We start from the raw sequence: 144,179 nt of genomic DNA on the forward strand, positions 1-144,179 counted from the left end.
ATAGCTCAACGTTTCTCTTTATCGCGTTGACAAAGAGAAAATTTTCAAGTTTATATGTAGACATATATTAACCGGTTTGTTCATTTATTTTGTTTTTGTTTCGTATGTCTATTTTATTTTAATTCCTCGGATGCTGTATGATGTAGAAGTTTTCTGGCGTTGTTGTAGCCTTTTATTTTTCCCTTTTGTTTCTCTTGTCCATATTTGTTAGAAAATGGCCAAGTTAATTAGTGAGTTAGGGGACCTCGAAAGCAGCCCACTGAATTGATAGTGTTCTACATCAGGAGTACATTGTTGATACGTGGAGTCCCTGTATGGATTTTTTCTGTGAGGTATGTATTGGAAGAGTACGAGAGGAATGAAGCTCTACAATATGAACTGCCAAGGGATAAGCACACCATATGTATTTCTTGAGGAGCTATGCCCAGTGATACCAATTAAGAGGGGGGGGGGGTGAGGGAAGCCATCCCCCTAGATTTAGAAAGAGATTGTACTTCCTTTTAATAGTAATTCTGTATTTTAACAATACGCTGTTTCTTCAGAGCCATTAAATAGCACTTTTACTTTTCAATGACTTTGTTTTTAAATTTCTCTTCTGTCCCCATCCTGGAGACAGAAGGAACATGGGGGTGTGGTCTGTATCCCCAAAACTTTTGTAGGTTTCAGTAACAGCAGTCGATAGCCTCTCTCAGATATTTCAACGACACGTTACGACCAGCCAGCTCAACCTATTCTGGAGAAATATCTGGCTTGCCACCATTTTTCTAGTGGGGGTCTAGGGGCTGGAAAAACAGCTGGAACAACGGCCATCATTGAGACAGGATTTTCCAAGTGTACTGTTCTGCTCTGTCAAACAACATGATGTTGATGAAAGAAATAGGCATTGTATTTGTATGTCACCATGGTTGGAACTTAAGATAGTTAATGCTGATACTTCGAGATATATAATAAATGCCATAAGTTGGTTCAGATCTCAAGAGGTTGAAGAAAATAAAGATCAGGCGAAGTAAATTTTTCTCGCTATTTGTTTTCCTGGCTGCCAGGGTCTTACTTTGCGGGTCGTGATGAATCAGAAACATCCGCAAATCGGGGTAGTTTCGTTGAATTGATCGAGGAAATATGTTAAGGTGACAAAAATCTGAAGGCCAAGTTACAGAACCCACATGGTTACTATTGCAGTCATCAGTGCCAAAACGACGCAGTTACACTGATAGTAAATGCCTTGCGGCAAGACATTATTTCAGAAGTAAAATTAGCTGCAATAACATACACAAATTGGACGTGAGAAAGCCTATCCACTGCGATTTTGACTGATTGTCTGAAAAACATCAGCTAACTTTTGGAATTTTTCTCTGTGATGCAAATACTTTATATATTTCCATCATGCAGCAACGCTCAACATGAACTATTTATGTAATCCCAGCGTATTAGCGGACAAACAGTCTTGAATTTTGCGAGGGCTGCCCAAAGTCGCTAGTTTTACACAATCCACTCTATTTCCAAAGTGAAGTTCAGATTTGACTGCATTGCTACTGTGCCAGCCGCAATCTCTGATAGTACTGACGTTGAGGCAGCGTGTGAAGCTAAAGGACTACTGAAAAAGATCAACTCGACCTCTTTTGCCTTAACTTTGCACATAATGGAAACAGTGTTAATCTTTGAAATTTGTTTATCAGAGCAACTTCATACAGAAAGTTTGCTACTTTTTAAGACACTTACAATGATTTCTAGGACATACAAGACACTCCAAAAGCTAAGAAATGATAACAAGTGGAACACCTTAAACAAAACATATCCGAATTCTCGGCTGTATACAATTTTTCAACAAAATATCCAGGAATCAAAGTCTCCCCAGTCTAAAACCAGAGCCCAGAGCAAAAGTTGTCAAGCCATTTCCACTCGTCTCATAGACTTTCCTTCAAACTCAACAACCAATAAACAAAACATCAGTCTCTCTAGTTCAACCGGACTCCGGTAAATTTCGTTATTTTGAGGTAAAGGACTGTCTCACGAGTGAGATGGAACGAAGTTCATGCAAAATATGACTCTGCTTGACGCTTTATCTGCTATCGAGCCTCCAAGTTCTGATTTTCCTGAATTTTTGAAAGTTAATAGGGTAATGCGTTATTATCAAGGAATTCTCAGCGTTGGTGACTAAGCCCTAGAATCCAGAATTTATCTTGTAATAATTAAAAAACTTTTTCAACAAAATGAGTTTTTTAAAAACAAGTAAAGAACTCCATTAAACCAAAATGAACAAAAAACGAATCCAATAATCTACGAAGCATACTCGAAACGAGTAGAAATTACCATGAGTAGGGTTCTAAACCCCAAGCTTTCTGAAAGCCAGAATATATATTTTACTTTACTGAAAAAAATACAAATGAATTTACTAAAAAAAATCTGCATTGTCAGTTTAATATACATATACTGATATTTTTGCCTTAGAGCCTTAATTGATTTTTAATTTCTTATAGTTAGAAAAGTAAAAACATTTAAAAGAATTTTTTTCAGTAAAGTACAAATTATATTCTGGCTTTTAGAAAGCTTGGGGTTTAGAACCCTACTCATATTAAATTCTGTTCGTTTTGAGTTTGACTCTTATTTATTTTAATTTCTATTTGTTTTGGGTTTCATTTATTTATTGATACCGATTTGTTGTAGTTGTATTCTTGGTAGATTATTTGATTCTATTTTGTTCATTTTGTTTTAATGGAGTTCTTTAGTTTTTTTAAAATTTATTTTGTTGAAAAAGTTTTTAATTAATTTCTGTTTGTTTTATATTGACATAGTCTATTTCTGGAAGAAATACTGAGCCTCTGCTAAAGTTAAACAACCATCCCTTCCATGAAAGCCTCCAACCCCAGAGGCCTTGTTGTATGACATTTAGATCGGGACAATATGACGTGTGTGTGTATGGGGGGGGGGAGCTGCCCTCATATCACTTTGACTCTTAAAAAGAACACTAGAGCATCTGTTTACCAATCCAATGAGCCCCATCCGCAGTTTATATGACCACACTTTCTATAAAACCTTATATGTCCCCAGGGCATAACTTACTACCCTTACCCTGAGGACTGGTTTTTTTTTAATCCTTAAAGACATAATTTCCAGACCTTTCTGATACGCTGAACAAAATGGCTATCTCAAAATTTTGATTGGAAGTGTTTAGGAAAATTTTGGGTGGGGGTGGGGGGGTATCTGTCCTTTGATCACTTTCTACTAATAAAGAAGGTACTAGTCTTCTAAATTTCCACTAAAATGAGACCTTTTTGAAGCTTCTACGACAAAACTTTCTATAAAAACCTCATATGCCTTGAGGGCATAACTTAAGACCCTTGTCCTGAGGGCTATGGGGAGGGGAAGGATTGTCATCATCAATGACATAATTTCCACACCCTTCAACTACGTTGAACAAAATGGCCATATCAAATGTTGATCGAAAATGTTTGGGGAAATGATGGGATGGGGGGAGGATTCTCCCTCCGAATACTTTTGACTATTAAAAAAGGCAATAGTACTTTCAATTTCCAATCGAATGAGCCCTTTTTGAAATTTTTACGACAACACTTTCTGTAAAAACGTTATATGCCCACAGGTCACAACTCACAACCTTAGCCCTGAGGGCTGTGGGGGGGGGTGTAATCCTTAAAGACATACCCTCCAATCATTTCCGACTATTAAAAAGGGCACTAGCCCTCTAAGTTCCCAATTGAATGAGCCCCCTTTGAAGTTTCTACGACAACATTACCTTGAAAAACCTTATATGCCCCCAGGGCATAACTTACAACCTTAGGCCTTGGGGATCTAGGGGGTTTGTCATCCTCAAATATATAATTTTCACAACTTTCAACTGCGTTGAACAAAATGGCTATCTCAAAATTTTGATTGGATGTGTTTGGGGAAATGGTGGGCTTGGATGGGGTGTTAGTTGCCTTCCAATTACTTTCAACTATTTCAAACGGGCACCACCAGCAATTTCAATTTCCAATCAAATAAGTCCTATTTGATGTTTCTACGACAACGCTTTCTATAAAACCCTTATATGCCTCCAGGGCATAACTCATAACCCTTGCCCTGAGGGCTGTGGGGGAGGAAGGGGTTTTCATCCTCAAATATCTAATTTCCAGAACTTTCAACTATGTTGAACAAAATACCTATCTCAAAATTTTGATTGGATGTTTTTGGGGAAAAGGTGGGCATGAGAGGGGGGTTAGTTGCTCTCCTTTCACTTTCGACTACTAAAAGAGCACAAGCCCTTTGAATTTCCAATCAAATGAGCTCTTTCTGAAGTTTCTACGAGAAAAACTTTCTATAAAAACCTTATATGCCCCCAGGGGGTATGCCTGTTGGGGTATGCCCCCAACTTATATTCCTTGCCTTCAGGGCTCTGAGGGGGTTACCATCCTCAAAGACCTAATTTCTAGAACTTTCAACTACGTTGAAGAAAATAGATATCTCAAAATTTTGATTGGTCGTGTTTGGGGAAATGGTGGGCTTGAGAGGGGGGTTAATTGCCCTTCAATCATTTTTGACTAGTAAAAAGGGCACTAGCTCTTTCAATTTCCAATTGAATGAGCCCTTTTTGAAGTTTTTACTACATCGCTTTCTGTAAGAACCTTATATGCCCCTAGGACGTAACTGACAATCCTTGCCCTGAGGACTGTGGGGGGGGGGTTGTTGCTGTTGTCATCCTCAAAGACATAACTTCCAGAACTTTCTACTACGTTGAAAAAATGGCTATCTCAAATTTTGATTGGAAGTGTTTGGAGAAATGGTGGGCGCGATGGGGGGTTAGTTGCCCTCCAGTTTTTTTCAACTATTAAACAGGGCACTAGCTATTACGATTTTCAATCGAATGAGCCCTTTTTGAAGTTTTTACGACAATGCTTTCTATAAGAACCTTATATGCCCCCAGGACAAAATTTACAACCCTTGCCCTGAGAGGGCTGTGGGGGGGGGGGGGTCATCTTCAAAGACCTAATTTCCAAAACTTTCAACTACGTTCAACAAAACAGCTATGTAAAAATCTTGATTGGATGTGTTTGGGGAAAAGGCAGGTGCGAGAGGGGGGTTAGTTGCCCTCCACTCACTTTTGACTATTAAAAAGGGCAATAGCCCTTTGAATTTCCAATCAAATAAGCTCTTTTTGAAGTTTCTACGACAAAGTTTTCTATAAAAAACCTTATTTGCCCCCAGGGCATCACTTACAACCCCTGCCCTGAGGGTTTTGGGGGGAGTGTCCTCCTCAAAAACATAATTTTTATCTGGAAATCAACTACGCTGAACAAAATGCCTTTCTCAAAATTCTGATTGGATGTGTTTGGGGAAATGGTGGGCGTTTAAGGGTGTTAGTTGCCTTTCAATCACTTTCGACTATTAAAAAGGGCTCTAGCCATTCCAGTTTTCAATCGAATGAGCCATTTTCGAAGTTTTTACAAAAACTCCTTCGATACTAAGTGCCCTGGTCTGAAGGGAAAAAAAAAATACATTGTGCCAACATCGTTCCTTACTTCGGCAGCGCTATTGCACTGTCTATGAAAGTTGCATCTTTCAAATGTGACACTTCAAAATTGGATCTTCTTCGAACTGTCAAAATTTTTTCCTACCCCTTCAATTGCTTATCCTACAGCGGTAAAACTGACGAGGCTGGTTGCCACTTTGCCTGTGACTACTGCTCGCAATGAACGATTCTTTTCTGCAATAGGGCATGTTAAGGACTATATTTGATCGATAATGAAAAATTGCAGACTCAGTGATTCCATAATTATAGCCGTCGAAAAAGAGGAGGTTAAGAAATTGGATTTGAATAAATTAGTCGATACTTTCTCCAAGCAGCGAAGTCTTCGCTACCCCTGTTTTGCCTATGTTTGCTCAATCTTGTTTCTGATTTTGTATCTTTATTAAAAAAACGGAAAAATCCTTGCCCGTAATAATCCATGCTTTGTCGTAATACCGAGCCACATATACTGGCGCTAGCGGAGACTTGGATTAAGGACCGCAATTCTAATTTTTTTAGAAATAAAAGCCTAGGGGAAACCGGGCGCAACATCAACGTGGCGGTGTAACAGTATATTTAGGTGGATTTGGTGCACATATTAGGTTGGATTTGGCGCTTGACTATGAAATAAACTTAAATCTAGGGTTCTTGGTATAAGTTATTCAATGAATAACTAGCCTAACATAGACTTGTCATTGCGACAAGCCTATGGCTTTCTCCTGTATTGAATAAAATAACAAATAATAAGTCCATGGCTATAGTAATTCATAGAACCCCGTCAGGTAATGTTGAGGAGTTTATACGTAGAATTGAAAGTAGAATTTTTGGGAACTTTGCCTTGTCCAAGGATGCCATGTTTAACTTGTGAATATTATAATATTGAAAGAAGGTAAAATATTTCGTTAATATAATGTTAAATTTTGGTTTTATCCTATAACCAGTGTATCTACACGGTAACAGAAACTCCGGAGTCTATAATTAATAATAACGTACATTTATGATCTAAATGAATGTCTCAAACAACTTTAGTTGCTGAGGTGCAATAAAGCTAAGTTACAGGCAGTACTTCCAAGTTTTACAGAAGTGTAAAATACTATCCCTGGGTCGAAAAAATTGAGCTAGAAAGTGGACGTATAAAACGGACAAGTATCTCGTACTTGTCTTGTACGCGAAGGATCTCGATGTCATGGCGAATGAGTGCCTAGTTTCAAGGATCATATTGGCTATTGTATTCCAAGTGATAAATAGCTAAAAATCTCAGAATTTTTTCGGAAATGGAAGATTTTTCCCTAAATAGATTATTAGAATGTTGTATTTTTCTCTTAATCATTCATATTTGTTGTATTGTGTAATAGGTTGGTCGTTGACATTCACCAGCCATTTATACCCACTCCAAATGTCAAAAAATAAGGCTGTAAGAGTTTTAATAACGATTTGTCTTGGAGTTCGGTTAGATCTAGGTATCACCAATTTAAAAATCTACTGATTTTTCTGTCTGGTTAAATTTCATTTAAATTTGCTTCTGTATATACTGTTTTCTAATGTGTCACCTGTATGTTTTTGGACTTTTTGAAGAAATGGGAATATAGTTATGAAACTAGAAACGTTGAACTGTTTAGAACATCAGCTTCAGTTACTACCAGATCAAAGTTTTCCATGAGATATAGGCCCCGAAGTTTGGGACAGACTTCCAGCAAAAGTAAAAGGTAAGGCGGCCCTTGAGGAATTCGGTGCCTCTGCGATGTATTTTTTTTTAATCCATATTCTAGAGATTGATTGATTAGTTGATTTTGCAGTGAGAATAGGACTGAGAGTAGTTATAAGATGTTTTGATTCATATGTTTTGTGATTGGATGAGTGTCGGCAAGTGTCAGGAATCGGTGTGTGATGAGTTGTTGAGAATGAGTGTGGAATTCATTAGAGTTTCCTGTAAATATATTAGTTTTAGAATTGTTGGTTAACTGTTTAGAAGGGGATGGGGGAGGAAAAAATATTTTTTTCTCCGAGGAAGTATATTAGTAGTCAATATGAATTTTTTGGTTCGTCCCACACACGGTAATTTACGCTGGTGCTTATTTTGAATGTACGTGTTAATTTATATTATTATTTTGTTAGTATTTTATGGAAATTTACTGTTGTTCTTTTGCTTCCCCTCTGTTAATAACAAAAAATATTATAATTCTTTCTAGTCAAATCCATTCAAAAGCGTGAAAAATTTAGAGTTAGAATTTTGGGAACTTCTTGAGGAGGTAGCTCAATTTCTATTTATGGTCCTTTTCCAAAACAGCTTTTCAAAGGAAAGTTTTTCAATTAAGGCATTTAGCACATTAATATTAAAACTTATGCAAGCAAATATGGAATTACACAAATTACTACTATTAATAACTCACCGCAGCACCTCAGCCGCCTGAGGACAAAACAGCTCCGCACACACCTCCCCCATCTCAATCTATTGAAAATCTTCCTCTCTAAACCCTCACAGGAAATTCCCATTTCCTTCAATTTTCTTATGACATCCTACCACCCCAGCCGCGGACGACCTGCTTTCCGTTTAGCCCTAGACGGTTGGCCGAAAAGCAAAATCTTCGGCAATCTGTCATCCTTCATCCGCAGAACGTGTCCTAGCAATTATAACTATAGAAAGCGGGATTAAACCACATTTTTCGCACAGCCTACTGTTTGAACACTGTCTGTAGTGTTTCGTACATCACACTGTTTACTGTCAGTCAGCCAGGAACCCGGAACAAACTGTAGGCAATTTCTCTAGAAAATATCTAGCAAATCTTCATCAGCTTTTTGGAGCGCCCATGCTTCAGGCCCTTTTTTGACCACTGTGCACTTTATAACACAGAAGCATTATAAAAATCTATTAGGCCTTCACTATTAGTGACGAAAAGAGCGACACATACTTGGAATAACACAGGGAGAACGAGCATAAATACAACCGGGTATAAAATATATAAATGAGTAAGCTACCATACTGATGAATTGTTGATTTCCACAGCATCTAATTGGACAAGATTCGTCATTAGTAGGCCTACTAATACTATTATTTCTAAACGACAAAAAAAGCAGTGGAAACAATTGCAGAGGCACAATCTGAATACTACTGTCATAAGAGTATTTTTTCTTATTTCACCTCTTGTTTCTAGGGTCTTGGGGTCTGGGTACAGGAAGGCGCAGTTAGGTCCATACCACCAATAGAAGGAGTCATTTTATACATTCGTAATGGCATCATTCCTTCATACTAACATTACATTCCTTATGTAAAAAATTTTCACCACTGAAGTACGGCTCTGTGCCTCTATTCTTACGACAGAAATTGCAATAAATTGCTTTTTGGAATTTATTTAAAAAAAGAAACACTTCGTAAACACATAGAATGGCGTTCATAGAATGACGTTGCTGCACTGCTGCAATCTGAAATCTATTGCTGGTGATCAACGTGTTTTGTCGTAGAACCTCTTTGTACAAATATGTTCCTCTTTCAATTACAAGCTCTGGAAAATAGTAGTCACAAACTTCTGAATCGAGTCAGTGTGTTTAAGGACCATATCTGAGAAAAAAATCAGAAAAATGGACACAAAAATATCAATAAAAATACTCCAATGAATTTTAACACCCTCTGGTAGAACTTTACTGTTATCCAAAAATGTATTAACTTCCCGGTTGAAGTGTACATACTTCTCAAGCGTATCTCTTAACAATCATGCCATAATAGACGATCCGTGAATCTGAAATTCGGCATGCTTTTTCATAGTATCCTTAAATCAAACTAAGCTCCCGTAATTATTGGAGGGGCGACGATAAGGCAAGGTGCCAAAAGACAACGAAACAATGAAAAGCGTATTCTATAATAATTTTTCAATGTGTCCCGTAGTGTGGTTTTGGAAATGTACAAAGATATACCAACTTGTGGTCCATCTTCCGGCAATAGTAGTAGCCAAGATTTCTTTCTTAATTTCCAATCTTGATCTAGTTTTTTAAAATTTGACGTTGCAAATTGATTGCATATTGGGACGTAATCGTCTCTTGCTAGCTACAGCTATAACTCTGATTACAAACATAGAAAATTCAATGGCTTGTTCTTAGTTGGAATAGTAAGAGACGAACCTCATTATGGCGCTATACCTTAGACAAGTAACTTTTCAAAACATGCTTGTATTATCTTAACTTTTGGTTACTATATTACGGGGTTTGTTCTTTACTAGGTTTTGTAAAAATCAATAACTATTATATAGATCACTATTATATAACTGTCAACATTTACATTGAACGGTATGGAGCCTTTATATAAATGAGTCATTTAACAACTCTCTATGATGTTACAGTGCCTCGCTAGCTGCAGAGAAAGAAACAAGGAAGAAAAGATGCCTTGAATGCAGAATATTGCGGTTGCAGCCATTTTTCTTGTTTTTTCAAGCCTATAAATTTTCTTTGTTGTTCAAGCCAAGGGACGGTACATTTCCTATATAAGGGTTTAAGACAAGGTTGTTCTAATAGTGTAATGCTTGTTTGGTCTGTCACTGTTTTTAGGAGTATTTAGGAGTTATCAATTATTGTGGCCCTCTTCCTATCTTTAACTCAGACAAGCCTAGATTGACTACTCCATCGCAATTTATTGACATGTCAGTACAAAATTTTACCATTACGCCGTCTAGCTACATCTTCGAGATCCTCGGCAATTTTATCTATGGCCACCAGCCTCAAGTAGTAGCCCATCGCCCTGTGTTTGTTGTAAAGTGTATTTTATGGTATTCGGGTGGTGTAGTCGTAGATGCCTTAATTATTATTTTTGTACTGTCTCGTCATTTCCGCCTTTCCCTAATTGTAAGCAGACAGATCTACAAATTTTGTCTGCATATTCCCTGAAGCTAGTTGAGGTATTGAACGTGAGTTCCTCTTCTGTTTACAGCCTCTCAGAAATGTTAGTCTCAACGAATATTATTTTAAGAGATTCAATTAGAGTACCGACGCCCTTGGATTCTTTTTCCATAATTGTCTTGAAAGGCTAAAGGGCGCTTCCCTTTATTGTGGCCGCAAAGCATTGCTCTTTCACCTTATCCTCAAACGCTTCAGTTAGTTCGTCGAAAATTTTTAATTTTTCGATAAACTCATCTACGTCTGAATTCCAGGCGTATTCTGGTATAATTTTTGCAATTTCAAGTACTGTTGATAGGGAAGTCATTTTTTCCTCTGGTAAAGCCATTTTATTTCAAACTACTATTTTTATCTAGCCCTCTCGACCCAGTTTTTCCAACGGCCACCAGTTGTTGTAAAGTGTCTTTTATGGTATTTGAGTGGCGTAGTCGTACATGCCTTTATTCTCCCTTTATAGGGGAGATTAAACTTTGGTAGCGTGCCTTAGGCTATGACCGGACTAATGAGGCGTACCGACTGGGTATGTTCGAGGGGCTAAAAATGTATTGTAGAGAGGTTGTCTAAAATACAATGATTTTATTTCACTAAAATGTATTAATACAAGATATAGATATTCTGCCGGAACTAGCTGTCCCAAGTAGACCACAAGTCTCAGAAACTACAATAATATATAATAAGATACAGACACTTACAATGATCCGACAGGATTCCAAGGTATTTCTAAAAACAACGTACCTGAGGTCAGTCCAGCATAAAATTAGTAACAGTCTCCCCCTTCCGATAAAATGTATCTTTTATACATTTTCATCAACCACACCTTCCTTTACCCAACCCACGTAATAGCTAGGAAGTGATGATTTCTCAATTTCCCGTTAAGCAAAAACTTGGCAGGATATGCTCCTTACCTTAATAAAAAGTGGTATTTCTAAACTTTGTATTTGCGTCTTAATATATTTTTACTAAATTCCAAATTGACTAAATTAGAAGCTTTACCACATGTTCAGTGTTGCCAAATTTTGAACAAAACACCCTTCTCCAATCGCCCAGTCTTTCAAATTGATTACAGTGTTGACAAATTTTGTCTCCTATACTAAATACTATTGAACTAATAAAAATACTTTTACACAATCACTTCAGAGCAGAGGAGATTCTGAAGGGTCAGCTATTTCTTCAGGCTGGTTTATATTACTTCAGAGCTGAGGAGATTCTAAGGGGTGTAACTTCTGGCTGGATTACAACCAGCCTTAGGATTATTGAACAGCCCATCGCCCTGGCTGTTCAGTTCAGTCTGCTTATAAGGAAAAGTCATTAAAAGCATGTGTAAGTGATGTACAACATTTATGAGTTATCTAAGGCGTTTATAAGTTATCTAAAGTGTTCATAAGTGATCTAAAACGTTTGCAAGTGATCGAAAGTGTTTAAAATGATTTTCGTTATTTGTAAGTAATCTAGAGTGCTTATAAGTGATCTCACGCTATAGATGCGCCTTTGCATTACAAGTGTTTTAAAGTGCTTAAAGCAATCTAGAGTCTTTATAAAAAATTTCTAGTGTACATAAGTGTTCGAAGCTTTATAAGGGTTCTAGAGCGTTTACAAGCTGTCCAAACGTTTTTAAGATATCAAAAGCCTTTATAAGTGATCCAAAGCGCTTACAAGTTATCGAAATAATTTTGAGTTATCTTAGGTGCTTTTAAATATTCTAAGGCAAATAAGTGATTCAAAGTGCTTATAAGTGTTCTAAAGTGTTTATAAGTGATCTAAAGCACTTTTAATTAATCTAAACCACTTATTAATGATTTACAGCATTTATTTATAAGTGAACGAAAATGTTTTTAAGGTATTTAAAGCGTTTTTAGTGACTAAAAGTGTTTAAAGTGATAATGATCTAAAGCGCTAATAGATTTATAGCGCTAATAAGTTATCTTCAGCGTTTTTAATTGATCCAAACAATTATAAGTGAATACGTTCTAAATCGTCTTCTAGAGCAGTTATAGGTTATCCAAAAAAATTTTAAAAGATCAAAACCTTTTATAAATGATCTAATGCACGTATAAGTGATCAAAACCGTTTACATGTTAAGTAAAGAATTTGTGAGTTATCTAAAGCGATTATAAATGATCTAAACAAACAAGTGATTTAAAGAGTTTTTAAGTGATTTAAAGTGTTTGTAGCTGATCTAATGAGTTTATGAGGGATATAAAGATTTTATAAGGGATCTAAAGTGTTTAAAAGTCATCAGAAGCAATAAAATATAAGAGCATTAATCTAAGATCATTTATAAGTTGTTTCAATTGTTTATAAGTGATGATCTAAAGCTTTTGTAAGAGATTTAAAGAATTTATAAGAGAATTTAAAGTGTAGACCATAGCGTTTAAGTATTCTGAAGCGTTTAAAAGTGATCTAAAGTTTTTTCATAATCTATCTAAATCGTTCATACGTATGTGAAAACTGTAAGATCTGCAGTCTAAAGAGCTCTAAAGAGTTTATAAATGGTATAAAGCGCTTATAGCACTAGGAAAAGACATATCAATATGAAAAATTTGTGTTTTAAGTGTGTGTAAGTATTCAGAGCCTTCAAAGACCTAAAGATCTTTGATCTAAATATTTAGATCATTTCTAAACGCTTTAGACCACTTATAAACTCTTTAGATCATCTATAAAAGCTTTTGATCACTAAAAAACGTTTTGAATAACTTCTAATTAATCCAGAAGACTTATAAAGGCTTTGAACACTTATATGCGCAGGATCTTTATAAACACTATAGATCGCTTAAAAAATTTTGAAAACACTTATAAATGGTAAGGCGAATGTAAAGTGTTGTTTGTTATAGATCATTTATAATCATTTTAGACAACTCACAAATTCTTTACTTAAAAAAGTCCACGCTTTTGATCACTTATAAATGCTTTAGATCACTTATAAGCGCTTTAAATCTTTTATTTGCCTTAAAATATTTAAAAGCACGTAAGATAACTTAAATTCTTTAGATAACTTAAATGCTTAGGATAACTTATAAAGACTTTTGATCACTTAAAAACATTTTGGATAACTTCTAATCAATCTAGAAGATTTATAAAGGCTTTGAACACTTATATGCGCAAGATCTTTATAAATACTTTGGATCGCTTACAAGAGTTTGAAAACACTTATAAATGGTAAGGCAATCTAAATGGTAAGAATCTAAAGCGTAAATTGTTATAGATAATTTATAATCGTTTTAGACTACTTATAAATTTTTTACTTAAGAAGTACACGCTTTTGATCGCTTGTAAATGCTTTAGATCATTCTTAAACACTTCAGACCACTCATAAACTATTTAGATCATTTATTAAATCTTTTGATCACTTAAGCGGTTTAAATAACTTATAAACGCTCTAGAAGATATAAAGGCTTTGAACATTTATATGTGCAAAATCCTTATAAACACTTATTTAAGGTTTTTTACGCTTAAAAATCTTTATAAACGCTCTAGATCACTTTAAGCGCTTTAAAACACCTATAAGACTTAGGTGCATCCAACGCGTGAGATTACTTATAAACACTTTAGATTACTTACATACACCTAAAATCATTTCAAAGACTTTTCATTACTTGTAAATGCTCATGAACACTAACAAATGCTTTAGAACGATTAAAAGCACTTTTCTTCAATTGTATCTACGCTTTAGATCACTTATAAATTCTTTAGATTACTTATAAGCACTTTAAATCATGTATTTGCCTTAGAACATGTAAAAGCACGTAAGATAACTCATAAATTCTTTTGATAATTGAAACGCTTTGGAACACTTATAAAGGCTTTTGATCACTTAAAAACGTTTTGGACAGCTTATAAACGCTCTAGAACACTTATAAAGGCTTAGAACATTTATACACACTAACGAATCTTTATAAAGGCTTTAGATCACTCTAAGCGCTTTAAAATACTTGTAATGCAAAAGCGCATCTATAGCGTGAGATCCCTTGTAAACACTCTAGGTTACTTACAAACAACCACAATCATTTTAAACACTTTCAATCACTTGTAAAGGCTTTATGAACACTAATAAATACTTTAGAAAGATTAATAAGCACTTCAAAATCGATTGTAAATGTTTTAGATCCGTCATGAACGCTTTTGATAACTTACAAACACTTTTTATCCCTTATAACCAGCCTGAACTAAACATAGGGCGATGACCAGGGCCAAAGGATATTACTTCAGGCTGGTTATAAACCTATAAACACTTCAGGTCATTTGTAAATGCTTTAGATCACTTAAAAAACTTTTAATCACTACAAATGCTTTAGATCACTAAAAAAAATAGCCACTTATAAATGCTTTACATCATTAATAGGCGCTTTAGATGAATTAAAAGGCTTTGCTTATAAACGCTTTAGATCACAAATAAGCACTTTAAATCACTTATTTGCCTTAGAACATTTAAAAGCACCTAAGATAACTCATAAATTGTTTCGATAACTTGTAAGCGCTTTAGATCACTTATAAAGGCTTTTGATCACTTAAAAACGTTTTGGACAGCTTATAAACACTATAGAACGCTTATAAAGGCGTCAAACACTTATACACATTAATAATTCTTTATAAAGGCTCTAGATCACTTTAAGCACTTAGAAGCACTTGTAATGGAAAGGCGCATCTATAGCGTGACATCACTTATAAACACTCTAGATTATTTAAAAACAACCAAAATCATTTTAAACACTTCTGATCACTTGTAAACGCTTATGAACATGCACTTTTTATTAATAAACACTTTTAATCGATTGTCACGATATCCGTCACGAACACTTTAGATAATTTACAAACACTTTATATCCCTTATAACCAGCCTGAACTGAACACAGGGCGATGACCAGGGCAATGGGCTATCCTCTGCTCTAAAGTAATGTAAACCAGCCTGAAGTAATAGCTGACCCCTTAGAATGTCTTCTGCTCTTAAGTTATTGTGTAAAAGTTTTTTTTAAATAGTTCTTTCGGTTATAGGAGACAAAATTTGGCAACACAGCAATCAATTTGAAAGATTGGGTGATCAGCGAAGGAGTGTTTTCTCCAAAATTTGGCAACACTGAATATAGGGCGATGGCAAGGGTGATGGACGATGGACTATTACTTCAAGCTGGTAAGTATTTATAATTGTTTACAAGTTATCTAAAGTGTTCATTAGTGATCTAAAAGGTGTATAGTGGATTAAAAGTGCTTATAATCTATCTAAGGCATTTTTTTCAAATCGTTTACAAGTAATAGGTAGTGTTTTAAGTAAATTTTGGGCGCTTATATGTAATCTAAAGCGTAAATAAGTGATCTCACCATACAAAGTTTTGAGACATCAATTATTTCAGCATTGTTGAATAATTATACGTAGCAATAATTGTAGTAGCATTAGTGGTAGTATGCAAATAGTACTTTTTTTTCATCATCCACTTCAACACAAGATGAAATTTTTAACTACCATCAACCGGTCCTGAAGCATTGCTGATATGTCCTCTTGAAAACCTATATGAGCAAAGTGTGTTTCGATTTATTTCAATACAGTTACAATATTGCCCAAAATTTTCGCCTTAATACCCTTAGGTTTATTAGTTGTAGTAATAGCACCAGTAAATACAGCAGTAGCAATACAGTTAATGGTAATAGTCTTAGTGTTAGTAGCAGTAGTAGCATCAATAGTAATAGTAGCAGAAGTTGTAGGAACAGAAGCATTAGTATTATGATGCGAACATTGTCTTTTGGTTAGTTCAACATCCCCCGTAAAAAGCGTTGTAAGTTTAAATTTCACATATGAAACTGTTCCTAAGATATTGCTGATATGCCTTTTTGACAACCTGCATACGGATGGCAGGTTGTCATCCTTAAAACAGAAATATTCTCTGAAAATTTCGCCGTCATACCTTCATAGATTGTGGATTTTGAGCTAGCCAGAAGGCACTGTGTGTATTCATTTAATGCTGCTCTTATGGTTACTGTAACTAACGACACTAATGGCATTAAGTTGAAACTTTCAGGGAACGTTTAGGAGGAATTTCAATTAAACAAAAACCTATATGCATGCAGGTATTAAAAGGGGATATAAGCACTATAGGGCATATAAGGACATTGGCAGCGATGCTCTATCATAGCCAGTAACATCACTTATATTTTAAAAGAGCCAATTTGATTGGAAATTAAAAGTTCTAGTGCCCTCTTAAGAGCCAAAAATGATTGGAGGGCAATCAGCCCTCCTCTTTGGCTCATAATTTTCCAGACACTTTCAGTCAAAATTTTAAGACAGCCATTTTGTTCAGCATGGCTCAGTGGTCTAGTAACTATATCTCTAGGGTTATTAGGTAGGTCAACCCCCCACAGTTATGTAATTTGTCCATTATGCTTAAAAAATAAATCTGCTTTACAATTAAATAAAAACACAATGTTTGTATGCTGGTTGCCAATAAGACATCTCAGCAACATACCAAGAAGAAAACTTAGGGTATTAAGTTCAAATTTTCGGGGCTACTTCTATTACTACTTCTGCTTTTAAAATTTTACTAAATGAAAAGAGTTCAGTTGTATCCAGGCTGTGAAAGAGCATAGATATAATTTTTGGGGAATGGGATTAACTTTTATTTACTAGGTCAACTAGAGGATGTATATGACTAAATTAAACACTACTATTTGTGTCATACAAATAGTAGTGTTTAATTATCGTTGAATACAAATTGTCGTGGAATAACTCTGCTCTCTGTACCCGGCAAACTCTTTACCATGCTGCTGCTCAAGCAGGCAACAAAGTACCTCCATCCACTTCGTCAACACCAGCAATCTGGATTCATGCCGGGTAGGTCCACTAATGAGCAAATCCATACAATTAGACAGCTGATAAAGAAAACTCTAGAATAAAAAAGGTAGGCGTATATTGCCTTCGTCGATTTTCGATCAGCTTTCGACATTGTCGACAGACCGACAGTCACTGTGGTTGATCCTTCCATCTGCTGGAGTACCTAAGAAAACTGTCAATCTGTTCAAAGAATTGTATAATAAGACCGAAAGTGCTGTCATTGTAAATGGCCAGATCTCATCACATTTTCAAATTAGAAATGGTTTTCGGTAAGGCTGTGCTGCTGCTCCCGAACTCTTCAACTATGTCATGAACCATGTTCTCAACAAAACACTGCTGGTGCATCGATTTTGCTGGAAGAGTTCTGTCAAATGTTGACTTCGCTGACGATGTTGCATTGGTATGCGAAAATCTCACTGCTTTAAACGTAAAATGAACCAAGACCAAAATATTGCCTGTGGAAAAGAAACCCTGCAGCCCCCTGACAACTATAGAAGTATGTGGCCAAGATGCAAGATACTGGAAATATAGATGCAGAGATATCAGCGAGGGTGGAAAAGACGAACGCCGTTTTTGGCCGCCTACTGAGAACAATATTCCACAAACCCCAGGTCAGCCGTCTCACGAAAGATCATATCTACTCTGCCTCGGTAGCAAGTGTTGTGTTGTACTCGTCAGAGACTTGGCATTTGACTCAGTCGAAGATGATGAAGGTAGATGCTGTCCAGACAAAACACCTCCACAAAATCGAACACGTTAGGTGGCTCGACAGGGTACGGAACATGGATATCCTTCGGTCCTTTAAATTACCACCCATGTCCAAACGGCTTGAGTCCCACTCGCTGTGTTGGTAAGTAAAACACCTGCCCGACTTATATTTGACTTCGATCCAACTGTAAACGGCTGGAAATGCCCCAGAGGTAGACAACATATGAGATGGGCGGATATAATCCGGGACCGACTCACAGCGTAGGGAATTGACCCCAGCGAAGCTCCTATCCTCGCCCAAAACAGGCCACTCTGGAGACGACTGACGGCGTTGACGTCTGGTTCCCTCTACGCTGGCGACGCTGCCGAGCAAGAGCTTTAAGCAAAAGTAAGCAATTTGTGTCATGATTTTCAAAAGAGTTTATGTTGTTAAAACTTGCTGAAAATTTTTCTCCAGCATATAATTAGCAGGCCAAACTATAAATTCTTAAAGGAAAACCGGAAAGATACAAACTAGTCTTTTCTTTTCCCTGAAAAAGACAATGTCAATATAAAACGAACAGAAATGAATTAAAAAAAATTTTCCCCCAAAATAAGTTTAAAAAAAGTAAAAAACTCTATTAAACCAAAAACGAACAAAAATAGAATCAAATAATCTACCAAATATACAACTACCACAAACCAGTATCAATAAATAAATGAAACCCAACACGTACAGAAATTAAAATAAATAACTGAGTCAAACTCAAAATGAGCAGAAATTAATATGAGTAGGGTTCGAAACCCCTATGCTTTCTAAAAGCCAGAATATAATTTTTCCTTTTCTGGAAAAAATTCTTTTAAATGTTTTCACTTTTATAACTTTAAGAAATTAACAATTAATTAAGATTTTAAGGAATAAATATCAGCATATGTATATTAAGCTGACAATGCACACACATTTGATTTTGTTCAGTAAAGTACAAGTTATATTCAGGCTTTTAGAAAGCATAAGGGTTCTGAACCATACTCATATTAATTTCTGGTCGTTTTGGGTTTTATTTATTTATTAACACTGATTTGTGGTAGTTTTATGCTTCTTAGATTATTTGATTCTATTTTTGTTCATATTTGGTTTAATGGAATTTTTAGGAAAAAGCTTTTTTAATTAGTTAAAACTAAAGAGTGATACATTTAAAAACAAAACCATATAACAAGCCAAACTTGAAACGAGCAGGAATGAATATAATCAAAATAAGTAAAGGGCAAATGAAAGTGTAGGCTTCAAACGGTTTGAGAGGGTGGTAGCCCCAATCTTGTTTGTGATCATTTCTTTTCGTTTTATGTTTGACACAATTTTAAAGTGTGTCGTTTTTTACTTTTGTTTGAAGTATTCCATTCTTTAATTTTTATTTATTTTTTTTTTTTTTTAGCAGAACATTTTGAAAGTAAAGGGTTATGTTAAAATTAAAACTAGAAAAAAAATATCCAATATATGAGGGGGCTTGCCACCTGTATCAACCTTCGTCTCTTTCCGCCAATGTTTGGTTTTTATTTCAAATTAGTGCTGAAAAGAGCGTTGTGATTAAAAGTTTAAATTATTTTATTACAAGGCATTGAGAATGAAAGGGCCAATTTAGCTATATTTACTTAAGTATCATTTTTATATTAGATTAATTTATTACAAAAATTACCTAGTTAAACATGATCCATATTTTACCGCCCATGGGAAGACATAAATGCACTGGCACTGGGCGGTTACCACAAACTAATTCAACATACTTCAAAAATAACTTTTAAATCTCTAAGTAAATTTTAAACTTCATTTTCACAAATATTGATGTACATTCACAGAAAACACAGAAAAAAAAAAGGAAAAAAAGAAGACAATTACAAAAGAAAATAAAGAATAACATATATCTTCAATCTCTGAGTCCTGGTTCCTTAACCCCCTAACAAAAAAATCTTTACTTTTTTTTTAAACAAATGCTGGTGTTCAGCCGCCTTAACACTATCTGGGAGGGAATTCCATACCCCCTGGCCCAGATATTTCATTTGAAATCCAGTACGACTTCCACTCCTATACTCTGTTACCAGATTATTCGCATTCCTTATATAATTATCATGCAAATCATCATTTTGTCGAAAAAAAAAATCTGAAAACACCGATGGACACACTTCATGAAAACACTGGTAAGTAAAAACCGCAGCCTAGTAGTCGCGGACTTGTTCCACATCCATCACTTTTAATTATCTAAAACAAGCTACTGTATTATTAGCTTCTTTAACATACTCCCCTATCAAACAGACTGCCTTATTCTCTAATTCCTGTACACGCCTAAAATTACCAAAAAAAATTGCTAGCCCATAACACACAGCCGTACGATATATAGGGGCTAATAATCGCATGATAAAGAAGCAACATCACCCGCCCTACTACGAAGTGCTTCAGTCGACGTATAATTACAAGGCCTCTTGCAACTTTTGATGCCACAAGATCACTGTAACGTTTTCATGACATATTGCCGTCTAGGTAAAAACTTAGATAGCTCATTAATTTAACCTGTTCTAGAGAATTACCAGAAAATAATATTCGCCCACCGAGATCAAAGGGCTTACCGATTCGACTAAAAACAATAAAACTTGTTTTATTTTACATTAACCGCTAACATACTTAAAGACGTAAACACACTTAAATCATTTAATACCATATTTACATTATTAATTAACTCATCCACAAGAAACCCCACGAAAAGAAATAGCAGTGTCATCTGTGAAATGTAAGACACGAATCACGAAGGTAAAATCCCATAGTATCTACAGAAACCAAATATAAAAGCGGATCCAGCACAGAACCCTGCGGAACACCACAAGATATGGACTAGAGGTCACACTATCAATTACAACCTTTATTGACCTCCTCTTTAAAAAAGAATCAAACCAGTTCAAACAAGCCCCTTTAACCCCTAAAAGCTTTGATCTATTTAATAAAATACTAAAATAAACCGTATCAAATGCCTTTTTAAAATCTATAAAAACAGTGAGAAGTATTTTTCCACTATCAAGACACTGATTCACAAAATCACATAGGTGTAACACCGCATGTGTAGTTGAGTGACTTTTGCGGAAGCCAAACTGAGTATCACTAAGGATACCGTGATGTGTCAAATACTGGTAGAGTCGTCGATGAACAACTTTTTCAAGTACTTTCGAGAAAAGGGGAAGGATGGAGATTGGCCTCCAGTTCTCAATATCAGATCTTGAGCCACCTTTGTGAAGGGGAAAAACCTTGGCTGTTTTGAGACCTTCAGGAAAGATTCCAGTTTCTAGCGACAAATTTATTATATGAACAATACAAGGCAGAAGGTAAACCAAAACTGACTTGAAAGCTCGGAGGTTCAAACCATCTATCACCGCTGAATTGGAGCTCATGCTTCGGACATTTTTAAGTAGTTCATCACTGGTACACCTCTCAAATTTAAAGGCTAATCTGTCCCCTCTATCATCTTGAAACTTATACTCGCGGAAGGATTCAGGACTCAGAATATTTTCCTGTTGCACTGTTTGACCAATTTTAGAGAAATAATCTGCAAAATGTTCCACCACTTGTAGAGGATCATGGAGTGTAGTCCCATCTACCTGTATTGAGAGAGGCTCGCAATTGCTCGCAATTGTGATATCATCTCTCCAATGACCTTCCAGGTTTCTTTCGAGTTACCTTTGGTGTCAGTAAATTTCTTTTCGAAATAATCCCTCTTTGCTCTTCTTCTAAGAGAGTTCACCTTGTTACGGGCAATCCTGAATTCTTCAAAATTTTCACCTTTTTCTGTCCTAAGGTAATGTTCATAAAGATGATTCCTGTTTTCTATTTCATGAACATTTTTAACTCTCATCCAGGGTTTCCGGGGTACATCCTTCCTATCTTTAAAGATTTTTAAAGGACAAGTTTGTTCGTAAATCGGTTGTATAGTCGAGCAGAATGTGTCGTATGCATCATTTACATCACCCGATATTTCAAGAACAGGATCTCAGCAAAGTGTACTCAGTTACTCTGCAAATTTATCTAAATTAGCATTTTCCAATTGCCTCACTTTCCCTTTCTTTGCTTTGCTTCTAGTTTTTGCACACAAGTAATCCTCGCGATAACTGGGAGATGGTCAGATCTGGGATAAATACCCACATCAGCATAACTGGTAATTAGGAACTTAGAGCTGCCAAAAACGCTATCTATCAAAGCAGCTGAATGACTAGAAATGCTTGTAGGTACGCATACTAACGGGTAAAGATCATTAACAGCCATGTAATTACAAACATCGAAATTATCACCATTTAAATCTAGCAAGTAAAAATTAAAATCTCCTATGAAGATAAAATCTAAACCACCACAGGACATACCAGACATTAACAGATCAAAATCTTCAATAAATTCGTCTAAGCGAGTGCTAGGCGGCTTAAACACCAGATTAATAATTTTTTTATTCTGTTCAGATTACAAATCAACAGAAAAACTCTTGGTCTTTCCCTCAATCCAAACAATCAAATCCTCTCTTATAGAAAAATTTGAATTCATCTTTACCAAAAATCCTAGGCTGCCACGATTCAGAGACTTTTGATTTTTTACCTCAAACGAATAACCTGGAAAAACAAATGACGAAAGCGACTGGTCTGAACTAATAAATGTTTCAGTAATCTTTTCTGTTCATTTTTAAAAAAGACAATTGGTAAATAAAACGCTTGACATTACCAACCGGCAATACTCGTTGTGTTTAGGATACTTGTCAAAATTTAGCGTAAAGATCGGAGTTGAGGGAGGGGAGTTGCAACATTTGTCAAAACTATCCTGTACATAAACATAGGATAATTTTTGTACTCTTAAATTTCACTTGCGGAAACTTTTTTTTATATTTAGTTACTAATCTGAGGCAAATATTACAGCTTAGAAGTCCAAAATCAAAACATGTTAAGTAAGTACTTCCACTGGAGTTGGTATTTAATTATTTTCAAGTTTGTTGATGAGATACCTGCGGCTTTTGAAATATAGCAGGTATAACCAAAACATACTACATGCATATTTAAAAACCGGGTTTATTTTCTTCAACGTTTGTATTTAAGGATTTGGAGCTTGTTGATTGCACATCTGATACTAATGTTGCATCCCGACTATTAACAAATCAAAAGGTGATAAATAGCCTACATATTTCACAAATAACTTTTGAGACTTTTGATTTTTTACCTCCAACGAATAACCTGGAAAAGCAAATGACAAAAGAGACTGGTCTGAACTAATAAATGTTTCAGTAATCTTTTCTGTTCATTAAAAAAAAAATTAAAAAAATTGGTAAATAAAACGCTTGACATTACCAACCGGCAATACTCGTTGTGTTTAGGATACTTGTCAAAATTTAGCGTAAAGATCGGAGTTGAGGGAGGGGAGTTGCAACATTTGTCAAAACTATCCTGTACATAAACATAGGATAATTTTTGTACTCTTAAATTTCACTTGCGGAAACTTTTTTTTATATTTAGTTACTAATCTGAGGCGAATATTACAGCTTAGAAGTCCAAAATCAAAACATGTTAAGTAAGTACTTCCACTGGAGTTGGTATTTAATTATTTTCAAGTTTGTTGATGAGATACCTGCGGCTTTTGAAATATAGCAGGTATAACCAAAACATACTGCATGCATATTTAAAAAACCGGGTTTATTTTCTTCAACGTTTGTATTTAAGGATTTTTGAGCTTGTTGATTGCACATCTGATACTAATGTTCTATCCCGACTATTGACAAATCGAAAGATGGTACATAGCCTACATATTTCACAAATAATGCTCAAGTTGGTACTCAAAGATGTCTGAGCTTATTGGTTAGAAATCTAATGTTAGCATTGCAGTATAGAAGTTTAAAACCTAAACATGGTAACTACAATTTTCAACGAATTGCACTGGACTTAAAACAAATAAACCTGGTATTGCTAACCCTTAAAACTACCAGAAAGCTGACCTCATTTTATGCTTAATTGGAAACAAAATATATAATGAAGAGAGCTATATTTTTATCCTAGGACTGCAATAATCAAATACTGCTAATTTCTATTTTTCAATACTAGTATATTTGTAACTAAATTTCGTTCTGTCAGTCAAAATGTTCATTTTTTCTGTTAGTCAAATGTACAATCAATTTTCGTTAATGTTTATATAATCAATTGAATGAAAGATGAAGAAACCGCACTATACATCATAGTCCGGATCGGCCGTACTGATATCCGTTTCATGATCTTTCAGTCAGGAGGTGAAACGGGGGTTAGGGGCTAACCAGTTCCTAATTAAATTAATCCCTTTCAAATGTTCAAAAAATCATATAGTTAATTAAAACTCTCAATTTAAACCATTAATTTCATGTCTGTAAAGCCAAAGTGACACTCAGGCCTTTTGAATGGTTTGAGACACAGTAATGATACACTTGTTTGTGATAATTTCTGTTTGTCTGAGGTTTCATTTATTTATTCACAGTAGTACTTGCTTGTTTTACCGTCTTATTCAAAGGTCAGCTTACTCATTTTAAGCTTAAAATTCGCTCCTTATTTTTCAAGAAAACTCAGTTTTTAGAATTCAGTTCAAAGAACAAAAAATAGCAAAAAACTGGGAAGGTATATATGGAGAATAAGATATAGCAAGTAAAACAGAGGAATTGCAGCAGACAAGTTTTAAGAATAAAACAGAGAAATATGATTTCCTCCAAGAAGTACTGTTGTTTCCTACATTATACAAAATTAATAAGATTCAACAAATGTGACAAGTGAATAAAGACATACAACGACGGTCCTTTTTTCTAAGCTTTGTTATGCCCGTACATGTTGAGAGTAACCCCCCCCCCCCCTAAAAAAAAAATTAAATATAAAACACTATGGAAAAAATCCATTTAGCTTCTTAACATCTCAAGTCATAACAGGCGTAGATTTTATGCGTATTCAAAGATAAAGACCGGCCCCTCCCAATATAAGAATATTTTCATAATTGAGTAGAAGATTACAACAGTGTCCTGACGTTAAAAGACGAATATCAGTTTTAGCAACTGAAAAAAAATTTCAAACTACTCAAATGAATAGTAAAAATAAATCATAAAGAAGAATACACATATAAGCACATGAATTATCTGAAATACTCATAATCTGAAATTGAGTTTTTCTAGTTGTCTTTTGCAGCATCTACTGCTAAGAGCACTGCACTATTAGTACTTCTATAGTTGTTAACATATAAAATATTTACATTTTATACTGTACTTACCTACCTTCTCCCGCTTTTCTCCATTTTTTTGAAATATACCTTTTAGGCCTGGGATAGCTGTATTGTACATAAATCATTGACACTTTCAAACAGTTCGTGGTAACGAACTGTAAGTAACGACACGGCTAAATGGTAATCGAAATTCTAGACAACGAGATTTTGATACCAATAGATATATCAAAAGAATCAGATTTTAATGCTGATTTCAAATATATAAGTTTCATCTTACCCATTTAGTCTTCATCTTACCCAAGTTTAGTCTTACCCATTGAAAGTTACGCGCTCTTTACGCTAAAGTTTTTTATTGTTTAAAAAAATAAAGTTGTGAGACAGAGTCAAACTTTAGCGTAAAGAGCAAGGCGTTGAGGAGGGGACAGCCCCTTTCATATACGGAATAATTTCTGTTCGTTTTAAGTTTTAATGTCACTCCTTACTTTCAGTTAAAATAAAACTTGTTTTTTTTTTATTTAATACTTGTAAAACCTGATGGAGCAGCAATAGGTATATTAGATATATTAGGGATGTTCATGATTTAGTTGCATTACACCCTAATACAACTTCAAGGCTTTCCTATGTGATATTTTCACTCATCCTATCTTAAATGAAGAAGTCAAGAAAACAAAATATAAAAAGACAGAATGTAGAACAAAGCTAATTTCTGCACTACCTTCGCTTCAACCTTAGCCCAATTTGGCAAAGTGCCTACACAACGAAGGTAAGAAGCCTTAAGTTAGAACTTAATGAAAGATATGAAATAAAGACTCGTTAAATAGTATTAACTACCATCACATTATATCTCGATGGGAACTTAAGAAGGAGAAAAAAAAAGAACAAACATACGACTCGGGCTGAACAGAACTTATGTACTAATTACAAAAAGTGGATAACCAAAAGAGACTGGAATAAAGCGGACTGGCCTCTATATCTATCAACCCTTGCTCTTCGTTTGTCTACGATTAAAGTTACATTTTATTTACTCACTACCAGTGTTATATCACCAAAAGCTGGAGTTCAGCTCAATGTATATTACATCCAGATTGTTTCCTGCCTGAAAAAATCTGGAGAAGTGGTTGTTCAACTTTGTCGTTTTAATCTTAAGACTAGAGGCTCAATATGGAAATCTGACCCTGATTTAAAAATTGTGAAAAATCGTGCAAAATTGTGGCTTAGAATTTAGGTAGCGTGCGGCCGCCCTTTAAGGGGTTACCTTTTTGACATTAAACAGAAAACGAAGTTGGAGTTTAAACGTTATCTTCGTAAAGTAAGGTACAATGGTGTAGAATTTCCGAAGACCTCTGTTCAGTGGAAACAAGTGATTAATGTTGCGAAATTTGATTCACCTCCTAATGCCGATCGGATCCCTAATGCCTCTTGGATTAATCATTATAATAAGATTTTTAATATTATGAATTATGCGGTTCACTCTCAGTTTGTTAGCCTCTGTTCTTATGCATCACCTGCGAAAATTTACCAAGGCCATGTGCCTCCCGTTTCTGCTGACCGTGTGATTCGTTGTGTGAAGAATTTAAAATCTAAATCATGTGATATTGATGGTATTAGTGTTTTTAACCTTCATATTGATTCGAAAGAATTGATTTATCATTTGCAGTTATTATTTAAAATTTGTCTACGTACGTCTTTGGTGCCGGACTATTCTTGGTGCGGGATCGTCACTTCGACTCTTAAACATGGGAAAGATCCAACTAATTGCGCATTAAATAAACCCATTACGGTAGCCTTTTCACTGAGCAAAGTTTTTGAATATGTCCTGCTTCCTGAAATTCTTTCAAATGTTGATTATGTCTCCAATCAATTTGGGTTTAAACCAAATATAGGATGCCAACATGCGCATCGAATTCTTACTTCTTTTTTAATTCAAGCACAAAAAGATGGATCTGAAGTTCATTTATGTTCGTTAGATATTTCAAAAGCTTTTGACTCGGTTTGTCACAGTCAACTATGGTATTCTCTTACCCAGCTTGGAGGGAATTCATCTGTTATATGTGTCCTTCGTTTTTGGTATGCAAATTCATATGTTCGACTTCGGTCAGGAGAGATCTTTTTTGGTAATATTCCAATTCAGTCTGGACTTAGGCAGGGAGGGGTTCTGTCATCATACCTTTTTAATGCTTGTTTCCCTGTGCTTTCTCGTATCTTTCCGTCTTGTTTTACGGGTCTAACTAATTTATTTTATATTGCTTATGCAGATGATTTATTACTTATTAGCCATTCAAAATTCACCCTAGCTAAGTCTACCTAGTTTGTTTCTAAGCTTTTAGAAAAAATTGGCCTCGTGCTTAATGCTGAAAAATTTGAATATTTAGTTTTCAATGCTAAAAACCCAAGTAGTGATTTGAGTTGTAGTTCTTTTTCAGTTAAGCTGGCTCCTGCGTTGCGTTGGCTCGGGATTTGTATCTGCTCTTCTATTTCAGCTATCCGTGCTAGTGCACTTGCAGATATTAAGAATAATCTTAAAGCAGGTTATGCTAAAATTGTCCCAAATCGCGGCCGACATTCTCGTAAGGCATTGGCTAAACTCTATTCTACATATTGCGACCATTCTATTCTTTTTCTATCAGGTTTGCGCCCATTTTTTAATACTAGTGGTATGCAGGATATTAGAGTTTTACATTTCCGTTATTGTAAATATCTTTTGTATTTGCCTCGTTGGTAAAGAAACCATTATATTACTCGAATGTTTAATGTAGCTTATATATTGACGTAATTGATAAGTCGTGCTCCAAGTTGAAAGAAGGGGCCTGCAAGCGGTTGGGTTCTTTTCATCCTTTTGTGCGATTGTTTTGATTTGCATTTGTAGTTCTTTATATTGATATTGTTTTGCATGTGTTTTGTTTTGTATGTCTTTACTTTTTATTTTCTTTTGTTACTCCACTTTTTATAATTGTTAGTGGGTCTCAATAAAATCAGGTCTCAATAATGATTAATTATTATTATTATTGACGCATTAATATTCAATGGTACAGAGCAAAAGTTAACAAGAGCATTACTTAAGGAAACGATTTTCTTAATATATGAAAACTAACAAAAAGAAAAATATTTTAAATTTGCGACATGGAAACTTATAACTTCTCAACCAAACTAAGCTTCTTGAAGCGCAAATAGCCAACTGATGCAAATGGATTCTGGCTGTGAATGACGAATTCAGCCTCATCGACAACAATTCGATGTTTATACAAGGGGCAGTCAAGAGTGAGAGTCTCATATTCTCCACCTTCTCCACAAACATTGAGTCCATATTTCTCAGCCTTAAAATAAAGAAAAAAAATATATCGGACATAACAGCTTTAGAGATGGGTAGACAATTAAAGAGAGAAGGAAGGAGAGCCGTCGCGAAGGAAAAAAAGAGATCGAGAGAGAGAAAGAGAGAGAGATAGAAATAGATGGAAATAGTTTTCATTGATTGGCACTCAATCAAAATGGCTTATTTGAAAATCGCATAGTAGATGGAATAGAGACAAACAAGTATGAAGACTGTAGTATGCATAGTTTTAATAAACACATCACATAAATAAAGAAAACAAGTTCTTGTCTTGCTTGTTTCTAAGCTTGCAGCTTAAGGTCTTGCTTATGGGACTTAAGTCAAAAACCTAAGTCCAATCAAGGGTGGGACCGAATTTGGTGTCCTGGTCTCTTCTCAAGAGAATCTCTACGAGAAAATTATTTGTGGTTGAGGAGAGTACTGTATGACCCCAGAAAAGGAACAGTGTGGAAATTTTAACTGTCCCAGATTTTATTGAGAGAAAATAATACCAAGCTCCCGGTGTTGGGTATAGTACAGATTGAAGCTGCTTGAACATAATCTCCCTAGAGAGGATTCTTGGTTCTAACTATGGATCGCACAAGTAAACTAAGGTAAGTACCTTGTATACTAGGTATGAATAAGCACGCGCAGCTTTTGAGCAAGATGCTAGAAGAAAAATTGAAGCAAGAAATGTGTTCTAAAGCAACGAAAATAAATACGAATTCTTGAGAGTACGAAATTTACAGTCTTCAAAACGATGAGTTGTGCTTTGCCCAAGGCAAAAACTATAAGTAAAAAGCAGTTCTATTCTTAAAAGTACTCCAAAAGACGTTACACACTTATGTTACTTGGTCTTTTTTTTGTTTCTGCAACAACTGAGGGTAGCAAGATCTGTGTTCATGAAGTTTCTACGTACCTGTTGAAAAAAAATTATGTAATGACCTAGCTCCACAGTTACTAGTGAGATGTTACTGTGGCAATCTCGGTGATAGGCACCGAACGGAATTATTATTATGATCAAATATATTGGAGACAATATTGTTTTTTTTGGGGCAAGTTAACTTAGCGTTGACTATTACATGGCGCTTTTTCAGAAGTTGTTATAAAATATTTTTCCAAAATAATTTTTCTGAAGAAGAATAAAACAACAATACAGTCTAGGACGATAAGAAGCTCATAAAATATGTTAAACTTAAAGTTGTGTTGGCCCCAGGAACGATCCCAAGAAATTTCAAGTCAATAAAAGAGGAACGAAGTCATTTGGCCCTTTCTGGGTGACCCAATAACTGTTTTTCTAATTTTCTTTTTACACAGGGCTCCCATGCAAAACACCAAAGTATGTAAATTTCAAGCCGTTTAGAGAAAAAAACTTTTTATCGCATTTTTGGACAAACTAAAATTTTGCCTCATGTTGTTTTAGTGCATTGGAGTTGCTTTGACCCAGATATCTATGCATACAAGTGTTATGCTGCTGCGAAAAAAAAAGTTTTCTCTACCCTTTTTCGGGACCCATTTTTGCCTTATCCGATATTTGGTTCAACAATTTTCGGTTTAACTGAGGTCCACTATAACCAAAGGACTTTCGGGGTATAAGTTTTAAGCCGATGGAAAAAAAAAGTTTTTCGGTTCATCTTCGGGGGATCTACGCTCCAGCCAAAAATTATTTTGTGCATTCATATCTTCTTCGCCCATGGACTTTTGGATGCAAGTTTCAAACTCCCATCCCCTTCTCCAAACACAAGATTTGTAGTATCCTATTCGGCCCAAATATCTCTGAAAACAACTTGATGCCCCAACCGTTCGTAAGATATTGAAGATACGCTATTTCGACAAATTGGGTATAAAACCAAAACACATGAGTTCCTCGATTTGCCTCACTACTTTAACGCTCGTAGTTGCATACATTCTGAGTCCAAAAGTGGCTCATGGTACAAATTTTTTAAAAGGATTGGAACACTCATATCCCCCCCCAGTAAAAATTCAAGGCCCTCTTGGCCCCAAGATACTCCCTGAAAGTTTCAACTGCATCCCCCTACCCGTTCCGAAGAAATTGCCGATACGTCCCTTTTCGCCGGGGTACACATAGTGACTTTCGGTTATATTTGTCAGCAAGTAACAGAAAACTTTTAAGAGAACCGAGAACTAAAATTTTTGACCCTCTTATTTTAGGCCCCAAACACAACGTTTGAAGTCCATTTGCTCCACTGCCGCAACACTCCTTGATAACTTCAACTCGATTCCCAAGCTGTTACCGGAAATTCGAAATATACTTTTTTGATAACTTCGTAAACACAGTCTTTCAATTTGCCTCGTTATTTCCGCGTGAAAAACACGGCATTCCGACGCCAATGGGAAGATGCCTGGGCAGCAGCACAAATGAGGGTACCTTAGGTGTGTCTGGCGACTTAGATTGAACTAGGGCCTAAGGTTCACTGTAAATAAAAAGCTCTACAGTGACTCAAAGCCTGAAAAATTTGGTCCGATCAGAGACAAAATCTTTTTATGGCCCGCTTTAATTCCCTCCCTCAACCAAATTTGTTGGTGAATATGCTATTTGATAATCACGTCATACACAGTGTCTTTCAATCTTCTTTGCTAATTCACTGTGAAAAAACAATACTAGTCCCAAAGGGCTTCAGAGCACACAAGCTTTTATACAGGTCCACCCACTTCCCTCTTTCTAAAAATCTCTTTTTGAATTCCTTTTATACTCCACTTAACACCCCCCTGAAAGCCCCAAATCGATGCCCCAAGCCGTTCCCAAGATATTGTAAATAATATATTTTGAAAACTCGGGTGCACACAGTGTCTTGAGGTACGCAGGAAATTTCGGTAATATACTCCCCGGTAAACTCTGGGGAACCTTGTTAAGGAAAGACCCCTAAGAGTTTCAAGCAGATCGGACAGTCAGGATCAACGAAGCCCAGTTTTCTACTGAAAACCATCTATGAACGATGACCAACTTACAAAAATTAGGTTCATTGCCTCCAGGACTGCGTGAACATCACAAAATGTGAAGCAGTGCATGGGGCACCCAGGAGCATGTTTGGCGTAAGAGAAAGCCCAAAAAACCCTTCAATCATTTCCATCCCTTAAAAAGCGAGCTAGAACATTCAATAAAAGATGATTTGAGGTCGTCCCCAAGTTTCTTCGGCCAACCCTTTCATATCAAGTAGCGAGAAAAAATAGATGGGCGATAGATCGCTCCTTAACGGATGAACACGTTAACTCGCTTGGATTAGATTTCATGTTTTTGGGCAGGGTATCACAGAGTCAGCTTATATAGCCTACATAGTGTATTTTAAAAAGAAGAAGATTGATTGGCTGTCACAAAAGAGAATAAAGTTCACAACACAACAGCAACCTTATAAGAAAATTAAAGTATATTTTCCTGTGAATTATTATCGCTTCTAATCAGCAGTTGTACCAAACCAATCCTGCTCAACTCATCCTCAGAGTTATACTGTGGTGATTCTCCTCCCTATAGTATAGTGCAGACGGTTTGATACCATTCTATTTTCCCTTCTTGTTTCAGTTTTGTTTTCTTTTGTTTAAAGCTTTTTCCAATAGGCAATGTTTAGAAGTCCTCCAAAAAAAAAGTCCCACCAGATCCCAAATCAAATTCCAGTGAAAGTGCCATAGTGAAAGATACCCATCTTGGCTGGTCAAGCACACTATCTCAAAGTTCAAATTATAGCTCCGATTTGGAGAATAGGACAATGATAAGTGTAGAGGCTAATGTAACTATAAATGAGGATAATGGGTTTCAAGAGGTCCTTTCTAGAAGCTCTAAAAAAAGGAAAAAAATATCCCCAATCAAAAGCATTTCCCCTCTCCCTGCCCAAGATCCTCCTTCCAAAAACTTAGGAATTTACCTTAAAATTACTCCTACTACCCCCTTTGAAATAAAAATGATCACTACAATAAGAGTTTCAATTATTAAATTGCTAAAATCAATATTGTCTCTTAATATTAACCGTGATGGATCTCTGCTAATAGCTGTAGAAGATCAGAAATCAGCAGATACAATAATTAACCTAAAATCCCTTCTGAATACCACAAGTATTGCATCTAATTGGAACCCAAAACAATCACCAACAAAAAAAGTAGTTTATAATGTTCCCCCAGAGATATCCACTCATGAGTTAAAATAAGGCCTCTCAGTTAGGGCTGGAAACACAATCCCAGTTGAGGATGTTACCCAAATTGGCAAACCTAACTCTAATAGCCGAAAAACTAGTAGATCCTTCTTATTCACACTGAAGGAAAAAATTAATATCCCAGAAAAACTATTCCTATTTGGGCAAATCAAACCAGACAAGGAATACAAACCTAAGCTTATCCAGTGTCAGAAGCGTCAGGAACTGGGAAACACGACAAACAAATGCAATGAAATTCTCAGAGAGTTTAGTAATTGCAAAGCTTTGCATCCTAAAGAGTTGACAACTTGCAACAACACTCAGCCTACATGCATCAATTGCAAAGGCCCACATGAATCTACAAATAAATCATTATGCCCTGCATACAAGAAAAGAGCTCTAACACTCCAAATATCAATAGAGAAGGCCATCCCATACCCCTTTGCAGCAATGGAAGCAAATGCTGCTCAACAATACCAAATAAAGCCTGTAATGAAACCAACCAAAACCTCCAAGTCAAACGCCCCCAATGCATCAAGCACCCCATATAAAACACAATCTTCTAAGCCCCCTAGCTCAAATCCCTATCAGAAGGAATCACCAAGCCAACAAGCCTCCCTGTCCGGTGAGATGAGGTCAGCCTGGCCCCCTCTCCCAAGAAGAAACAAACCAGAAACACTACCAGGAATCAATCCCCTAACCGACAAACAGGATGCACAACCAAAAATGCAATCCCCAAATATATACTTATTCATTCTAAACTGTAATGCAGTTCAGGCCATGAACATACATCAAATAGAGAAAACAAAAATCATTGCAGAATTGGCAAAAATCTACATCCCAGATGATATACTCATTCAAGCAAAAAAAGGTCTTGCTTTAATTTTAACAAAGCTGAACATTGATACACAGCCATATGAAGAATAAATCAACAACACAACATATGTAAATGCTCCAATGGAATGTAAGATCACTCACAGAAAATAAGCTAAATGAACTAATATCTTTTATGAATAATAATTCCATTAGCATTGCTTGCCTCCAGGAAAATCATTTAACCCAAAATCAACAAATTAAGTCTCTGGGATACACTATCCTCAGAAAGAATAGATCTTTAGAGAGAAAAGGAGGCAGGGTAGCTTTATTAGTTAAAAATAATATAAAATTATGTGGCATCAATTTTCCAGATTTTGCAAATGATGTTGATGTAATTGGTATCAGTGTTTGGCTGAATAATTTAAAAACCTACGTAATAAGCTTTTATAACCCTAATGGCCAAACTACAGATGCCAAGGATTTCTTTAATTATATAAATAATTCTAATATGTTAAAACTATCATTATTTGTGGATATTTCAATGCCCACAGCCTTTTGTGGGGGAATAAACCAGCAAATAAAGCTGGTAAATTCATTGAGCATATGACTTCCAATAATAATGATTTAGCTGTTGCTACCCCTCCAAACCTGAATACATATTTCAACCCCAAAAGTGGCAGATTCTCCACAATTGACCTACAAATTGTGTCATTAAATTTTTTGAACAAAATTTACATAAATAAAATTGATACTCTTTGTACTGACTACTTTGCTATAGTTTGCTCCCTAAATGAGCCTGCTGAAACTTTATCTCATACCTCCAAATATATCAACACTAAAGCAAATTGGTCTATGTTCCAAAATAAGCTAAATGATGAAATTACAAGTTTCACCCAAAGTTCATGCATTTCTAACAAAACAGTTGACACACATGCTGAAGCCTTGACATCTTTACTAATAAATACAGCTAATCATGCTATCCCCAGGACAACACCTAAGAAAACATTCCCTAAACAAATTCCTAAAGCATGGTGGACAAATGAGTGCCTAAATAAATGGAGGATAAAAAAGGCAGCTAGGATAGAATTCATAAACAAACCATCACCTACTACATATTTAAAAAAATTACAAGCAGAATCTAATCTAAAAAAGACTATAATAGATTCTAAATATAAGTACTGGAATAATTTTGCAAATAATCTCTCCAAAGAAACACATGAGCCAATTATACATAAATTCATAAGCCACGTCTGTGGGAAAAAGACTTCCCCAACCCACTCCTGTATGAGCTTATACATAATAATACCCATTTTGACTATGATAATGAAAAAGCTAACCTATTTGGAACTCTTTTTGATAATAAGCTAACATCAACTAATCAAAGCAAACTGTCCACAATTCCTACGAACCTAAGTTACCAACCACGCCCAGGATCTGAGTACATAACTAATCCATTTTCAATCCAGGAATTTAATAATGCAATACATCATATTAGGACCAAAACTAGCGGCAGCTATGACAATATACACCGTACATGGATAAAGAATCTCACACCTCCATACAAACAAGAACTGCTTAATTGTTATAATCACGCTTCGGCATCTTCTATGTTCCCCAATATATGGAAAAGTTCGTCCCTCCTACCAATCCTAAAGAAAAATAAACGAAAAGATAACCCTGAGTCATATAGGCCCATAATGATTACTCCTGTGATGGGGAAAATAATGGAGAAAATGATATATCACAGGCTCCTCCGGTTTGTTGAAAAAAATAATATAATCCCTCACACTCAAACTGGATTCAGAAAACACCATTCCTAAACAGATGCCTTCATTTTGCTAACAAGTGCGATCAATGAATCTTTCTCAAAAAATAATGTTCTAGTTGCAGCTTTCCTAGATTTTGAAGGGGCATATGACAATATGAACCACCAAATCCTTTTAATCAAACTTGCAAACCTTGGAGTACCCCCTAAGCTAGTATCTTTTATTAAATCCTTCATAGAAGTGCGAAGTTTCATTGTTTGTTTTGGTTCAGCCTCTTCACCCCAAAAGACAATAACCAAAGGCCTACCTCAGGGAGCAGTCCTCAGTTGCCTCCTATTTGCCCTATATCTCTGGGACATGAACCTACTCCACACGAATCTACAATATGCTGATGATCTGGAGCTATGGTCATCTGGCAACACCTTTCAAATAGCACAGTCAAATCTGCAAAAGTCCCTTTTCCAGTTTGAAAAATTCTCTCAACATTCAGATTTACCCATTGCACCTACCAAGTCAAAAATAATCCAATTTCACCGGAAGCAAAACCACGTAAATGCAAAACTAACTCTAAATAAAACAACTATTCCAGAAGATAATCATATTAATTACCTAGGTCTCATGCTTGACCAAAAACTTAATTTTCACCTCCACATTTCAAACACAATAAAAAAATGCTATAGAAAAACAAATATACTAAAAAGACTTGTTTCCACACCCTGGGGAAGTAAGGAGAAAACGTTACTCCAGTTTTATAAATCACATATAAGACCCCATATTGACTATGGGCTAATTTTCTATGGTGCATGTGCAAAGACCCAGATGCAAAAAAATCGAAAAAACACAAAACGATATAATACATCTAATATTTGGTCTTAGAAAACCCACAAGCACCAAGTTTCTGCTTATGGAGAGTGGATTAGCAACAATAAGGGAGAGACGTAGGTTTCTCTTGACAAAACATCTTACAAAAATTGAATCAAATAGCTCACACACATTACATAATTGGTTAAGAAATCCAGCCATGTATAGAGGTATTGCAGATAAGTATGCCAATATTCAGAAGAAGTTCCCTGTACCAGCAAAGTCTATTGCACCTACTTTCCCCCAATCCCCTCCATGGAATTGGTCAATTCCCATAATAAATACTGAATTTTCAAAGTGGAATAAAGATTTAACCCCCATTGCTTTTGTCCAGAAAAAATTTGCAGAACTTAATACAATTACTTATAAAAATCACTTCCAAATATTTGTTGATGGGTCAAAAATGAATGAGAAGGTTGCAAGTGGTGTTTTCCTTCCTCGCCTTAAAATTGCAATGGGCGAGAGATTATATAATAATTTATCTATAATGTTTGATGAGTTTAATGCCAAAATCATGGCATTAGAACACCTTAAGGAAAACCAATCTTTGATTGCAAATTAAAATAATATTATCATATATTCCAACTCTTTATCAAGCCTTGGGTTGCTGGCCTCAGCTCCTCAGTATAAGTTGGACATTGACACTTATCATTGTCTCAGTATTATTGATAATCTTGCTTCAAGTGGCATAAAAACTTATTTCCAGTACAGTCCTAGCCACTCTGGCATAAGTGGTAATCATCAGGTTAATGAAATAGCAAAAAATGCTATAAATATTGACCAGCCAAGTGGGAGATCAATCCCAATTAGATATATTTACCGATGGAGGCTATCAGATATTAATTTTAATAAGATTAATCCTATCCTTTCCCCCTTTCCCAATAAGTATCTTTCTAAAATTTATCATAGAATTCGTTCTGGAACAAATGGACTAAATTTCCTTGCATTCTCATATAAGCTTTCTAATTCAAGTGGTTCAATTCCCCTGTCCCCTCTTTGCAGGCATTGTAATATGAATAATGAAACAATTGACCATTGCCTATTGAAATGTAATATCCTGACGTCTGCACAACATACCTTGCTTTGTAAACTGTTAAAATGCTTCAAACACCACAAAATCTCACTATCAGCCAAGAGCCTAGCCAACTGTACCTGCACACAGAGCCCAGAAATCGATATCTATCATCTTATATTTGAACTCCTTGAGTCAAAAGATCTACTGAAAGATATCTGAGAATATCTAATAAATAAGAGACAACTAAGACAGTAGCTCTGTAGCCCACAGAGTGAAGCAAAAAGAAGAGGGCTAAATAGTACCAACTGAATAGCCCGCCTGCTGTGAATTAGAAGAAGAATAAAGTTGCTTTTAAGCAGTATGATCGTATTTTGAAGTCTTTAAGGAACATGTGATCATTTTATTTCTTTTAAGAAAAACCTAATTTTGGGACATGTCATTTTACAACTTTCGAGAGGTTGACAACAAAAGTCAAATTAATGGTAAAGAAGTAAAACCAAAGTATTATTTCCGCAACATTTTCGTCGGTAAAGCCGACAAATGGCTGCTGCAGTACTTCACGTTGCCAGGGCAACGTAGTATTTTTTTTTATTTAGCTATTATTCAGTTATTGAGAGCCAACAGTTCTGTAAATCTCATTTTGAAGGAACTGAAAACCATGACTCAAGATTTGTGCAGAATAATCTTTACTATAAAGAAGCTAAACACTATCCCTTTCAAATTTTTTTTGGAATTAAAAGAATCAGAAAAAAAACTTATGAACGCTTTGAAATTAAAAGCTCCTTAAAATCCAAATTTTGGGTCTATAAAGCAGCATGAGAAAAAAGTGGAATTAGTTTTCATAAGGACGAAAGCCATACTGCCTTTTCATCCTACACAAGAGGCAAAAAAAAAAAAAAATCTGGAATGTAGAGTCTCTACATGTTTCCCAGAACATTTTTTTGATGATAGTTTTAGGTATTAAAAAAAGGGCATACTAGCATGGGATTGAAAGAAGGTGTAAAAAAATTATTAAGGGAAGCAGGAGCTTCATAGGAGCGAGGAAAGTGTGGAATTATGAATAAGAAGGTGCGAAGGAGGATACTTCGCAGCTGTTTTGAAGTCAGGTGCCTTGATGTTCAAATATGTTGTTAACAGCAGCAGTTATTATTCTTTCATGGCCTGTCCTCTTCTGTTTCAGTCATTGAGCCTTTCGTGGTGCATTTTTTTGCATAAAAATGAGGTTGAGTAAATTCAAAAACAAATTAAATAAATTCAAATTCCTAAAGCTACAAACTTCGCAAATTATTTTTACCATCAGTCTCAGATGTGGATGAACTTGACAAATATTCATCCCTAAATGTTTGACTGGATCTAAACCAAGAGCGGCGACTTTAATCAATATGGCATTCATTCCACTATCAATCATCTCTCGTAAAAGAATGTCCTGGTCTCTTTTCCATAAATACGCTAACGGCGCAAGACCCAATCTGCCACACCTGGAAAATATGTTTTTGTAATAATTCAATTTAATTTCAATTCAGTTCCAGTTACTTTACCCACTATCAGCAAAATAAAAAAAAAATCCCTACCTCAAGCCTCCATCCTCCACTCAACCCAAATCATTAACCCATATTTACTTCATTAAGTAACGTTTTAACATAAACAACCCTTTCCCCACCCACAAAAAGAGACACAGAAACACAACAAAATTATGTCAAATTCCATTTGTAGCCTAACACATAGGAACAGATTTTACTAGTTAACTTCTAACCTTGCACAAATGGCGGAAGGGGGGAGGGTCGGTTTTAGTCCTTTTTTCAGAATATCGATAAAATACCTATAGCCTATAGCTCACTTATTTACCATTTTTGAAGAACTACCCCCACCAATTGAATTCTTGAGTAAGGAATTCTGCTATTTCAATCATTCTTGTAAATACCACTATAGCTATGCCACCCAGAAGCCCGCTAGCCTTTTTTACTTAAATAATCCAGAATTTTTTGATTAATTTCAGTGTAAATGGGCACAAATCCATGACTGTTATTAGGGTAGAGATTTTGACATGCTGGAACATTATATAGCTTTTTAATAAAGACCAAAAAAGAGTGGCAACATTTTCAAAACTTTTCTAAAGACCGAATGAGTGATCTTGTGAGGATCTACACCCCTTCCTATATGAAGACATGTCACTTCCAACTAAAGAATACTTTATAAAAAAACCTGTATTTCTGGTATTTCACAGTAAAAAAAAAAAAAAAAAATGAAAGAAAAAGAATTAAATAGTGAACGTTCTAGACATTTTGTGCATTCAAACATAGGATAAATTAGCATATTTAATAGAAGGAAGGAGTAATTAGAGAAAATAAAACAAGACAGATAAAGAATTCAACTTAACTTACACATTTTCCACTCTATTGTTCTGGTACGAAGAAAATATTGCACCAACTGACACTGCTTCAATATCCTCTTTACCCTACAGGGAGGAAAGACAAAATCTGTTTTATTTGCTTAAAGTTAACTTACCGCTGTTGGAAATATTACTACTACTACCGACTAGAAACAACGTCATATTTTTTAAGGCCTGACTCACAATATTAATAATTTCTCGCCCCCCCCCCCACTCTGTTTAAGGCTTCTGTTTCTGCCGCCTCTCCTAGCATCCCCAGCCCAACCTAATTTGGGGCTTCTTGCTCTCCTCTTTTTCCGTTGAAGGCTCATTAGCACGGCCATTTAAGTAATTTGGGCGCTTGTGCATTCCGAGAAGACAGGGGTTGTTTTTAGATTTGTCCCTTAAGATCAGTCCCTTCTCCCGAAGTTTCCAGGTCTCACAACTTCCTTCTAAAATCTGGCCTATTTTTGGTACATTTTTTTTTTTTTGGAATTTCAGCCACCCCTTTCCAAAAATAAAGCGTACCTGCCAGTGCTTAATTTTTATATTTTCAGGTGAAATGGATGCACTTTGAGGTCCCAAGGGCGGATCCAGGTTTTTTTTCGGGGGGGGGGGGTTACAAATTTTTGACTCAGTTTTCGACTAATTTTACTGATTTTTACCTAGGTTTTACTAATTTTCGATTTATTTTCGACTCGGTCAAAAATTTCGGGGGGGGGGGGTTCAAACCGGGTAACCCCCCCCCCTGGATACGGCCTTGTGAGGTCCTCTATCAGCTCTTCCCCCAAGTAATATAAAAGCCTGATCTACTATTCATACATAATCCCAATTTTTAAAACCAGGAATTTCACCTTTGAAATACTTGATTATAAAGGTATACTTCAAAAAATTTAAGCGTAAGAGTCCAACCCGTGCCGGTTTTTGGGAATGAAATGAATACAGGGTTAATGGTTTTTACATGTATTAAATAAAGAAAAAAAATCAAATAAAAGTAAACATCAAAATTAAAACTTAAAACGAACACGTGAGATACCTTGTTGGTCTAGTAACGCAGATTTGGTAGCGGTGAACAATTTAGCCAAGTGTAATTATCTCCGTTGGCGAGACATTGGTAAGCCTGCGTTTTTTGAGATAAAAGCAAGTAAGGCGACATTCCAAAGAGAATTCCGGCGGCATAAAGATAATCTGATAAAAGTTGCTCCAGAAAAAGTTGATAATGATCAGCAGTCATTGTGGAGAACTTTAAAAAATAGGAAAAGAGCTGGTTCAAATAAAATCTCTCATAAAGCCCCGACAGAGGAAATGTGGGTGAACCATTTTTCGTATGTAATGTCTTTATCTAATGATAATCCTGAAGAGGTCCGAGAGCTTGATGAACTTCTTTCGCGTCGAGATCCTCAGTTTTTTCTTACTAGTTATGATCTGAATGTAGCTCTGAAGAGTCTTAAAAATAAAAGTACTCCGGACCATCATGGAATTTTTTCCAATCATCTGAAACTTACCCCGGCTTCATTTTTGTTAAGCTTTTGTGGTTTTTAATCTGATTGTTTTGTCGCAAGTGCCAACTTCTTTTAAAACAGGGATAATTAAGCCGGTTCCAAAGCATGTAAAAAGCAAGTACCAGGCATGCGATTCTTTTCGGCCTATTATTAAGGGCTCTCAATTAAGTAAGATATTTGAACTTAGTGTTATATCTCTTTTTGTTTCGCTTGATTTTGGTTCGAATCAATTGGGGTTCACTAGGGGTACGGGTTGTGATCATGCACATACAACTTTTTTCAAATTATAAGTTCTTCTTGGCTTAAAGGAGACCCGTTATATTGTTTATCAATAGATATTAAAGGTGCTTTCAATAATCTTTCTCATGCATCTGCTCTACATAGTTTACTAAAATGTGGTTTACCACATAACCTGGTTAATGTTTTCGTTCGTGGTATTCTGGCCTGAAAGTTCGCGTTGCCTCGGGATCTATAATTTCTGCTGATGAAGTAGAAGTTAGGAGGGGGTTTAGACAGGAGGGGGGGGGAATTATCGTCGTCTGTTTTCAATTTTTGTCTAAAAGATTTTTTTGCTTCATTAAAAACCTCTCTGATTTACTTAGCAGTTGAAATTAGTTATTTGGCTTATGCTGATGACATTATTTTACTTGGTTGGTCGAAGACTGTGTTGGTTGAAAATTTTAAGATTTTAGCGAATGAGTTGAGAAAAAAGGTCTAGAGATTAACTTCGCAAAATGTCAGTATTTTGATATTAATGACCCTTTGGCTCTCCTCCTCTTGATTGCGGTAATGACTGGATTTTCCAAGCTTTGGACTCGGTGATATACCAAGGTGTCCTATATTCTTCTGTAAAAAGACTATCGCGTCTTTTAATAATAAGCCATCTCGAAATTAAGATCAGAAAGACGTTCAGTTCCCTCGGTCATCTGCGGGGCAATATGAGAAGGGATATATTAGCTAGACGGTATCAGTCGACGGTTTTACCTTTGATTAGCTTTCCTGCGGTGATTTTGAAAACTTTTCCATCTTCTGCTTCATCTCAAATTCAAGTTGCGTATTTTAGATATTTTAAATTTCTACTTGATTTTCCGCTTAGTGCTCGTAATATTTCTTTTAAATATATCTATTGAATAAAGAACCCGCTTGATATAATAAAGAGTAAGTGTGAGCTTTTGGTTCAAAAGGCTCGAAATTATCTAGAATATAGAAATTTATTCCCGTTTTTTGAAAAAATCTAATATGTTAACCGATTGACGTAGATGGTCGTATTTGTCGGTAGTTCTGGTTTTGTTAATTGTAAGTTGTGTCTTTATATGTTATATGTATTTTGAATGTACTCCTCATAGTGTATCCTGAGGGAAAATAAAAGTATTATTATTATAGATCATGATATATACGAAGGGGAACTGCCCCTTACCCTCTATTCCACATATGACGCAAAAGTTTTTCTAATGATTTACTGAGGGCGACAAATATTGCCTTCGCTAACTGGAAGTTTTGACTTTATTGTTAAAGGTAACTGATCATCAACACGCCCTTCAATTTTAGAGACATTGTGGCAAAATACTCTGTATCCCATTCCAATTGCCCTTGTACTAGAGCATTAGTTCTCGAGGTATTGGAAAAGAAGTCAAACTTTAGCTTAAAGAGCAGTGTCAAGGGGTGATGCATTCACCCTCATAGACAGGATCATTTGAGTTTGTTAGATAGTTTTAGTATCGCTCTTTACTTCCATTGAAGAAATGAATCTACCTCAATTTGCATGGGACGGGAACTGGTTGCCCTCTAATCACTTATTAATTTAAAAAGGGAACTAGAACTTTCGAGTTCAATCGAATGAGGCTAATCTGAAACTTATAGGACCATCCCTTCCATATGAAGTGGCTTTGAAAAAAAAAACAGAATACATTGAAGCTTTATGGCTCTTTACTATAGGCAATGCTAGAACATTGCCTCTGATCTTATTTGGCTATAAAAGATGCCAATTTTCTCCTCCTCTTCTTCTTTTTTATTGCGAAACGTATTATATCTCCCTTTCTCACTCGCTAAAATAGTTAGAAATTAGGGTCTTTCTACTTTTCTCTTAGTGCCTTTCTAGAATTAAATGTCTCCTGGTGATAACCTACTTTTGTCGTCAAATTTTGAGACGTCCAAAATTTTATGAAAATTGTCATTGACTCTGGTATGCCAGCAAAAAATCCGCCACGATTTTCTGAAATCCTGAAAATTTTGTCTTTTTTTAATTTTACTGTTTTGCAGACCCTGATATATCAAGTGATCATATGCCAAACCCCTTTATCTAGTTAAATAGCATGACTTCCCCTAAACTTTCTCTTTGTTTAATAATATTATTTTACAGATCAGGGTATATCAAGAGATCAAAATGCCAAAATTTTTAACCAAGTTAAAAGAGCATGATTATTTCTTTATTGAAAGCAACTAAGGTTGCAATAAATCTGGCCAGTTGGTAATTGTAAGTATTTTGTTGACTAGTCGAAACATTTGAACGGAAAAATTTTACTGTTTCAAGCAAATGCGAATAAATTCCCTCGCCCATAAGAGAAGCCCAAACTATAACTGAAACATTAAAACTAAGCCTCGTATCCCATTCCTTACTAACACAGCTGCACGACATCGGACAAGATTTATGAACGTAGACTAATCTAAAGTTTGGCAAGCAAAATGTCTCAGCAGTCGAAGACCAAACAAGAGATAAATTGAAACGTGGTATCCTCCTAAACTTTCAGACACCAGAATACGATTCCTTACTGAGATGTCTGCGCGACCTGAGCCAGGAGTTATGAATGTGAAATATACCCTCAAATTGGATTTTTGGAACGTCTGGACGATATCTCAACTGTCAAAGACTGAAACAGGGATTAATAAAATGAAACACTTAACAAAATGAACGCATGTCTGTAACGATGAAGTTTGACTGGCTCCTTATCGAAAGTCATTGAGATTGCAACAGACATGGTGAGTTGGCAATTGCAAGTTTTGCTTACAGATTATGTTTTAAAACGTTTGAACTGAAAATTTTATTGCTTACAGCCACTGCAAGTTAATTCATTCATTCGCAAGAGAAACTAAAACCGACATGAAGGGTAAGTCTCAGATCTAACCACTTACATGATGACGATTGAGTGACCTCAGGCAAGATTTACTAATGTCGAATATAACCTTAAGTTTGGTTTCATGAACGTCTACATGATGGTTATACTGTCAAAGACCGAACGAGTCATAAAGCAGTGTTTGGCAGTCTCGTAGACATTCTAGATCTCTTTGAGGTTTTATGGCATCGTTTCTGGACTTATGAATCTGGATGTCCATATGGACAACATCTATAGCAGATCAGAATATAGTCTGGAGCTTGACGTTTCCTAATGATGTCAAAGGATACCCCAAGAGCTTTCCCAAAGTGAACAAATGTATAACCGGGGATGCTAACAACCCACATTATGAGAACTTGTGCGGAGTTCATAGTGGTAACATTCTAAGCGCCAACAAGTTATGCCACAAACGAACCTAAAGAAAGTTTCTACAGAACACTCCATACTGTGTCAAAATATATACCAAGGCACAACGTCACCTGCTCTCAGGAAACTTTACTGCAAAAGTTGGAGGTGACTACTTGTTTTGCCCACAGGCTCTCGATGACCACAGCCTTGTTCAGCATGATACTAGCAAGGTCCAACATAATCTGGACAGCAAAAAAATATTTACAAAAGATACCTGCCAACCCAGGGTTTGATTCAGATCAGTTACAGGAAATGAAAAAGAAACATGGCTTTGAGTAGGAAATTTTGAATAGATTCAAAGCACTATCACTACCAGAAGATGCTGACGCCTAACGAGTTTGGGAATGCATGCAACTATATTACCATAATTCAGCAAAGGTGAATTTCAGCAGCCATATGCGCCTGAAAGATCATAGACTATCGGATCATCATGGACATACATGGAAGAAGGAAGGAAAATAAGAGAATGTCTCAACCAGAGACAAATTCCTGGTCGTCAGTTCCTCATTAATGAACAATATAGAGTGAAAGGCATTGCTCTCAAGGAAGTTTCAAGAAACAACCAAAGAAACCTGCCTGAACAAAAAGCATCCCAACTGAAGAGGCGGCAAAGAGGAGAGATTACGATTTTATGCTAAAAAAAAAAAGAATCCTCTCTCTGACAAGATAAATATTCTTCAGGAATCCTTGTAACTGACCAGCTTCCAGTAAAAAAAAAGTCTGGCCTGACCGCAGCAGCTATTGGATAATTTGATTTCCTCAGAATGTTTGCTTGATAGCATTTTGGCCCTCTTTTCAGAACTTTGGCCCCAATTCCCTCTAGATTTTGAAAAATACTTTTTGGGGGTATTTTCAATGAAAATACCTGGTTTGAGGGTTCTGATTAAAAAAAAAAATGATAAAACAAACCCACCCCCCCCCCCCCCTTGTATTTTAACAAATTCATCGTGCACACCCCTGCCTTTTTGATAATTGACGTACTTGAACAAGCCGCATAAACTCCTTCTTCATTGGTTTGATTTTCTCATAACTACTTTTTGAACTGAATCTCATATGCATATTATCTTAAAATAAAAATTAAATGTTACATGCGGATTTTAGAATTGACGGAAGGAAAAGAGAATGAACAACAGTTTTATTGCAAAGTTTAACGAAAAATATGAGTTTTATCCAAAAACTGATATAATAGATTTTGTCTTCACTATTTTTTTCCCGTTTTAGTGGGAAAAAATCTATTAAGAACAGCAAAAATGTCTATATAGTCTTTTTTATTAAAGGCATTAGTTCAGCATAAAAATGAGCAGTTCAAAGATGAGCCAGTGCTTGAACCATGTTAAATATTAATCTATTTGCATTTCCCATTGACTCTATAATAGTCTGTCATAATCAGGATGAGTTAAGTCAACCTGCTAATTTCTTACTGCTTACTAAAAAAGCCAAATTTTTCATATTCTTTAGAAGAAGCCTGAGGTTTCCAAATATCAAGAGTGGTCAAGATCACAATGCCACAAACATTGAACCAGAAAAAAGTTTTTAAGATTTCTGAAGTATTTTTACAAGACGTTCTATTTTTCTGACAACTTACTAATGAAGTAAGGCTAAAAACATCTAAAAAATTCGAGAACATTAGTTACTAATCTACAGCATGGATGGGAGGTCCTCTTCTTTGCTAAATCTTCTGAAAATCCTTTATGATAAAACCAGATTTCACAACATTTTGTGCACCATTTCACAACAGTTGTAGAACATTATTACCTTCACTTCTTCTAGAAGTTGATAAAGATCCTCTACTTCATCACCGTCTGTTTGCGAATATTCTAAAGATTGTTCTTTTGCAACACCTCTGATTGGTCTTCTATACAATGGCAAATCCAATGCTTTGGCAACAGTTTCAATGGCATCATATCCAACTGTCTGATACATGTGACTATCTTCTTCCCCTGTATAACACAAAAGCAAGAATAGGTGGTAATTTAAGCTGTTTCTATCTTAATTGAACAACTTAAAGTAAGAATATAGGTACATTAAAAAAAAAATTATGAATTACAAAAGCAGTACCGTGAATTTTAAAACATTATACATCTAATTGCCAGATTATTTTGATGGGTTCAAATACGAATTACAACACAAAGCAACAGCTTAGCAAAAATAAGAGAGAAACCAAATGCAGGGCGGATTCATAGGTATTTTGTATGAGTGTTTCTTGTAACTGCAATCGGATGTCCAGAATCTAAGTGATTTCTTGGCTATAGCCACTTTCAAGACAAGATACAGAGCATTAGCTTTCCAAAATTTAGTTTTAGTGCTATTCTTTTCCTACGCACAAACATCATACAGTCTTAGTGAACTTAAATATAAAAACATTAAAAATTAGCTTAATAGGAAGGACTTATGTTTAGACAAAAAGGCAAGGATTTCTGAAATAAGACTGTCACTAGTATAAATAATGCTGCAGAACTTCCTTTAAAAATAAAAAAATAAGTCTCACAGTGTAAATACCACAACCACAACAGATACCCTTGGTTTACTTCAGGAGCAAACGAAGTTCCTTGATGGATCTTAGCTCCTCCATGTTGAATTTAAAAACATTAAAAGAGCTGCAAGAACAAACGAACTGACTTGTACTTCTACCCCTTTGTTTCCCATTCCTAGTTAAGATGTTGTTCATGAGATGACTGCCTTTGTGAAAAACAGATACAAAAAGTTCCGGAGATTTCCACCACATATATTAGTGATCATTATTAGCAGATATACTAAAGTATTATAATTAAAACAAACTTTATTTATACAGAACAAAACAATTATTTCCGAGTCGGAGATAGTTTCCGGTACATTGGCTGAGAGGGTTCATTCAAAGTTTCGAGTTCTTTAATATTGCCTAAATGTAAGTTGGATTCTTCCATTTCAGCAGGCGGGGCTTTTCAGTCAAGACTATTCAGTCGTTTTCCTTTTGCTTCACTCTGTAAGCTGAACAGAGCTAATAATTAGATTGGTTCTTATTTATTGAACCTCCTCAGATTTCTTTAAGTAAATCTTTCGATTCTAGAAGTTGGAATATAAGAAGATAAACATTGAGTTCTGTGGTCTGTGTACCGGTAGAGTCAAATAGACTCTTAGCTGATAGTCGGATAATGTGGCGTTTGAAGCACTTTAGCAGTTTACAATTCAGGGTATACTGTGCAGACGTCAGCATATTACATGGAAACAAGGCAATGGTCAATTGTTTCATTTTTTATATTACAATACCTGCAAAGGGGAAATGAGGGAACTGAGCCACTTGAATTAGGGAACTGATATGAAAACACCTGAAAATTTAGCCCATTTGAAACAGAACGAATTCTATGATAAATTTTAGAAAGATCCTTATTGGGAAAGGGAGATAGAATTGGATTGTTCTTATTGAACAGTACCTCTGATAATCTTTAGCAGTAAATATCTCTAATGGGGATTAGTCTCCCACTTGGCTGGTAAGTATTTATACCATTTTTTGCGATTTCATCTGCCTGTGGTTCACCAGTTATACCTGTGAGGATTGGAACATACTGAAGTTAAGTTATTATGCCTCTTGAGGCAAGATTATCGGTAATGCTAAGACAATAAAAAGTGCCTATATCCATCTTATATTGAGAAACTGAAAACGGCAACTCTAGGCTTGACAAAGAGTCAGAATAAACTATAATATTTTGTGAATTAGCAATCGAAGGTTGATTATTTATAAGGTGCTCTAACGCCATGATCATGGCATTTAACTCTGCAGACATTAAAGACACATTATTATACATCCTCTCATCCATTGCCATATTAAGCTGTGGGAGGAAAGTTCCACTTGCCATCTTCTTATTCAATTTGGACCCATCAACAAAAAATTAGAAGTGGTTATTATTTATGAATGTATTAAATTCAGCAATTTTTTTCTGGATGAAAGCAATGGGGGTGATTTTTTTAGTCCACTTTGAGAAATTAGTATTTATAATAGGAATTGACTAACTCCATGGAGGGTTTTGGGGGCAAGTAGGTACAATAGACTTTGCTGGCACTGGAATTTCTTCTGAGTATTGGCATATTCATTTGCAATGCCTCTATACATGGCTGGATTTCTTAACCAATTATGCAGGGTATGTGAGCTATTTGCTTCAATTTTTGTAAGATATTTTATCAAAAGAAAACTTCGTCTTACATTTATTGTTGTTAATTCACTCTCAGTAAGCAGAAAATTAGTACTTTTGGGTTTCCTAAGGCCAAATATGAGACGGATTATATCGTTTTGTGTTGTCTCAAGTTTTTGCATCTGTGTCTTTGAACAGGCACCATAAACAATGAGCCCATAATCAATATGGGGTTATGTGATATGTGATTTCTTATATGAGTCTTTTTATTATTCTTATTTTTCTATAGTATTTTTTTATTGTGTTTGTGATGTGAAGGTGGAAATTAAGTTTTTGGTCAAGTATGAGACCTAGGTAATTGACTTGATTATCTTCTGGAATAGTTATTCCATTTAGAGTTAGTCTTGCATTAACATTATTTCGCTTTTGGTGAAATTGGATAATTTTCGACTTCGTGGGTGCAATGGGTAATTCTGAATTTTGGGAAATTTTTTCAAATTTGGAAAGTGACTTTTGCAACTTTGTTTGTGTAATCTCAAAGGTGTTACCAGTTCACCATAGTACCAGACCATCAGCATATTGTAGATTGGTGTGAGGGAGGTTCATGTCCCAGAGTTAGAGGGCAAAGAGGAGGCAGCTCAGGACTGCACCCAGTCCTGAGACCTTTGGTTATTGTATTTTTGGGTGAGGAGGCTGAACCTACAGAAACAATGAAGCTTCGATTTTCAATGAAAGATTTTATAAAAGATACTAGCTTGGGGGGCAGTCCGAGGTTTGCAAGTTTAGTTAAAAGGATCTGGGGGTTCACATTGTCATATGCTCCTTCAAAGTCTAGGAAAACAGCAACTAGGACACCATTAATAGATAGGGATTCATTTATTGCATTTGTTAACAATATAAAAGCATTTGTTGAGGAATGTTTTTTCCTGAAACCAGTTTGAGTATGAGGTATCATATTATTTTTCTCAACAATTCAAAGGAGTTGATGGAAAATAATTTTTTCCGTTGCTTTTCCCATCACAGGAGCAATCATTATAGGCCTATAAGACTCAGGGTCATATTTGGGTTTATTTTTCTTTAAAATATGTGACAATACACAGTAACTGACAATACACATTTATTTGCATTTTTTTTTTCAGTAAAGTGCAAATTATGTTCTGACCTTGGGAAGGCATAGGGGTTTTGAGCCCAACTTATGTTAATTTCTGCTCGTTTTGAGTTTGACTTGGTTATTTATTATAATTTCTGTTCGTTTTTGGTTTCATTTATTTATCGATGCTGATTTGTGGTAGTAGATTATTTGATTATTAGATTATTATCACGATTTGTAGATTATTTGATTTTATTTTTGCTCATTTGGTTTAACGAAGTTCGTTACTTTTTTTGAAAAACTTATTTTGTTGAAAGTTTTTTTAATTAATTTCTGTTCGTTTTATATTGACATAGTCTTTTCAGGGAAAAAGAAAATAATGCTTTAAATCTTTTTGTTTTTTTTAACTTTATAGTTTGGCCTGCTATTTGTATGCTGGAGAAAATTTTTCAGCAATTTTTAACAACATACACCCTTTTAAAAATCTGGACACAAATAGTAGTGTTTAACTTAGTTTCATATCTAATCTAGTTGAACTGAAATAGAAAACTTGATACCATTCGCAAAAAAATCTGTTTACTTTCTTTGATAGCTTGGATAAACTTCCGCTATTTTGATACGGTGAACTTTTAAGAGCAGATATTGCCCCAAAATTTTGAACATAATACCCTCAGTCGTTCTTGGGATATTGCTGAGATGCCTTACTGGGAATTAGCATTAACACAGTGCATTTTGATTTAATCTTAAGGCAACATTTAGTTTTTAAACATAAAGGCAAACGGAGGGGGATTAGTTTCCCTGCAATCACTTTCAAGTATTAAAAAGGGCATCATCCCTTTCTGTTTTCAATCGAATGAGCCCTTTTCGCAGTTCCTACGACAACTCCTTCGATAGGAAGTGCCCTGGTCTAAACAACAACAACAACAAAAAAATAATACATTATACCCACATCGATCTTTACTATAAAAATTTCAAGCCATCCAATCACTTTCGACTATTAAAAAGGGCACTAGGCCTTTCGATTTCCAATCGAATGAGCCCCTTTTGACTTTCTACGACAACACTTTCTATAAACACCTTATATGACCCCAAGGCATAAATTACAGCCCATACCCTAAAGGCTGTGGGGGTAGTTGTCATCCTTTAAGACCTAATTTCAAGAACTTTCAACTACGTTAAACAAAATGGCTATATCAAAATATTGATTGGATGTGTCTGGGAAAATGGTGGGCGTCAGAGGGGCGTTAGATGCTCTTCAATCACTTTCAACTATTAAAAAAGGCACTAGCCCTTTCAATTTCCAATCTAATAATCCCTTTTGAAGTTTCTACAGCAATGCTTTCTATAAAAACCTTATATGCCCCCAGGGCATAACTTACAACCCTTGACCTGAGGGTTGTGACCTGAGGGTTGTGAGGGTTGGGTCAAAATTTTGATAGGATGTGTATGGGGGTAATGGTGGGCGTGATAGGGGGGTTAGTTACCCTCGAATCACTTTCAACTATTAAAAAGGGCACTAGCCTTCTCAATTTCCAATTGAATGAGCCCCTTTTGAAGTTTTTACGAAAGCTCTAACTATAAGAACCTATTATGACCCGAGGGCATAACATATAACGTTTGCCCTGGGGGGTTTGTCATCCTCAGATACATAATTTCCATAACTTTCAACGACGTTGAACAAAATGGCTATCTTTAAACTTTGATTGAATGTGTTTGGGGAAATGGTGGGCGTGAGAGGGGGGTTAATTACTCTCCACTCACTTTGGATTATTAAAAAGGGCAATTTCAATTTCCAATCAAATGAGCCCTTTTTGAAATTTATACAACAACCTTCTATATAAACCTTATATGCCCCCAGGACATAACTTACAACCCTTGTACTGAGGGGTCTGATGGGGTTATCATCCTAAAAGACCTAATTTTCAGAACTTTCGACTACGCTGAACAAAATTGATATCTCAAAATTTTGATTGGATGTGTTTGGGGAAATTGTGGGCGTGGGAGGAGGATTAGCTGCCCTTCAACACTTTCGACTATTAAAAGGGCACTAGCCCTTTCAATTTATTTCCAAAACTTTCAACTACGTTGAATAAAATGGCTATCAAAAAATTTTGATTGGGTCTTTGGGGAAAAGGTGGGCGTGAGACGGGGGTTAGTTGCCCTCAAATCACTTTCGAGACTATTAAAAAGGGCACTAGTCCTTTGAATTTCCAATCGAATGAGCGCTTTTCAAGTTTCTACGACAAAGATTTCAATAAAAACATATATGCACCCAGGGAATAACTTGTAACCCTTGCCCCGAAGACTCTGGGGGAGTGTTCTATCAAAGTTATAATTTCCTGAACTTTAAACTACGTGGAACAAAATGGCTATCTCAAAATTTCGATTGGATGTTCTTGGGGAAATAGTAGGCGTGGAAAGGGTATTAGTTGCCTTCCAATCACTTTCGACTATTGAAAAGGGCACGAGCCCTTTGAACTTCCAATTGAATGAGCCCTTTTGAAGTTTCTACGACAACACTTTCAACAAAACCTTATATGCCCCCAGGGCATAACTTACAACCCTTGCCCTGAAGACTGTAGGGTGAGTGTTCCAATCAAAGGTATAACTTACTGAACTTTAAACTCCGTGGAACAAAATCGCTATCTCAAAATTTCGATTGGATGTTTTTGGGGAAATGGTGGGCGTGGAAGGGGTGTTAGTTGCCCCCCAATCACTTTCGACTATTAAAAAGGGCTCAAGCCATTTCAATTTCCAATCGAATGAGCCCCTTTTGAAGTTTCTACGACAACACGTTCTACAAAAACCATATATGCGCCCAGGGCATGACTTACGACTCTTGCCCTGAAGACTCTGGGGGGGGGAGTGTTCTAATCAAAGGTATAATTTCATGAACTTTAAACTGCGTGGAATAAAATGGCTATCTCAAAATTTTAATTGGATGTGTTTGGGGAAAAGGTGAGTGTGAGAGGGGGGTTAGTTGCCGTCCAAACCCTTTTGACTATTAAAAGAGCAGTAGCCCTTTGAATTTCCAATCGAATGAGCCTTTTTTGAAGTTTCTACGACAACGCTTTCTACAAAAACCTTATAGTCCTCCAGGGCCTAGCGTACAACCCTTGCCCTGAGGGCTGTGGGGGAGTGTCATCCTCAAAAACATATTTTCTATCAGCTACAATGAACAAAATGGCTATCTAAAAATTTTGATTAGATGTGTTTGGGGAAATGGTTGACGTGAGAGGGGAGTTAGTTGCCCTCAAATCACTTTCTAATATTAAAAAGGGCACTAGCCCTTTCAATTCCCAATTGAATGAGCCCTTTAAGTTTCTACGACAAAGATTTCAATAAAAACTTATATGCCCCCAGGGTATAACTTATCACCCCTTGCCCTGAAGACTGCGGGGGGAGTTTCCTGCTCAAAGGTATAATTTCCTGAACTTTAAACTGCCTGGAACAAGAAAGCTATCTCAAAATTTTGATTGGATGAGTTTTGGGAAATGGTGGGCGTGGAAGGGGTGTTAGTTGCCTTCTAATCACTTTCGACTATTAAAAAGGGCACTAGCCATTTCAATTTCCAATCGAGTGAGCCTTTTTTGAAGTTTCAACGACAACGCGTTCTATAATAACCTTAGATGTCCCCAGGGCATAACGTCCAACCCTGGCCCCGAGGGATGTGGGGGGTGGTGTCTTCCTCAAAGATCTAATTTCCAGAACTTTCAACTACGTTGAACAAAATAGATATATCAAGATTTTGATTGGATGTGGTTGGGGAAAAGGTGGGCAAGAGAGGGGGTTTAGTAGCCATCCAATCACTTTAGACTATTAAAAAGGGCACTAGCGCTTTGAATTTCCAATCGAATGAGCCCTTTTTGAAGCTTCTACGACAAAACTTTCTATAAAAACCTAACAAGCCCCCAGGGCATAACTTAAAACCCTTGCCCTGAGGGCTGTGGGGGAGTGTCCTCCTCAAAAACATAATTTTTATCTGGAAATCAACTACGCTTAACAAAATGGCTATTTCAAAATTTTGTTGGATGTGTTTCGAGAAATGGTGGGCGTGGAAGGGGTGTTAGTTGCCTTCCGTTCACTTTCGACTATTAAAAAGGTCACAAGCAACTTCAATTTCAAATTGAATGAGCACTTTTCGAAGTTTCTACGACAACTTCTTCGATACAAAGTGCCCTGGTCTAAAAGAAAAAAAAATACATTGTGCCAACATCGTTCTTATATGCCCCAAGGGCATAACTTAAAACCCTTGCCCCTAGGGCTGTGGGGGTGTGACCTCCTCAAAAACATAATTTCTATCTGGAAATCAACTACGCTTAACAAAATGGCTATTTCAAAATTTTGATTGGATGTGTTTCGAGAAATGGTGGGCGTGGAAGGGGTGTTAGTTGCCTTCCGTTCACTTTCGACTATTAAAAAGGTCACAAGCAACTTCAATTTCAAATTGAATGAGCACTTTTCGAAGTTTCTACGACAACTTCTTCGATACAAAGTGCCCTGGTCTAAAAGAAAAAAAAATACATTGTGCCAACATCGTTCTTATATGCCCAAAGGGCATAACTTAAAACCCTTGCCCCGAGGGCTGTGGGGGTGTGACCTCCTCAAAAACATATTTTCAATCTGGAAATCAACTACGCTGAACAAAATGGCATAACTTCCAACCCTTGCCCTGAGGGCTGTGGGGGGGGGGGTTGTCTTCCTCAAAGACCTAGTTTCCAGAACTTTCAACTACGTTGAACAAAATGGCTATCTAAAGATTTTGATTGAATGTGTTTGGGGGAAAGGTGGGCACGAGAGGGGGGTTAGTTGCCCTCCAATCACTTTCGACTATTGAAAAAGGCACTAGCCCTTTGAATTTCCAATGGAATGAGCATTTTTTGAAGTTTTTACGACAACGCTTTCTATAAAAACCTTACATGCCTCCAGGGCATAACTTAAAACCCTTGCCCTGAGGGCTGTGGGGGAGTGTCCTCCTCAAAAACATAATTTATATCTGAAAATCAACTACGCTGAACAAAATTGCTATTTCAAAATTCTGTTGGATGTGTTTCGAGAAATGGTGGGCGTGGAAGGGGTGTTAGTTGCCTTCCAATCACTTTCGACTATTAAAAAGGACACAAGCCACTCCAATTTCAAATTGAATGAGCACTTTTCGAAGTTTCTACGACAACTTCTTCGATACAAAGTGCCCTGGTCTAAAAGAAAAAAAAAATACATTGTGCCAACATCGTTCTTATATGCCCCAAGGGCATAACTTAAAACCCTTGCCCCGAGGGCTGTGGGGGTGTGACCTCCTCAAAAACATATTTTCAATCTGGAAATCAACTACGCTGAACAAAACGTCTATCCCAGAATTTTTATGGGACGTTTTTCGGGAAGGGGTGGGTGTGGAAGGGGTGTTAGTTGCCTTGCAATTCCTTTCGACTGTTAAAAAGGCACAAGGAAATCCGATTATCAAATGAACGAGCCCTTTTCGAAGTTTCTACGACAACTTCTTTGATACGAAGTGACATGGTCTAAAGAAAAAAAAATACATTATGTCAACATCGTTCTTATATGCCCACAGGGCATAACTTAAAACCCTTGCCCTGAGGGCGGTGTGGGAGTGACCTCCTCAAAAATATATTTTCTATCTGGAAATCAACTACGCTGATCAAAATGGCTATCACAAAATTTTGATTGGATGTGTTTGTGAGAAAGATGGGCGGGGGGCTAGTTGCCCTCCAATCACTTTTGCCTATTAAAAAGGGCACTAGCCACTGCAATTTCCAATCGAATGAGCCCTTTTCGAAGTTTCTACGATAACTCTTTCGATATCAAGTGCCCTGGTCTAAGACCAAGAAAAAAAATACATTGTGCCAACATCGTTCTTTACTTAGACAGCGCTATTGTGCTGCCTATGATATCGCGAATTATTCCTCTGAAGGTGTGACCAAGTCTATGGACCCGAGCTCTACGTTCAGCTCCGTGATAAAGTCTCTCCGATCCATAAAATTCAGAACAGAACATCGTGGGCTGTTGTAGAGTGAGTAGGGCTGCTACATTGCATTAGTGGAGGTTATACGATCAGTTTTTTCTTCTCGAAAGGCAACAAAACATTTGCTACATCTGCTGTTAAATCACAGCTCGTTCAAGAAATTGCTGATCTTACACTGAAAGTGAGGAGTGATACCCGAAACATCATTGTGTATCTGTACGAAATTGGCTGTATCGGTATATAGCAAAAAACACTCCGAATTTGGTTCTTTCAATGACCTCCGAATTCATCTATTTCCCAGAAAAAAGAACTTGAACAGCTTGCCCCCAACAGATGGTTCTTTTGCATATCACGTCAAGAGAGCTATACTTCAGCAAAGCATTATTCTTCAGGCTGTGATTCCTAAGCCCTATGTCCTCAACCCACTTGAGTTTAGCTGAACCCATCACGACATTTTGGGAGTCAGTCCAGTGACTTCAGCGCTGACCCCCTGGCCCCCATCTGTCAACAAGGCTTCAACCTTTTGTTACTGTAAAACTGTGTGCGGTAAAAAGTGCCCTTGTTTGGGGATAAATCCATGCGACATTCTTTGCACATGTGGTGGGGGATGTAGTGCCGACAGCGACGATTTAGACGAGGATTAGCGGGATTTTTTTTCGTACGTTGGGGGAAAATCATTGGGATGTGCGGTAATTGTATTTTGACAGGCTTCGCTTGTATCTTTACTCATTTAATTTCAACACAAGTATTTTTTATATAGATGTACAGTACTTAAAATGATAAACACTCTTTAATCATGTTAGCGGTTTCGACTATCAGCTTCGAACGAGCATGGTTCTTCCGTGTCCGTTTACTACCTTACAAAGCTTCGCAGGTTCATAATAATCTGGACTTACAACTACATTTGCAAGGAAATCAGAGCTTATAACAAATTAAATAGTATATAACAACTAAAGTTGAAACACGATGACCAAGTCAACACTACCGTTGGACTCGGTGTCAAAATTTGATATAAAAACATGTTTTGCAATGCCATTTTTCAAAAAATAAATGTCATGCCTGCAAATAAGTAATTAGCCTATAACAAACAAAGTTAAGATTGGTCTAAAAATTAAAGTTGATATTTGGATTCTACGCTAAATTCTAGCATAGAATATTGTGTCATATCACTATTTTGCCAAGATATATTTTCGCATACATTTTTGGCTTATACGTTAAAAAAAAATCGGTGCAGCTTCACCAACTAGTTGGAGCATGGGAATGTTAGGCAGTGTGAAGCTCAATATCCAAAGTAAATTCTGGTGAAACAAGAAGAATCCTAAAAATATTCAAGTTATGAGATACATGCTTTACCTTGAAATAAACTTTTGAATTCTGAGATTTTCAGGTAAAATTATTACATATTAGCCTATAGCTCCGGGACTATACAAGGTATCGGAAAAAACAAAACATATTATAAGAAACGACCATATTAGGCATAATACGAGATGCCATGCAACTAAATTGGAATGATACAACCTTTAAAAAAAAAAACAGTCTGTACACATTTTATAGGCCTAAAAACGAGTTTTTTGGATTTAACAAGGACAAGCCGTCACCTCCAGCTTTGCCACTACCCATATTCAGATTCAGCGTAGTCGATATAGTCGGAAACTATTGCTAAACTGACTGTGTCTTTCTTATCACCTAGTTGTCACATTATAGTGGTCTGGCCCCCGGACTAGGCTATGTATACTCTGATCCTGGACGAGGCTGGTAAATCAGATTTATCAAAATTGGGGAAGTGATGTTGCAATTATTTGATGTTAGCTTATTTGCAAAAAGAGTTAGTAAGTAAGTTTATTCACCAATAAATACAGATTTGAAATACGATACTCTTATTACCCCTCGAAAGGCTCCATGGCCAGGGATACAACAACAACAAATCAATATAAGCAACAAATGAAAAAAAAACTATACGCTGACAAAACAATAAATTTACCTAAGAAAATATTTTTGGCATATATAACGATAATGTGACTTATAATCAACGTTAATTTAAGAAGTACTAGTTGATAAATGCACGATCTATAAGTTTTGGAAATTTATATATTCTACATAAATAATTTTGTTATCTAATATCAAATCGAATATCAATATCAAATCGAAGTAATATATTTTATGAAAGTTAGATACCTGTTTTTTGCTTCAATGAATATCAATGAATACCAACATCAACGGTAAATTACACATAAAATTAACAAATGCTTCAATATATTCTCCCCCATAAGGCTCTATGGCCAGGAAAAAACAAAACTAAAAAAAATTAGACAAATACATTCATCAAACATTTTTTAAATAATAAATTCACATCACCAAACCAAACAATACCCCCCCCCACCCTAAAATACATGAATCCACCCGCGCAAATAAATTACAGAACCAATCCAGAGACATTAACTCATTGGAGAATTAGGAAAAAAATTAATTATTTGCAGGAGAATCTCTAACAAACTTTTTGAAGATACCAAAGAAGTGGTAGCCCCGCGCAGATTCTGGGGGAATGCTCCAAATCATATTACAAGCTATCAGAGGGGTAAAGTAAGACCGTATTGACGAAGCACAAGGTATTTGTAAATTATTGGAAGTGCGGAAAAAATAAGTCGATTGCTCGGAAATAAAAAAATATATTATTACATAAGACACCAGGAAGCTGGCCATGTAACCTCAAAAAGATTATAAGAAGCATAACACAGAAAATAGAGAGATCTCAAATCAAGCAAGGGTTTAAGTAGGGAATAATTAGTATCCGGTATAAGAGTCCTTGCTTTATCATATAGTTTTGGAAGTGACTTCAGTGATGAGGGGAAGGTTGACATGCAGATAATAGAACAGTATTAAAGATAAGACTGAACTAGGCTGTAGAATAGGAGTCTAAGTATTGACCCTGGAAAAATGTGTTTCAATTTTTTAAGGATCCCGAGGCTCCTGAAGACTTAAAATGAGGTCAATATCAGGCTTGAAGGAGAGATTTTCATCAAGCTAGACGCCTAGGAATCGAACGCAACAATCCTTAGACCTATTAAGGGAACCCCTCAATACATGTATTTCATTTAAACCAGAACAAGCACTTGAAATTCTTTTGAAAATAAGAAAACATGACTTTCCAACAATCAAGGCAAGATAATTAACATGAAACCACTGAGTAACTCTTTCAAAAAGGGCAATCATGTTTGAACGGAGATCAGCATCAGTCCTACCGGCTGTGCCAAGAGTACTGTCATCCGCAAAAGCTATAAGTGTATCAGAGAAAGGCACTCTTGTCACAATTAGTGACAATTGCAAGTTTAAAAAAAAACCAGCAAGTGGTAGGTTTTAGATTTTTTACCGCATTTATAAGGTCATTAACATAAATTAAAAAGAGTATTGGCCTTACCACAGATCCTTGTGGAACCCCAAACTTTATTTCAGACGGGTTGGAAAACAGAGGATTAACCGAGATAACTTAACCAGATAATTATGATAGAAACCAAGAGTAAGTACTCCCTCGTGTTCCAATATGGTATAGTTTCTAAAGAAGAGTCTTGAGTGTTATTGAATCAAATGCTTTTCGTACATCGAGAAAAAGAGCAGCAGGAGTAAGATCTGAGTCCACGGACATATGTACATAAGTTAAGAAATTCGCACGTGCATATTTAGTAGACTGCTCTCTCCTGAGATCAGACTAAGAATCATGAAAAAAATCCTTTGAATTTAAAAAAACAGGAAGCCGAGAAGTACAGCTTTTTCAAAAATGTCACGAGGCACCTAAGACAGAGATATAGGACGATCGCTAGCAAAGTCATTCCGTGATCCACCTTTAAAAGTATAATAACACGAGCACGCTTTAAAGCACTTGGGAATGCACCCTTTTCAAAAGACATATTGATAAGTCTCGTAAGAGCAGAAACGATTACAGGAAGAATGAACTTGACAACCTTAGTAGAAGTACGGTCTGGACAAGAAGATGAAGAACCCTCCAAAGAATTAACAATTATAGCTATTTCAACTTCATAAATAGGCTCCAAAGTCGTTGATTTGAGACAAAGTAGTCCAAGATAAGACCAAAAATCATTTAGAGAAGAAGAAGGACCTATAGAAGAGGCTCCAGTTTTCCCTATATTGGCAAAGAAGGAAGTAAATGAGTCTTGCACTTTCAGCTCACCACCTTAGATTGTACCATCCATCAAAACACTTGAATAAACAAAAGGGGAGCGAGAACATGGTCTGATAGTAGAATTGATTACTTGCCATGTTTTCTTAGTGTCATTACAGCACGCCGAAAATTTTTTATAGTAAAATGACGATTTGGCTCTCCGGCAAAGTGAATTATAAACTCTTCTACAAGCTTTATAAATTTAAAGTCGATAATCTTGCGAAGTTGGCTTAGAGGACCTGTAAGCCTTCCAAAGGTTATTTTTTTTCCTCCAGCTCCTAAGGAGTCCAGGAGTCATCCAAGGATTCAAGGTTGTTTTTCTCTTCGATCCGGATTCAACTAAGGTGCATAACAACTATCCAATATAATTTCTTTCAAAGAGTCATAAAAAGAATTAAAAAGTGAATCTACATCAGATTCATTTTCAAAAATGCCCCGCGATTGATCTGCCAACCGCGATCTAAGAAGAGCCTACTCCTGCTCATTAAATTTTAAAGACGGAAAACCAGCTCCCTGATGCTTCCTAGGTAAGCAGTCAGAAAAATCATTGGCGGAAAAACAGGTAAATGGTGCGAAATATCACTCATCAAAACAAAATTTTGCACCAAAGTCAACGATGAAAAAACATTACCAAGCAAAGAAGCAGTAGTATCAGTTATGCCATCTGGAACTCATGCTGAAGCACAACCTCCGGTCAGACAAATTAATACTGAAGTCACCCATAATGACAAGTTCACATGAATTCTGAGTTCATAGTGTAAAGACCTCTTTTTCGATTTTGACATAAGGATTATAATTGGTATAAACGGATCATTTCGCTGAGTGAGAATTCCCTTGGGAACTGTGGATACTTTGGATTTTCATATTAATATTGTTATGGTCAGTGACCTATATTCGTGAACAATAGAATTCAAATATTGGCTTTGCCCTTGGAGCTTGTATTTTAAATGTTTGAACAGCTACTTTCGATTGCGACCTTGAGCTTCATAAAAAAAGCAATTAAGGCTGGAAATCGGATTGCTGAAACTGTTAAAAAGACAATTGAATTTAAAAAAAAAGATGATTTTAGTGATGCAAAAACGATCCTGTGGGAAGCAGCTAGAATCAGTAAAAGAGTGTCTATTAAAGTAAACCCGCTTGACAACGTGATTGAAATGATTCGAATCTTTGAGGACTGCGATAAAAAAAAATATTGATCTTCCGATGTTTGTCATTGTAGAATCTGCTGAGGTCCCCTATGTTCATGGTGAAATGTCCGCCGTTCTTACTAGACAAATAACCCAGATCTTAAACAAGTTAGATGGCTTTATGAATCGTGAGAATTCAGATATACCCTCCCTGATAAAACGCTCCCAGAAGTCAGCTCCTTTGGAGCTCCATTCCTCCTTCGTATTCATTAGTTGACAAAAATGAATCCTATACCTATGTTGGCCCCAGCTCTTCAACTTCGAACCTCGATCATGTTGTTTCTTCCTTTTCGATCAAACAAGCCACTTTACTTCGTGAAGGCTACTACTCTGAACACTTACCTATTTTTGCGACAATTGAGTGCAATATCGAAAGCAAGACCCCGCAAGAGGAAAAGTGGTTTTATGTTCAAGAATGGAGTCACGATGATCGTCAGTTATTTATGTCCGAGTGCGACACTTTACTCAACCAAATTATAGTTTCTTTTCACCTACTTAGTTCAGAATGCAGGTCTTATATTAGTGAGTACGAGATCGAAATACAGCTTACAATTTATCTTGCAGAAATCAACCATGCGCTTCGATGCGCAGAAAAGTGTGCAGTCCAATATAGACGCATTTGCAAAAAGACGGAAATCACTGACTGGTTTAAAAATCAAAGTCTTGTTGCAGCTTGTAATTCAGCTAAATTGTGGCTCCGAATCTGGAACGAATCCGATAAACCGCGCTCCGGTATAATAAACGAATTGCGTCTGAAGACAAACAGAAAGTTCACAAGAGCCCTTAAAGACGACAAAATAATGTTGATTCAAAAAAATGTTGATAAGATAGCCAGTGATCCTTCACTTTTGTGGAAAAGTTTTAAACGCAGTGACCGGACTTCTGTCGGTTGTATTCCAGAAAAAAGCTGGATTGATTATTAAAAAAGTGAGTTTTCGTCTCCTGACCTTGTTGCAGAAAGTAAATGTGAAAAAGAGCTTGACCGTTTGCTTGCTAATTCTATTTGTTCTGCTTTTATAGTGACGCCGTCCGATATTGAGTTTAATCTAAAAAAAAAATTAAGAAAAATTCTTCTGCCGGTGTTTATTTAATATCTGCTAAACACTTTGAACATTGTAGTAGTCTTTTGTTGCAGCACCTTTCGTTACTTTTTTAAATGTCTATTTCTTCTGGTATTGTGCCTCAACAGTTTTGTACTGGCCAGATTATGCCTATACCGAAAAAAAAGGAAAAAAGATCTCAATGATTGTCGATCGTATCGGCCTATAACCGTTTCAAGCACCACTTTTAAAATATTTGAGTCTATTTTTCTTAGAGATATTTCCCAAGAGTGCTCTCTGCCTGCGCATCAATTCGGTTTCAAGAAAGAACTTAGTCGTGAGCATGTTCTTTTTTCCCTTGTTAAGGTTGTTGCAGATGTAGAAGGTTCCAGGGATTTTATTGTTCTATGTGCACTGGACATTGCCAGAGCATTTGATTCGTGTATTTTTGCCCAGATTTTGGTAGAAGCTCTATCGAGAGGAGTTGACTTCTCAGTTATAAGGTGTCTTCGATACATGTATAAACATCTTCGTGCCAAAATGAAGTGCAGTTCAGAGCTTTTTAATCTGCTAAAGGGCGTTAGACAAGGAGGTCTCACTTCCCCAGCACTTTTTAATAATTCAGTCATTCCAGCCCAAAGTTCTATTGAGTCCACCTGCATTTACGGGGGTTTAGACGTCTCTTTACTTACGTATGCTGATGGTATCCAAAATCGGAGTCGCACTTTCTCTGGTTGTGAGAGCACTTTCTCGAAGTTAAAACTAGAATATCAGCAGATTGGTTAAAGTTTTAATGTGGATAAAACTGTAGATGTCGGTTTCAACCTCAAAGGATACTCTGATAAATCCCTCAAATTTGCTGAAACTTGTACCCCCTTCTCTATAAGCCTTATTTACCTGGGAATGCCCATTGGAAATTCAATTAAGGAAACTATTAAGCTTGCCATCCAAAATCTTGAAAAAAAGACAAGGATAGCTTATGCGTCACTTGTCTCTAACAAACAAATAAAAGTTCAAACAGGAATATGTCTTTTAATTAGACAGTGAAAAACAGGTATAGAAATTTCTGGATATTGCAGTAACATATATCAGTGATCATCATCAGTAGAGGACAGCAGATAAACTAAAGTATTAAAATTAGAACAAACTATACTTAGACAGGATAAAATAATTACTTCTGGGTCACAGATAATTTCCGGTTCACTGGCTAAGAAGGTTCAGTCAAAGTCTTCGAGTTCTTTAATATTGACTAAATGTAAATTGAATTTTTGATGAAGGTAGCATAATCTTCTTCTTCTTCTTCCAATTGCAAACGAAATGTTGCTGAATTTACAGTTATACAAATACTTGGTCTATCATTCCCCTGTATTTTATTCTGCATAAGTATAATTTGTTTTAATTGTAATACTTTAGTTTATCTGCTGATGACGATCACTGATGTATGTAGTCAAAATATCCAGAACTTTTTGTATCTGTTTTTCACTGTATAATAAAAAGACTTATCCCTATTTGAACTTTAATTTTTTCATCATAGAAAGACACTGTGGTCTTCGAAAAAATACCAAATTAATATTTATAAGGATGATAGAACAAGCAAGTGCATAACTGTAAGCTCAACAACATTTTGTTAGCGATTGGAAGAAGAAGAAGATTGTGACATTTTCATTAAAAATTCAACTTACATTTAGGCAATATGAAAAAACTCAAGCCTTTGAATGAACCCTATTAATGAACCTTCTCAGCCCATGAGCCAGGAACTATCTGTGACCAGAAAGTAATTATTTTATTGTGTATACATACAGTTTGTTTTAATTCAAATACTTTAGTTTATCTGCTGATGACGATCACTGATGTATGTGGTCGAAATATCCAGAAAATTTTGCATCTGTTTTTCCACTGTTTAAGAAAAAGACTTGTCCCTATTTGAGCTTTTGTTTGTTCATCATAGAAAAAAAGTTTGGTTTTCGAACAAAATACCTGCACTGTTAAAAAAATCTTGTTCTAAACCTTTACTAGGTTTAGTTTCTGAATATTTTTTTTCACTAATTTTAGCTCTTTTTTTTTTTGAGGGACCTTTTGGCCAGTACACAAGATTTCTTTAGTTAGGAGCCGTAAACTTCTTGGATCAAATAAATGCTTTCAGGACAAGGGTGAGTCATAGAAAAGTTAGCTTTTTTGCTGATAAACTGTCGAAGGACATGAACAAAGTCTGAGCTCATCATTACTTGAATTAGGGTTCATCAAGATTGGGCTATGAAACAGCTTAAGGAAGTTCAAAAGTTAATCACTAAGGACGTTTAAAATTCAATCACTCAATTTACAGCGATGATTAACATTTGATCTTAATAATCCCTAAATTATCCGGAAAGGAAAAAAGGTGCAACATGTTTGTATATACCAGTGAGTCATAGTGGCCATGAAAGTTGCAGTGGTAGAAATAGTTGTGTTAGGAGTTATGATAGCAACAGCAGTCACAGTTGAAGCAGTAGTAGATCAAGTGGTCATGGTATAAGAAGTCCTGATAGGAGTAGTCATAGTAGAATTAGTAATAGCATGAATAGTCTTGGTAGGAGTAGGTGTTTTAGGAGGACTGGTAGTAACAATAGAAGTAGTTGAGGTAGGATCAGTAGTGGTCAGCTGGATGATTTTGTCAAAGCCGAAACTCTATTCTTGTTCATTTGATACTCAAGGTCCAGGGTTATCAATTCACAAAAATGTATGGATGGGTAGGGGATACACTTTTCAAAATATAGAGGGGGGGGGGGGTAATCAAATTGTTATTATTTTCCCACTAAAAATACCAAAAAGAGGCATTTTTCTAAATCTAGGGGGGGGGGTTCTTGAACCTTTTCAAACAAAACTTCTGTTAAAATTGAAATAAGTCATGCCTGCAAACTGGGTAGTAAGGGTTTTGCAATTTTTTTTTCAAGGTTAGTCCTAAGGACATGAGCAAAAATGTAACATATTTTACAACCTCTTCCTGTCCAATTTGAGGAACCTGCTTTTTGTCTGGCCAAAATGGATGATCTCTGGCTATCCATCACCCTTCATCTGCAAAACGTGTCCTTGCCATCTCAACCTTTCTCTAGTGTTCACCCTAGATCATAGACAGCAGAAACGTGCTGCCTAAGTAAAGAGTAAAGTGGGCACAATGTGTTTTTTTTCTGACCAAGACACTTTGTATAGAAGGAGTTGTCATAGAAACTTCAGAAGGAGCTCATTCAATTGGAAATTGAAAGTTCAATTAGCCTACCATCTTTTAAGAGTCAAAGTGATTGCAGGGCATTCTAGCACCCCTTTTAAGAGTCAAAAGTGATCGGAGGGCAACTAACCCCGCCACCATATCCTCTTTCCTCCAAATGTATGCAATCAAAATTTTGAGATAGCCATTTTGTTCAAAATAGTCCAAAGATCATCTAACAAGGCCTCCAGGGTTGACAAAACCTCCCAGAGCCTGGGAATAAGGGTTGTAAGTTATACCCCAGGGACATATATGGTTTCCATGGAAGGACTGGATGTATAAACTTTGATGAGGGCTCAGTCAAATGGAATTCGGAAGTTCTAGGGCCCTTATTAAGAGTCAAAAGTGATCAGAGGGCAACTAGCTACCCCCATCACACCCTCTTTTCCCCAAATGCATGCAATCAAAATTTTAAGATAGCCTTTTTGTTCAAAATAATCCGAAGACATGTAACAAGGTCTCCAGCTTTGACACAGCCCCCCCCCCCGGGCCCGGGGGCAAGGATTATAAGTTATACCCAGGGACATATAAGGTTATTATGGAATGGATGGTTGTATAAACTTCAGATGGGTCTCATTCAATTTGAAGTTCTAGTGTCCTTTTTAAGAGCCAAAAGTGATCAGAGGGCAACTAGCGCCCCTCTCAATGTCCTTTTCCCCCAAATGCATCCAATTAAAATGTTGAGATGACATTTTGTTCAAAATAGTCCAAAGATGAAATAACTATGCCTCCTGGGTTGACAAAACCCCCAAGGCCCTCAGACAAGGGCTGTAAGTTATGCAAGTTGCCCATTGTTAACATTTGAGGTTTTTATGGAAGGGCTGGTTCTAGAAACTTAATCTTGAGAAACATTCAATTTGAAACTGAAAGTTCTAGTTCCCTTTTTAAGAGTCAAAAGTGATCAGAGAAAACCAGCCCCACCCCTTGCCTTTTCATCCCAAATGCTTTGATCAGAGGAAAAGCTTAGAAGAATTAACCATTTTAAGGTAAAGCAAAAAATTTTCAAGTTTATTATATGCATAAGCATCCCCTTGACCCAGTAGCTTACAGATATAAGTTTCAAACTTTCAAGAATAAAAAAGCTCACCCTTTTTCAGACAAATCAATATTTAGGAGACAAAATGTTTTTCCCTCTTATCCCTATCCCTAGACATAATATGTGTTTACACAAAACATAAAAATAATAGATACTACTATAGAAGATCAAATGAATCCTAAAACAAATAGAAATTAAAAATAATAATCCTAATCAAAAATGAAAAGAACAGATATTACCACAAACAGGAGTAGGGCTAATGCCCCCTAAACCTTCTGAAGGCCAAAGCATCATTTTCACTACTGAAAACGTAATTCAAGCAAAATTCGAAATTCAAGCACTGTTTTTTGCATTTATCACACCATGACAACCAATAAAATATCATGGTTAATCGAGGTTTACAAAAAATATTGGTGCTCCACTCCTACTCCCCTCCTTTCAAACCCTCTAAATGGCTGTTTTATTTGCATTCCATTAAAAACAAAATATGTTTTGAAGAGGGTGGTTTTTATTTGTCAAAACATCAACAACAACAACATAAAAAGAAAGAAAATCACTATAATAATGAAGACTACCAAATGAACAAATGAAAGTGAATTGATTGTTTATTGTACAACTATATTGATTCCTGGAGGTCTCAGCCATTTTTATCACAACTATAAAAAAAATATTTAAGGTATAGATTGTTTTCAGTAGGGTACAAATGATGGTCTGACTTTTAAAAGGTTTAGGGGCAATTAGCTATATTCCTGTTTGTGATAATTTTCATTCTTTTAGATTTAACTTTATAATTTATTTTAGCTCCTGTTTGTTTTAGGATTAATTAATAAAATTACCTGTTAACTATAAATTTGATGTGATTATTACTTTAGTTTCTGTGTTTTTTGGGTTTCAGACTAAAATTAAAAGGCATTATGTGCATCCCAGTTGTCAAAACAGCATATTTAGAATATCATAGGGACAGCTAATGATATTAAATAGAAACTGTAAGAGAATGTTGAACTAAATCAAAAGATTTTATGCACATCCACACATAAAATATGTCAAGAATGCGTAGGGTATTAAGTTTGAACTTTCAGGGATTGTTGAACTCATTCAAAAGACATTGTGTGCATCCAGGCTGTCAGAATGATGTCTTTTTCACACACACAAAGCAAATAAACATGTCAAAATTATAAATAAAAGACTTAAAGAATGATAAATAAAGAGATAAGAGTGATACCTCTGATATGTATTTACTATTCTATCCTATTTCTATTTATAAGTAATTGTTCAAACATTCTTCAACAAGGATTCTTTTCACTATCCTTTACTACGTTGCAGCTACCACTGCTACCAAAATAATTTATTGTCTTACCCTGTTATATTTACATGTAATCGTTTTAAAATTCTCACAGGAGAATCCTTTCAAGTATGGTATATTAACTTAAATAATTCGCACTTTGGAGCGAAATTAAGGTCCATACTGAATGCAATTGAAGCCCAAAGCAGAATCAGCCTCCTAACAAGACACTCATTATAAAGAAGTAGGCATCAGTCGGTAGTTGAGTGGGACGAACAGTCCCACTCATATTTCCATGGCTTGTCATTCCATTCCTTGTCCAGTCTGGACTTGAAGGACGCAGCCGTGGGTGCAGTCACCGTCTCAGCTTGAAGGCTATTCCAATCGTTGACAACACGCTCGGAGAAGAAGTATTGCCGCGTTCGTGTATTGACAGATCGTTTTGACAGCTTTTGTGAGTGTCCTCTTGTATGGTGCTGACTTGGATGTTTGGTAAAAAGGGGGTTATTTGGTTGTGCGTTATACTTGCAGGTCAGCATCATATCACCACGACGGCGTCTGAAGACGAGTGTTGGCAGCTGCATGCATTCCAGTCTTGTGTTGTATGGGAGATCTCTTAGGCCAGCTAGGCACTTCGTCGCATGCCTCTCAACTCCCTCAATTAGACTGGTATCATTCTTATAGGAGGGGGAGGTAAGACATATACCGAAATGCAAAACAGGCCCAACTATAGCCTTATAGAGCCTTAGAAAGACTGTACGGAAGCGGCTGGTTATGGTGCGTTTGAAGAGACAGAGGCTTGAATTTGCTTTTCAAACTGCTTGTTGCCAGTGGCCATGGAACTTCAATTGTTCATCTATCAGCACTCCTATTTCTCCTTCTCCGGGACTTGTCTTTAGTACTAAGTCAGCCAGTGAATTGGGATCGGACATGTTGTACTGGTGACGGGGGTTGTTGCTTCCAAAGTGAAGGACACTGCACTTTGATGTGTTGAATTCAAGTAGTTAATCTTGTGCCCATGTTTGGATTTTATCAAGGTCACACTGCAGACTTTGTTGATTTGCAGGCCCAAACAGCTTGGAGTCGTCGGCATAGAGAGTGATGTTTTTTCTGTTCCGTTCACCATATCGTTGATGTATATGAGGAATAGGGTAGGGCCAAAAAACAGTACCTTGGGGGACTCCACTTACAACATCACATGGTTCGGAAAAAACCTTGTCGCCATTAGCTGTGAAGAGTCGAACCTGCTGAGTTCGACCAGTTAGAAAGTACATGACCCAATCGATCACGTCCACGTGGGTACCTGCTTTCGAAAGTTTCAATCTGAGACGGTTGTGTGGTACCTTGTCAAAAGTCTTGGCTTTTGGTCCAGTAAAATCAGGTCCACAGGGATTCCTTTCTCCAGGTGATCTGTTATGATGCTGTATATCTCAAGGAGATTGGTCTCAACCAAATTTTCCTGGCTGAAAGCCGTGCTGGTTGGGGGAAAGTACAATATTGGTATGGAGATGTATCAGAATCTCACCATTCACAATCTGCTCAAGGGTTTTTGCCACCGTTGAGGTCAGCCTGATGGGTCTGTAGTTTTTGGTTTTGGTGCGGTCACCTTTGTTGAGTATTGGGGTGACATGGGTCAGCTTCCAGTCTATGAGTACCTTTTTCGAGTCAAACAACAGTTGGAATAAATTGCATAGTGGTGGTGCAATTTCTTTGGCAAGCTCCTTCAATAGTCTTGGGTGCAAGTTATCCGGACCGGCGGACTTGTTGACGTCTAGCGCTTCAAGTCGCTTTTGGACGACAGGGGGGGGAGTAGAATAGGTGGCATTGGGTTAGGGATGTAGTATGATGGGCTATGAGGAAGAGGGCCATCTGGTTCATTGGTGAAAGCAGACGCAAACTGCCTGTTGAGGAGTTTGGCAATGTCCTTCAAGTTGGTCACTTCCTTGCTATCATCTGTACTGAGTGCTTTTACTGACCGTCTGCTATGGTCCTTACTAGATACGTACTTCCAGAACTTCTTTGGGTTATTCTTACTATCATCAGCTAGCTTGGACTCATAACTTGCATAAAGTTGTTTAGTTAGGCTTCTTAGTTTGTTTTGAGCTTTCGCACACTTTTGGTAGTGTTCTTCTTTCCCTCCTTTATTGTACTTTCTCCAGTACCGTCCCCTCCGGTTTCTTTCCTTGCTTATTTCGGGGGTGATAAAAGGCAGTGTTTTGGGCTTTGGCGTGAGTTTTACTGACGTGTGCTTTTTTTGAAGTGTAAGTAGCTCGTCCTTTAGGTTAGCCCATCGTTGGTCGACGTCCCCATGAAGTAAAAGTGACCAAACTACACCTTTCAGCTCTTTTCTGATCGCCCTGTAATCTACATAAGTTTTCTTTATGTAATCTTACGAACTGACAGATTCACTTCTAGGATTAAATGATCGCTCTTTCCCAGAGGGGGTAAGTAATTTATGTTCTGAAGCTGGTCTTTATCCCGTAAGAACACTAGGTCCAGTAGAGTTGGTCTCTGGAAAAGTCGGCCTCTAGTAGCTTGTTCAACAATCTGGTAGAGATTAAGGTCGTGAAGGCACTCTGTGAACAGATTCGCGCTTCTGCTTCCGTTTGTAAGTACAGGTATATACGGGTATCCATCTTTCCATATGAGGTCAGGGAAGTTAAAATCACCAGCTATAAGTAGGCCCACCATGTAATTCATAGTTGCTTTATGCAGCATTGTTGCTATTGTCCACTCGGTTTCTTGGCAATCTGAGGAAGATGGGCTTCCATAAATACAGCCTACTCTGGTTATTACTCCACTGCTGTCATCACACAGGTCGATCCATTCAGATTCAACAAATCGTGAGTTACCTGGGAGACATAATGACCGTATACTATAATATGTCTTGAATAGCGCTAACGTACCATGCCCGCATTCTGAAGACTGTAGGTTAGACACGACACCATACCCTGGAATTTTAACATGGGGATCTTCAAGCCTGTTGCTACTAGACTTGGGACAAACCTCAGTCAATAGGACCAGATCATAATTTTTGGAATAAATCACGGATTTCAGCTCAGTCAATTTGTTAGGAAGTTGGTCGACGTTATTAATTTGAGCAGAAAAATCTGGACTTACTTGTTTTTGGTGTTGCTTACTCTGGTGATTGGTCCTGTTGCTCAACTGACCCGAGTTCTCATCTGTTCTGCTTAAAGTGGTCGCTGGCACTTTCGAGTTAGCAGTGTAGTAGCTCCCAGAGCTTGTTTGGCTTTCCAATGACCTGTCACTAGTCATGGATGAGAGTCTTTCCGTAGAAATAGCACTAACAAGTTCGGTATTACACATATTTACATTACTTACACAGTTCACAGCTTGGAGTTCTACATCGGCAGCAGGGTCGGAGGAGGTTCTTCTCCTCCGCTTTCCGGGATTTTGACACAATGCGGAAAGTCGCGGATTGCGAGGCTTTGTTCACCGCCAGCTGTTCTGTCCTTAAGCTCTGCAACAAATGCTTTATATCTGACTCAATCCTGTTTTCATCAATCATGGCGGAACTGTACCGCTCCTTTCCTTGAGAAAGGCTCTTTCAAGGTCTGTTTTTTTATCTGAAAGGTTGACACAGTAAACAAAAGGGGTGGTACCGTATTCCGGGTTGGATTGCTAGCCAGTACATTCTACTTTAGGAAACTGACGTTGGTTATGGGACCGCCATTGATTCCGTACTCGGTTGATAAAAACTGATTGAGAGCACAACATGCAACAATGTTGTTTTTCCGTGACTCTCGGTCTTTTTCAGCACGGGTGATCTGTCATACTTTGGATTCTAACGACTGCTGAAAGTTAGCACTAAGTGCTCGGACTTCTGCTTGCACAATTTGCTTCGTTTCATCCGCGCTACATTTCGAGGATAGGGCTACTTCCACACTATTCACTTTGTCTTTTATAGAGCCTAGCTCAGCTCTAAGTGCACTCTCAGTTTGCACAATGGTATTGGAGAGACTACTCTGAAGGTTTCCTATTGCTTGTGTGATCACTAAAGTAATATCTTGTATAGTAGCTGCGGGTTGGGGGGATAATGGATTAAGGGGTGGTCTCGTTTGATTGACACCAAGCAAAGTCCCATTTGAAACCGTTTTTCTCCTGCATTTTCACAAGAAGTTCATACTCTGCATCAGATATTTTCAGGCAGTCACAACACATCCATTTCCTACAACCATCACAAAGTAATGCTTTACAGTCTTCTTCTAGGTCTAAAGTACATAACAGGCATCTGTCCACCTTTTCAGGGGGCTCTCTCTGGGACGTTTCAGTTTTGGCGGCATTTCGGACATGAAGTGTCCGAAATGCCGGACATTTCGGACACTTCATGTCCGAAATTTCCATTTCGGACAAGTTTTTTTTTTGTTTAAAGCTTTTTCCAATAGGCAATGTTTAGAAGTCCTCCAAAAAAAAAGGTCCCACCAGATCCCAAATCAAATTCCAGTGAAAGTGCCATAGTGAAAGATACCCATCTTGGCTGGTCAAGCACACTATCTCAAAGTTCAAATGATAGCTCCAATTCGGAGAATAGGACAATGATAAGTGTACGGGCTAATGTAACCATAAATGATGATAATGGGTTTCAAGAGGTCCTCTCTAGAAGCTCTAAAAAAAGGAAAAAAATCTCCCCAATCAAAAGCATTTCCCCTCTCCCTGCCCAAGATCCTCCCTCCAAAAACTTAGGAATTTACCTTAAAATTACTCCTACTACCCCCTTTGAAATAAAAATGATTACTGCAATAAGAGTTGCAATTTTTAAATTGCTAAAAAATCAATGTTCTCTCTTAATATTAACCGTGATGGATCTCTGCTAATAGCTGTAGAAGATCAGAAATCAGTAGATACAATACTTAACCTAAAATACTTTCTGAATACCCAAATTATTGCATCTAACTGGAACCCAAAACAATTACGAACAAAAAAAGTAGTTTATAATGTTCCCCCAGAGATATCCACTCAGGAGTTAAAAGAAGGCCTCTCAGATAGGGCTGGAAACACAATCCCAGTTGAGGATGTTACCCAACTTGGCAAACCTAACTCTAATGGCCTAAAAACTAGTAGATAATTCTTATTCACACTGGAGGAAAAAATTAATATCCCAGAAAAATTATTCCTATTTGGGCAAATCAAACCACACAAGGAATACAAACCTAAGCCTATCCAGTGTCAGAAGCGGCACTAACTGGGACACACGACAAACAAATGCAATGGAATTCTCCGAGAGTGTAGTAATTGTAAAGCTGTCCATCCTAAAAAGCTGACAACGTGCAACAACACTCAGCCTACATGCATCAATTGCAAAGGCCCACGTGAATCTACAAATAAATCATTATGCCCTGCATACAAGAAAAGAGCTCTAACACTCCAAATATCAACAGAGAAGGCCATCCCATACCCCTTTGCAGCAATGGAACCAAATGCTGCCCAACAATACCAAATAAAGCCTGTAATGAAACCAACCAAAACCCCCAAGTCAAACGCCTCCAATGCATCAAGCACCACATATAAAACCCCATCTTCTAAGCCCCCTAGCTCAAATCCCTATCAGAAGGAATCACCAAGCCAACAAGCCTCCTTGTCTGGTGAGATGAGGTCAGCCTGGCCCCCCCCCCCCTCCCAAGAAGAAACAAACCAGAAACACTACCAGGAATCAATCCCCTAACCGACAAACAGGATGCACAACCAAAAATGCAATCCCTAAATATATGCTTATTCATTCTAAACTGTAATGCAGTTCAGGCTATGAACATAAATCAACTACAGAAAACAAAAATCATTGCAGAATTGGCAAAAATCTACATCCCAGATGATAAGCTCATTCAAGCAAAAAAAGATCTTGCTTTACTTTTAACAAAGCTGAACATTGATACACAGTCATATGAAGAATAAATCTACAACACAACATATATCAATACTCCAATGGAATGTAAGATCACTCACAGAAAATAAGCTAAATGAACTAATATCTTTTATGAACAATAATTCCATTAATATTGCTTGCCTCCAGGAAACTCATTTAACCCAAAATCAACAAATTAAGTCTCTGGGATATACTATCCTCAGAAAGGATAGATCTTCAGAGAGAAAAGGAGGTGGGTAGCTTTATTAGTTAAAAATAATATAAAATTTTGTGGCATTAATTTTTCAGATTTTGCAAATAATGTTGATGTAATTGGTATCAGTGTTTGGCTGAATAATTTAAAAACCTACATAATAAGCTTTTATAACCCTAATGGCGAAACTACAGATGCCAAGGATTTCTTTAATTATATAAATAATTCTAATATGTTAAAAAATATCATTATTTGCGGAGATTTCAATGCCCACAGCCATTTTTGGGGGAATAAACCAGCAAATAAAGCTGGTAAATTCATTGAGCATATGACTTCAAATAATAATGAATTAGCTGTTGCTACCACTCCAAACCTGAATACATATTTCAACCCCAAAAGTGGCAGAATCCCCACAATTGACCTACAAATTGTTTCATTAAATTTTTTGAACAAAATTTACATAAATGAAATTGATAGTCTATGTACTGACCACTTTGCTATAGTTGGCTCCCTAAATGAACCTGCTGAAACTTTATCTCATACCTCCAAATACATCAACACTAAAGCAAATTGGGTCTATGTTCCAAAATAAGCTAAATGATGAAATTACAAGTTTCACCCAAATTTCATGCATTTCTAAGACAACAGTTGACACACATGCTGAAGCCTTGACGTCTTTACTAATAAATACAGCTAATCATGCTATCCCCAGGACAACACCTAAGAAAACATTCCCTAAACAAATTCCTAAAGCATGGTGGACAAATGAGTGCCTAAAAAAATGGAGGATAAAAAAGGCAGCTAGGACAGAATTCATAAAAAAAACATCACCTTCTACATATATTAAAAAATTACAAGCAGAATCTAATCTAAAAAGGACTATAATAGATGCCAAATATAAATACTGGAATAATTATGCAAATAATCTCTCCAGAGAAACACATGAGCCAATTATACATAAAGTCATAAGCCACATCTGTGGGAAAAAGACTTCCCCCAACCCACTCCTGTATGAGCTTATGCCTAATTATACCCATTATGACAATGATAATGGAAAAGCTAACCTATTTGCAACTCTTTTTGTTAATAAGCTAACATCAAATAATCAAAGCAAACTGTCCACAATTCCTATGAACCCAAGTTACCAACCACGCCCCGGATCCGAGTACATAACTAATCCATTTTCAATCCAGGAATTAAATAATGCAATACATCATATTAGGACCAAAACTAGTGGCAGCTATGACAATATACACCCTACATGGATAAAGAATCTCACACCTTCATACAAACAAGAACTGCTAAATTGTTATAATCACGCTTAGGCATCTTCTAAGTTCCCCAATATATGGAAATGTTCGTCCCTCATACCAATCCTAAAGAAAAATAAACCAAAAGATAACCCTGAGTCTTATAGGCCCATAATGATTACTCCTGTGATGGAGAAAATAATGGAGAAAATGATCTATCACAGACTCCTCTGGTTTGTTTAAAAGAATAATATGATCCCTCACACTCAAACTTGATTCAGGAAACCCCACTCCTCAACAGAAGCTGCCATTTTGCTAACAAATGCAGTCAATGAATCTTTCTAAAAAAAATAATGTCCAAGTTGGAGCTTTCCTAGATTTTGAAGGGACATATGAAAATGTGAACCACCAAATCCTTTTAAACAGACTTGCAAACCTTGGAGTACCCCCTAAGCTAGTATCTTTTATTAAATCCTTCATAGAAGTGCGAAGTTTCATCGTTTGTGTTGGTTCAGTCTCTTCACCCCAAAAGACGATAACCAAAGGCCTACCTCAGGGAGCAGTCCTCAGTTGCCTCCTATTTGCCCTATATCTCTGGGACATGAACCTACCCCACACGAATCTACAATATGCTGATGATCTGGTGCTATGGTCATCTGGCAACACCTTTCAGATAGCACAGTCAAATCTGCAAAAGTCACTTTTCCAGTTTGAAAAATTCTCTCAACATTCAGATTTACCCATTGCACCCACCAAGTCAAAAATAATCCAATTTCACCGGAAGCGAAACCATGTTAATGCAAAACTAACTCTAAGTAAAACAACTATTCCAGAAGATAATCATATTAATTACCTTTGTCTCATGCTTGACCAAAAACTTAATTTCCACCTCCACATTTCAAACACAATAAAAAAATGCTATAGAAAAACCATTATACTAAAAAGACTTCTTTCCACACCCTGGGGCTGTAAGGAGAAAACCTTACTCCAGTTTTATAAATCAAATATAAGACCCCATATTGACTATGGACTCATCGTCTACGGTGCATGTGGAAAGACCCAGATGCAAACAATTGAAACAACACAAAATGATATAATACGTCTCATATTTGGTCTTAGGAAACCCACAAGCACCAAGTTTCTGCTTATGGAGAGTGGATTAACAACAATAAGGGAGAGACGTAGGTTTCTCTTGACAAAAAATCTTATAAAAATTGAATCAAATAGCTCACACACATTACATAATTGGTTAAGAAATCCAGACATGTATAGAGGCATTTCAGATGAGTAAGCCAATATTCAGAAGAAGTTCCCCATACCAGCAAAGTCTATGGCACCCACTTTCCCTCGATCCCCCCCCATGGAATTGGTCAAGTCCCATAATAAATAATGAATTCTCAAAGTGGAATAAAGATTTAACCCTCATTGCTTTTGTCCAGAAAAAATTTGCAGAACTTAATACAATTACCTATAAAAATCACTTCCAAATATTTGTTGATGAGTCAAAAATTAATGAGAAGGTTGCAAGTGGTGTTTTCCTTCCTCACCTGAAAATTGCAATGGGCGAGAGATTATTTAATAATTTATCTATAATGTCTGCTGAGTTAAATGCCATAATCATGGCATTAGGATAAAGGTACTGATGATTCGACAGTTTTTGTGAAAAACCAGTTTTTCTTCTCTAGAAGCCTTAATTTAAAGACTGTCGGTTTGAAAAGGGTTTCAGTATGTAGGAAAAACATCTAGGAATCTAACTGTTTGATGAGAAGTTTGAAGTTTTGTCTGGGAAGGGTACAAAACTCCTATTTTCCGAAATTAGAACAATTTCAGCTACAAGTTTGACACAACAAAAAAGTTATATGTTTACAACGCAAGTTGGAGCCCAAGTTAACACCCAAATTGGGTGTCGAACCAATGATTCGACAGTTTTTGTAAAAAACTAGTTTTTCTACTCTAGAAGTCTTAATTTAAAGACTTTCCGTTTGAAGAGAGTTTCAGTATGTAGGACCAACATCTATGAATCTAGCTGTTTGATGAGAAGTTTGAACTTTTTTCTGGAAAGAATACTAAACTCCAATTTTCCGAAATTAGAGTATTTTCACCTACAAATTTGACAACAAAAAAGTTACCTGTTTTCGACGCAAGTCGGAACCCAATTCGACACCCGTCTAAATACTTGGGGAATACTTGTGGGCAGAACCTGGTGTATTTGACACGTATATTCTTGTTTCTTTGTTTTTCTTAAACTTTATTTAATGTATAAAGGTATAAAAGCCTATGCAAAAAGTAGAAGTAATAAAACTAACAAAATTGTTTCAAGTATGTAGTATTTGGTATAACAAAATTGGTATAACAAATTTTAATACACATTATTAAATACAAATAGTATTTAGTATAACAAATTTAGTGTAACAAAATTGTTTCACTAGGAAAACGGGAGCGGATTTCAAGAAATTTAAGAAGTTTATTTGATTTAGTGGATTTTATTTTCATATGCAGATTCTTAGTTTCGTCCAAAACATAAGCCTGTGTTTCATTTTGTGTAAGATTTTGTATTTGATATAATTTGTATTTTTTATTTGGATGAAGGATAAATAAGGGTATAATCTAAAAAAATCTGGGGGGGGGGGGGGGGGAAATCAGGTCGGGGGGGGGGGGGGGCAAAACGAGGTCAGGGGGGCAACTACCCCCCCCCCCTGCCCCATAGCAATTTATGCCCCTACATGGTATGAGGCCAAGCGGCAGTTCCTCAAATGATGGAAAAATCCAGTCTCTCTAAGTAAAACTTCAAAGTTTAAAAAAAAAACCTTTTGTTTAAATGTTCCTTCATCTGAAATATTATTAGAAATAATAATCATCAAAATCTCTCTTTGCGCAGAAAGCACCCATAAATTCGACAGCTATGGTGCCTATGGTTTTGTCAGTGAAACCTGGAATTTTAACACCTATTATTTCTCATCTATTTTACATTTTCAGTGAAGTTTCAACGAAATCACCTATATTTTGAGAGGGCCTGTTGCTGTTTGTCCAAAATTTCGACAAGGCTACTACGAGATATTCGCCAAAGAAATAAAAGCCTTGATAGAAGCCAATATTTACACTTGAATGCGACTGAAGGAATATTTTTAATCCGCCTGGTATTCCACTACATCAAACAAGAATTTTCGACACTTGGAACCTAGTTTTGACAATGCAATTACCATCACCATTTTCATTTAATTTTATCAAGAAAAAGCTAATGTGGCTACATTTCAGAGAAGATCAGATGTATCTCCACACATTGGCGCTTATCCCAACTTTTTCTTGCAATAAATAACCAAGTAATGACAGTTTGAACATTACATACCTGAAAAATTGTCGGCAGCTCCTTTCGTGTTGAAAACAGGAAACTGACCGAATTGAACGTTCTTTTCTTATCTGGATGTACCGGATATAGTGTCCACGTTTCGCACCGTCGAAATATAACGACGGCTCCAAGAGATGGAGCTCTTAGTCACGGCTAAGCAGAGCTATCCCGTTTTGAAGGAAAATTTCAACAGTGGTTCCGAAATTGCACTGTCGAATCATCGGTGCCTTTACCCTAGAACACCTTAAGGAAAACCAACCTTTGATTGCAAATTCAAATAATATTATCATATATTCCGACTCTCTATCAAGCCTTGAGTTGCTGGCCTCAGCTCCTCAATATAAGTTGGACATTGACACTTATCATTGTCTCAGTATTATTGATAATCTTCCTTCAAGTGGCATAAAAACTTATTTTCAGTACATTCCTAGCCACTGTGGCATAAGTGGTAATCATCAGGTTGATGAAATAGCAAAAATGCTATAAATGTTGGCCAGCCAAGTGGGAGAACAATCCCAATTAGAGATATCTAACGATGGATTCTATCAGATATTAATCTTAATACGATTAATACTATACTTTCACCCTCTCAAAATAAGTATCTTTCTAAAATTTATCATAGAATTTGTTCTAGAACACATGGACTAAATTTCCTTGCATTCTCATATAAGCTTTCTAATTCAAGTGGTTCAATTCCCCTGTCCCCTCTTTGCAGGCATTGTAATATGAGTAATGAAACAATTGACCATTGCCTATTTGAAAGTAATATGCTGACGTCTGCACAACATACCTTGCTTTGTAAACTGTTAAAATGCTTCAAACATCACAAAATCTCACTATCAGCCAAGAGCCTAGCCAACTATACCTGCACACAGAGCACAGAAATTGATATCTACCATCTTATATTTTAACTCCTTGAGTCAAAAGATCTACTGAAAGATATCTAACAATATCTAATAAATAAGAGACAACCAAGACAGTAGCTCTGTAGCCCACAGAGTGAAGCAAAAAGAAGAGGGCTAAATAGTACCAACTGAATAGCCCGCCTGCTGTGAATTAGAAGAAGAAGAGAAAACAGGCTATCACAAGGGTAATTTCTGAGCTTAATATCTCAGGATAGAATAATGTTCAAGAAATTCAGTCTATTTCTTCAGGTAGAGGATTTTCTTCTGATTAATTTGGTAGTCAAAGGTTCGGAATTATCTCACCGATTTCAGTTTAATTTTGAAAGTTTGTTCACTGGTATTTCATCTTACTGTGAATGAATTGCATCTCCATCATCAATCAACAAAAATTGCTTGCTCAATGCACTGGCAATTTTATGTTAATATTATGTATAATGTTAATATTATGTAAAAATTGCTGTTGAATCAAAATCTTAGTTAAAGAACCATTCGAAACCTTGATTTCAAATTGAATAAAATTTATGCAATAATTATTATTAAATACAATCAAAGATACTTCTCAGGTCATCTTTTGTAATTTAATAATTTAGATAGCATCCAATATTATAAGTTGTAAGCATAAAACGTGGATAAATATTCATAATATGAACTAATGATAAAAATTTTGAAATAAAAAATGAATAGACATTGAAAAAAAAACTTCCAAGAAACAGTTTTTCAAAGAAAAGTAAAGAGCAATATTTAATTCTAACACTGACTGGAATATATTTCTATTGCAATTCAATCTAGATACAAATATAAATTACTATCAAAGAATAAACAAAACCTAAACAAACAGCAATTAAACTAAATAATCACACCAGACAAAAAGATAACAGATGTTGATAGAGATGATTAATTAGATCTTAAAACAATTGACAATTGAAATGAACGCTCAAGTCCCATTTAAAATGAAAAGAAATTACTATAAACAGGAGTTTCACTACTGCCTCCTCTCCCCAAACCATAAGCCTTCTAAAGTTGATTATGTCATTTGCATTTAACTGAACAAAGAATACATTTCAACCATTTTTTTTTTTTATGAAAAAAAAAACACTAAAAAAAAAACTAAATCACACTGTGCAAAATAGATCTAGTTTTTAATAAAATACAAATAATGCAATAGACATTAGAAGATTTGTGGTTAGGGGAGGGGCAGTAGCCAAATTCCTACTTGTAGTAAATTTGATTTGTTTTAAGTTTGACTTGAGTATTCATTTGAATTTTACTTGTCCCAGGATTTAATGATCCATCTATATCAGTATCTGTGATCTACATGTTTGATATGATTAGCCTATTTAAATTCATTTCTGTTTGTTTTTGGTTTCATTTATTTGGATAGTGATTTTTGTTTGATTTAAGATTGAATTACAACAGAACTTTATTTCATTGCATCTTAGAATTTCATCAGCTTTCCAGAGGTGAGTGCCATTTGGAGGGAGAAGGGGAAGAGGTAAGTACTTTAAAAGGTGAATACATACATATTTACAAAACTTAGCTAGGATGCCTTTTTTGTGCTCTTCCCAAATTCAATTATTGCTTTTAAGAAAAATTACATTTTGAGCTCTTAAAGGTCCTAAAAGTTCTCAAAACAGCCCATAATAACCAAAAGTTTAAATATGTGTTTAAAAAACTGTCAAGTGAGAAACAACTGCAATGAAAACAAAATGAAATTGGTAATTACCATTTCTGAATCAACAAAAAATGACAATTTTTTCTCACTAACCAGTTATCTTAGAAACATATTTTTTGAACTTTCAGTTACAAAGGGCAATTTTGAGCTCCTTTAAGGGCTTCAAAAGGAATTTTCCCCAGAACTGATAATTGAGTTTGGAGAGAGCACAAAAATAGGCATCAAATAGGTTTAATGCATTCAATATCTTCTTAACTAAGTAATATGAATAAGCCAATGTGTAGCCTATATTTACCCTTGAAAATGCCTCCTTGGAGGTGAAAGCCCCTACAATTTTGGTTAACAAAATTGGTAATTTTTTTGCAGTTTGTATTATGACTTAAAAAATAAAGTGAACATACCACTCAATGCCTTTTTTTATGCTCTTTACAAATATAATAATTGCTTCTATTGCAAATTAAAATTTACCCACCCCCACATGTGCAAATGTGTACCCTGGATTGTAACCACACAAAGAAGCTATCAACACTAGTTAAGTTATTGAAAAGTGGTTAAAAACATATCACTGGTTTATAAATAATTTGTTCAAGAGTAACAAATTCCAAAAATACTTATTTTTAACAATCAAGGTAAATATCTAGGTGGTGCAATAATTTAGCAAGGATGAAAGTGAAAGCATCATTTGATGCCTTTTTTAATTCAAGAATTGCTTCTGGGGCTAATTGCATCTTGAGCCCTTAAAGGGGCCCTGAAGGTATTTTATATGAATAACTAAAGAGCATAAAAAAGCATCAAATGATGTTTCCACTTTCATCCTAGCTAAATTATATGGCCAACTGAAAATTTACCCACCCCTGCCCCCTAACGTGCAAATATATACCCTGAATTGTCAACAGCAAAGTTTTGAATCACAAAATTCAGCACTATTCTTAATGATAGTATTTGAAAAACTTGAAACAGCAGGAAAACGGTTTATGAGTTGCCTAATAAATGAGGTTTGAATTGTTATAAATTTGTACTTTTGGAATATATTACTGTTGAACAACTTATTTTGGTAAAAATTTACAATTTCTCCTTGTCATAAAGAGACATGTTAAGAAAACAATTCTTACTCTATAATATGTATAATGATCCTAGTTAACATATTTTCAAGGGGAGAACCTTTTTCCTCAAGTCTTTCCTTTGTTTCTTTCTTTTTCCAACTTAAAACAAAGACATTATGATTTTCACCCATGGTTTTGACATGATGTGCAAATCTTTTGAACTGTTAGCTAAGATAATTTCTTAAACCACATTGGCCTGACATAACATAAAGGAAGAAAAACAAGCAAAAATGGGGTTTTTAAAGGCCAAATGGAAATACTGACAAAATACAACAAGGCATATATTTTGAGGGGACAAAAACCTCTCTTCTTCAGCACAAAACGAGAAAATATAATCAGTGAGAGTGCCGAAGAACAAACCAACAAATAAAGCATGGAAAGTCAATGTTAATGTGAAAAAAAACAATAAAAAAAATTAAAAGATAAATAAAATTCAATAAAAGCCAAAAAATTGTAAGAATTGAAACCAAATACCTAACAACAATAAAGCAAGTCATTCACCAATATCCATGATTTGCAAAGAAATTGAAAATTGAACCACCATCAATGGATACTAGCAAATAACTGAAATAAAAGAAAAACATTCATTCACTCAAACCAAAACGAAACAGCATTGAATGACTTGGATAGCTATGTCATCTGATTCCTGATTTTAATAATTCATTCCTTGCAGACACTCTTTGAGACTTAAGGGGTTGTTGACATGTCTGATTAAGTGATTGGAAAAGTGTTACAAGGTTTATATCTTGGACTATTAAAGTATTGCCTTCTCTTTTGAGAAAACCGAAATACAACTCATTTATTCTTAGATCACATGAATCTTTGAACAGGGATTCAGGTGATTTAAGAAAGGATTCAGGTGTTGTTTTGTTTTGGTTTGAGTGAATGAATGTTTTTCTTTTATTCATCAGTTATTTGCTAGTGTTGGTTGATGGCAGTTCAATTTCAAATTTCTTTGCAAATCACAGATATTGGTGAATGACTCACTTTTATTGTTGCTAGGTATTTGGTTTCAATTATTACCATTTTTGGCTTTTATTGAATTTTATTCATCTTTTAATTGTTTTTTTTTCACATTCACATTGACTTTCCACACTTTATATGTTGGTTTGTGCTTTGGCACTCTCACTGATTATATTTTTTGTTTTGCCCTGAAGAATAGAGGCATTTGTCCCCTCAAAATATTTGCTTTGTTGTGTTCTGTCAGTATTTTCATTTGGCCTTTAAAACCTCATTTTTACTTGTTTTTCTTTCTTTATGAAATTTTTGCTATAAATTTTCTTTATAGATGGAGTTTGTCCTGGTTGTTGTTAGTTAATGTCATGGTACTTGTTTAAACAAAAGCAATGGCATATTGAAATTTTAAAAATTCTAAATATAACCTACATTTGCATCACAAATGAATTTTGCCCCCACCCCCTGATGTGCAAATATATACCCTGATTTGGATATATTTAGGGGTTGGGGTAATGTTCATTTGGGAAGGTGTCCAATGGATATTCTTAAAAAAATTATATTCTACAGAATGTAAAAATAATATCCAACTACACTTAGTATCAAGATAAAATATCATGCTAGACAGATAGTAACATTTTTAGGACTCTTATACCTTTACCTACCTAGCTGAAAATTTGACTGTCTATGGAATATTCACATTATCTACCTAGTTGGATAATAACATAGCTTACTGTTTTGGGTATATATCCAACTAGGTAGGTAAGAAGATTCTCTAAGTAGTTTAGGGTTAATATCCAACTAGCCAGATAATTTGTTTCTCTTAGGCAGAGAGAATATCTACCTAGTTGGGTAATTATGTTGCTTAGCATTTCTGATATATATCCAACTAGGCAGATAAGAAGATTCTCTAAGCAGTTTGGGGGTTAATATCCCACTAGCCAGATAATTCATTTCCCTTATGCGCAACATGAACATCCAACTATGTGTATAATACCAAGTCTTAGCACTCCTGATATATATCCAACTGGGAGGATAACTTAATTCCATTATACAACTTTGGGATAATATCCAACTAGCTAGGTAAATTGTTTCTTTTAGGCAAATCAAGAATATCTAACTAGGTGGATAATAATGTAGCTTAGTGTTTCTAAGCTACAAATATGGTCCAAGTCTTAAGTAGTTGGATAACAATGTTGCTTAGTGTTTCTGATATATATCCAACTAGGCAGATAAGAAGATTCTCTAAGCAGTTTGGATTTAATATCCAACTAGCCAGATAATTAATTTCTCTTAGGCACAGCATGAACATCTAACTAGGTGGATAATACAAAGTCTTAACACTCCTGATATATATCCAACTAGGATGATAAGTAAATTCCATTAAGCTATGCAGTTTTGGGATAATACCCAACTAGCCAAATAAATTGTTTCTCTTAGGCACAAAAGAATATCTAACTAGGTGGATAATGCTGAGTCTTAAATCTTTTGATATATATTTAACTAAAAAGGAAGTTACTTAACTGCCTAGTTGGATTAACATCAAAAGGGCTAGGACAAAGTGTTATCTACCAAGTTAGATGTTCAGGCTATGTCTAAGAAAAAAAATTCTCTGAATAGTTGAATATTATCACTAGTTTGCATGAGGAATTTACTTATCTGTTTAGTTAGATATATATCAGAAGCATTAAGTTAAAGTATTATCCACCTAGTTAGAGATGCTAAGTTGGCTCTTATGCTTTATTGTATTTGGCTAGCAAGATAAAACTATTTTTCTTTTAAATTTTAATTATTTTCCAAGTTGGATAATTTCTTATTTGCTTGAAAGGATTTTTCATATAACTAACTAGTTGGATAATTTTGGCAATAACTAAGTATGGTTGGATATTATTTTTACATTCTATAGAATAGAAATTTTTGGATATTATCCATTGGGTATACTCCCGTGAAAATACAAAATATTGCTATAAAAATACATATACATACAGAGTTTTTCTAAGAAATTTGTGAATTTCTTAAAACCTATATATTAACAGAGTATGTACCACACACCCCTAATGTGCAAATATATAACCAAAATTGCATTCTGAACCTAAATATAACCAAATGAACATGGGAGTATACACAATGGATAATATATAAAAATTTATATTCTATAGAATGTAAAAATAATATCCAATCATACTTAGTTATTGCCAAAATTATCCAACTAGTTAGCTATCTGAAAAATCCTTTCAAGCAAATAAGAAATTATCCAACTAGGAAAATAATTAAAATTTAAAAGAAAAATAGTTTTATCTTGCTAGCCAAAGACAATAAAGTATCTCTAAATAGTTGGATAATACTTTAACTTAATTCTTCTGTTATATATATCTAACTAGACAGATCAGTAAATTCTTCATGCAAACTAGTGATAATATCCAACTAGTCAGACAATTTTTTCTCTTAGACCATAGCATGAAGAAAGCTGCTCAAGAAGAGAGCTCACAGCAGACTCCACAACCACTACTTCTCCAATAGAGTGGTGGGCCCCTGGAACAGTCTTCCCAATGCAGCTGTCACCACTCCCTCTGTCAATGCATTCAAGATTGCCATTGAAAAGAATTGGTCCACCAAACCATGGAAACCAGAGTGGGACGCCGCCAAACCAGTGACTCCCCATCATAACTGACCAGCAACTCTACAGTATCTTTCCTTATTTTGCTGGACAATGCAATTTAGGGTAATTTAAGGTAATGAACATCTAACTTGGTAGATATTTATTTGCACATTTTGGTTATATATTTGCACATTCTGGTTATATATTTGCACACTAGGGGTGTGTGGTATATACTCTGTTAATATATAGGTTTTAATAAATTCACAAATTTCTTAGAAAAAACTATGTGTATGTATATGTATGTTTATAGCAATATTTTGTATTTTCACCACTGTGTTTTCTATCATTAAAAAAAAAAAAAAATTGACAACAGCCAGGATGAAAGAAAGGTTTAAGGATAAAGGATCTCCTCTTGGATAATATGTTAACTAGGATCCTTATACATATTATAAAGTAAAAAATTGTTTTCTTAACATGTCTCTTTATGACAAGGAGAAATTGTAAATTTTTACCACTATTTTTAAACCAGTGATAAGCTTTTACACTTTTCAATAGCTTAACTAGTGTTGATAACTTCTTTGTGTGGTTACAAGAATGAAATACCTGTGGGGCCCCTTTAAGGGCTCAAGATTCAACTAGCCCCAGAAGCAATTCTTGAATTATTAAAGAGCATAAAAAAGGCATCAAATGACATTTTCACTTTCATTCTAGCTAAGTTATTGCACCACCTAGATATTTACCCAATTGAAATCTCATTTAGGTAAAGTTCTATCAAATCATATTATGGATTTTTGAATATCGTGAATAAACCATTTTATGCCTTTTTTTAGGCTTATTACAAATATAACAAGCATTTAAATTGATAATGGATTTAAGCCCCCCCCCCGATAGATGTCCCGTAGGGGGTAGGGTAGGGCTAGCCGATATAGGGGGGGGGCTGCAATTCATTTATGATAGAAATGCTTATTATATTTGTAGGCCTAATCAGCATAAAAAAGGCATCAAATGGTGTATTCACTTTATTCCTAACTCAATAATATGATTTCATAGAACTTTACCCTCATTTATTAGGCAACTCAAGTATAAAACATTTTCCTATTGTTTCAATTTTTTTTAATGCCACCAACAAACATAGCACTAAATTTTGCTAATTGAAATTTTGCTTTCAACAATTTATGGTATATTCCAATTTAGGGTATGTCTGCACATTAGGGGAGTGGGGGGGGTAAATTTGAATTTGCCATAGAAGCAATTAACCTATTATATTTGTACTGAGCATAAAAAGAGACATTGAGTGGAATGTTCACTTTATTTTTAAGTCAACAATATGAACTAAGAAAAATTTGCCCCTATGATTTAGCCTAGCCTAGTCTTACCACAAGTTAATGGATACAGATTTGCTAGAGCAACAACTTGATGCCCGTTTTCAACGCATTTGCACAGATTGAATACACTGTCTTTCCCACCACTAATCAAACCAACAACTCTCATTTTATGCGAAAATTTAGTTTTCAGTTCGTACTTGATCTGATGACTGAGTAGGCTTCCCACAACTAAACCTACAGATAGCACGTTTTCAAACTTTAAAATGGTGCATACTACTTGAACAATCACTTTAAGGGTTCAGCACCAGTGTTACCAACACCTCAAAACAAAATATACCACAAATTGCATGAAAAATGTACCAAAGATAAAAAAAATTGTACCGTATCCCAAATTTTTTTTCCACGTGTTACGCTTCGCGTAACACGCAGATCGTCGGTGACATAACGTACTATCTATGAAAATTTTGCATAAGAAATTTTCATAAAGATAATTTCTTAAACCACATTGGCCTGACATATCAACGAGAAAAAAGAATGTGCTTTTTAAAGCCCAAATGGAAATACTGAAAACACACAACAAAGAGAATATATTTTTATATTTTGTGCATATCATGAATATTTGTAAATAACTTATGTTTATGAGTGTTAGGCAGTTTGATTTCCGTCATATAATTTTTGGCTGTTTTTAATTTTGTTCTTCTTTTAAGTTTTTGGTTTTTTCATTGGTTTTTTGGTTCTTTTCACATTGATTTTCCGCGCTTGTTTTTTTTTTGTTTTTTATTCGGCACTTTCCTCGGATACATTATTTCGTTTTGCACTGAAGAAGAGAGGCATTTGTCCTCTCGATATATTCGCTTTGTTGTGTTTTTTCAGTATTTTAATTTTGCTTTTAAAAACCCAATTGTTGCTAGTTTTTCTTCCTTTATGATACATTTTCGTTTACTTTCTCTCTCCATTCCTTTGTTTTTCTTTCTCCTCTAATGCAGTACATTACTCCTGACAGTACTTGAAGAAATTGTTCGGAGTAACATATATTACTATAGAAACATTTTGCTACAGGCCAACAAAAGTCGGTTCGGCCATTTACGACCATTTATAGCACCGCTTGAAATTGATCCCAAATGACGATTATAATACAAATCAGGGGATAAAATTGCATTTTAACCTTGTATTCTTACAGCATATTGCCGAAAAGCAGTTACTGGGACCTGATTTTCTATTGAATACTTTGTATAGAAATCCCTCTTTTATTTTCTTTGAAGATCTCGATTGGGGGAAGGTTCCTTCCTGTAGCCCTCACCTAATATAAGATCCCGCCTACCAACACTACAGGAAAAAAATTATTTTTAAATTTACACTGACTAAAGAAATGACTTTAGGGGCTATGGTCTGATCTAGTACGTACTGGAGATTGTAATGTTGAAACAACATTTTTCTCCAAATGCCTTAAAAAGATACTCCGCTCACCTTGTAAAGTCGAGTTTGATATATCCCCACGAATGGTACAATAGAGGCCATGTCGTTCAATATTTCTTAAATCACCTTAAACATCTGGATAATGGGATCTTTTATTTTTAAAACTGGAACTGGCTTTATAAGCTTTGGGTTATCTGAGGTTCCAACTACTCTATACTGCAAAAGCTATACATCAGAAAATGATTAGAAATATGACATTAAACATCACTATCTGATTCAAAGGCCATGGCGGCACTTGCAGTTGCAGATTTTCTGTAGGCCTACCCTCTTCACATATATTGACACTTGGGGTAAGTCATCACGCCCATGGGGGGTTTCCCCTCCTTAATACCAACCCGTTTAGTACTCTGTACGGCATTTAGAGTAGTTAAGCAGTGTTTATTTCTCAATTTTATTTTGTTTAAATTAATAGTTGAAAAAGCCCTCTTGGCACAAGCAGAAGCATATGGTAGGATAAGCATTTTCATCATGACTTCACCCAAGAATGGGAAACTTTCGACTTGAGGACTATCGTTCTATTACTTTAAACCGGAAGTAAACCGTGTCAGAATCTGCATATTTTTTGACATCAGCGCAAAAAGGCATCCTTTTCCATTCTTCGGCAATGTTTTGCAAATCATTTTCCTTTGCCAAATTTGGAAACTGGACAAGTAGTGGGACAATGCTTAAGTTTAAGTGGTCAGGAGGCATGGCTATCTTTGGGTCAAGTCTGTCTAAGTTTTTAACCGACGAGTATTTAGAACTGAAAAACCTTTCCTAATGTCGTTGCTCAGTTCTATCATATATTCTGTACAAACAGTTTTGAAGGCAGTTGCAGCTGATAACGAAATTTTCTTGTTAATAAATATAACCTCTAGTTACACGACTACCACAGTTTACTTCTTTTATGTCTCAAAAGTGCTGTGGGTCCCACAGCTGTGTCAAAGGTGCCTCTGTCGTCTCTACTTAGTTTGGTTTCATAAAAAGGTTGATAATCGTTTTATGCAGCTAGATAATTTTAATTTAGAAGATGTGAATTTTAGTACCCTGTGACTGAAACAACCGATTGGGTTAAGTAACACATGGTAGGATATGTCCAAGAAAAGCAAAATATTCCTTAAATGTCGGGGATAGCTATTTTTTGTATGTAGCCATGGTTTTGGCTGGCTTGTTTCCTTCTTTGAAGCATCCGCTCGGGAAGAAAAGCATCAAAAAATCCCATTGTTCGAGATAACGCATAATGGCTGGTAGTCGGGAAAACCACCTAGTTGTGACATGGCGCAGAATTCTGTGTTCGTCAAGCTCCAAGAACTTCAGCATATCAACAAACTCACCAGCCCTTTTGGGGCTTCTGCCAATATAATCGTAGAGGTCTTGATAGAATGCTTCTACGTCTCTAGGTAGCTTATGATTTGCTGTACTGGCACACAAATAGATGGAGTGGTATGTACACCCAAGAACAAATAGGTTTGGTAAATCAAGGAAAAGCTTTGCTTGTACACCACTTTGCACTCCCATGATCAAAGATGGATTATTTGATGAAGAATCCAGCAGGCTTTGCTTTGCCATTCCAATACCTTTGAGCAGAAGTTTTGTTAACACTGTATATATATCTTTAGCTATGCGCTGTTGTGCTTCAACCAATTGCAAGAATGAGTCCTTCACAACTTTCTTCCATCCACCATTCTTAGCTTCCTTTACTTTATCGACATGACTAATAACAACAATTATGCTTTTTGAAATACTCAAATCAGCACTTTCATCAATGCCTACCGAAAAACAGTTCTTTCTCATCAGGTTGCACAAGTCCACATAAGCTAATTCTCCAATTATTTTATTAATCACATGCGTAGTTTTTGTACGGCCACACTGAACACCCTTTGCAATATCCGAGTCAGGAAATGCTCTTTTTAAGATTTCGGGAAGCTCTATTGATTGCCAAGTTATGCCTTGCCAGAAATCCACTTAAAATCAGTTCGGCCTGCATGATTTTCTGACTTTTTAGAAGCCTGTCATTCGTTTCTATACTATTTATTGAGAACTGTACCATGGGAACAGTACTAAGTGTTGCAGACACCTTTTTTAAATGAGTAGGATTTCTCAGGTGGCGCCTAATATGAAAACTACTACCTGATAAGTCGATATTACACATAATACAGTGAGGCTGCCCTGTGTGCCCTTTTCCAATGTACTGTTTACCCTCAATGTCAATATTCCAGTTTTGTGTAAGTTTTCTTTTGTCATTCTGCTTCCTTGTAGTAGCTTTCTTAGCTCCAGCAGCCATAACGTGTGATTCTGCTTCATCAGTAACTGAAGGCGTTTTGTCATCTTCTAAACTGTTGCTACAGCTAGCAACAACAGTTGAGCTGTCTAACTGAATTTCCTCTTCCCTTGCTACAGCAGTGCTCGCAGACCGGCTCAACTCTGAATCTGCAATAACACTCCCAACAGCCAGATTGCTTCTTATATTTTTGTCTCGGTCTAAATCTTCCACTTCAGAGTACTGTTCTCTAATATTGGTCAAAATCAATGAGTATGTATGAGATTATTCTTCACCGGTTTTATTACTAACTATGGCCATGCTTTTTATTTTTATAAATGTTTATGAATTTATACTAACTAGACAACCATTAACGTTCTGGGAATTCGTTGTTGGTTGTTGGCTACAAGAATTCTCAATTATATGGCCTGTAGGACTTGGAGACTGATCCTTGTCAATGCATAAAATTTTATTCTGAGGCGTCTGTCTTCCAATAGGCTTGAAAAAACTGTCAATAGACGGCTGATCTTTACTCATCTGAAAACGAAATTCGATTATGTTTCTCAGTCTATCTTGTCTAGTACCTTAAATCTTACTCCATTCTTCATCGAGTTATCGATCATCACATTTATGCTCCTCATGATTTTAAAATTAATCTTAACAGATTTTGCTGTAATCAAATTTTTTCCTTCAATTTTTCAGTTATTATACACTTAGTAAAACATAACAAAATACTAAAGGTATGCTGCACTTGTTGATTTTCCACATATTTGTTAATAAAATAAACCGGATTAACGAAGGCTTGATTGGGTATATTTAAAGGCTGACTTCTGCCAAATGTTCTAAGATAAAGTCATTAATTAGTGGGGAACAACAGTCAACCCAGCAGTTCAAACAATGAAGTTTTACACTCATAAAAGTCAGACAATTTCCGTTTTAAGAGGCTGTTTTCACTGACAGTGTTAGAACTCTTTTTTTTATTAGGAACGTTGAATCATGATAATCATAAGGATAACATAAGAAGTAAATTCCTACAAGGAATCTATGAAGCTTTAGACCTGTATAACAATTAGATGTATAACAATAACAATTAGGAATAACAATTAGGTGTATAACAATAAGGTGCGTGGGAGGGGGCCTAGCCCCCACCCACACACCATTTTGCCAAAATCGTCTGATCAAAATTTTGAGATTGGTATTTGGTTCATCATAGTTAAATGGCTCAATAAACATGCGTTCGGGTATAAGATCCCCCCCCACCGCCCCAGGGACTAGTTCTTTAGGTTATAAATTTGGCGATTGTTTGGACAGAGTGTTTGTTGCTGAGGTGTATTCCTAAATTATAGGGTGGGGGGGACAAATTTTCTGCTGGGAGGTTTTCCACGGGTAAATTTTCCAGGGAGTGAAATTTTCAGGGGAAATTATGCACTGGGGGAATTTGCCAGAATTCTTATACAAAGTTTTTTTTATGTCTTGCTTTCTCTTTACCGTCTCAATTTTACGCACAGAGTGGTTAAGAGTAATTGTCCGTGGTAAATTTTCACCGGGATTGGATTGTCTAGAGGATATTTCCGTGGGGAGCGGGTTTCTCCGTGGAGGTGGGGCCAGATTTCCTGGCATTATTTAAGATCAATCAGAATTTAAAAAAAAACAAGTTAATTTATTTGAAAGTAAGGAGCAGCATCAAAACTTAAAACAGCAAGACATTATTACGTGTATAAGTGGGGTTACTCCCTCTCAGCGCTACGCTCGTCAAACTAAACTTTGAATTTTGTTCCAATTCTGTTAGAATGACTCCTGAAACACAGGGGCCGTTTAATTAGAACAATAGGCTAAGATGCATTTTTAAAAGTACTAAAAAACTTGAGCGTAAAATGCAAGGTGTTGAGCGTTGATAAAGGATAGCATTTATTAAAGACGTAACCTAGTATAATCTATCCGAACTACCTTTCCCCCCCCCCCTAGACCCAAACCACAACCGGTTAAATCTCGTACCTGTAATTTAAACCACGCGTTACAGTGTATTTCTTTAGCGCGGTCTATTACAGTTAACCCGTCTGGCGGGTTTTTTCGTGACTGGTTTTCTTGCCCAATATATTATCTTATATATAGTAATATAGTTACTCCTTCGTTATACCTACTCTTTTATATATGTCAAACTCTAGACGCGACGAAAAACCCGTTTTTACGGGATGATCCAAGACACCGCTGTAGAGAAATACAATGTATAGCGTGGTTTTAATTGCGTATAAAATATTTAAAGTGTTGTTTTTTTATGGCGGGGGGGGGTACCTAGGTTAGGTTACGTATTTAATATATGCTATGCTTTGCAACACCCCCCCTATCTAATGCGCAAATATATAGCCCAAATTTGTTTCTAAACTATTATATATTCATCTTATTTTATTTCATTAGCATTAGCCAAACTAGCAGTAGGCCTATATATATATATATATATATATATATATATATATATATATATATATATATATATATATATATATATATATATATATATAGTTGAGCTAGATCACCTTATTTTAAATTTCTTCTTACTTTTAATTTCTCTCAGCAGGGTCCTTCTTCCTTAATAAAAATTTTCAAACTGAGGAGATTCACCTTGGGTGGCTGGCTTTTGTTTTTATTCGACTAGATTCTCAACCATCACGAATCCAAGTGTCATTATAGCTTCAGTTTCAATCGGTAAAACTTGATGTTGATACACAGAAAGATGTTTTTGTCGACCTTTGGACACCGGAAGTTAAGTTTCTGTTTACAGAAAAAGGAAAATAGTGACTGACTGCTTGTTTATCTCTTATCTTGACTACCGAACAGATCAGGGTGATATAAAATATTTTTAGATCAAAGAAAACAGGCATAGGTTCAAAAATACTGAATTGTACCATAATTTTGTAAAATATACCATATTATATGGGAATGTCTTGAATTGAGCCAGTAGAAGTGAAATGTACCAAAATAGTACAATTTACCACGTTTTGCATCACTGCTTGGCACACGTTAGAGCTTCAGTTTCAATCGGTAAGACTTGATGTTGATACACAGAAAGATGTTTTTGTCGACCTTTGGACACCGGAAGTTAAGTGCTTGTTAACGGAAAAAGGAAAATAGTGACTGACTGCTTGTCTGTCTCTTATCTTGACTACCGAACAGATCAGGATGAAATAAAATATTTGTAGATCAAAGAATACAGGCATAGGTACAAAAATACTGAATTGTACCACATTGTACCATAATTTTGTGAAATGTACCATATTTTATGGGATTGTACTAAATTGTACCAGTAGAGGTGAAATGTACCAAAATGGTACAATTGTACCACGTTTGGCATCACTGCTCGGCACACGTAAGGCCTGTTTTTTAATGGAATGATTCCACAAAAGTTAAGACAAGTCCTCAAATCGCGTGTTTTCTTTTAAAAATTTTACGTTTTATTAAAAAATGACGAGGAGTGGTTCCAGTCCTGTCCAACCAAGATAGGAATGACAAGAATTTGCTCATGTAGCAAGTTTCGTGGATCTGTCCAGAAAGAGTGGTGTTGGGCTACAGAAAATTATAAAATGACTTGATTATTATTCAAATAAATTTAGGCTGTTTGGCGAGTTATTTTAGAAAATGATATTTTAGAGGTTATGAAAAGTCTGAATGACTTGTAAATAAGTCAAATGACCTATAAAAAGTAGCCTATACAGTATTTTAACCTTGGGTTGGTAATACTAGTGGTTAAAAGGGCTATCTATGTGGTATTGCCTGATAAGTTTGTTTAGGCCTATGCTGTGCAGGCAATGCACCTCCCTCCTAATGGTCCTGAACTATAAAGGCCATTTTTTATTGCTCCTTTGCTAATACAGGTCTGCTATATCCATAAAAATCGCTGTAGGCTATAAGGGATTTCAAATAAGTTATTGAATAAATATTTTTTTTAAATGTGTTTAACCTTGGGTTAGTAATACTAGTGGTTAAAAGGGCTATCTATGTGGTATTGCCTGATAAGTTGGTTTAGGCATATGCTGTGCAGGCAATGCACCCGCTCCTAATGGTTCCAAATATGGTCCTAAAAGTTCCAATTGTTTTGACATGTTTCAGGATTTAGTTGTAATAGCATTTTTTCTGGTAAATTTCTACCTAATCATATTATTGAGTTAGGAATAAAGTGAATACACCATTTGATGCCTTTTTTTATGCTGATTATGAATATAATAATCATTTCTAGCAGAAATGAATTTCAGCCCCCCCCCCTATATATGCCAATTCAGGGTGAGGTTAGGTTGTAGAAATATATACCCTGAATTGGCATATATAGGGGGGTTGGGGCTGAAACTCATTTCTGATAGAAATGATTATTATATTTGTAATCAGCATAAAAAAAGGCATCAAGTGGTATATTCATTTTATGAGTAAGTCAATAATATGATTTAATAGAAATTTACCCTTTTTCTTACATTTAGGAACAGTAACAAAGGGGGAATAATTGATAAATTTCTACCAAATCATACTATTGTGTTAGGAATAAAGCGAATACACAGTTTGATGCCTTTTATTATGCCAATTATGAATATAATAATCATTTCTATTGGAAATGAATTTCATCCCCCCCCGCTATATATGCCAATTCAGGGTTAGGTTAGGTTGTAGAAATATATACCCTGAATTGGCATATATAGGGGGGGGGGGGGCGGAAATTAATTTACGATAGAAATGATTTTTATAGCCTAGCCTATTTGTAATCACCATAAAAAAAGGCATTTTGTAGTATATTCACTTTATGCATAATTCAATAATATGATTTGGTAGAAATTTAACAATTTCTCTTTTTTTTTAACCTTGTTTCCATCAGGGGCATAGCTCCAACATTTGATAAAATTCTACTTAAGCTACTTTTGGCTATCTTGGAAAAGGGATAGGTTAGGAAAATGAAACTTTCAGGGATGGGTCTACAGGCTAAAGTATGTCCTGGGAAGGTATTCTCAAGTACCTATCTCTACTCCTCCCTCTAGACAGTCCTGACCTTTGATTTTGAGTGAAACCTTGCAAAATAGATCTTCTGCTTAAATGAATAACAACAACAAAATTTTCACCTTCACAACTCTGCTCAATCCCAAGTATTAAGGTTTTAAAGATACACAAATACATTTCCTTTATTTTAAAAAAAACATTGACTTTGACTTACTTGACTTATGTCTCCTGCCGGGTGCTACTCGGTGTAGAGAGTGATGTCTGCCTCCTCCATCCACTTCGGTCCATGGCAAGCATTTGCACATCGCTCAACCTGATATTTGCCATCGCCAGGAACTCGGACAGGCTGTCAGACCTGTTTTTAAAAAATGTTTTTAAAAAAAACATTGATATGGCTTAAAATTCTTCTCAAATAACAGGAATTGTATTTTCAGAACTAAAGCCAGAGAAAAAAAAACAATAACTGAAAATTAAAGTAAAGAGTTGTTTTGTCAAATTTCAATAGGTTCTACCTGTCATGTAGGAAAATTTCAGTACCCTTTAGTGGGAGAAGGAGTAGAGGTAGGTACTTCAAAATTCCATCCCAGGACATACCTTAGCCTGTAGATCCATCTATCTTTTTGGTAAAATTCTACTTTAGCTACTTTTGGCTATCTTGGATATGGGTTAGGTTAGGAAAATGAAACTTTCAGGGATAGGTCTACAGGCTAAAGTATGTCCCGGAAAAGTAATTTGAAGTACCTAACTCCACTCCTCCTTCTAGAGGGTCCTGACCTTTGAAGACCTTTAAAAATCTGTGTGTTATAAAAGTGAAACCTTGCAAAATAGATCTTCTGCCTAAATGAAGTACAACAAAGATTTTTTTAGCTTCACAACTTTGCTCAATTCCAAGTTATAAGATTTTAAAGTTATGCAAATACGTTTCCTAAATTTAAAATAAAAACCATTGATATGGCTTAAAATTCTACTCAAATAACAGAACTTGCATTTTCAGAACTAAAGCCAGAGATAAAGAATCTGATAACTAAAAATTAAGGTACAATGTTGTTTTTTCTAAAGTTCAATAGGTATAGACCCTCTAGAGGGAGAAGGAGTAAAGGTAGGTACTTCAAGATACCATCCTGGGACTTACTTCAGCCTGTAGATCTATCTTTCAAAGTTTCATTTTCCTAACCTAACTCCTTTCCAAGATAGCCAAAAGTAACTAAAGTAGAATTTTACTCCTGCAATTGATTGGAGGGGGAGGGGGGCAAAACGGTCCATATTCATTGGCTATATTATATTTTATTTTGTCCAATTTATTGGAGAAAACTATGGTAATGTAGGCTAATTAATAAAGTGTATTGTACTTTATAAAGGAAGGATGTTATGGTCTTAGTCTTTTCTTTTTTCCCCTGCCACCCTCAAACAACACCACTGGTTTTCATCCTGAAGAAAAATTAATGGTAAAATTCTAGTTTAGCTGCTTGTTGCTATCTTGGAAAGGGGTTAGATAAATGAAACCTTCAGTAATGAATCCAGGGCCAAAAACACAATCTGAAAAGGTATTACTAAGCTTCCATGTTAACCCTCTTTGGATTTCAAAGTATTAGAAATTCGCCTACTTGCCTACCTCTTATGCCTACTTGCCTACCTTATACCTATTGAAATTTTGACAAAACAACATACTACCTTAATTTTCAGTCATCAGTTTCTTTTTCTGTATTTTTAATTCTGAAAATACAATTCCCATTATTTGAGTAGAATTTTAAGCCATATCAATGGGTTTTTTCTAAATTTAGGAAATATATTTGCAGATCTTTGAAACCTCATGAATTTGTATTGAGCAAAGTTGTGAAGCTGAAAATAGTTTTCTTGTATTTAATTAAAGCAGCAGATCTGTTTTGCAAGGTTTCAGTGTCAGAATGCAAAGATTTTGAAAGGTTATCAAATGTCACTGCTCTCTAGAGGGGGAAGGAGTGGAAGTAGGTACTTCAAAATACCTTCCTATGACATACTTTAGTCTACCTGTCCCTTTGGTAAAATGTTGTTTTGTTGAAATTTCAATAGGTATAGACCATAGACCCGTCAAGCAGGCAAATTTCTAAGACTTAGAAATCATAAGAGGGTTAATCTGGAAGCTTGGTAATACTTTCCCAAAGTATTGTTTTGGCCCTAGATTCATAACTAAAATTTCATTTTCCTAACCTAACCCCTTTCCATGATAGCAAAAAGTGTAAACAATTTACTTACATTTCTGTCAGTTAGCAGTGTAAAACCTCTTAGAAAACTGAATGATAAATTCTCCCCTTGAATGTTCCTGAAAATGAATCGAAGGTTTAGCCTTAAGAAACAATGGTAGATTTGCCTCCTCCCTATAATGCCAAGCATTAACAATGCTAATACCAATTTCATGTCATGTATCATAAAGCAATTAATGTTTACATTTCACAGCAATTATGAACTCCAGTATTTTTATTGGTCAGGGGGGACCAGAGGAGTCTATATCCAGATAGTCAAGGGGCATGGAATATATAATATTTGTTTCTCCACATTATTGGGGGGTTACTGCCCCCCACCCCCCAAACAACACCTTTGATTATGAATTAACTTTTTGATTTTCAGAAAGGAATGATTCAGAGTTACTTGTTTTGCTTCACATCTCTATTTAACCTTGATAGTAACTTCACTTTGAAGCTTTATTCTGTTTATCATTTCACTGTCTGCAATTTACTGGTGTTTCAATACATGCTCTTCTACTAAACAACTGTGTATCTTAGCTAAATATATTTGAAATCTACCTTCCTTTCATAGTAAGCAAATTTGTTCTCCTCTATGAAATAGAATTGAAAAGCATCAGGATTAAGCATTTAAATCCACCTCTGTTCATTTTGAAAAGGAACAGTGCCAGTTGCAGTCTTATTTATCATTTCTGGTGCTTGTACCCTATTTTGTTTTGGGAGGGGGGAGGGGGGTTAGTTGATTGATGAGAGGGAGTTAGAACTTATTCTAAATTACCCAATTGACATTGTAAGGTAAAAGAGTACCAAAATTGAGTGTTTGATTCACTCATCCATCTAATTGAATGCTGATGGGTTCTGATGAAATTGTGTTACCTTTATCTTACAATGTTACTTATAAATCAAAAGATGAGAATTTGAAAGCATCTTTTTCTTCTTTACAGTAGTTACCTAAATTTGCACTTCAGAGCCATTTAAGATCCATCTTGATCTGTGAATTGCTCCATACTTATTGATGTGAATGATTAAACATCAAATGCATCCCACTGGTACTTCCAGGGAACACAATTCCATTTGACATCTAATAACTTCTTGAAAGCTTCATCATTGGGTGCTGAGACTGTTGGATTTGAGAGACTAAGTGGTTTAGTACATGGCTGGAGAAAAAAACTGTTGGGGGTGTTGAGTTTAGACAGGTGGCTTGAATAGCTTCTTTGAATTTCCCCTCCTGTCAGTGCCAACATTTTGGTAAGTTGACAAATGAATTAGGGAGTGCTTTTTTCAAGAGTGCTAGGACAGAGTGTGCGTAAGGCAAAGTCTTCCTGCAGTTTTAATGAAATTTACCTTGGTTGTTATTATGGATTACCTTTGTGGACTCCGGAGCTCACAATAATTTAGGAAATTAAGATTTTTCCTAATTTCATATTATGTTACAGTTTCCAACACTGTTGGAAATTTTCTTTATCCATTTTACAATGCACCATTAAAACTGGGTGCATAACAGATAAAGCAGGAGACTAACATATGCTAGCAGGAGACTAACATATGCTAAATTAAAATGTATATTTCTAGCATACTGTTTAGAGGTGGAGAAGTATTGAAATTGTCCTCATTTTGTTTATTCTGAATCCTTATCTAGATTTGCTTCAAGGTATTCTGCTGAAAATTGTTTGGCTTCTGTGACCTCCCTTTTTTCATAAGGTAGCATATTATTAATATATTTTTAGTCATAGACTGACAATTTATATGTGCACATGGGTATGAAAGGAATTTTTCCTGAGGGGTCTGAGATAAAGAAAAGCATATTATTTTGCTCATTTTTCCTCAGAGAGTATAAGCTATTTGGCCCAATCTTAGGAAAAGTTCTCCATTTATAAATATGTATTTCTGGTTTTTGTCTTACATCTCTGTTTGAATTTCCAGACTTTTCCAAAGATTCTTGAGGCTCAAACAGATAAATAGGGTTTTATATTTATTGTGTGAAAGGCTTAAAGTTTACTATAATGGTATATAATTTAATATAATGGTAAGTTTATACGTAACAGCATGTAGCAAGGCCTATACGTGATTTAAAAAGACAAAGGAGAAGAAATTGAAAAATGATTCAAAAATAGATGTTCTCTGTTGTTCTTAGTTTAAGATGAAAATTTTCCAAGGTTTAGCTTTTACTGTACTTTTTTATTTCCTTAAAGATTATTATAATTTTGTAGGAGCTTTGTTGATATCTTTATAGAAATTAATGTGTCTGAGAAGAATTTATTTCTCTTTTTTATGAAGATAACTCAGTTTCCCAAGAGGTAGACCACTATTTTGCTGCATTTTCTTTAATACATCCAGTTTTACTTTCAAAAACAAGTTTTTTATTAATTCAAAATAGCATAATTCAAAAGATAGACAAACTATTTCTCTGCTGCTCTGCACTATTTCTGTCTTTGAAAATATAGTCCATATTTCCTCGCTACCCTTTAGGCCTGAGTAATTTATTGGGATGTTTAGATTAGGTATTTATAGTGTAAAACAGCCATACAAAACACTGTTAATCATCTGATGTTGCCTGGTAAGTTTGTGTACTATACATAAGATTCTAACAAATCAGATCCACATGATACACCATTGGCTACTAATTTATGATAAAACTGAGTCATTTTGCTATAAAAATATAAGGCTGAAATATCCACGAATCTTGTCAGTTCTTGGAGGCAGAAGGAATGGCAATGCCTCCTAAAAACTTAATGCCCACCCCTGAGAAATGTTAGAAGCAAGTGTGAAGCTTTCCTTAATCAAATTATAATATTTCCCCCCTTAGTATACCAAATAAAAAAGATTCATGAATTACTCTTAGGGTTACAACAAAAAATTTATAAAGTCATCAAGGAGCAATTAGCATATACATCAGTTCAAGAGATGATAATACTTTTAACAGAAGGAGACAAAATATTTAACTGGGTCAAAGAGATTTTGGACTGTGACCCTTCCATTTTTTCTAAAAAAAGTTCTTTCATGTTCTTCATATAATTTGGGCAAAGATGCGAATTGGTTTTGAAAAATTATATTTTTAGTATCTAAATAAAAAAAAACCAAAGGGAAGTGTTTGTCCCCCTCCCAAATTTTCTTGAATTGGCTGTGCTGTAATTTTCTTATTTTATGAAGCTTTTCTCATCTACCCACCCAACCTCCTGTGCTCTATTGAGAATATATTTTTTAATACATGTTTAAGGCTGCAGTTTTAAGCTTCAAAACTTGGGATTTTGCTAATTAAATGCAACTGGTAGATAATTTGCCTAAGGGTTTGTTCTTAATAAACCATAATTTGTATTATTTACTATGCAAATTTATTCAAAATACATTGCTTCATGTGAAAATAAAATTAAAGAAATAAGGGGACAAAATATAAAGTGTTCCAACTGCCAGTATCATTTTCAATGTTGACCTGAACAGCTATTCTTGCAAAATCCTTCCAACATCGTTTTTGACTGAATGCATAGGGTTTATGGACAGGTTCTATTTGCAACCTGTAAGTAATAAATTAATATAGTAAAAGTAATTAAAAAGGGATAAGGATAAATATACTCCAAAGTCATTTCAGTTGCATAAGACACTGAACTGACATTATTGTTACTGTTTTTTTTTTACAGGAACAACTAACAAGCCTATTGTCCAACTGTGCAGCAGTAGGGATTGATCACTCGTTTCTTTTTTTTCAAGCAAAACATCTTTCCACAGTACCATCATTGGGTCAGTGTAAGTAGTTATGTAGCAATAAGAATTATAGGGGTAAATTATGAATTTTAAAGATAATAATTTGTAAAACTTGGCAAGGTATGTGAGATTGAAATACCAAGGGCTAAGGATGTTAGGTCCCATTTTTGTTTTAAATAAATCATATCCAGAATTAAACCCTTGTTTATTATTGTACTACATTTACTTAGTTTAAATACTTTTTCTTTATTTTTTTAGTCTTTTTTCTTGTTCACTAAATAAAACACACTGCAGAAAATATATTATTAAGAGTTGGTATGATACTTCTTTTGGGGTGACAGCAAATTACTCAAATCCTGATTTTATCTGCTGGCCAATGTATAGTAAATCTAAAGATATGACAATACTTCATCAGACAAGTAATAGTCGGTTACACAATACATCATCTTCTGCATTCAGGCAACACTTGCACAATCAACAAAATTAGTACAGGCTGCAAAGACCATGTGAATTACTAAAGCTCAGCTAGAATGAGTGGCCTCGTAAGCCATGGTACCCATGCAACTGAGCTGCTAATACTCTAAAATGGGGACTGAGAACCAGAATAATGTGCATGGTGAGGTAAGTAGACTAGCCCAAATAAGAGGGTATTATTTTTAAAGTGGGCTGGAAAGGTGCTGAAGTATATCATCCAATATTAAGTGGAAGTACTTAACGATTTTATCAAACCTAATTAAAGTTTGTAGCTCAAAATAAAATGGCTTGGCAAGTGATTCTATTTTTGTCATCCTTCATCTGCACAATGTGCCCTAGCCACCTCAACATTTCTTGATAATCTGTTATCCATGCTTTAGTTTGTGGGCCTATACCATATAGTTGACATTTGTTTATCAGAAGTGGAATGAAAATTTTCTGGAATGCTTTGGAAAAGTTTTTATGCAATAAATACAATCAAACAAAACACCATTATCAGCCATCAATTGAAAATCATGAATCACCACAAGAAGTTGCGTGTTACAAGATCGTCGTTTATGGAAACCATGCTGAGCAGAATGCCATAAATTATTTTCCTCAAAATGTGCCTGGATTCTACTCACCATAATTTTCTCCATTATACGGGAAAAGATTGATGTATTTGAAATTGGTCTGTAATTATTGAAATGGGACTTTGAACCATTCTTGTACAATGGCCTAATGATAGTTCTTTTCCAAGCTGAAGGACATTTACCAGATGAGAGACAAAGATTAAAGAGATATGTGAGTGGTCCAGCAAGCAATGATGAAAGTTCACGTAACATCATATTGGAAAATCCATCAATATCTGGTGCCTTTCCTGGATCAAGATTTCGTAGTATCAGATAAACCTGCTGGACTGTAACCTCTGAATCAATAAATTCTTTTGTTAAATCTGGAGGAATGAACTGAGTGTGTGTTTTGGTGTTTGTTTGAGTAAAAACTGAACCAAATACCTTATTGAAAAGTTGTGATTTTACAAAATCATCATCTATATGTAAAAAAGTTTCGGGATCTATAAAGGAAGTGGATGATGGGGATTGTGAAACTTGATTCCTTCTCACATATTTCCAAAATCTTTTTGGGTAACTTTGGACTGATGCTGTAACATTTGTCTCCACCTCTTGACGATTTAAACGAAAGAATTTAGTTGCTCTATTTCATGCTCTTTTATAATTTGACCAAGAATCTAAGGTTGTAAATCTTAAATGTTGATGCCACCTATCACCTTTTTCTTTTAGCATTTGTACAATATACCAAGTAAGGATCTGTTTATTTTTAAAAAAACTGTTTACTAGTATAAGTTGGTACATATTGATTTTTACCTTCTATAAGGGCCTGCTTAATAAAATCAAAAGATGTATCAACATTAGCATTACATTGCTGTAACTCCTCACGTATAGAAAGAGATGAAATATAATCTGAAAATGCAATGTAATTTCCTCTACCATAATCATATTTGGGAGAATGATTTGGAATATCAGAATGACCTACCACACAATTTAGTGATATCACCAATACCAAGTGATCACTTTTATATATATATATATATATATATATATATATATATATATATATATATATATATATATATATATATATATATAATTTTGTTGAGAGGTATTGTTTAGAGAGGTCTGAGCACTGATATGTAAAATGAACAGCCAATGAGCAAAATAAACTCCTAGCCACCCCCTCCCTGCTTCCCCTTCATCTGAAGATGTTCCTTCTGGCACCACTGGCTAATCAATAATAGAGACAAAAAAAGGGTTAATGTGACAAATTTTTGAGTAGTCAATAATCAAAACATAAATGGTGGCCTATAACAAATCAATCTAAATTTATTTAAGAACAAAAATGCTTAATTAGCCCATGTAAAAGTAATGTAGCAAAGTAATAAATGTTAGCAAACTTTAGTCCTTTTATGTAAATTTTTGAACCATTTAAACATTTCTTTTGTTAAAATAGTTTGTCTCATATATAGCATACTAAATATCATTTCATTTTTAAGGAGATCAAGTATATGTTGAAAATACTTTTGTCCAAAGAGGGATTGACCCACGGCTCATCATCAATACTACTAACTCCCAAGAATTAAGTACTAGAAAGCCAGATGAAGTCTTTGAGGTACCACTGGGAGTGCAGAACCTACTGAGGTACAAGAACTCTGGACAAAAGATTCATCAATAAACAATGATAATACAGCAACACATTTATTACTTTCAATAATTCAGAGGGAGGATATCCAGTTACAGTTCAAAGGGAAAAAGAAAACTAATGATTCAATTTACAAATCTATAGCTCATGATTTGACCAACAATGGAGTTTACTTAGGAAGATATCCAATGAGAAAATAGCTGACAAATGGGGTAATTAAAAAAAATACATAGAAAATACAATAATACTTACTGGCTGAGAGTGTCATCTCCTGTTGATAACCCCCCCCCCCCCCCCATTTTTGATGAAATTGATGCAATCAAGGGGAAGAACACAGCGTTAACCTTCTGTTACTTCTTAACAGTAAGGAAACTCCTAATATAAATTCACTTAAAATCTTGTGTCCAAAACTTGTACAATAAATGATGCATTGATTTTGGCCACTGACACTGCAGCATCATCTGATACTGAAAGTAGGAAAAATTTAGAAGGCTCAGCTTCAACTTCTACTATTTCAGTTAATTTTGAAGCCTCATCTTCAACTTCTTTTAATTTTGAAACCCTGGCCTCAACTCCACCAGCTTCAGTCACAATAGAGATACAAAAGAAGACAAATAATTCTCCAAATACAACTAAAAAAGAGAAAATTAATGAGTTGGCTGAAATGCCAAAGAATGTCAATGAGATGGATACAAAATTTTCCAAATTATAGGAACCTTGTTTAGAAAATCTTAACAAATGAAAAATGACCTAAAACAAATGCTCAAGCAAGGCAATCAATTTTTAAGAGTATTTTGAGCAGCAAAAAGAATCTAAAGTAACCAGAAAAAGAAACCATCCCAAATCTTCTTCAGATTCAGAATAATTTTTTATCTTCTTGGTGTTGTTAGAATTTAGTTTGGTGTATTTTTTAGTTGCATTTATATAAATTTATCAAAAACTAGTGTGGAAAATTTGACACTACCACCTCCTAAATAATGAGCCCAGTCATGCAATAAGATTTTGTTTTACATTTGCTCTGGACCATTTCTACATCAGTCAGCTTTTTTTTGCTTTCCCTGTAACTGCAACAAGTTTATTTTAAGTATTATAATTTCCTATACAATTATTTTGGTATAAATTTGAGCACATACCATTTATGTTTCTTTTAGGGCACATCATTTGTTTTTGATTATTATTATCTTATATATGTATCTGATTTAATGAAAATATATTTGGATTTTTAAATTATGTTGCATTGTCTTATTGGCAGCAAAAGTTTGATATCTTCTTTTCAAGATGATTCTAGATTGATAAAAAAAGGATAAAACATTGTTCTATAACATTTGTATTAAATGAGAGTAAGCGTTGACTAGTGTCTTAATTTCAAGTAAAATTAGACTTGAGTCAGACTTTCAAGTTTACCTTCAAAGGCCATATAAATTTCCAAAGTAGCATTTATCCAGCAATATTCAACAATTTTAGGCTATATAGCCTTGCAGGGGGTAGTTAAATGTTTGATTGATGAATGTATTGATAAAACTTTACTTATCCTTTCAAAATTCTAAAATACTTCCTATTATCATTCCTTAAGGTCTAACATCCAACTCCCCCCCCCCCCCCAATAATAATTAAATATATAACCTGAAGTGTACATATGCAATAAAATTTCCATATGATGAATCTTCTGTTAAATTTATATATTAATACTAAATGCAGTAAGCGTTACTAACCTTGTTACACTAAACATTACAACATATAAGACAGCAATTCATGAAGTCATGAGCAACTAAAAATTCAGGGTACATATTTTGACAAGGAGGAGTAGGCAATGGGTAAGGTTTATTGGTATACCAATATTAGAAAGTATTTTAGAATATTCTAAAGTTTTACAATGTTTCTTTCAAGAGACCAGGAATGCAGAACTAAAAGATTTTTAAACACTTTTTTAAACAATTTTTTACTAGGGCTACACCTGATACAAGAAAAGATGCAGGTGTGATGCATTGTAAATAACTGATGAAGATAATTGAAAACAGCATAAAATAAGGAATTAATTGGTAGCATTATTGGAACACTGGATCTTAAAGTTGGAACAAAGTATCTCAATATTAAGCAGACTATTTTATTTTTGACAAAATTCATGTGCAGAGTAATTGTATTTAAATAGTCTAGGTTGTAAGGCAAGGGATAACTTTTGTCAAAGTTTAAATGGTGAGAAGCAAACTTTTATAACCTGAATATATTGGATAGCCAACTAGATTCCATAACTAACCAAGAGACAAGGTAAAAGTATTAACGAGTTCTGTTTTTTATGCTTTTCTTAAATTGCCTAAAATAAATAATTTGCTTACAAATGCACTCTATCCCTAAGGATCCTAAATATAGGCCAAGTATCAAAAAGCTAATAGAAAACACCATAACAATTAAATTATTCTTCTATGATATGCATTTTGTTTTAAAAAAAAAAAAATTCAACAATGTTGCCAGCAAATCCCAGCCAGCCTAATCTTGTCATTAGCTAACATGTTAAATTTGCAGGGGGCACAAAAATTTAGCTAGGATGAAAGTGAAAACATTATTTGATGCCTTTTTTTATGCTCTTTCATAATTCAATAATTGCTTCTGTTGCACATTGCATCTTGAGCCCTTAAAGGGGCCCTAAAGGTATTTTATATGAATTATGAGGTTCAAGGTTTAATTTTAAAATATCTGTACAAAATAGACATAAATAGAGGGTAAATGCTGGAGAGACAAGGTCAAATGACAAAAACCCGGTACATTAATCAGAATAAATCTGTTTGACAACAAACAAATAAATAAGAGTTATTCCATGAGTCACAAATACACGGGTATAAAAAGAGCATAAAAAGTATCAAATGATGTTTTCACTTTCATTCTAGTAGATTACAAGGTCCACTGCAAAGTTACCTTGAAATTTACCCACCCCCACCAGCTTAATGTGCAAATATATACCTAGAAATTTTTACAACAAAATTACAAAATTCAAAAATCAGTGCTTCTTTTGTTGACAGCATTTGAAAACTTGAAACATTAGGAAAACAGTTTATATTGGTGTTGCCCAATAAATGAGGTTTGATTGTTATAAATAAGTATTTTTGGAATATATTACTCTTGAACAACTTATTTATAAATTAGTGATATGTTTTTAACAACTTTTCAGTAACTTAACTACTGTTGATAACTTCTTTGTGTGGTTACAAAAATGAAATACCTTTGGGGCCCCTTTAAGAGGCCCCAAAGGAAATACATCAAGTGATGTATTTACTTTCATCCTAGCTAAATTATTGTGCCACCTGCAAATTTACAACCAATACCAACTGCCTAAACCTATACACTATGCCCGAAATTTGGGACCTGTTTTAAATGTTTATGATGGCTGTATTTTGATCAGGATAGCCTACTTGTCAAAGATTATGTATTTGCCAAACACTGGGGGGTTTTAGTAAATTTAACCCTCCTCTAGAGTCTAACCTAAACTAAGGTTTTATTAGTTTTATAAATGTGTTCCAGAATCCTGCTAAGAATCTCACATAAATCTAAGGATGATTAATTCAAACAGCGATCATGACTGCCTTTGTTCCAGCAACACTTTACCAGGCTATATCCCCACACAAAGGTTTCATATAGGCATAGCCTAATTTGTTATCAACCAGGTAGAATCTAGACCCTTAATGAAATTCAACTTGTAAATATGACAAGAAAACTTGTAAACTAAGACTAATTGCACATTTTTGGAGGATATTGCTACTTACCAACACAGACATATTATGATTTTTTGAAAATTGTGGTAAATTCTAAATAAAACATGATAAAATCGCACATTCCTCTGTTAACAAAAGTTACAATCATTCCATTTAAAAACATACGAACTGTGGAATGATGGGGAATGACGAAGAATGATGATTTTATTAAAAAACAGGCCTGTAGCTGATTTCGGGAACCAGTCAGTCACAGTTTATAGAATTTCTGGCTCTTCATTCTCGATGCGAACAAAAAGCTCCTCCCACTTATTTGTGCAGTTATGGATCAATGTGTTTGCGTCAGTCAATGAGAAATAGTTAGAAAGTGCATTATTCAAAATTGCAAAAGCAGAAAAACAATAGGTGTGTCGGCCATGTATTTTGCAGGTGTCCCATCCCGCTTGTTTTACTTAGATCATGTAAAGATTAGGACAATATATTATCTACATACAGTTTAATAAGCTTACTAACCTGTGCTGTTTTTCATAAAAAAGGGGGCAAGGGATTGATAAAATTTGCTACCATAAAGAATTTTTTTTCTTCTAATAAATGGTGGAATGATGGTTTCAGGGGTGGATCCAGGATTTTTTTAGGGGGGGGGGGCGCAAAATAGGTTGATCCGATAAACGTGCGTTAGGAGCAAGTTTAATTAATGCAAGCTTGCGTTAATTAAGTAGATTACACTACTTTAAACTACGATATGGGGTACCCCTCACCCCCCCTCTGGATCTGCAACTGGATAGTTTATCATTTTTTTTTCACGTCGTAATATTTATTTTCTCAGATTGTAGTTCCTGTGATATTTGAAAAGTCTAGTTACCTGTTTTGGCGGAGAGCCTAGATAAGACTAGTTTCGTTTTCAATCAATGTTTTCGTATGAAATGGGCAGACCTTTCCTGAACTTTAAACAATAAACACCTCTGTTTGAAAATCTTTGCACTTTGTGAATTTAGATAGCGATAAGGGTTCCTGATTGAGACCAATTCGAGACTTCGAAACCTACTTGTAATTCCTATAAACATCTGAACTAATTATATATATATATATATATATATATATATATATATATATATATATATATATATATATATATATATATATATATATATATATATATATATATTTATATCGGCGCGTACAAACAGCTCCTCTCATTTGATCTGCCATCAGCGTTCCAATTACCCTGAAACACGTATTTTGGCAGAAACTTTCTCAAAATACCTTTGAAACCAACTTGAGACTTCAAAACCTACTTTTAATTCCTAAAAACATCTAATAATAACATTGCACTACTAATTACCGATTTTCATGTATGTATTGGAATAAATTAATTTAAAATTAGTTTCTTCAAAATTAGTGTTCCAACGTTGAAGCCAAGTTTCGCGTTCAAGAGAGATCTGACTTGTCTACCCGTGAAAAGATCTAATGCCGCTTATGTTTATAGGTTTTTTGGAGCACTTGCACCTCGGTCCGGGTTTTTATAATGGGTGAGATAGGGAATGATCATACTGCTAATTCTATAAACTGTGGCATCAGTGGACAAACGATAGCGGTAAAGGGCTAGGCACACGTAACTGATTTCGGGAACCGATTTCATTCAATTTTTTTCAAGGTGATTTCTTTCAAAATCTGCGCTGATTTGGAAATCAGTTCCCGAAATTAGCTAAGTTTTCCCAGCCCTTTATTTGTTTTGGGATTTGTTTATATGATCATGATGAAAATCTGTGCCGAAAGCTAAAAATTTTTTAAGCTCAAATCAACGCTGGTTTCTTTTAAAATCGGCGCTGATTTGGAAATCGGTTCCCGAAATCAGTTACGTGTACCCAGGCCGACCCAAAATTATCTATCAGTTATTATGATCGGGACGCGGAATGCATCCAAGGGTTGGACAATCTTTCCAGTGTTTCGAGGTTCCCCGATTTTTCGGGACATTTACCAAATTTCTAGTCCATTTTCTGATAAAAAAGATGATACCGAATCTACCGAAAATCTCCCAAAAACTTAATCCCCGGAAAATGTTACTTTGCGGTCATTTTTTTTCTTTTTTTTTTAATTACCTGGCTGATGTCTGTGGTCTTTTAGGGATTTTTTCTAACGTCCCAGGCAGTTGAGGCAGAGCGATTTGAATTTATCGGCATATTTATGAAAAATGCCCTTTATCCATTCCACAGTGGTTGCACTGATTTTCTGTTTTAATCGTTTAAACGCCTTCAAAGTTTGTAATTAATTAATTTTTTCAATTCATAAGCTAACCGCAGGTGTCGGTTTGCATCAAAAAGATGGAAACTAGCACTATGTGGGTCCAGCTGATTCAGTAGGTTCAAAATGATCCGAAGTTACTACAAATTGAAAGAAATATGAGAAAAATTAGACTTTGTCTGCAGTTGCTCTGTCGAACTGAAGGCAATGGATGGCTTAAAGAAAATCTCTTGCCCAAGTCTTTTGGGTTTGGTCTTTTTTTCTTTCTTAGTTTGTCAGTTATAAACTCGCGGCTTATGTTAACCCACATAGCACTCCTCTAATTGGTAGTTTCAGGTCCCAATGTATACCAATACTTGAACTGAATTGAACAGATGACAATCTTAACAAATGAAAAGTATTCTAATCAAAAGTAGCTGTTTTAGGCTTAATTCTTATTATAATTTTACTTTTAAATTTTAATTATGCATAGCTTTAAAAAACAAAAATTAGTAATATTTAACCAATTAAATACACACACACAAATAATCTTTTGCACTTTGGTCATCTACAAAATATAACTAGAGAGTAATCTTTTAACCCATACATATTAAAAACAAAGTCCTTTGCAGAAATTTCAAATATTAAACTCAATTGTTTCCATCTAAAAGTAACTATTTTCTTAAGAACCCCTGATTGCCATCTGCTCCGGTACTGACGAGTTCACCCTAGGCTAACCCTAAATAAACAAAAATCTTCACAGAATTTATTAAATTCCCTGTGAGCGTTCAGGCAACACAGGGTTACTTACTCGTTTTTAATATTAGAAGGAGAGTGACAGTATTTTTTGAATTTATTCATATTTTTTTTGTTTCCCTACTGCTTTCTCTCTCATGAAACTTCTCTGTTCTGTTCCTTTCTTTTTATAACGTAAATTATAATCAATAATAGTGTTAATTAAGCTTCTGGTTACTACCAGTTATACTTCTGTGTTGAAGTTTGGACAGTAAATTTTCAAATTTAAAAAAGCAGTTTTCTTTATCTTAGTGGTTTCAAGAAATTGGAAAGCCCCTTTTTGTGGATCCAGTACTGAGGGACTTAACATTAAGGGGTTCCAGTTGCTTTAGACTGTGTCATCAGGGTTCACCAACTGCTAAACCATTCTAGAATAGCCTCCCCTTTCAAAAGCTGGAACAGCAACTATTGACAAACCTTTCCCCAGCCAATCTTTAACTTAAGTGGCCTAGAAAAAATTTCACTTCTACCTGGTAGGACTTATTAAAATCTGACAAGTTTTCACTTTAGTATCTCTTTCTTACTCATACCTCTTTTAGGCCTGGGGTAAGATGGATTTACAAGAAGACTTTTCAGATTCGAAATAAGAATGAACATATAACCAAAAATATTTAAAGTAATGGGAGAATGAAGAATTTGATGGTTGGTTAACAAAGAAATCTAAAGGATAATCGGCTTGGTGCTTGGCATGCTAAGTCAAACTTTCATAAGAAGAAGGGAAGACAGATTTGAGAAAACATTCCCAGTCAGAGAAAAACAAGAAGAACCTCAAAGCTTCAATTTCAGTTCCAAAGCTTTTAACTCAGCTCCTGGGGTTTGCATCAAATGATCCAGTACAAGATACAGAGGTGAAAATTGCAGCATTTCTTATTGAAAACAATTTGCCATTTTTGATGATTGACAAGTTAGTCCCATTCCTGAAAAATATGTCACATAATAATGTTACTGATAAAGTAAGATTGGGTAAACAGAACTTGACAAACATGGTCAGTCATGGCCATCCAGCGTATTTCAAGGACATGCTGGTTGAGTCTTTGAAAAAAAAACCTTTTTCGATCATTGTTGACGAGACGATTGATGTTGCAATTGCTAAACAGTTGGCCATCTGTGTTAGTTTTTCAAAAGAAAATTTGGAAACAGAGGTGGATTTAATTGACCTTATTGAATGCCACGACGGAACTGCGGAAATCCTATTCTCAAAACTGAAGAATTCTCTGCAAGTCCGACAAAAAGATGGAGTTCCACTAACCAATTGGATTGGTTTCTGCAGTGATACTGCAAGCATTATGATTGGGGCCCATCACTCTGTTTCTTCACTTATAAAGGAAAATACCCAGAGGTTACTTTCGTGAAGTGTAGTTGCCACCAGATCCATCTTGTGTCATATTATACTTGTAAAAGGCATCCAAAAACATTGGAAGATCTATGCAGGACGATTTATAATCATTTTGCAAACAGTGAAAAACGAGTCAGCACTTATGGAGAGTTTCAGGAGTTTTTCAACATGAACCGGCTGAAAATTCTTGCACCTGGACAAATAATATGGCTCTCAGTTCATGCATATGTAAAACAGATTTTTCACCTTTGGTAACTTCTGAAGCTTTATTTCAGGAATTTGGAAGTTGAGGACCCCACATATGGAAATGAACTTGTATTAAATGCATTATAGAATCCACTTATGATAGTCATGGTGATGTTTATGGAGTACATTCTTGGACTATTAACAGAGTTTAATACAATGTCCCAAGCAGATGCCCCACTGTTTCATGTTTTGAAAGAAAAGACAGTGAAACATGTATAGACTTCGTCACAAAATCTCATGACAAAAAGTATGTTCAAGAAAAGGGAATGACCGTTGATCCTGAAAATAGTTTGCAGTACTTCCCTCTGAAAACTATTTCCTTCAGCTTAGATGTAGCAGAAGACTTTGCCAAGTTGACCAGTGATGTGAGTACTAGTGATCAGCCTGCTGACCAAAAGGAGAAGCTAAAAGCCGAGACTGAAAAAATTTATTTGTCAGCTCCCGAGTTTTACAGAGGCTATCATTCAGATAAAGAAGTGAATCAGTTTTAACGATGATATCTATAGGGTGGTTAGTTCTAATGATTCCTAAAACGCTTAGTCACTAACCCCACCCACCCTTGGCCCATATTTACTCACTGCTAGGGTGATCGAGAATTGTCATTGACAAAAAGTGGCGGGAAAACTCCGATAGTGTCAATGATGATGAAACAGTAACTGTTACAACCGTGGATTACTGAAAATTGGCTTTGAGTGCGAGGGACCACCGTGGAAACAATCGGTTTCCAAACTTAGCATAGTTTGTACAGTACTTGTTGTCTTTGCCATTTTCGAGCGTATCTTCAGAAAGACTGATCAGCTTACTCAAGGAAGTAAGGACAGACAGAAGGAATCGTTTGACAACGATAACTCTGGCTTCCAAAATTCAGCCGAAACTTGGAATGAAACGAGCTGGAGTTATAGTAGACCCACTGACGGTTGACCAGCCCCTCAGAAAGAGGCTAAAAGGAGTAGTAGCGTCTGCCAGCGCAGCTGACATGAGCGCCCATAGGTTGAATTCCAGGGGGAGCTTACCTGGTCTAATTGTCAGTTTTAATGCTATATAATAGACATCTCAAAATAAAAATATAAAATATAGGGCAGCATCATTCAGCCAGGAGGGGGCTGGCGCCCCCTCCTTTTCCCCTTATTGGCACCCATGACAGCTGAATTACCGCAGGATCAGAGTGGAATGTTCACGTAAAAAGTCATGTAATAAAAACAGATTATGAATGTATTGTGGTATATTTATTTGAAAGTTTTGCTAATTGTTATACTTTTTTTTTCAGTTATATGAATATTAAGTTACTGCGACTTGACGTTTTCTCTTTATCATTTGTGAATAACTGTTTGGGGATGGTGGTAAAACAAATTTTATCCGCTTAACTCAGACTCAATGGTTAAAGGCCTGGTGTCCGTAATTCGTCCAGATTTTCTGTCCCTGTCCTGATCATAGCGGGCTCTCGTGAAGAGCCTGAAAGGATGAGAAAAAGTAGCGGTCGATGAAGAAAATTGTCTTATTTAAACAGCCTTAGAGTCTGAATGAAATATGACTGTAATAAGTTTGAAAATTAAATGCATTTAATTATTTTTTCAAGCTTCTAGCTGCTTCCCTTTGTCAGGTTTGATAAAGTTGATCGACGAAATCCTGTTTTTCTTTCCAGAATCGCAGATGGCCCCAGTAGATCTGCAGTCTGAACTTTTAGAATGTGGTACTTTATTCGCGAATCGCTCGAACACCTTCGAAAACTTAATACAAAATAAAAAAACATTCTTACTGAAAATTCTACTAAATCCTGAGCCATTTCCCGATTTTCTCCCGAAAATTGTCAAGGTTTTACAGATTGTTTCAAAAGTGCAAGTACAACAGTGATCTAACCGCCAATATTTTTGAAGTCTATAAGCATTAGAAATTGATCATGGAATCACATATAGAGGAAATAAAAAAAACCACTCCCTCTATTGAGTGGGAAACTGCTATACCTTGTGCACTGAGTGCATCTTGCAAAGGGTTAGATCTACTTCTCTAAGTCAGTTTGAACTTGGAAATCAATTACCTTAAGTTGCAGCCTTCCCCCCTGTTTTGTTTTAAGAGTTAATCTTTTTATTGGGATGACATAGTCATTTTATAGGCAGGGGGAGGCTTCAGTGGTCATTGGTTGCCCTTCTTGTTAGGTAACCTAGGCAGGTTCCCCTGTTCCTGCAATCATTCTTGGCTAGAGCAACTACAAATATTTTGTAGAAGACAACAGACAAAATTGTTTCATTGTTCTAACCTTCCATTTTTGTCTCTCAGGGGGGGGGGGGTGAGACAGTACATCAACAAACATTTATTCCATATTTTATTTTTTCTACCTTAAAGACTAATGTTTGCTAAGTAAAACAGTTTTTACAGGTGTTGGTCCCATTGGTAATTATCAAATTTGCCATTATATTGTCTATTAGTTTTTTTAGTTTCCTGGGCATCAAAAATAGCAACCAGCACTCTGGTTTTAGATATCTTCAATTTTTTGGGCACTAGAATTGGCAAGATACTGTCCTATCTTTAGATCTATCAAGGCCCAACCTGGATACCAAAGCACAAACTTTAGTTTCACTGAAAGAAACTAGAAAAGTCATACTTTAAAGCCCAAAATCTACAGTATTTCAAATAGTCTTTGTATTGTTATTCATTCCTGAAAAGGACATTGAATTGGTAAAAAAGAAAAACAAATTCATTTCTGATTATGCAGTGAGTATATTGTTGTGTTTTATATTATATTTAGAATATGCAAATATATATTTTATAAACATTATACTTCACATTTTGTTAACCCAACCCACTACCAATTAACTAGGCTTAGGCCTCTGGCTGTATTTGAAAGAGTAAAGTTCTTTTTTAATAAATAATATTATGCACCTTTTAAAAGTACCATACTGGAAATAAATTTTGAGTTAAGGAAGTTCCTTGGGCCTGCAGTCCATTCACTATCACCAATTTGATTAGACATGTTGCCCCTAAATTGACTCTTGATTATTCAGCATTTATATAAGCTGTGATCCTTAATAACTCTGCCTTATCACTAAAAAAGAAAAGAATTTGTCCCTCCCCAAATATGGATAAATGGAAATGAAATTGATTACAACTGTTCTCCCAAACTTCTTGGTATCCATTTGGACCATTGTTTGACTTGGAAAAACCATAATGATTTTGTTAAAAAGTCTTGCATGAAAAGGCCTTTTCTTTTAAAACGTTTAGCTACTACTAAATGGGCCAGCTCACCAACAGTCCTACTTGATTTTTACAAAAGGTTTATCCAGTCAAAGATTGAGTATGGTATTGAAGCATACATTGGATGGTGCAAAACAAGTTTAGCAAAATTGAAAACCCTCCAAAACATGGCAATAAAAATAGCCTTGGGTTTTCACAGCCATACCCCAAGTCATAAGGACTGGGCACTAATTGGTATGTTGTCAGTGTAAGAAAGGAGGAACATGCTGGTAACCAAGTATTGCACAAAAATCCAAGCAATTGTTCATTTGCATGGTTTTTTTTCAAAAACTTTTAGTAATAATTGTCCAATGAATGGTAGCTGGCATATCTGCTCTTGGATTCTTTTCACCAAACTAGTTTACAACTGGAATAAGGATGCACTGAGCTGCATTTTACATCTTCAGCCTCCAAAATGGAAGTTTAATCCTATTCATGTATGCACTGAGCTTATAATGCACAAGAAGTCAAGTTTTCTCCCTACTCAGATTAAGTTGGTTTTTAGACAGAAAGTCTTAAATGATTATCCTGATTTCCTACAAATCTACACAGATGATTTGGTAAAGGGTGCACAAATCAGCACTGGACTCACTTAGATTTGCATTACCTTCAGAGCTTTCTCTTTCACCTTCAACAGAGAAATATTATCATCCAGTTTCAGCACGTTCCAAGTCATCAGGGTATATAATATAATGAAATTGCTAATTTGTTGGCAAATTCTAAAGTGGATACACCCATTTCTATCAACGTCAAGTCTCTTACTCTACGTGACACAACCCAACATAGAATACCTCAAAAACGGTTCTTACCTCCTATTCTGATCTTCCCATTTCAGGAAACTAATGTTCTTTATTTCAGAATAAAGAGTAACTCTCTGATTTTAAGAAAGGAAGAACTTGAATTGAATAAAAGGGATAACCCACACTGCAGATTTTGTTTAAAAGTGCCTGAGACTTTACAACATATAATTTTTGAATGTGACAGCACAGCTTACCTGGCAGCAAATATAAAACGTATATTTGAAGGACTGAAGACAAATAGAGATATTGACAAGCTATTTAAAGCCAATTATAATGCATCAGATGAAAGATACTTGCACAAAAGCATAATTAATTTTCTCGTGGATACTAATATTGTTTGAAGAAAGCAGAGTGAGTGCAGAAGAGAGCAAGAGTGAGTAGCAAGAGCCAAATAGGTACTATCTGGCCTCTGGGCCTTAAATTGCTGGGATTGTGGCAGCTCGAGAACTCATACTTCCCACAAGCCATCCAACTCTATTGTTTCTTATTTTACTTTTTTTCTGTTATATGAGTTGTTTTTTTTATATGAAAACCAAGAGTATTATATTCCTTAAGAATTGAAAGAAGAATGAAAAAAAAAAAAATGAAAAAACTAAATAATTACTGTGATGTCAAAAGAAAAAATAAAATGTTTATCTGTTGGTTGTGTTGATTTTCGTTGTATTAAATGGGTATTTAGATGAAACCTTCTAGAAGCCAAAAGGAGTCTATTATGGATTCCAGGTGCTGTTTTTAAAAGAAGAAGAAGATTAAAATTATTGAAGATTGTTGCTCCAAATCTGAAGCTAAGTACTGAAATATAGACATAAAAAAACACAAAGTACATGTTTCACAATAGGTGGTCAGTTTGTTCCCTGCTGAAATCTAGGTCATGCAAAGATAATATTCAATCTTTGCCATCAAACGACTAAAAATTGGGCCTTGGCCCTTTCCTACACCCCTCACCCACCCCACCCTAAGTTTGTTGATCTGGATCAGGAATTATTTAGGGAGTGGTTCTAAATGCTTAAATGTTGATCATTAAAAATCGTTAAGATTACAACATGAATGTCCTTAATTCAAACACACCAGGTACATTTTTCACAATGGGTGTCTAACATCCACCAAAACTATTTTGAAGGGCTAGTGAACTTGATGATAACCAGTCTGACACCTGTGTTGCACTTTCAGAAATCACTAAGCACTTATTATATATTTTCCAAAAAGTGTTTGATTTCCATCAGATGTGGTAAATAAGAACATCTACTGCTACTACTAACACCTCACTGCAGCACCAAGCCGCCTGAGGCCAATACAGCTACACACACTCCTCCTCCATCCCAATCTATTCAAAACCTTTTTAGACCCTTTTAAGAAGTTACTATTTCCCTTAAATCTAAACTTGAGATGTCTTCCCTCCCTATTTGAGGGCAACCTGTTTTTTGTTTGCCCCTAGGTGGTTGGCCAACAAGGATAATCTTTTGTAATCTGTCATCCTTCATCCACAGACCATGCCTTATCCATGTCAGCCATTCTCTCATTATAGCCTTAGAAATGAGGATTGGACCATGTTTTATGTACAGCTTACTGTTTGAGATACAGACAGTTAGTTTGGTACCTAAATAATCCATAGGCAATTTCTCAGGAAAACATCTAGCAATCCTCCTCCATTTTTCAGAGCCCCCATGCTTCAAAACTATACTTGACCTTTATCATCACTGAAGCTTCTAATATCCTAATCCTGGTTTTCAGACTTATGTTTGTATTCTTCCAAACTTTTTCAACTGTGAAGAAATACACTTGGCCTTGGCTATTCTATTTTTAACATCTTTGCTGTACCCACCATCTTTAGTAATAATACTACCTATGTAGGTTAAGCTGTCCACTTGATTGATCTTCTTATTACCCAACATTCTTATTAGGAATTTAAGGCCAATATTATAATGTAGACATCTAAAATCACAAAACACTGAGTTTATATTTCAGAAATGGTGGAAAGATTACATGTAAGTGAGGTTTATGCAAGGATTTATGAGGGTGACGCAAGGGTTATGAGGGTTATGCAAATAAATTCTTATGCCTGGAGAGCCAAAGTGGGTCCCAAACCCAGGGACTTAATTTTGCAAACTGATGCATTTGAGTCTGTTCCCACTATAACACTACCCTTCCCAATCCCAACTTGGCATATATGGACATGTGTCACCTCTTTTGACTCAGGATCTTTTTGATATTCTTTAGTAAACAGATAATGTAATGTAATGCCGCTAAGTAAAAATCCTTAACATTCCACTGCAGCTATCATAATTTAAATACATAAAGTAGACATTTTATAATTGCTGGCAGGGCCTCTCAACATGTTGGTAATATTGCAATATAGTCAGATGCCAAAATCAAAACAAATACTGTACATATTTCTAAAATAGAATTGTATTGTCATCAAAGTTTACTTTTAAGCATTTACTATCTTATTTATTGCAAATGATAGGCTTATATTACAATATAGAAGTTCAATACTAAAACATATTACATACCCATTTCATTGATAGTGTTTAATTTTCATCACAGTTGTTATTTAAGGATTCAGGTACTTGTTGGTTATTTGAACCACACTCAAGAAGTGAGGTCAGGTTAATCCTAATGAAATATACCAAAACATGATGATACAATTACCTTGAGAAGCAAAATTATGGGAATCTAACGCAACCCTTAACCACCTCTGCATATTAAATGTTTAGTTAAAATATAGCAAGATCATAGTATTTCTCACTCAACTACACAGGTGGTTAATGGTTGGGTTAGGTTCCCATAATTTTGTTTCTAAAGGTTATTTTATCATCATGTTTTGTTATATTTCATGAATAAGGATACAAAGACTATTTGAAATACTACAGATTTTTGGCTTTAAAGTATGACTTTTGTAACTTCTTTCAGTAAAACTAAAGTTTGTGCTTTGGTATCCAGGTTGAGCCTTGATATATCTAAAGATAGGACAGTATCTTGCTCCAGAGCCCAAAAAATTGAAGATATCTAAAATCAGAGTGCTGGTTGCTAATTTAGAAGCCCAGGAGACTCAAAAAACTAATAGACAATATGATGGGATAATTACTAATGGGACTAACACTTGTAAAAACTGTTGTACTTAGCAAACATTAGTCAATAATGTATAAGAAATAAAAAATGGAATAAATGTTTGTCAATGTACTGTCTCACCTCCCCCCCCCCCCCCCCTACCTAAGAGACAAAAGTGTAAAATTAGAACAATGAAACAATTTTGTCTTCTACACAATATCTGTGGTTGCTCTAGCCAAGAATGATTGCCGAGAAAGAAAGCTGCCCAGGGGCCTTATATTTAATTTTTTCATTAACAATGTTTTTTTAATGGTGTCACTGCAATGTACGTTTTTGTTTCTAGGAGCTTTGCATACAAAACAGTAAAAGACAGGATGCCAATAATTTTAACAAAGCTGATTGATTATCTGTACAGAAAAAGGGAAGTGCTTGCTTCAAGATTTGGCAAGGTATATTACTGTTTATTATTATATATTTACATTTATCAAGCTGTATGTTTACATCTAACGTTCTAAAATGGCATTGTGTATCAGCAGATAATTATTATACTAAACTAATTATTTTAAATCTTTTGTCTTAGGGGTCTGGGTAAGGTGAATGTATTTTATATATAAGACATTACAGTGTTTTTTTATACCATAACCAAACAGTAAATTATTGTTTGGCTTATCAGATGATAAGAAAATATGTCAGTAATAAGAAAATATGCTGAATTTGTATTCTTTTCTGTATTTCCCCTACCCACCATATCAAAAGTTTGAGATAAAATTCTAATGTCCAATTACTTAACCTTTAGTTTTCATGTTTCTGTGTCTAATAGACAAAGCTGGGCAAATCGTGTTTTTCTGACTACTTTTCTTTTCAAGTAGAAGTTATAATTAAAATGTAACTAGAAGCTAAAGTCTGTTTAAGAAAGGACATTATCTATCCTCTTGCCTTAGACCTTAGTTCTTCCAGAGCCATTAGTGGTGCATAGGGCATCGACGAAGCCTCTCCACTCGTCCCAAAGCGATGCTGCAGGGGTAAAATCTTCCCATTCAGGTAATAATGAGGTCTCAGCCGTCCTCAGATCTTGGTCAAAAGTTTTCTGCCACGTGTTTCTTGGACAACCTTGTCTTCTTCTGTTGTCTGGTTTCCAGTCATAGACTGTCCAAGGAAGACCGCCTTCTTTTATGCAGAGTATACGTCCCAAATATGTCCACCTCTTCTTTCTTATAGCAACAGTAATGAGAGGCTGGCTGGTTCTAGTATGAATTTCAGAGTTACTGACTCTCTGTTACCTTAGACCTTAGATCTGCTTGTGGCTCCAGAGGTACCCAGGGCATCAAGAAGGAACCGCCAATCTTCCCATAGGTTTGCTGCTGCCATTACGTCCTCCTACTGACGTTGGATTGATGAGTACAGGTTATGGAGATCTGTCTGATAGTTCAACGCAGGGTGTTTCTGGGTCTGCCACTGCGGCGTGGAACCGATGGTTGCCAATGGAGTGTTGCATTTGGTAGTTGGAGATTGTCCATACTTAGTACATGGCCAAGGTATCTCCATTGGTGAATTCTTATGATATATGTCACAAGAAGCTGGCCCATCTCGTTTAAGACATGTGTTTTCAAAAGCAATTATTCTTCTCTCTTGTTCCTGCTTCAGGGGTCAGGTTTTGGCTGCATAAAGCAGCACTGGCATAATATTGCTATTGAAGAGTCATAGCTTTAGCTGTATAGAGAAGCTTTGGGACCACCAAACTTTCCATAATCTATTGAAGGCCCCATGGCTTGGCCAGTTCTTGTGAGCACTTCTTTTGTGGTTGATCCGGCGCTTTTTATTATGCTTCCCAAGCATTTGAAATGAACGACTTGCTCTGTGTGTTGGTCTCTGCAACTGATGCTCAGGGATGAGTCTGTGGTAGCCATGCTTTTTGTTTTTTTTATTATTTGTTTTCAGGCCAACCTGGCCACCTCTCTCCCTCACTTTGTCAAGGAGTTCTTGGAGTCTTCGCTTGCATGATTCCAGGAGGGCGATGTCGTCAGCAAAGTCTACATTGCTGAGGTGTATTTCGGGATTCAGCTAGATTCTGTCTATGCTTGTACTTTGCAGTATGTAATCAATGACGATTACGAAAAGAAGCGGTGACAAGACGCAACCTTGCTTACTGCTGACAGAGAAAATGATTGACAGAGAATGAAGCAGGAATCTTGTTCCTGCTTCAGGGGTCAAGTTTTGGCTGCATAAAGCAGCACTGGCATAATATTGCTATTGAAGAGTCATAGCTTTAGCTGTATACAGAAGCTTTGGGACCACCAAACTTTCCATAATCTATTGAAGGCCCCATGGCTTGGCCAATTCTTGTAAGCACTTCTTTTGTGGTTGATCCGGTGCTATTTATTATGCTTCCCAAGCATTTGAAATGAACAACTCACTCTATGTGTTGGTCTCTGCAAGTGATGCTCAGGGATGAGTCTGTGGTAGCCATGCTTTTTGTTTTTTTTATTATTTGTTTTCAGGCCAACCTGGCCACCTCTCTCCCTCACTTTGTCAAGGAGTTCTTGGAGTCTTCGCTTGCATGATTCCAGGAGGACGATGTCGTCAGCGAAGTCCACATTGCTGAGGTGTATTTCGGGATTCAGCTAGATTCTGTCTATGCTTGTACTTTGCAGTATGTAATCAATGATGTTTACAAAAAGAAGCGGTGACAAGACGCAACCTTGTTTACTCCTGACAGAATGCTGAAGAAACAAGTTTGGCCATCTGATGTCTTTACACAGCACTCGCTATCTTCATAGAGCACAACGATCAGTGAAACTATCTTTTCAGGGATTCCATAATGCAGTAGGATCTTCCACAGATTTTGGCAGTCTACTGAGTCAAATGCCTTCTCAAAATCAATAAATATCCTATAGATTTTACAGCGCCATTCTCTGCTTTCTTCCATCAGTAGCCATAGAGTAAATATCAGGTCTGCACATGAATGGTTTGGTCAGAATCCATGTTGCTCGTCGCGAAGGTTTCTGTCGAGCTGTGATCTGATTCTCTGCAGTAAAATGTGCGTCAACAATTTGCACGTTATGGAAAGCATGCAGATTCCTCGCCAGTTGCCTGGGAGGAACGCATCTTCTTTCTTAAAAATCCTCACAAGGCTGCTACGTTTCCAATCTGAAGGTATTTTGGCAGTTGCCCAGATTACTGCGAACACCGCTGTCCAAAACTTGAGGCAGGTCAGAATAGTCGCTTTTATCATTTCCGCGGATATCCTGTATTCTCCAGGCAACTTCCCATTTTTCAGCTTCTTTGTTGCTGCTATAATTTTGGTGGATGACGGCGGATCCGTGCTGATGTTTAAGGAAAACAGTGTTGTTGCTGGAATCTCTGGGGGATCGTCTGGTAGAAGTCTGTTCAGCAGCTTCTTGAACTGGCTGGCCCAGACTTCGTTTACGTCAGATTGCTCGGCTATCAGGATGCCCAAGGGGTCTTTTACTGGTATATGTTGAATAAAGGATTTCTTTCCAATAATCTTATTGATGATTTAATAGATGGGTCTTGAGTCACCTCTCTTTGCTGCCTCTTCTGCCTGCGCTGCTTTCCGCTCCAGCAGGTTTCTCTGGTCTTTTCTGGCACTCTTCTTTACCGCTTTGTCCGCGGCTCTGTATTCATTGTTACTGAGGATCTGTCGGTTGCGGATTTGTCCTTGGATAATTAATGCTTTTACTTTTTCCCTTGTCTCTATGAGTTCCCATGTTTGGTCAGATAGCCACTGGTCCTTTGGGCTCTTGCTGTACCTAATGGTGGATTTCGTGGCATCGTGAAAGCACAACTTTATGCTTTCCTAGTATTGATTGCTACCAGCATCATCTGGTAAAGACAAGGCTTCAAATATATTCTGCATCTCTAGATTAAAGGCTTGCTTGAATTTTCTCACCCTCAGTTTCTCCGAGTGGAAGACTGGGTTTAAGGGAGCCTTTTTTGCGTTTCTATTTATTTCCAGTTTAAGGCGATTTTAGCTGTCATCAGATTATGATCTAGGCCAACGTCAGCTCCTCTGTATCCCTTTATATCAAGTAGGCTTGATCTCCACTTCTTGCTCCAAAGACAATGGTCAATCTGATTTCGGGTGTGGCCATCAGGAGATGTCCAAGAATATTTGTGTACATCCTGATGAGAAAATAGGGTACCTCTGATTACAAGGTCGTTGAGGAGTGCCAAGTCGATAAGTAGTTCTTCGTTTTTGTTTCGCTGGCCCAAGCCTTGCTCGCCGAGAATCTCTGGGGAAAAGGATCAGTCGTTCCTGGCTTTCGCGTTAAATTCTCCTAGAAAACATGCTATGTCATGCCGTGTCGTTTGCTACGGAGTTGAGAGCTCTGTAAAATTCGTCTTTTGATTTGTCGGTGGCGTCATTGGTGGGTGCGTAGCATACTACTACTGACAGTTTTGCATGCGCGCCGATGAACCGGGCTTTCAGAATTCTAGGTGATACTGGCGTCCACTGTAGAAGGGCTTGGGGAGTCTGTTTTATCGTCATTAGGACTACTCCGAATTCACGCTTTAGCTGTGATCCGCTGTCTATAATGGTTGCATCTCCATCCAGCTTATTTGATCCAGATCCTAGCCATCAAACCTCTGACAGAGCCAAAAGCTCGAGGTGGTAATCTTGCAGTGCTCTCAGCACTTGTTCAGTCTCAGAGGCTTGAGACATTGTGCAGACGTTCCAGAAGCCGATTTTGAGGTGTTGTTTTGCATTCATAAATCTTTTCCTTCGGTATGCAGAGGTTGTCATCAAAAGGGGGTTCAATCCGAGGCCAAAACTTGATGTTTCAGTTGCAATTAGATTTTCCCCCGAGGGCAGGTCCCGGGTGTGGGTCGCAAGCCCACAGCCCAACCCTCCTCATTTCACGGACTTCAGGCCGACTCTGTTGCTAGCTTTTATTTAAAATTCTCCTTAGGCGCATATTTTAGAATGCAAGAAATCTCTTTTTGAGCTGTTGATTCATTTTCCAGCACTCACAAGCGTAGAGGAGTATAGAGAGAAGTTTGCTACTGAAGAGACATAACTTCAGTCGTAAAGAATATTTGCTGCTCCTCCAAATTGGTTTTAGTATATCAAATGCTCCAGTTGACTGACCGATTCTGCGTCTAATCTTGGTCATTATTTCACCATCACAACCAATGCAACTACCCAGGTATTTAAAATCCTTCACCTGTTCTAGATTTGGATTCTTGTGATGCAGAACAAGCGCTGAGCTTGTGACAGACATGCTCTTTGATTTCTCAACATTAATGGCTAGTCTGACATTTTCTGCATTTTCTATAATTGCTTCAATTAGCTGCTGTAACCTCTGTTTAGAATCTTCTACCAAGACTACATCATCCACAAAATCTAAATCAGAGAGCTGCTTACTGCTTACTTTTACGCCAGATCCAGAGTTTCGTCTTTAATTTGTGGTCAATTATAACTAAAATAAGAAATGGAAAAAGTAGACATCCCTGACGCACACCAGACATGGTGTTGAAAAATCTGGTTGTGCCATTATTGGTCTTAACACAGCACTCAGTCTCTTCATATAGGGAAATAATCATGCTCACTAGTTTTTCTGGCACCCCATAATACTTGAAGACTCTGCACAAAGACTTCTTGGTCAAACAAATCAAAGGCCTTTTTGAAGTCAGTAAATATTAGATATAGCTGGTTGTCCCACTCTTTTGATTCCTCAACAAGCGTTCTCAGTACAAATAAAGTTAGAGCACGATCTCTTGGCTCTAAAACCATTTTACTTTTCTCGCAGATGTGTATCGAATGCACCTGGAATCAAGTGCAATATAATAGAAGCCAATGGTTTACATGGTACTGGCAGAAGGTTGATACCTCTCCAGTTATCACACAACATTGTGTCTCCCTTTTTGAAGATTTTCACCAATATCCCCTTGCTCAATTCATGGGGAGCCTTCCTATATTCCATGTGTTGGTGAAAACATTGATCCACACTGAGAGGCATGTTCTTGTTGAATACTTCAACATTTCTGCTGAGATTCCATCTATGCAAAAAGCTTGTCCGTTTTTTAGTGTTTTTGCTGCATACATGACCTCGACAGAGCTTGGCCGGTCTGTATTAATGTTGAGCTGTAAAAAGGGGGTATCAGGTACATTTTCTTGGTCACTGGGTCTAGTTAATACTTTCTCAAGGTGGGCAGACCATCTTTTGTCAATTTTATCTGGATTCGGTAAAATCACTCCATTCTCGTTTTGGACCAGGGTGATTCTGCTAATCTGTTTTCCAACCATCTTATTAGTCAGCTGGTAAATAGTTTTATAATCACCCTTTCTAGCAGTCTCCTTTGCTAAAATTTTCTTGATCCTTCTCCTTGTAGAGTAGCTGTGAAGCTGAGTGTATGCGCCGTGTGGCAGCAGACAGTAAGGTCTGCTTAAGTACCTTACCTTCGTAAACCAACTTCCACGTGAAGTCATAGATCCACCCTCGATCATCAATCAATCATTTTATTAATACTAAAACACTATTACAAACGTAAAGAAAAATTATTTGGCCATAGAAGCTTGGCCTGTTGTGGGCCATACAACACAATAATAAAACACTAAAAGAACCATAAATATTACCCTAAATCAAACGATATTAATGAAATAAAGATTAAAGAGAATAAACACTAGCATGCAGTAGAAAAAAATTTATAATAATAACGATAAATAAGGGAAAAAACACAAAAAGAAGAAACACTAGGAAAAGAGAAAACAGGGAAAATAAACTCGGAGAGAGAGAAATTACTAAACTGGAAAGACCCAACAAAAAACTGCCTTTGCAGACGGAAATAATGGGACATCTGGTGGGATGGAATTCCATAATTGAATTGATTTATAAATAGAAGACCTCTGGGCTGCTGTAGATGAACGTTTGGGTAAAATAAGTCTACAAGAAGAACTACGTAAAAAAGTAGAGTACCTACCTGAGCCTGTTCGTGAAAAAAATTGCTGCAGAGGCTGTGGAAGTGTACCTAGAAAAGCAGAATGCGCTAAATAAAGATTACTTTTACCCACAATACGATCCGGCAGAGCTATTCCAGTATCATTATAAAGATCAGAGGAAGGGTAAAGCCAAGGGAGAAGAAAAGTAGCCTTCACTGCCCTATTTTGGGCTCTTTGAAGTGAGCAGAGAAGAGATTTATTAGTATTATCCCAGACAGAGCAGCAATAAGAAAGATAAGGAAAAATAAAAGCATAATAAAGAGAAAGCATAACATCTGGGAGAAGAAATGAGTTAACCCGGTGCAACATTGAAGACTGGTGGAGAATGAGGGAACGGGTGTGTATTATATGAGGTTTAAAAGAAAAGAAAATAGTCAAGATACACTCCAAGAAATTTCACCACAGCAGCTTGCAGTATAACATCATTCCCATAAGTCAGGATGATTGGCTTCCTTACGTCTCTCATACGATAAGGGGTCCTGAAGTGTACAATGGCACTTTTTTGGCTGTTGAGAGTCATACCATTCGACCAGCACCAATCTTTTACATTATCAAGAAGACCTTGAGCTAGGGAAGTGGCAGATGGCAGGTCCACTGCAGCAATGAAAAAGTTACTGTCATCAGCAAAAAGAATAGGGTGCACAAGGGAATGAAGACCATCAACAAGATCATTAATATAAATTAAAAACAAAAGTGGTCCAAGCACAGAGCCCTGTGGTACACCCTTCAATATAGGCAAAGTAGTGGAAGAATTACCATTAACCAGAACATACTGAGATATTCCTGACAGATAAGACCTTAACCATTCTAGTGGGACTCCATGTACACCAAATAAAGATAGTTTAGACAAAAGAACAGAGTGGTCAACCATATCAAAGGCTTTTGAAAAGTCAAGAAATAGACTTAGAACACACAAGCCCTTGTCCAGACTAACACGCACAAACTCTGTTGCATATGAAAGTGCATACAAGGTAAAGAAAGTGGGACGAAAACCATACTGATGGTTAGTTATGAGAGAATTTCCTGCAGTCGTATTAGTACTAAATACAAATGAAGAGAATCTGCGATACACTACCGTTTCAACATCTATAATTTGAAATTAGAGATGAATCACCTTTTTTATGCAAAGGTAAAACATTAGCAACTTTAAATAAATGAGGGAAAACACCAGAAGAAAGAGAGAGGTTAGTTATGTGTGAGATGGGGTTAGAAACAAACTGACCAATTTTTTTAAGAACATTATTACTCTAACCAAAACCATCAACTGAATGGCTACTTTGAAGCTGGGAAATAATACTATAAATTTCAATATCACTGCATGGGGAAAGGAAAAATGACTTTTCTGCTATTGAAAAACTACTTACTCTACTCTTGGGTTGAATGGGAACCTAAGGAAGAGTGGTGAAATACGAATTGAAAGTGTTTGCTGAAGATTTTTCATCCACAATAGATCCATCAGCTTTCCTGTAATGACATAGGGGGGGGGGGGACTGTTTGAGTGTCTTGCGAGAAATAGCTTCATTAACTACAGGCCAAACCTATCGCAAGGTCCCCTTACACTCATCAATTCGACGCGAAAAATAGAGCTTTTTGGCTGCACGCACTGAAGAAGTAAGTACATTTTTATAATGTTTATACTTCAAAAGATCATCCTGTGTTTTACTTTTACATGCAACCTTGAACAGAGACACCTTCATATGTGTAGCATTGATCAGACCTTTGGACATCCATGGGCATACGGATATAGAATTCCTTGGTCTCTTCCTCAGAGGAAAATGCTTATCCAACAGAGTTCCCATACGAAACACAAATAAACTGGTTGCACATTCAACATCATTAGCTTCAAGAACACTAGACCAATCATTACACTGAAAACTAAGAATTAAATTAGAAATTTCTTTATCCGTAAAAGTTCTACAAGAATACTCAGCTTGCTCATTCACAGCAATCTCAGTTTTAGGCACAAAAAGTGATAGATAAATAGGGAAGTTATCAGACAGATCAGTGAGAACAAGACCAGAAGTAAACTTCAATTTAGGATAATGAGAAATGAAAATATTATCTATCAAAGTGGCAGAACTTCTTGTAGGATCAACGCGAGAAGGAAAAAAAAATTGAAGGAAGTAGCCCAGAAGAAGAAAGTACATCAAAGAGATGGTCTTATTCATCTCTTGATCCAACATTTAACATATTACAATTTAAATCTCCCAAAACACAAATACGTTTTTTAGAGAAAGTCCCCACACAGGAAAGCTGATCAAGCAAATCACAGAACAGATGTGTTGGAAAAGGAGGGGGCTTATAAAACAAACAAACAGTATCACATGAAAACTGGCTTTTCAGATCAATGACAAGAGAATAAACAGTCCTTATATTAAACACTACTGAAGTAAACAAGGATTCAAGGTCATACCGTCTACTAAATTTAATATCAGAACCTTCTGGGTAAGGGTCTTCTTTGAAACCAGATAGGATCAGCTGATTCTAAATTTTCATTTGGGCAAGCTGATCGCTCAGACGATCCACATTGAGTTGATGTGGTTTCAGAGATTTTCGCAGCTCTGAAAAGCCTGAGTCAAGCAAATGAAGAGATGATTCAAGCTTTGACATCCTCAAACCACATTGTTTTAGTGATTTTCCCACAAGTACATTAAAATCCATATTTAGACTATTGTATACCTCTTGTTTAATGATTTCCATATTGTCAGCATCAAAAGCAGCAGGCACATGGATAGCGGCAAGCTTTTTAACAGAGGCCTCAACCAAAGAACCATCCTCATTAGACAGTGCCTCACTGACAACTTCTGCCATAGTAGATTTAAGATTTTAGTCATTAAGTGAATCTGCAATTAGCTTCTGCTTGTTCTTAAGGGTGTTAATATGTGAGTTGAGCATAGCAATCTGCTCATTAATAGATTCAGCTCCACTGTACTGGATGGAGCAGTCTGATATCATCTCTCTGTGACTAGGGGGTCTATAGCTCTTTTTTGAGTTGTCACCAGGCTAAAGTGAACTCCAAACTAGGCTAATCAAGCTAACAGCAAAAGGCAAGGGACCATCTGGCTGGCACAAGCAATTATAAAAAGGGTTTAATAACAGCTTAGCAGAGGTGTAGGCACCAGGCAGAAAAATGAAAAGACTATACCTGGGGGGTCCCCAATTGCACCCCTGGGGTTGGGGCTGCTAGGCTTGCCTGCCTTTTCCACTGGACTGGTAGGCAGGCTAAACCAGTTCTTCAGGCAAATTCAATTTAACAAGAAGGTTATTGATGCCAGGTATTACACTTAAATAAACAATATAAATTCCTGTGTGCTTCTTAATTTTTTAATTTTTTTGCGAAATGGCATGTTGAAACTTTCCCTTTGGTTTCTTCCTGAAACCCAGCTATTTCTCGGCAACCATAGTGTGTACACTTTTTATGGTGTTGCACTTCATTTCATTGCTTTCCAGTTTGCTGGTTTCCAATACTAGGGTATCAACCTTATTTTGTAGAGCCATACAAAACTCTCTGCAACCCTTACGGTCATGCAGTTTTTCCGTATGATATGGTTTCTTTAGGTTTGAACTGGGTTTCTGAGGAGCACAAAGTTTGATCTGCATACGAGCGACCATTTATGCACTGTTTGTGGTCAAAACAAGTTCCAGCAACAACAAGGTCATTACTTAGTGCATAGTCTACTAGTAACACGCCATTTTCATTTATGTCACCAAGTCCATGCTTTCCTAGAACTTCAGGACAATACTGGTGATCTCTTCCCCTGTTATGTTTCGTAAGAACTGTCCTTGACATCCTAATCCGCCTCATTTGTAGGCGAATAGCACACGATCACTAAGAACTTTGTGTGCTCTGTAACGAGCCGAGCTAACATTATCCAATCATTCACTGGTGCCCATTTGAGAACAGATCTATGAGCTTTGGGGGACATCAGTATTCCTACACCTGATCTAAAATGAGTGTCATTGCCACTGTAAATAACACATATCCATCCTCTAGATTCTCTTGGCCAATACATTTCCTCCGAATTTCACTTAGGGCCAGTATGTCAATATTGTACTGTTTCATCGCTTTGAGAACTTACTCGCTCTTTGATAACTGACTCATAGTTCTCACGTTCCAGAAGCCAATTTTCAGTGTTTTTCTCGCAGTCAAGATTCGTGTCCGGGAGCGTGCTGGGTTTTTTATCAGGGAAGAGGATGATTCATCCGAGGCTACTGTCGACGTTTCTGTTGCTAGGCCTTTTTTACAGCGACAGGTAGCAAACCTTTCGCCTAGCTCTCCTTCTTTATCCTGGCTTGGGACAGGCTGTCACGTCAATGAAGCCGATGACAGGTGGAGTTAAATCACCATATCCCATTCACCACCTACCCCATTAAAAAAGAAGAAGATTATATTGAAGCCATTCATTTGTTATTCTTTGATGGATGACTTTATGTCTAATTTAAAACGGTTCAATTAGAGTGCATTGTTTGACTCCAATTAAATTTTGCATGCCTTATAGTTTAGGCTCCTGAATAATTCTGAGAATTATCATAGGAAGACAAGAAACAAACTCATTGTACCAAAAACAGTAACTACTACCATAATAGCCTCGCTTTAAATATAACACTTTAACTTACCCTGTCTCTCCCTCCCTCATGGGCTTTCCAGATTACACTTAGCTGAAAATTTTGGGAGACAGGTATACCAGAGAATATTCTCCTGAGAATTTGAGTGTAGAAAATATCGTGGATTTTTGGCATAATTTTTTTTTTTACGGACTTTAAGGGTATCCTTCGCGGTGCCTGTTGGGGGAGTCCCATTACTTTTAATTTGTGCCTTAGCAAGATAAGGGGAAGAATGATATGTATGAGTGTTCATTAAGTAACTTGTGTTAAACCTTAAAGGAATCAAGGGAAGACCTAAAACAAATTATCGGTCACTTATCCCAGTTGAGAAGTGAAATTCAAACCAACAAGCCTCTTGGTACCATAGAAGTGGATTCTGAAGATACAGTTCAGTGGAAACAATTTCTATCAGCTGCTGCCATTGAATATGGAACTGTCACATGGTTTGATTCGCCTTGGCTTCTAGTAGAGTGCTATATGTACAGGAAAATAAGGGAAGCTTTTGAAGGAAGGTAAAGAAAATACAGCTTTTCGCTTGTGTTTTTATTATTTTTGTCTGAAGCCCGAAAAGCAGAGGAATTAAATGAACAATCACATATAACATAAAGATGGCTTACACTTCTATTAATGAATTCTAAACCAAATAGGAATTAGAATGAATAATCAAGTTAAACTGAAAAGAACAGAAATTACCACATACAAGAATAGAGCTAATAGCCTATTTAACCTTCTAAAAGCCAGAGGATCATTTGGGCCTTACTGAAAACAAAATATATTTTAAACGTTTACTCTTCTATAATTGCGACATTAATCAATCAAAAATCGCTAAGACCTCCAGGGATTTATATAGTTATACATTTAACAATTACTTACTTTCAATAGTTCTTTCAGTGTATGGTGATTTTCTTTTTTTTTGTTGCTGACGTGTTGACAAATAAAAAACAATCTGTTCAAAATACATTTCGTTTTTAATGAAATGTAAATGACACGGCCATTTATAATAATAATAATAATTCATTTATTACTCACTATGAACAAAAAGAAGTTGAGTACATCAAAAACAGAAAAGCAAACTTGACAATTATTTACATAAAACAACATAAATTATGGTGTGCAGTAAGACCTGCAGATTCCGACGGCTTTCCCGCAAGTTTAGTAACTTTTTCCCGTAAATCAGGGAGGCCATATCGCGATATTAGATGCCGGTTCCGGCACCACGGAGGGAGGCACAGAAGGTACCAAGAAAATTTAAAATAATAAGTCTTCAGATATTTGAGATCTTTTGGAAGAAAACCAGATATAAAAAGAATAGAATGATCACAAAATGAAAAATGTAATTTCCCAAGCGCTTTTTTATTGTACCTCCCTCTGTTTGCAATAATTTTTGAATATCCAATCAGAATTTTTTTGTCAGCATTAGAAACTGTCAGAGCCCGAAGTGTTTTGAGATTATTAATAGTATGAAGACCAAGCCACCGAAAAGAAGAGACACAGGGAATAGAGAAAAAATCACAGTTAAGAGGAAGACTCGCACTCGAATTAAACGAAATATATTCGCACTTATCAACGTTCAGCATAAGCCCAATCCGTCAGAACCGGTCTGAGATCCAGCTGACAGAATGTGAGAGCCCAGCCCTAAAACGGCTGACAAGGAGCACATCATCCACATAAGCGAGATACGAGACATCAATTCCACCAGAAATGAAAGTCGAAGTTTATAATTTACACCTATAAAAGGCAATTCCTGCCTTTTATAGGTTTTAAAAGGCAGGGAGTGGGAATGGTAGCACTACTCTTGTTTGTAAACCTTGATTAACCTTGAAACATAATTTGTTTAGTTGTGTTGTTTATGTTATGACGACTGAAAAAACACTGCTCAAATTACAAATCGTCATTAGCGGAAATGGCGCTTTGGTCTTTTGATCTTCTGTTTGTAGTAATTTTTGTTATTTTCGAGTTTGACTAGGATTATTTTAATTTCTGTTCGTTTTAGGATTCATTTATTTATATATAGCAGTATCTGTTGTCTTTATGTTTGATGTAATTACTCTTTAATTTTAATTTCTCTATGCTTTGGGCTTCATTTATTCTTTGATAGTAATTTCTGTCCGTTTTAAGTTTGAGTCATCACATGACTTTATTTCTGTTTGTGTTTGGTTTTAATATGGCTGTTTACTTATTTAAAAAAAATTATTTTTTTTTGAAAAACCTGTTTATAAATTAGTTTTATTTCGTTTTTAATTGACATACCTTTTTGTTCGTTAACAGTAAAAATATTTTTGATATCTTCATTTTTTCTGCTTAACAATAAAGGTTTTGGATTGCCATTTAATTTTGGGGTGAAATTTGAATATCCAGTAAAAAATTTGACAATTTGTTCAGTGAAGCTAGGTGAAGGAGGTGATAAAAAATTACAAAACAGTCGTTTGACAAGAAAAATGAGGCCGTGGACCCTGGCGCTCGGCATGCAGGAGGGTTGTATATATGTAACTCTTGGTGTTGCTTGTCTTATAATTGCTTATTAATGTGAACTTCTGTTAATGTCATTGCGTCACCATTAGCTCGACGCGACTACCCTGGGTAAAAAACGAATTCTTCTTCAAAGTCGGGACCTATCTGGATCGTTTTTTGAGACCAGAAATTTCATTATGCCAGTTTTCAGAAAAAAAACCATCTAGCTGATTTTGAGGAAAAATTAAACACAAATATTCACAATTACTGCTCGTTTATTTAATACACAAAATACGTATTATTAGAGTCAGCTTTTTTTTACCAGGGCATTGTATATCGAAGGAGTTGTCGTAGAAACTTGGAAATTGAAAGGGCTAGTGCCCTTTTTTATAGTCGAAAGTGATTGGAGGGCAACTAACCCCCCTCTCACGCCCACCATTTCCCCAAAAACATCTAATAAAAATTTTGAGATAGCCGTTTTGTTCAACGTAGATGAAAGTTCTGGAAATTAGGTCTTTAGGATGATACCCCCCCCCCCCTTTCCAAAGCCCTCAGGGCAAGGGTTTTAAGTTATGCCCTGGGGGCATATAAGGTTTTTTTTTATAGAAAGCGTTGTAGTAGAAAGTTTAAAAAGGGCTCATTCGATTGGAAATTGAAAGGGCTAGGGCCCTTTTAAATAGTCGAAAGTGATTGGAGGGCAACTGACTCCCTCTTGTGCCAACCATTTCCCCAAACACATCCAATCGAAATTTTGAGACATCCTTTTTGTTCAACGTAGTTGAAAGTTCTGGAAAATAGGTCTTTGAGGATGACCCCCCCCCCCCCTCCCAACCCTCAGGGAAAGAGTTGTAAGTTATGCCCTGGGGACATATAAGACTTTTATAGAAAGCGTTGTTGTAGAAACTCAAAAAAGGGCTCATTCAATTGGAAATTGAGAGGGCTATTACCCTTTTTCATAGTCGAAAGTGATTGGAGGGCAATTAACCCCATCTGACGCCCACCATTTCCCCAAACATATCCAAACAAAATTTTGAGATAGCCATTTTGTTCAACATAGGTGAAAGGTCCGAAAATTGTGCTTTTGAAGATGACAAACCCCCCACAGCCCCAAGGGCAAGGGTTGTAAGTTATGCCATGAGGGCATATAAGGATTTTATGGAAAGCGTTGACGTAGAAACTACAAAAAGGGATCATATGATTGGAAATTGAAAGGGCTAGTGCCCTTTTTTATAGTCGAAGTTGATTGGAAGGCAACTAACACCCCTCTCACGCCCACCATTTCCCCAAACACATCCAATAAAAATTTTGAGATAGTCATTTTGTTCTACGTAATTGAAAGTTCTAGAAATAAGTTCTTTAAGGATAACACCCCCCCCCCCCCCGCCAAAACCCTCAGGGCAAGGATTGTAAGTTATGCCCTGGGGGCATATAAGGTTGTTATAGAAAGCATTGTCGTAGAAACTTCAAAAAGGGCTCATTCGATTGGAACTAACGCCCTTCTTACGCCCACCGTTTCCCCGAACATATCCAATCAAAATTTTGAGATAGCCATTTTGTTCAACATAGTTTAAAGGTTCGGAAATTATGTCTTTGATGATGATAAACACCCCACAGCCCCCAGTGAAATGGTTGTAAGTTATGCCCTGGGGGCATATAAGGTTTTCATAGAAAGTGTTGTCGTAGAAACTTCAAAAAGGACTCATTCAATTGGGAATTGAGAGGGGTTGTTTCCTTATTAATAGTCAAAAAATGATGGGAGGGCGAATGCACCCGCCCTTCATTTCCCCAAACACTTCCCATCAGCATTTTTATATAGCCATTTTGTTGAACGTAGTTGAAGGGTCAGGACATTATGTCTTTTAGTATGACAACCCCCCCCCCCCCACCGCCCTCACGGGTAAGATTGTAAGTTATGTCTGGGGGCATATAATGTTTTGATAGAAAGTGTTGTTTTGAAATTTTCAAAAAATTTCAAGATGAAAGCTCTGGAAATTATGTCTCTGAGGATGACCCCCCCTCCCTTAGCCCTCAGGACAAGGGGTCGTAACTTATGCGCTTGAGGCATTAAAGGTTTTTATAGATAGTTTTGTCCTAGAAGCTTCAAAAAGGGCTCATTCGATTGGAAATTGAGATGACTAGTGCCTTTTTTGTTAGTCGAAAGTGATCAGAGGGCAAATGCCCCCCTCCCCACGCCTATCATTTCCCCAAACACTTCGAATAAAAGTTTTGAGATAGCCATTTTTGTTCAAAGTATTTGAAAAGTCTGGAAATTATGTCCTTGAGGATAACAAATCCCCTCAGACCTCAGGACAAGGGTTTTAAGTTATGCCTGAAATTGGAAGCTATAGGGCATTTTTTAAGAGTCAAAGTGATTTGAGAGCAAATAGCCCCCTTCCACGCTCAGCATTTGCCTTAACACCTCCAATAACAATTTGGAGATAACAATTTTATTCATCGTAGTTGAAGGTTTCGAAAATGAAGTAAGGAAGACACCCCCTCCCCCCGAAAGCTTTCCGGGAACGGGTTGTAAGTTATGCCCTTGGGACATAAAAAAGTTCTTATAAAAAGGGCGGTCGTATATGCTTCGGAGAGGACTTATTGGATTGGTAATCATAAGTTCTAGTGCCCTTTTTAAGAGTCAAAGTGATCAGAGCGCAGCCCCCCCCCACACACACAAACACGTTGTGTTTTCCAGAGATGTATCTAGTAGATATTTTGAAACAGTCTTTTTATTCAAAATATTCCAAATATCATATAACAAGGCTTTCGAGGTTGATACAAACTACCAGAGCCTGAGGGGGAGGGTTGTAAGCTCCCCTGGGGCATTTAAGGTTCTTATGGAAGAGATGGCTGTATAAGTTTTTGAGATTGCTCATTTGGTTGAAATTGGAAGCTCTAGTTCCATTTTAAGAGTCAATAGTGATAGAGGTTAAGTAGCCCCCCCATCCAAATACCCCTCTTTTCACCAAATGCATCTTATTGAAATTATGCGATGATAATTTTATTTAAAATAGTCCAAAGAAAATATAACAATGCTTCCAGGGGTGGCACAAGCCCCCCCCCCTCCATAGCCCTAGGACAAGGGCTTTAAGTTGTGACCTCTGGGCATATAATGTTTTTATGGAATGGGTGATCATATTAAATTCAGATGGGTCTCACTTGATTCTAAATTGGAAGTTATAGTGCCCTTTTTAAGAGTCGAGACAAACCTCCCCCCCCCCCATGCCCATTCAATTTTTTGGAATGGTATTAACTTTTATTTATCAGGTCAACTAGAGGATGTATCTGACTAAATTAAACACTACTATTTGTGTCATGATTTTCAAAAGAGTATGTTGTTAAAAATTGCTAAAATAAAAAAAATTTCCAGCTTACAAATAGCAGGCCAAACTATAAAATCTTAAAGGAAAACCGAAAAGATTCAAACTATTATTTTCTTTTTCCCTGAAAAAGAATATGTCAATATAAAACGAGCAGAAATTAATTAAAGTTTTTCAAAAAAAGTAAAGAACTCCATTAAACCCAAAATGAACAAAAATAGAATCAAATAATCTACCAAGACTACAACTACCACAAATTAGTGTCAATTAATTAATGAAACCCAAAACAAACAGAATTTGAAATAAATAACAAAGTCAAACTCAAAACAATTATAAATTAAAATGAGTAGGGTTCACAATCCATGTGCTTTCTAAAACCCAGAATATAATTTGTACTTTAATGGATTCAAAATACATCTAAATTTTTTCACTTTGTTTTTACATGTTTAAAATGTTTTTACTAGATATATGAAGGGGTAAGTCCTTGATATATAGAAGGGAGAGATATATGAAGGCGGAAGGTAGAATTATGTCTTTGACAACTCCCATACCTTCTCAAGACCAGAACATAATTTGCACTTTACTGGAAACAAAATACATTTAAAATGTTTTCACTTTGTTTTTACTTGTTTAAAATCTTTTTACTAGATATATGAAGGGTTAAGTCCTCCCCCGTGCACTTCAATTACAGCGCGAGTGTCTTGTGCCCTTTTGAAGAGTAAAAAGAGACTGGAGGGCAAGCAGCCCTTCTCTCAAGCTTATTCATTTTCCAAATGCATCCAGTCAAAATTTTGCGACTACCATTTTGCTCAGCATAGTAGAATGGTCCAGAAATTATATCTTTAGAGATATTAGACATGTCAACCCTCCACAATTATGCAATTCGCCCATTATGCTTTAAAACTAAATATTACTTTAGAATAAACCAAAAGGTATTGTGTTTATGGTTGCCAATAAGACACCTCAGCAATATATCGAGAACGATTGGGGGTATTAAATTGAAACATCTAGGGATACTACTATTACTACTTCTGCTCTTACAATTTAAATAATTAAGAATAGTGTAAGTGTATCCAGGTTGTCAAAGAGCTTTGATAGAATCTTTTGTGAATGGTATTAAGTTTTATTTTTCCGGTCAACTTCAGCAGCTATAAAATTAAACTAAAAATTATACTGTTTGTGTCAGGATTAAAAATTGTTGAAAAAGTTTCTCCAGCATACAAATAACAACCCATACTATGGATTCTTATAGAAAAAACTGAAAGTATATACAATTGTATTTTTTCCATGAAAAATATAACGTCAATAAAAAACAAGTAGAAAATAATTTAGAAAACTTTTTCCACAAGACAAGTTTTTCAAAGAAAAGTAAAGAGCTCCATTAAGCCAAGAATGAGCAAAAATTAAGACATATAATCTTCCGAGTGTTAATCTATCACAAATCACTATCAATAAATAAATGATGCTTGAAACGAACAGAAATTACAATAAAAGTAGAGATGACCCTAAAGGTCCGATCGCTCACCCCTGCTGCCACCTACAACTTTTTTACATAGTTTAATGAGGACAGGGTCAATGACTTCTTTCTTCATGACCTCTTTCTCCAGGTGTGTTTTTGGCACGCCCTCAGCGAATGTCAATGTTGTTAGTGTTTCCGAGGCCAAATGCCAAGGTCAAGGTTGTTTTGAATAGAGTCATTTGGGAGACCACGTGGTTAATGGGGTCAATGTTATTGTTGTTATTCGAGCCAAATGTCAAGGTCAATGTTGTTGTTGTTTTGAACAGAGTCATTAGAGAGAATATGTGGTTATTCGAGCCAGATGTTGTTGTTATTCGAAGCAAAGTTAATGACATTTCCTTCCTGTTCGAGGCAGATGTTATGATCCGGAAATAGTATTTGTTATTGTTATTCGAGCCAGATGTTATGAGGTTCCGAGAAACAGTTAATGACATCTCCTTCCTGTTCGAGCCAGATGTTATGACCCAGAAATAGTATTTGTTATTGTTTCCGAGCCAAATGTTGTTGTCGATCGAAGCAAAGTTAATGACACTTCCTTCCAGTTCGAGGCAGATGTTATGATCCGGAAATAGTATTTGTTATTGTTTCCGAGCCAAATGTTACGAGTTCCCAGGAAACAGCTAGATCCCACTTCTTAGCAAATCAGCGACTCGGTTACATCCCCCTTCTCAACCAATCAGAGGGCTTGTTACATCTCCATCTAAGTCAATCAGGGGGGGGACGGAGATATTAGAAAAGAGGATTGCAGGTTGGGTTAGTTTAGATTTTTAGTTTATTATTTTATTACCTATTTAGTTTAGATTTTTAGTTTATTTTAAGTTTTTTTTTATTACCTTTATTTTAGTTTAGTTTCAGTTTGGTTTAGTTTAGGTTTTTAGTTTAGTTTTAGTTTAATGTTTAATTTTATTTAGAGTTTTAGTTTAGATTTTTAGTTTATTTTAAGTTTATTTATTTTAGTTTTAGATTATTGTTTAGTTTAGAGTTTTTATTTATCTAGAGTTTTAATAAAGAGTTTTAGTTTGAGTTTTAGTTCGTTTAGTTTAGTTTTAGTTTAGTTAAGAGTTTGGTGTTTTACCCTAGAGTTTTTGTTAGAGTTCTAGTTTAGTTTAGTTTTAGTTTAGTTTAGATTTTAATTAGTTTAGTAGTTTTGATTTTTAGTTAGTTTAGTAGTTTAGTTTTTTAGTTTAGTATTAGTTAGTTTAGTTTTAGTTAAGAGTTTGGTGTTTTACCTTAGAGTTTTTGTTGAAGTTCTAGTTCAGTTTAGTTTTAGTTTAATGTTTAATTTTATTTTAGAGTTTTATTTTAGATTTTAGTTTATTTTAATTTTATTTATTTTAGTTTTAGATTAGTGTTTAGTTTAGAGTTTTTGTTTATCTAGAGTTTTACTAAAGAGTTTTAGTTAGAGTTTTAATTTAGCTAAGAGTTTAGAGTTTTAGCTTAAAGTCATAGTTTAATGTTTAGTTTTAGTTTAGATTTTAGTTTATTTTAAGTTTATTTATTACCTTTATTTTTAGTTTAGTTTAGTTAGCTACGAGCTTAGAGTTTTAGTTAGAGTCATAGCTTAGAGTTTTAGTTTAGCTAGAGTTTTAGTTAGAGTTCTAGTTTAGTTTAGTTTAGTTTAGATTTTAGTTAGTTTAGTAGTTTTGATTTTTAGTTAGTTTAGTAGTTTAGTTTTAGTTTAGTTTAGATTTTCAGTTTAATTTATTTTAGTTTTAGATTAGTGTTTAGTTTTAGTTTAGAATTTTAGTTAGTTTAAAATTTTAGATCTTAGTTAGTTTAGTAGTTTAGATTTTTAGTTTATTTTAAGTTTATTTATTCCCTTCATTTCTAGTTTACTCTTAGCTAGTTTAGTTTTAGTTTAGAGTTTTTGTTTAGCTAGAGTTTTCGTCAGAGTTCTAGTTTAGATTTTTAGTTCCTTTAGTTTAGTTTTAGTTTAGTTTAGATGTTTAGTTAGTTTAGTAGTTTAGAGTTTAGAGTTTAGTTTTAGTTAGTTAGACAGTTTAAATTTTTAGTTAGTTTAGTAGTTTAGTTTTAGTTTAGTTTAGATTTTTAGTTTATTTTAAGTTTTTTTTTATTACCTTTATTTTAGTTTAGTTTCAGTTTGGTTTAGTTTAGGTTTTTAGTTTAGTTTTAGTTTAATGTTTAATTTTATTTGAGTTTTAGTTTAGATTTTTAGTTTATTTTAAGTTTATTTATTTTAGTTTTAGATTAGTGTTTAGTTTAGAGTTTTTATTTAGCTAGAGTTTTACTAAAAAGTTTTAGTTTGAGTTTTAATTCGTTTAGTTTAGTTTTAGTTTAGTTAAGAGTTTGGTGTTTTACCCTAGAGTTTTTGTTAGAGTTCTAGTTTAGTTTAGTTTTAGTTTAGTTTAGATTTTAATTAGTTTAGTAGTTTTGATTTTTAGTTAGTTTAGTAGTTTAGTTTTTTAGTTTAGTATTAGTTAGTTTAGTTTTAGTTAAGAGTTTGGTGTTTTACCTTAGAGTTTTTGTTGAAGTTCTAGTTCAGTTTAGTTTTAGTTTAATGTTTAATTTTATTTTAGAGTTTTAGTTTATATTTTAGTTTATTTTAATTTTATTTATTTTATTTTTAGATTAGTGTTTAGTTTAGAGTTTTTGTTTAGCTAGAGTTTTACTAAAGAGTTTTAGTTAGAGTTTTAATTTAGCTAAGAGTTTAGAGTTTTAGCTTAAAGTCATAGTTTAATGTTTAGTTTTTGCTTAGATTTTAGTTTATTTTAAGTTTATTTATTACCTTTATTTTTAGTTTAGTTTAGTTAGCTACGAGCTTAGAGTTTTAGTTAGAGTCAAAGCTTAGAGTTTTAGTTTAGCTAGAGTTTTTGTTAGAGTTCTAGTTTAGTTTAGTTTTAGTTTAGTTTAGATTTTAGTTAGTTTAGTAGTTTTGATTTTTAGTTAGTTTAGTAGTTTATTTTTAGTTTAGTTTAGATTTTCAGTTTAATTTATTTTAGTTTTAGATTAGTGTTTAGTTTTATTTTAGAATTTTAGTTAGTTTAAAAGTTTAGATCTTAGTTAGTTTAGTAGTTTAGATTTTTAGTTTATTTTAAGTTTATTTATTCCCTTTATTTCTAGTTTACTCTTAGCTAGTTTAGTTTTAGTTTAGAGTTTTTGTTTAGCTAGATTTTTTGTTAGAGTTTTAGTTTAGATTTTTAGTTCCTTTAGTTTAGTTTTAGTTTAGTTTAGATTTTTAGTTAGTTTAGAGTTTAGAGTTTAGTTTTAGTTAGTTAGACAGTTTAGATTTTTATTTCGTTTAGTTTAGTTTTAGTTTAGATTTTTAGTTTAGTTCTAGTTTAGTTCTAGTTTTAGTTAGTTATAAAGTTTAAATTTTTAGTTATTTTATTATTTTATTTTTATTTTATTTTATATTTTTATTTTATTTATATTTTATTTTTAGTTTAGTGTTATAATTTATATTTTTAGTTAGAGTTTGAATTTAGCATTTTATTTTATTTTTAGTTTAGTTTTATTTTAATGTTTAGTAGTTTAGATTTTTAGTTTAGTTCTAGTTTAGTTTTAGTTAGTTAGACAGTTTAAATTGGTAGTTAGTTTATTAGTTTATTTTTATTTTATTTTATATTTTTAGTTTATTTATATTTTAGTTGTATTTTATTTTTATAATTTATATTTTTAGTTAGAGTTTGAATTTAGCAGTTTAGTTTAGTTTTAGTTTAGTTTTATTTTAATGTTTATTAGTTTAGATTTTTAGTTAGATTTTCAGTTTAATTTATTTATAGTTTAGTCTTAGCTAGTTTAGTTTTAGTTTATAGTTTTTGTTTAGCTAGAGTTTTTGTTAGAGTTTTAGTTTAGATTTTTAGTTCGTTTAGTTTAGTTTTAGTTTAGTTTAGATGTTTAGTTAGTTTAGTAGTTTAGAGTTTAGAGTTTAGTTTTAGTTAGTTAGACAGTTTAAATTTTTAGTTAGTTTAGTAGTTTAGTTTTTAGTTTATTATTATTTAGTTTAGTTTTAGTTTAGAATTTTAGTTTAGCTAGAGTTTTAGTTAGATATATAGTTTTAGATTTTTAGTTCGTTTAGTTTAGTTCTAGTTTAGTTTTAGTTTAGTGTTCAGTTTTAGTTTAGAATTTTAGTTAGTTTAGTTTAGTTTTAGTTTAGTTTTAGTTTAGTAGTTAAGTTTAGTTTTAGTTTACGTTTAGTTTTATTTTAGAGTTTTAGTTAGATTCTCAGTTTAATTTAGTTTAGTTTTAGATTAATGTTTATTTTTAGTGTAGAATTTTTTGTTTAGTTTAATGTTTAGTTTTAGTTTAGATTTTTTTTTTTTTTAAGTTTATTTATTACCTTTATTTTTAGTTTAGTTTAGTTAGCTACGAGCTTAGAGTTTTAGTTAGAGTTTTAATTTAGCAGTTTAGTTTAGTATTTTAGATTTTTAGTTAGATTTTCAGTTTAATTTATTTCTAGTTTAGTCTTAGCTAGTTTAGTTTTAGTTTAGAGTTTTTGTTTAGCTAGAGTTTTTGTTAGAGTTCTAGTTTATTTTAGTTTTAGTTAAGAGTTTTTGTTTAGCTAGATTTTTTGATAGAGTTTTAGTTTACTTTTTTAGTTCGTTTAGTTTAGTTTTAGTTTAGTTTATATGTTTAGTTAGTTTAGTAGTTTAGAGTTTTGAGTTTAGTTTTAGTTAGTTAGACAGTTTAAATTTTTAGTTAGTTTAGTAGTTTAGTTTTAGTTTAGTTTAGATTTCTATTTTAGTTCTATTTTAGTTTTAGTTTAGTTTATATTTTTAGTTAGAGATTGAATTTATCAGTTTAGTTTAGTTTTAGTTTATTTTTAGTTTAATGTTCAGTAGTTTATATTTTTATTTAGATTTTCATTTTAATTTATTTATATTTTAGTCTTAGCTAGTTTAGTTTTAGTTTAGAGTTTTAGTTTAGCTAGAGTTTTAGTTAGAGTTATAGTTTAGATTTTTAGTTCGTTTAGTTTAGTTTTAGTTTAGTTTAGATGTTTAGTTAGTCTAGTAGTTTAGAGTTTAGAGTTTAGTTTTAGTTAGTTAGACAGTTTAAATTTTAGTTAGTTTAGTAGTTTAGTTTTTTAGTTTAGTATTAGTTAGTTTAGTTTTAGTTTAGAATTTTAGTTTAGCTAGAGTTTTAGTTAGATATATAGTTTTAGATTTTTAGTTCGTTTAGTTTAGTTCTAGTTTAGTTTTAGTTTAGTGTTCAGTTTTAGTTTAGAATTTTAGTTAGTTTAGTTTAGTTTTAGTTTAGTTTTAGTTTAGTAGTTAAGTTTAGTTTTAGTTTACGTTTAGTTTTATTTTAGAGTTTTAGTTAGATTCTCAGTTTAATTTAGTTTAGTTTTAGATTAATGTTTATTTTTAGTGTAGAATTTTTTGTTTAGTTTAATGTTTAGTTTTAGTTTAGATTTTTTTTTTTTTTTAATTTTATTTATTAAATTTATTTTTATTTTAGTTTAGTTAGCTACGAGCTTAGAGTTTTAGTTATAGTTTTAATTTATCAGTTTAGTTTATTAGTTTAGATTTTTAGTTAGATTTTCAGTTTAATTTATTTCTAGTTTAGTCTTAGCTAGTTTAGTTTTAGTTTAGAGTTTTTGTTTAGCTAGAGTTTTTGTTAGAGTTCTAGTTTATTTTAGTTTTAGTTAAGAGTTTTTGTTTAGCTAGATTTTTTGATAGAGTTTTAGTTTACTTTTTTAGTTCGTTTAGTTTAGTTTTAGTTTAGTTTAGATGTTTAGTTAGTTTAGTAGTTTAGAGTTTAGAGTTTAGTTTTAGTTAGTTAGACAGTTTAAATTTTTAGTTAGTTTAGCAGTTTAGTTTTAGTTTAGTTTATATTTTTAGTTTAGTTCTAGTTTCGTTTTAGTTTAGTGTTATAATTTATATTTTTAGCTAGATTTTGAATTTAGAAGTCTATTTTATTTTTATTTTAGT

At 35.4% G+C, this 144,179-nt stretch overlaps 2 protein-coding genes across 4 annotated transcripts in view; one reads left to right on the plus strand and one right to left on the minus strand.

Moving 5' to 3' along the window:
• Positions 1-28,149: 28,149 nt before the first annotated feature.
• On the minus strand, positions 28,150-87,048 carry LOC148950377 (diphthine--ammonia ligase). 2 transcript variants are annotated; one of them, XM_089092362.1, is made up of 5 exons: positions 86,833-87,029; positions 46,173-46,357; positions 39,411-39,484; positions 38,324-38,507; positions 28,150-28,436 (listed from the first exon to the last, which is right to left on the minus strand). In XM_089092362.1, exons 1-5 carry the CDS (start codon positions 86,945-86,947, stop codon positions 28,251-28,253), a joined length of 744 nt encoding a protein of 247 aa, XP_088948488.1. In that variant the 5' UTR covers positions 86,948-87,029; the 3' UTR covers positions 28,150-28,250. The 2 variants fall into 2 exon arrangements, with proteins under 2 accessions (XP_088948488.1, XP_088948490.1); XM_089092364.1 differs by having other exon boundaries at positions 28,152-28,436; positions 86,979-87,048.
• Positions 87,049-114,214: 27,166 nt separating this feature from the next.
• The window catches only part of LOC148950378 (damage-control phosphatase 1-like), a 156,735-nt gene continuing 126,770 nt past the window's right edge, over positions 114,215-144,179 (plus strand). For both annotated transcript variants that reach the window (XM_089092361.1, XM_089092360.1), the window contains exons 1-3: positions 114,215-114,345; positions 119,776-119,881; positions 131,278-131,510. In XM_089092361.1, the coding sequence (XP_088948487.1) occupies positions 114,254-114,345; positions 119,776-119,881; positions 131,278-131,510 (431 nt within the window). In that variant the 5' untranslated portion in view covers positions 114,215-114,253. The remainder of the gene's footprint in view (positions 114,346-119,775; positions 119,882-131,277; positions 131,511-144,179) is intronic.

Source organism: Artemia sp. Qi Xiang Cuo, chromosome 7, assembly GCF_049724085.1.
Source record: "Artemia sp. Qi Xiang Cuo chromosome 7, ASM4972408v1, whole genome shotgun sequence".
NCBI lineage: Eukaryota > Metazoa > Arthropoda > Branchiopoda > Anostraca > Artemiidae > Artemia > Artemia sp. Qi Xiang Cuo.

What these genes read in the sequence shown, in the direction of transcription:
- LOC148950377 (XM_089092362.1), bottom strand. Translation starts at nt 86,947, where the DNA reads ATGAGAGTTGTTGGTTTGATTAGTGGTGGGAAAGACAGTGTATTCAAT. An exon ending in AACTTCTAGAAGAAGTGAAG is followed by an intron (nt 39,485 to 46,172) that starts GTAATAATGTTC and finishes TCCTCCCTGTAG; the next exon opens with GGTAAAGAGGATATTGAAGC. An exon ending in ATCCACATCTGAGACTGATG is followed by an intron (nt 28,437 to 38,323) that starts GTAAAAATAATT and finishes CTTTATTTTAAG; the next exon opens with GCTGAGAAATATGGACTCAA.